This window comes from Anolis sagrei, chromosome 5 (genome assembly GCF_037176765.1).
Source record: "Anolis sagrei isolate rAnoSag1 chromosome 5, rAnoSag1.mat, whole genome shotgun sequence".
NCBI classification, from domain to species: Eukaryota; Metazoa; Chordata; class Lepidosauria; order Squamata; family Dactyloidae; genus Anolis; species Anolis sagrei.
Genome location: NC_090025.1, coordinates 127,713,044 through 127,852,282, shown reverse-complemented (window position 1 = coordinate 127,852,282; position 139,239 = coordinate 127,713,044). Strand labels below are relative to the sequence as shown.

The following is a 139,239-nucleotide window of genomic DNA, read 5'->3' as shown; positions in this document are numbered from 1 at the left end:
ACACAGTATTCCAGGTGTGGTCTGACCAAGGCAGAATAGATTACTTCCCTGGATCTAGACACTATATTCCTATTTAGACAGGCCAAAATCCCATTGGTTTTTTAGCTGCCGCATCACATTGTTGGCTCATGTTTAACTTGAGGTCCGCAATCTGTAGAATGAATGTGGGTTGACTTGACACCACCTTAATGTCTATAGCTCAATGCAATGGAATCCTGGGAATTATAGTTTAATATGGTCATTTCCCTTCTCTGCCAAAGAGTGTAGGCACTTCAACAAATTACAGTTCCCCAGATTCCATAACATTGAGCATGACAGTTAAAGTGGTGTCGAACCACATTCATCCTACAGTGTAGATCCATGATGGTGAAACTATGACATGCGTGTCAGCACTGACACGCATGGCTATTTTTGATGACACATGGCCACATGCGGCCGCATATAGAGAAGTACACCTTATAAGAACCAATCTAATTCCATCCTTAAATTTGTAAAAGGCTCTAAAAATTTAACATCTGCACGCTTGAGCATTGTTCACTCCATAACTCAGCATGGAATATACATTTTTCTTATTTAAACTATAAATATTGCAAAATTATGGGGGGTTTTTTCTCGAAATTGACACCCCACCCAAGTTATGCTCAGGTTTTTGGCAAATTTTGACACACCAAGCTCAAAAGGTTGCCCATCACTGGTGTAGATTCACCCTAAGACTGGGAAAACATGACTTACCCAAGGTTTTGCAGTGGCTGATCAAGGATTTGAAACAGGTCTCCTGAAATCCTCGTTCAGAATTCAAACCACTGCACCACAGTGGCTCATTCCTTATATTTAGTTTTCTACTTGAGTGTAACTTTCTTAGTCCCACCTCCCCCCCCCCCCCCCAATTTTGGTTCTTGCATTTTACTGGGAATACTTAATTTTATTTTGGTCTATGAGTTTGACAAATTTGTTCTCCTAATTCTCTTGTGCCTATGTGGATTTTGTACCTTAGTCATACCTTAGTCATACCTTCAAAGTAGATATTCAAACAAGTAATGACTGTTTGTTTCAAACTTTTGGGACAAAGGTCAACCCTAAAAAAGCTGATATTTTATACAATTCGTTTCCATATCCCTGTCTGCTGAAGAATGAGTAACTTTCTGTTGAATTATGCATTTCCACTGCTTGATTTGGAGAGGATTCATTACGTTAGAAGAAAGTTGTGCTATCTGATGATCAGAGTTACTTCAATGTGGGACTTCTCTACCCCGAGGGGTTTTCATCTCCCAGAAATCTTAATTGGAGTTTTCTGTAATTGACATGAAGCTAATCGGCTGTATCTCCATCCTCTGTACTTAACAAAATTATTTTAAAATGCTGACAAGTGGCTTGTGCTGGGTAAATGTGATAATTATAGAATCTGGGTTTTCACATAATGGGCTTAATTTCATTGGAAAGCTGGAAATAAATGACTGCTGATCATAACCAGAAGAGAAAACTAATATTAGGAACAAATGTATACACTTCTGAAGCAAACTGATCCATTAAAGAACTGAACTTTGCTAATGTTAGGAAAACAAGCATAAAATCAATCAATCAGAAAACATATTGTGGTTTTTTTTTTTTTGGAAAAAAATAAATTGGCATGATTTTGACCCAATTTTGGGTAAGTCTGACCTCGAACCCTCATGTAAAACCCCCACAAACTTATGAACATGTGCAAAACCACCACACTTTATTCAGGCTTCTGCAGCCCCACTACCTGCAGCCCCCAGTGGCCTGAAGACCAACAGGTCAGAGGTTCAAATCTGGGGAGAGCACGGATGACCTCCTTCTGTCAGCTCAGCTCCCCATGTGGTGACATGAGAGGAGCTGCCCACAAGAATGGTTAAGCATCAAAACATTTGGGCGTCCCCTGGGTAAGGTCTGTGCCAATTATCTCACACCAGACGTGACTTGCAGTTTCTAAAAAAAAAAAAAAAGCCTCACTGCCCAGAATGCTTCCATTTTGTCACAAGCCTTCTCAAAATGGCAACATGAAGTGACACAACAGCTTCCAGTTGCTATTTTGAAAGCAAAATGGAGGTATTTGAACTTGCTTCAGGAGGCGGTAGTTACGGTTTTAGTGTTGGTAAGAAATTTACCTTTGGCTTCCACACAGTTTTCTGCTACAGTATATAATCCCAGGGCTACACTAATATGGATCAGATAATACCCTATCCCTATATATGGTAAGGAAACAAGATCACACCTTCTTATTTCAAACAGTGAGTATGCCTAATCTGCCACTGGGTACCAACGTGTCCATTTAAATAAAGCATTCATTAATAAAATCCAATACACGTAGACTTGAATATCATAACTGATATATCATGCACAACCATCAGCCTTTCAATCCTGTCCAAACTACCTGTGATCTTCTGGGGATAATAAAACAGGAAGCAAGAAGAAAAGATGGAAATCATATATATTGTTGCACTAATATTACCAGAGTCCCCCAGGCAGCATGATCCTGCTTATCTTTGGATTATAGTGACATGTCCCAGTCAGACAATGTCACTACTTTTTGGAATTGCAACTCTTATAATTCCCAGTTGGCCATGGCCTACCTGTGGGGATTATGGCTTCCATTATTCCTAATACAGCATGACACCAATTTTAGGTACCACAACTCCCAGAATCTGCTAGCAACTGGGTGTTGAAATGCATAACTGTTGTGCAAGCGCGTTCCTTTAGTAAAAATAACAAACAGGGCACTGTGACTTCTGAACTTGTCTATTTCTCAGGCCAACTGGAACACTTTTGCCTGTCATCCCTCTCCTCATTCAGGAAATTCATGCCACAGCATGTATGTATGAATAATAGCCATAGCAGAGACCGCATCTACATGGTGAAAATGAAGGAGACTCACCATTCAGCTGCCCCAGGAGTCTCCATGATGCACAGCTGTATTTGCAGCAGAAGTGGTGCACCCAGCCATCAATTTGGATCAACAAAGTATAGGATTTACTCCATAGCTTCCTGGAAGATCCAAATTGATCCCAGAGTTTGGGGCAGATAGATCAGGCAGAATCCAACCAAGTCACTTCAGTACTATTGGGATTTCAGTTTGGGTATGCATTTTACAAGGTATTTAGAGTTGGCTAAAGATTTTGTAAAATGACAACTCTCATGACCCTATAGCATTAAGTCATGTCAAACTACATTAATTCTACAGTGTAGGTGCAACTCAGTCAGGTATTGTCCTCACAGGCCACCCACAAACAACCTGTAGAACTTGCTAGCTCTCAGGCTCCAAATATATCATCACACAACTTTTCAGAAGAAAACTTCCAGAAAGGAGAAATTTTGTGATGACAGAGTCATCTGAGATTACTCTAAATGGACAAATTGAGACTGAAATCTCAAAATGGTGGCACAGCAGGCAGTCCAACTGACTAGAATTCAGGAAACAATTCATTCCCTTCTGCCTCCCACAGACCTAAATTGGAAGAGAGCTAAAGGCATCATAAAGCAACAATATCAGCCTTCCCATGGCACAGATAACACCTTTTAGAGCGAGAGCACAGATTAGACTCTGCCTTATCACAAAATCCCTGTTAAGCAAACTGCAGGAAAAGTCATGCTAGACCAGCCTAGCAAGGCAGCTTTGAGCTATTATGTGGTAATTTGCCCTGACACCATAGACACTGATAAAATTCTCCAGATGTCTGAGGAGGAGAAATTATAAATTAGATCTACAGAGGAGCTCTGCTGTGAATGTGTTTGTGCTTACATTGAGAGAAGGTTTGAGAGCAAGATGGGTCAGGAACAGCTGCAGCCTATAAGGAAAGGGTTTTCTGCTATACACAAAAAAATGCAATGCCCCAGTTTTCATGAAATATCACCAGCGAGACTGAGAGCGCTAAGAATACTACAATGTCCCAAATAGGATAACAGACTGTTATCCTACCAATGACCATTTAATCTTTTCCCTTCTAAACCTTCAATATTGGATGTTTACAATTTGTAATTCCCCATTTAATTATTATGTTGACTTCATTTGGGCAATTACTAAAGAAGTCCAGCACCTGGTTCAAAATCTTTTGACAAAAAGGACCTGATTCAACATGTTGCTTTATAGATTGTTGTTGTTCAGATTTCCATTTGCACAGGGCGGTTTTATACAGCCATTTAAACTGAGGGCACTTCACAAACCTTTATCCCAGGAGTATCCACGTTTAAAAAACACGGATGTTCCTGGGCCGCTACCCACACATACCCCAGAAAGTGTGCGCTTTCTGGGATGGGTGTGCAGATGTTCTTCATACAGTTAAATTAATTCATACAGACAAATTAATTCAGTGGGTTCTAACTGGAACTAACAATAAAATCCAGGCTTAAAGCTGTTCTCAGTATGTACAATGTGTAGCAAGATAATGGAAAGATGGCACTGAAGAAGTAAAAGTCTGGTTTCAAAAAGCCATGGGAAATAAAACTTGGATGAAAATTAAGGAAGCCAGAAGCAGAGTCAATAGTTTTAGAGATATGTTTTATTTATGTTCTTTAAAATTGTATAGACAAAATTGTACAGACCATGTCTTTATCCAAAAGAGGATTTCAGGGCAATTTACACAAAAAACAAATATCAAATACAATGTAAACAGCATAAGACCAAAATGTCAATACCAGTAAAACTAACAGGTATAAACTGTATTTTTATCAGCTAGGAAATATAGAAACAAAAATTTAAAATGCTTGGAAAAATAACAGGTTTCTAACCTGGCATCAGAAAGAAGATTGAGCCAAGGTAACCCTGACAAAGGAGAAAATTTCAAAATTGTGGCATGAACCTAGAGAAGACTTGTAATTTGGAGTTGAAAATGTAAATATTTGAAAGATGAGGAAGGGTGTTTTTGATGCCTTAATGCATGACAATATGTGCAATGAGTTGTGAAACTATTTTTACTACATTTATTTATTTGTTTTACTACATTTATTTATTTTACTACATTTATGCCAAAACGACATGGTGACACTTTCCCCATCTTACAGGAGAAGCATCGCTCAAACAGGGCAGTAGTGTGGTGGCTCCAATGAACCCAGCACAACACAGGAAGGCTGCCATGTTTGGGGGAAGGGGGAGTGTCCAAGGATGCTTCCATCTCGGTTGGGGTAGGGCCTCCACCCGAAGTCACAACATCATGTGATGGCTGGTGTGGCACTTCATCACTGAAGAAGGCTTGAAGCATCCTAGGATGCTTGTTTTGGTATGTGTGATGAGGCCCATAGAGTCCTAGCGGTTGGCCAGGTTAACAGCATATTAGCACTGGTGCCCTGTTTTGCCAATTACAAGCAGCTCCAAGCAGTTGCCCATCAAAGCCTTGCTGACAATGTCACTTCTGGTGAAGTCACAACAGGTCACCCAAACATGTGATCTCCTGGAGGCAGGCATGTAGCTGGGGGGGGGCGCTTGGGGGGCTTCAGCGAGAAGGCCTTACTGGTGCATTATTTAAACTGTTATGTTTATTCATATCATGATCTGACCACCATACTCAATATATCCCATATGCATGGGGTTATTGGGGTAACAATACAAAAGGTTTGCTAGGGAAGACCCTCTTTCGCTCAGACTCACCCCCCCCCCCCCGAATCAAAATCCTGGCTACGGGCCTGCCTGGAGGAGTTACAAAGCTCTGCTAGAGAGCTATTTTCATTCAGCAAAACAAAGGTGGTGCTTTTGCTGTGTCAACACTGGGGCCCTTTTTACAGTGCCATATCATGCAGATTATCAATGCAAATAATCCACATTATCTGCTTTGAAGTAGATTATATGAGACTACACTGCCATATAATTAAGTTCAAAGCAGATAATCTGGATTTTATATGGCAGTGCAGAAGGGGCCTGAGCCATCCCAGATCGAGCCTAATCCAGCTATCTATGCTTCAAACCATTTCAAAGCTCCCTGAAAGCACTGAAGTAAAACTACATTTCCAATAGTGCAGAATAACGGATAGAAGTAGTCCTTCTGTATGTTGCCTGGAGTGGTCGCAGCAGTTGCAAGGTGAACTTGTTTCACTTGGCCATGTAGATAGCTGGTTCAACTGTCAGTTTTCTCAGTTATGTTGATTTTGCCACATTTATTGAAATGCCTGTATTATCATTCCATCTTTTGCTCTTATCAGGTTGGAGATTTTTTTTTCCTTTCCAGGGAATTTATGGAGTCCTTCATCCAGTTTTGTACACATTTTAATGAGCAATTTTAGGCACTTTTCCCTACTACCCAAAAGTACATGCTTTGACCCATGCACATTTATAATTATGTGCATTATTTTGTGTTTTATCTTTCCAAAATGTATCATTGGTACCACAGTGATGTGATTTTCTGAGAGATGGTGTGATTTGTCTTGATCTCAAAAAATGATATTTTTGTCTCTATAGCAGTTAGGCATAGAATATGGGAAATAATGCTTCATTTATTCTTTTATTGCTTGAGATTATAGACTTTTCAACTAAAATTGAGTAGGATGTTTACATTAATATGATTTTATGTTAGAGCAATATTGTACATGAGATGTGTGTATATTATAGGACAATCTGCTTTTGTTTTATGATAGTGGTCAAATAAAAAGAATTGCAAAAAATGTTTTGCAAGAGCTGTCAATTTAGAAAAAAATATCTGTTCAAAGTACAGTATGCTTCTCCATACCCATGCGTGATGTGTTCTAAAACTCTCAGTGGATCCCTGAAACCATAAATAATAATGAATCCTATGTTGTGACTATGTTTGGGATGGAAGCATACTATAGAATCACACTGCAGGACTAGAGAGGTCAGAAACACCAGGGGTAGGGGTAGGGATAATTTTTGGAATTTGGGTTGGTCAAACCATGGATATCAAATCTATTGAAAACAAGTGTGTACTTTATATGCATATCATTATAGCTAGCATATTCAAACAATAATAGATTACCAAGGTAGAAAAAAGGCAAAGGAAAAGCTATTAGTGACATAAATGGGTGGTGACAGTTATTTATGTTGTGAATTCCTACCATTTTAGTGTGAAATGCTTCTTATTTGGTACCATAGAGTATAGACATGAGATAGTGCAGCAGTCTGCATTAGACAATTATATTGTTTCACCACCACCTGTGCTACAGATTATAGCAGAAGCTGTTGTGGATCAGCCATAGACTGAAATAGAAAAGCTGCCTGTGCAAGCTAGATGACCTCCTGCTTGGCATAACAATTATATAGTGTTAGGGTTTGGGGAGCAGATGGATTTTCAAAAGCGGGAGAAAGATGGTGATTTAGTATGAAGTTTCTCTTTAAATCTCCACCTGAGCCATCTGAGAGTAATTGGCAAACTAATGTGGATTAAGCCTATAAAAACTAACAGAAGTAATAGTAGCATTTTTGTACCAGTCCTTGGTATATTTGTTATGTAGGTTATATATATTTTGTATTATAATGAATGTTTGCTTCTTGAACATAACACTTAGTGTGCTAGAAATAAAGACAAGGAGTCTGATGGAACGCTCAAAACTAATATATTTATTGCAACATAAACTGTTGTAGCCAATTCCTCTATAGTGCTGGAGAAAAGTAAGCATGGTGTTCATGAAACAGACTAATTGAAAATAATGCTGAAATATGGACATGCATGCTACTGTTTGATCAAGGCATACTATCATGTCATTTTATCTGTTTTAGAAACCAGATTGAATTAAGCTAGGAGGAAAGGAAATAGACAAGACTCAAATATTATTTATAATATGGTAAAATCACTTTTAAAATGTATCTTTAAATGCATGTACTCTTTTACAGAACACCGTTTTACAGTGGCTCCAATCCTTCCTGGAGGGCTGTACCCAGAAGGTATTGTTGGGGAGCACCTGCTTGGCCCCACAGTCATTGGCTTGTGGTCCCGCAGGATTCAGTACTGTCCTCCATGTTGTTTAACATTTACATGAGGCCATTGGGAGAGATTGTCCCGAGTTTTGGAGTTCAATGTCATCTGTATGCAGATGACGTACAACTCTATTACTCTTTTCCACCTGTTACTAAGGAGATTGTTCAGGTCCTGAACTGGTGCTTGGCAGCTGTGATGGTCTGGATAAGGGCAAACAAATTGAAACAGAATCCAGACAAGACAGAGGTCCTCCTGGTCAGTTAGAAGACCGATCAGGGTATAGGGTTAGAGCCTGTGCTGGATGGGGTTACATTCCCTCTGAAGACACAGGTTCAGAGCTTGGTAGTGATATTGTATTCATTGCTAAGCCTGGAACCCCAGGTCTCAGTTGTGGCTAGGGGAGCTTTTGCACAATTAAAACTTGTGCGCCAGTTGTGCCCATACCTTGAGAAGCAGGTGGTCCACACTCTTGTTACATCTCAAATAGACTACTGTAATGCACTCTACGTGGGGTTGCCTTTGAAGACTGTTCAGAAGCTTCAAGTGGTCCAACGGGTGCCAGCCAGATTCCTCACCGGAGCGGCATACAGGGAGGACACAACCCTTCTGTTACATCAGCTGCACTGGCTACCAGTCTGCTATCGAGCACAATTCAAAGTGCTGGCCCTGGACTATGAATTTGGATCATTTGATTTTAATGTTTATATTACGTGTTTTTAGTTCTATGTCTTCATATCTAAATGTTGTTTATATTTTGTGTTCAATGATCTTATTGATTTTAATGCATATATATGTTTCATGTTTAGATTTTATGTTTGGGTTTTATCTGTATGTTAGTCATTGGATTTTGCCATTATTATGTCATAAACCACTTTGATTCCCCCTAGGATGAGAAAAGCGGTATATAAATACAGTAAATAAAAATAAAAAACAAAAAATCTTATTTGTTGCTCAAACAAGGCAAGTTATTAAAACTTTATTTTTTAAAAATAAGAAAATGGTCCCCAAAAGCAATAGCTCCCAACACTCATCTCCTGTCTCTCAAAAAGACCCAAATAAACTCCCTGGGAAACTCAGAGGGGGAGGGAGTCAACCCTTTGCTGTGTAATAAGGCAAAGACACATTGTTTTTTATTAGGTATGGAAAGAAGAGATTCTGGTGTGATGGGGTGGGTATGTATCCAATATGTATTAAGTCCTCATTGAGCCTTCTTAAATCATGAATTGCCTACTTAAAAGGTGTGTTAAAAGCCCTTAAAATGCAATTGAAACATAATAAAAAGGTCAAAAGCACAGCACCATTAAAAACCTCTTCTGTCACATGAATTATAAGCCAATTACCTGTCTAAATGACCTGGTCTTTAAATGCTGGTGGAAAGGGATGAAGAAGGGAGCCAACTGAATTCCTCATGAGCGATGGAATTCCACAACTTCATAGCAGCCACAAAGGCCCCTTCCAGACAGCTGGATAAAATCCACATTGAACTGGATTATATGGCAGTGTGGACTCAGATAATCCAGTTCAAAGAAGATGTTGTGGATTATCTGCCTTGATGTTCTGGGTTACATGGCTGTGTGTAAGGGCCCAAAGAAGGCTCTCTCCTGGGTCCTCAACAACCATGGATGTGATGCTGGTGGGAAAGCTCATATTGAAAGCTACAGAGCCCTTCCACATAGGCACAAATGTTGACTATAACTGGCATAAAAAATAGCTGGTTTTTAGTCATATGGTCGCCACGAGAGGGTACCCTGTTTCCCCAGTGACAGGAAGCAGTTCATCATCATAGGCTATCACTCTTGACTGAGTCTGATTGCCTTCCAAATGTAGAGTCTTGGCTGTGGGTTTGTAGGTGACTATCCTATTCTGAATTTCCAGAGGGAACACAGTCTAAACAAGGGTTGGCTTGACTTGACGTGCCTTCCTCTTGACACGTTTCTCCCTATTGCTCTCCATTCATGAATCTTTGAACACTGTTGGTAACAGCTGACCTTCAGTTAGAATGCTCTAGCCAGGGCCTTTCCATTCTCAGTGTTTATGCCACAGTTTTTAAGGTTAGCTTATACTGCTCAGCCATGCCAACAACAGTTTGACATGGCTGGGTATGGGCACAACATCCCAAATCCCCTGCCACCCCTCCCCTCCCCAAATATGATTGCAGGAGATTAATCCTTTGCTGGATCACCTTTATTGGAGCTTTGAAGCAGAAAAAACCCTCCCCTCACCAAAGCTCCATTGCTTCATCAGTAAGGGCAATTCAGCAAGAGGACAGCCTCCTTTTTTCGTGTCAGGAGCGACTTGAGAAACTGCAAGTCACTTCTAGTGTGAGAATTGATTGTCTGCAAGGACATTGCCCAGGAGATGCCCAGATGTTTACCATCCAGTGGAAGGCTTCTCTCATGTCCCCACATGGCTGGAGCTGACAAATAGGAGCTCACCCCAATCCCTGGATTTGAACTGCCGATCTTTCTATCAGCAGTCCTGCTGGCACAAGGGTTTAACCCACTGCACCACTGGGGCCTCCAACAGCCTCCTGAAATGGTAAGGAGGATTTATATGTATTTGGGGGGGGGGGGCGTAGGGGGCAGGGAGGCTTGGGAGGCCCTGCAATCCTACTTCCCTGGGCTGCCAGAGAACAGAAAGTGCAGGGCAGCTCTGGAGATGAGAGACTGGATCCCTCATAGGGATCCAAAATGGTAATCTTCATAGCCCCCCCCCCCAATTACATCTCCCAGTATTTTTTTAACCTGGGGTCAAAGTGCATTAAATTTTTTACCCTGGGTTAAAATGCATCATCCTGAGTGTGTCCCAGGCTAATGTGAGAGCTACATTGCACTATATAGCAGTGTAGATAAGGTCTCAGTCTTTCAAATACTCTGCAGAGGATGCAGATGTAGGCTTTAGGTCATGGGTAAAAGGCAGGAAATGGGTAACCAAGCCTCAGTAACATCTTCTTATTACCACTATGTTGCTCTTTCCTACAAATAGTATGATGTGGGTACATGAGTTCTACTCAGTAAAATTCCATTATGCAATGGCATTACATACCTATAAAAATTGTGTCCAGCATCAGAAAATTCTCACCAAAGTAGCTGGATACACTCTAGCTATATGAACATGGAGAGTAAAGTGAAGATATATCTTGTTTTCATAAATTAATGCTACATTTTTACTGTGATGGTATCAGAAGACATACACAGTCTCTCCAAATGTACTAAAACTTGTCATGCTGAAAGAAAGATGAACAGCCACAGAATAAATGATTTCACTTTTTATTTTAGATGAACATGAGTGGATTATATGGTGAATAATTGTCGATTCAGTACCAGGCAAGAGAGACAGTATAATACATTTATGTCAATACAAAAATGCATCTTTGAGGAACTCAAGATACCAAAAAATAGAGATGTTTCTATACGTACTGGGTTATGACTCCTTTTTCAGTTCTGACACATATCAATGTACAGAACATTTATTCCACAGATGCATTGGGAAAATCAAATGATGTCTTTATGCAGGCAGCACAAATCTCCATAAAGGCATGGGGGACTCAAAATTATGTATTTATTCACGTTATTGGAAAGTCTACAAAACTTTTCCAAAGACCTGTGCAGTTTTTGTGCTCTAAATCTTAGGTCTTGAAATATATGGGAAGATAGAACACTTTGCACAAGTCAATCTACACAGAATCCAAAAAAAGATGGATATATTAAGGGAGGTAAAGAGCAATCAGATACACCAGGTTTAATGTGCTTCTTTTACATAAATGTCAGATCCATTTCAACTTAATTTCTAAGGGAATAAATTGAGTTTGGACAAATTCTGAAATCCAGACCAAAACAAATAATTTTAGAGTTACTGGAGAGATTCAGAGGTCAGGTGGATGTTTTGACTTGATACTTCCTCTTAAAATCTTCTGAGTGATTTGGAGCTTAAAAAGACATGTGCAAAGAAATCTTACTAAATTACCTGTTTGTGATGAGACATGCTGCTTCTACATCATGGTAGAGACAGCTAGAGGAGTGTGTTAACCTCTGTGAGATATCTATCCTTCAGCAAAGAACACGTGTGCTTTCTTTTGTGGATGTGGGGTTAAAGTTTCCACAATTTGCACAAAATGTCCTGCACAAAATAAATGTCTTTTTCTTTGTAAAGCAAAGCACGCTCACATAACACAGAAAAGCACTAAAGAACTCTTGCTGCCAAAAAAATACATCAGACACTTTTGACAGTTTTCTTCAATTTGTGCAATGGTTCCCACAAATGTGAAAATTTCTCAAGATGGAAAACATCTCACCATCTCATGAGCAATGAGAAAAAAATTATAGTTTCTCACTCGCATACAAAAGAAACAGACAGACAATGATTTATGTTTCTATTTCAAAGGCAAAACAATAGGCAGACAATTTACAAGAAGATTGCCTTAAAATATTTTTTGCATTGTTTTATAACATGTTTTCAGGTCACGCTGCGTTATGGCATCTCACTTCATTTCACTTTAACTGGCCTTACTACTTAACAGTGTTTCCTTCTTTTCATGATGAACCGCAATGGACTTTCCTCACTTTCATACACACTGGTTACTTTACACCCCTTTTTCTTTGTGATAGGAGATCTTTCCTCCTGATCTTTCCTACTTCCTCCTGAGTAGACATTCCTATATTCCTATATCCCTGCCTCCATTTCCTTTTCCCTCTTCATTCCACTACTAGGCATTCTAGTATATTATCCCTGGATTAAACTTTATATTAACTTCTTAATTAAGTGTGGTTAAGTATGTTTAACTACAGGCTGATCCTCAGAGTCACATTTATTGTGATTGGGCCTCTGCCAGTTTTCAAAATGTGCAGCAAATTCTGGTGAATATCATAGTTTTTTTGTGCTTTCAACTGACTTTTGGCAAAGTTACAGAATACTCTGGAGTTTGCTTGACATGTCAGAGTATCTTAGGGCTTCAAGCTGGATCAGGTCTTTATTTATTTATTATTTACTGCATTTCTATGTCACCTTTCTCAGCGCAGAAGCAACTCAAGGGAGTTTACACTGGCACAATTCAATACCACAATTTGGCTCAGTCTGCTTTCTGGACAGACAATTCTGTCATCATCCTTTTCCTTCATTAATCAGCATATAATAATAATATAATAAAACTTTATTTATATACCACTCCATCTCCCCGAGGGGACTCAGAGCGGTTCCCAGGTAACATCACAAAACATACAAAGTAAAAAAACAACATAACTATAATATTAACAAAACAAAATATAAGCATACAAATTGTTGTCATAACACACATATATTAAAAGTAATCCTTCCTGTAGCATAGGGAAAGGAGATGGATCATAATGATATCACCACTGCTGCTTCACCTAACCAGCCATGGAGTACCATCCAAGTGCCTAGCCACTGTGGTTGCCTCTGCTGATGTCAGAACTGAATGCCCACATGACTAGTGAGAAGGAGGTGAGATAAACCCATTCCTTGTTGCTGCTTGCATGTGGACTCCATTCTGACACTAGCAGAGCTGACCATCACAGCCAGGTGCTTGCATGGAGGTCCATGGCAAGCTCAGAGTAGAGACATGGAAGACATGACAACACAGTGTGCCATGCACATGACAATCCAGGTCAGCTCTGGGCCAGATTTATACAGGGCTAACCTGCTTGGTGTAGATGAGCCTTAGGTAATCTCTTCTATTTTGACCCCTCCCCCCAAAAAACCTGATGAAAACATCCTTTACCCTCTCTCTGATCACTGGCAAAATGAACCCCCTCCCCACCTATGAATCTGCTGCCCAGTAAAGTAGGTTTGGTGGGGAGTTGCAATAGTAAAAATTGTGCAATGAAAAATGGTTACTTATGCTGGAACAATGGACTAGTTCAGGCATCCTCAAACTGTGGCCTTTGAGATGTTTTGGCCTTTAACTCCCAGAAGCTGTAGTCTACTTGTTCAGTTGTCAGGAATTTTGGGAGTTGGAGGGACAAACAGCTGGAGGGCCTCAGTTTGAGGATGCCTTAGTTTAGAAAGAAGTGTACATCATGTAGATTGTACATAGGAAGGCACAAAGATCCAGGAATTGGTCACAATTTTATTTTGCAAATCTATGCAGTATGTATAAAAATATAAAGCAAGTTGCCCACAAAAATGGGAGGGGATCCCTTTTAGAAACATCCCAGAAAGCGTTCCAACCCTGAATCAGGCCCTTTCATATTGCACCATTATAGTGAAATAACTACCATGGCTCCATCCTATAGAATCCTGGGGTTTATAGTTTGGTAAGGTCTGAAGCCCCTGTCTGAGAATTCTAAGTATCTCATGAAATTATACATCATAGAATTCCAGAGGATGGAATAATGACAATATAACGGCAGTGTTTAAAATCCTTTTAAATGTTAAATGGATAAAAGCAGACCATGACTAAATGCTGCAAATTCTTCATCTTATGTTTTGCCCTAAGTGTGACCTCCCAGAAATCCAAGCTATTCTGGTATTCTATTGCATGTGTCCCTACACCAAGGTGGTAAGTACAATAAAGGCTTGGCTCCAAATCTATGATATTGTCACTTATTATAAATTTCAAAAATACCTCCATATAGAGAAATTGTCTAACCTCTTATTCCTGATACTATATACACTCTGGGCTTGTCTACACTGACTAAAAAAAACCTCCATACTTTTCTTGGGGGCCATTGTGAGCTAGATGTATAACATTCTTGATTATTTCTTTGGAACATGGTTCTTTTTGACGCATGGGGATTTTAATGCAATGCTAATAATATTGATTTTCACACCCTTCTCCAGTTTTCGAGAAAAACCAGGTTTGTGGACGGATTAAGTCTGCCTGGGGTGCTTCCACACATGACTAAAACCTGTGCTGAAATGGGTTAAAGTAACCCACTTTGGCACAGGTTCTGTTCCCACAACGCTGAGATTTCCTTGGTCCCTTGGTTTATTCTGTATTACTTCAGTTTTACTCGAGGCATTGTTTGAATGTCTCCGGTAAAAACTGAGACCGGTTCTGCATTTTGGGCCTCTCTGGATAGACCCTTGGTGGGTCAGTGTAGAAGGGCCCCTTGTAGCAGGTAAGCCCTACTTCCCAATGTACCCAAGTGGCTAGAAGGATGTTGGACTTTTGTGTATTCAATATGAATATCTGAAGTGACCTCTGAAACGATGTCAGTTTGAACATAATTACAAAATTCCGATAAGCAAGAATCTCACTTTATGAGGGTTGCTGCTCACAGGAACTTTGTAACCTTGTTCAATCATATACAAAAAATCCAATTTAAACTCAAATAATTTGAGACAATGTATGATGGGACTTAAACAGGGTATGCTTACATCCTGTTCTGTTTGAACTTTATGTCTATTCAGGTACATGTTTGAGTAGGGTACCCCATTTCACATTTGTAGTTGCTGCCTTACCACATGTGTCTCTCAGACACAGTCTTCTCTGCATCTTCTCCCCATTTTTCCATGCAGCCAAAATGAAGTCCCACAGAGCCTATTACATGATCTGAAGGGCTGGCAGCAGACAAATCTGGATGGGAGGGAACAGAGTAAGCAGTTCCCTCTCCTGTCCCACATTGTCCCCTGCTTACCCCAGCTTTTCCCCTACCCATCTGATGAAATCTTCAGTCTTCTTATTATAGACTGTATCTCATGATGCAGGCAGACCAATATTGTGCATCTTGCTTCTTGTTTACCTCATCTCCATGATTATGTTTGGAGTCATACAACATTTTTATCGCTTTTTTTGGCATGATGGATCTATTTCACTTCTGTGCTGGCATCCCAGAAGTAAAAGGGCATCAGGAGTCAGGTTTCTCCTCCCTTCTTTTTTCATAATTCCAAAGCTGTCCATTTTCCTTTTATTTTATGTTGTGTAATGTATAATTATATTTGCTTTCTTTGTTTCTCAAAGCTGTAATTGCAAAATTACTCTAAAATAAAAATAGGAAAATTATTGAACTGTGCAAGTATGGGGAGGCAGGGTTACAATGGTGTGCAGTAGGCTGGTGAAAAAGTTTCTAAAGTTTCTAAAGTCAGATTAAAATTACTAAAGTCTGTACTTCAGAAGTGATTTCTGACACACGGACGTGGCCCATGCATAAAACTTAAGAATGGAAACTTACTTCATCCTCTTTTGTTTGCATTTTGTAAATCTTGGAAGACTCCTTTCCAAAGTCAGCTTCATTTTCATGGCAAGCAAGCAAAGCAAAGCCAAAATGGCTCCCATTCTTCCGTAAAGTAATGGCCTCTCATCATTAGGAAAGGGAAAGCAGGGAGCAGTGTTTGCTGGAAAAGAAAGCACAAAACTCTGGGAAATGTAGTTTGGCAAGGTGAGGAGCCCATGGCAGAGAATGCAGAAGGCCATACCCTAAACTACATTTCCCAGAATTCTGCTCGCATCAGAAAACCCCAGTCAGGATAAGGAAGAGATTTGTCCCTCCGAAGCAGCAGCCAGCCAGCCAAAGTTCCAATAAATTGTTGAATCTGCAAAGAGGAGGACTGAAATTGACTGATACTTCTAGTAAGTAAATCTCTGTGCTCAGCTGGGGATCCCTTCCAACTCAATAGGGGAAGCATATCAATTAGTTTAGATGCTGGATGGCCAACTGTCTGGAGAGTTTTGATTTTGCCCTTCTGCCTAAAGAAAGGGGTTGGACTAGATGGCTCTTGAGGGTCTCCTCCAACTCTAGGATTCCATGAAAATGTAGAATTGGTATTGGTTTCTACTGGTTAATATGAAAGACATTCAATGAGATAGCTGTTGTGGCTTTAAAAATGTTTTTGTCAAAACTCCCCCCCCCCCAAAAAAAATCAGTAAATGTATGAATATTTCTGAAAATCTGGAGGAATGCTCCCCGTTATCTTGTGTCATTGGATAGAAAATTCCACAAAAATCAGTGGATAAGTGAAACATTCTGTACTTTGGTGGGGTAACAGTGGCAAATACGTTCTACAATTGTAGCAAGTTTCACCCCAATAGCTGTAAAATGAGGGGAAAAGGAACCTCCGAAGTTTCCCCAATTATAATAATTATGTGCAATGACTATAATGAAAAAGTAACTAAATTTTGTTACTCTTGTTATAGTAACAAAATTTCATTAACTATACTTTAGAAACACTTTAGAAACAAAACGCTGGTGTCCCCCAGTTTTGTAATGACTTTTGAACCTATAAATGGATCTCACATGCCTAGTATGAAGAAATGGTATGCATTGTGAGATCATGAATGGTTGAATAAGAGCAATTGCACAGCTGAAGAAAGTATGATGCCAAAGGTGCTGAAGCTCATATGTATCCACTATAAATGATGGCATGATTGCAATGGTATAGGGAGTTCATGCAATGAAATCCTAGGTACAAAAATGCCCAAATTCATCACCCTCATCTCATGGGCTCCTTTCTTAATATTCCCTAGACAGCATTAACCAGTGCTCTGTGTGACTGGGTAGCTGGAGGGGAAAAGTTCTGGTGAGCCACTGTAGGAGACTGGAAATCAGACCACAGCCATTTTAAGTTTAGTAATTATGAAAAGAGTTGCACCATGAAGTAAAGTTTATTTGTTGCACATTTCAGTCTCCTGGGGAGTGATATCACAAAGTTTATGAGAGAATATATCACCTAGTGTAATAAAAGAAAATCCAAATAAAGCATTGGAGTGGAAAAAGAAATACACCTACTATATCCTCCAGGGAAGTCAATGTTTAAAGTAAGAAGTAAGAACAGAAGAAGGTAGAATTTGAGTTGTGCATTGCAAGTGCAGACTTCAGCCTGAACTCTTTCTTCATATGCTAGATAAAATAGAAAGAGGAGTGATGAATATTTTCAATATGATAATATAACAGATCAAGAGAAAAAAATCAAGTTTTGGCTAACACATTTGAAACTATCCACAAACCAACCTCAAAGCAAGTTGTACATTCTTCTGTGGAACTCCCAAAAGAATGAAGAATTAATGAGAAAGCATCAACTCATGTTTCACATTTCCTTCCCCCCCCCCTCTCTCTCTATATATATATCCCAATAATAAAATACACACTATGCACAAATACACAAAATACAACCCACTTTATTCTTTTTTAAGCCTAAGAAATAGATGTCAGGTTGGACTATATATAGAAGGCTTGTTTGAATAAAAATGTATCAAAAGCTAAAGATAGTTGGAGCATGTTGAAGTTCTGATTGAAAAATACTCCAAACCACAAGTACCACTACACTGAATGCCCTACTCTGAACAAATGGACATCAAAGCATGAGACAATACCAAGGTTCATTGTAGACTTGAGAGAATGTGAGTTCTCTTCCACAGAATACTAATGGTGCAGTCAATCTCAATACATAACTAACAGGACATAAATTCTATGCAGGAACATGTAATCTCCAATGATATGGCATGGGTTTATCACTTATGAACATACCTCCTTATACCACCAAGTCCATGTTCAAACAACGGGGTAGGGATTTCACTGGACCATTTATTACCACCCCACCACCTTACCTCAATTTTCTATAAGAAAAGGGAGTAGAGGAAAGGAGCAAAATACCATCAGGTGATGTTTGAAGGCTCCAGTTCAACTCTAACTTGTTCATGGCTCAGCCAATGTTTGCAAACACCAACTGAGAACACAATTAGCTTAGCCCAACTTCATGCTTCTCTGTATAGGCAAAAGAGGAGCAAAACACTGCCATTTGATGTTTGGAAATTCAAACTGAGAACATGGCCAACTTCCCTTCTCCTCTTGTTCCCTACATGCCAATCCCCGCCCTAGTATTTTCATTTCTTTTCCCTATTTTTTTTCCACATAGACATTGGGCTTGGTTTTTTTTTAACAAACCAGCACATGTTTCTTCTGATGTACAATATTATGATTACTATGGTTGCAATATTTCTACTATTCCTGTTTTCCTTTTAATGAAATCAATGGCTAACATTTTGTAGACATATGTCTATAATGTAGACAGAAGTAGTTGGACTTTTCTGGCATTTAGGCCATTTTTTCAGAAGTGAAGTTTACTATGCATGGCCATTGAGTTGCACATTTGGGTATTTGTTCAGTTGTACAATATCTACATTTAGCACAAGGATTGCAAAGCACAATCAATGTGTAACTTGCAGATTTAGGATATAGGATCTTGGTCTATGCTGAATTGTAGTATACATGATGATGATGATGATGATGATGATGATGAATTGTATTCCCTCACTGCATCATAATTTTCTCAGGGCAGCTATTATATTATACAAAGGAATTGGCAAAGCTACCTCTAAGTATTTCCTGCTTGAGAAAACCCTCCGAAATTCATGGTTCACCATAAATCAACAGAAGACTTGAACGTACATATATACACATACAAACAAGGGGATTCATTTGCACATCTTCAGAGATTTTATGTAACAGTTGAATAATGAACATTAAAATTTTACATTGTGATTAGTTTGTGATACTGTTTTTAATGCCTCAAGACATGTAAAATATCTCCCTGTTACAAAAGTGTTAGTAGGCATCCCTAATATTCATTATTATTTGTTTCTTTGAAGAATAATCACCATTATTCATTTCTTGGTTGAAAAATTGCTTCTCCTAGACATTCCGTCACCACTAATCACCTGGATTCATTTTTGGCCAATGTATTTTTTTTTAGTTTTTTGGCCAACACTTGGAAAAACATTCAAGAACATAATACAGTGACAAGAATTTTGCCATTTTCACCCCTTATTTGTACACTCTAGAGTGGGAGATTGTTCTTCACATGGCTTTCTCTGTGAGAATTATGAGGTTTTGGACAAAAATAGTTTCCAGCCATGTATTCATGTTTTTTTTTGTGCAAAATTGCTTCCCCTCCCCCATGAAAACATTAATCTCACATAGACATAAAATACTTTATTTAAAAAATTGTGCAAAGCAAGCTTATACAAAAAATAGACATGGCTTTTATGTGCAAGACTGCTGTTTTGCCTGTAAGTTTTTGTGTGTAAAAATTGCATTCTTACCCAAAGAAAATATGTGCTACTTGAAAAAAGGGTCTTTTTTTAAATACAATACCTCATCATTTTCATGTCAAAAAAGAGCCCAGTGTGTATTTCTAAAAGGTGAAAGATTTATATGATCAGAAGAGAAACCAGAGTACCCAGTGTGTATTTCTACATTGAATAATTTCCTGAAACACTCCAGAATGTCTGGATGATGAGGAGAACCCATGGATATTTCTTTTCTCCTCAGCATGGAGGAAATGAGAAATTATTTGTTTTACTTTCAAGCATTGGCATCTGTGCATCTCTTAATATTCACAGAGAATTTCTTTGTCCATCATTTTCCTAAAAAGTATCAGATTAGATACTGAAAAGTCAATAAAAGTAACTTCTGTGCATCCATGTTTCTGTTGGGGTTGGATGGGAAAGTAAGAGCAAAAAAGAAGACTTATACTCAGATTTTAATCAGAATATCTGAGTCTTGTAATGCTTGTGAGCCAGCGTTATGAAACCAACTAGATTCATCCATCCACAGGTGCTCAGATGATGTTCAGAATGTATTACTAGATCCCTAGGAATATTTATAGTTGTTAAGCTTATGGAGTCTGAAGTCATGTTCAGTAGAAAAAGGCCATAATCTTACATCAAGCAGGTAGAGTGTCCTTTCTTCATTTGTCAGATGTTACATCTCAAAAAAGGCTGTTGCTTTCTATGAATGAGGAGGGGTGCAAATCAGATGAAGCAACAATTGACCTTGATTTAGAGCAGAATTTCTCAAACTCTGCTCCTCCAAATGTTTTAGACTTCAGCTACCAGAAATCCCAGCCCTCATACCAGCTATTAAGAATTGTGGGAGCTGAAGTCCGAAACATCTTGAGGAGCAGAGTTTGGGGAACACTGGCTTAGAGGGTGGAGAAAATAAGCATGCCCTCACTAATGATGGGGTGCATTTTCCCTTAGAGCTCAGACCAGATACATCTTCATCATTTGGATTGCTTCCCCTATCCTTCCCTGCTATTGCTTGACATCTGCTGGTGGGAGGAAAGGATTTGGAAAGGCTTAGGCATCTGCTTCTGTTGCTTTGGACAGGACACAAAGGAAGAGAAATAGCTCCCTGTGTCCCACTTATGCATACATATGTCACTAACAGAATCCCACTCAATTTGTTTACCATTTCATCACTATACATGTCAAAATGGGAAATAGTCTTGGGTTTATATACAAATAATAAAGCCTCAGCCAGACATACAAATATTCCTCAGGTGTTTCCTGCTTTGTATCTGCTAACTGAGGATTTTAGGTAGGACCGAATGCATGTGAACCCAAGACCTCCTCAGGCACCTATTCCTAAGAGAGTTGAAAGGACAGAACTATCACAGAAACATATCAGCTGTCAGATATTCATTCAGGCAGATGCCACAAAAGGATCAACACAAAGCAGGAGATAAGCTAGCTTTCAGCTATGAAGCCAGATCCCTAATGTATTTTGTTCTGAACAGAGAGAGAAATAGAGAAATTTCAATTATATTCTGTCCATTTCGTTCCACTTTGAAATTCTCCCAGAGAGAGTACTTTTTTGCTTCTTCAGATACATATTTAAGGCAGATTAACTATTATAACTTTATTGTTTACAATCCTAGAATCAAATTTAACTTCCCATAAGGGCTATAATGAAAATGATAAAAAATGGCTTTGAAGACTTCCCCAAGTACATCATTTGCAGCTTTCAATGATGATTAGCCTGAAGCATGGTTCTAATAAAATAATAATAATCTTTCCATTCAGGCTAAATATAGTCAAGATTATATTCTGTACTTGTAAAGTGAATTCCATTTGCTCACAGGGAGATTTGCAAGTGGAAATAATAACAGTATAACAGATTCATAGAACTATAGTAAGAACAAAACTATGTATTCCATCCCTCTGCAAGTGCAGAAACCCATAGCTAATGTTCCCCTGAAAAGTAGCCATGTAATTTCTGTTAATTTTTAAAAAATCACTTTAAAAGTTCACCACTTTTCAAGCTAGTCCTTTACAGTGTCATAGAACTCACACTTTTCTTCCAAACTTTCACAAGATAAGAAAACCATCCTCATTTTAGCTAAGTCCCACCATCTCCAGCTTTTATCCCATGATGATTGTGCTTATTGCTATAGACCCCCAGTGCTGCTTGGGAACCAGAAGCATCTGCATCAGACTAAGAACCTTGCTTGATAATCATTTTCTGCCTTTCCACCCATCAACTAGATGAACAACAAGAAAAAAGGGAGTGGAGTTTGCACTGAGCCCATCCAGACTGGTACTGTTCTTTCAGACCACTCCGAGTGGCTGCTGGGACTAAGCCTCTTGATAGCATAGCCTGGTTCTCATGCCAGATCTTGGGAGAAGTCTTGCTGGACCTCTTTAAGGCTACCTTCATACTGGTATTCTTTACAGCCACAAGGATTAGTGAACTCCTACCTCGAATCTGGCAGAACACTTCTATTTAGGGTTTATTACTTCTCAGCATTCATTACAACCAACAGACCATGTATACATTTTTCATAGACTCATAGAGTTGGAAGAGACCCCAAAAGCTATCCAGCCCAACCCTTTGCCATGCAGGAACCCAATCCAAGCATTCCTTTGGGATCTGTTTAAAGATTCCCAGAGAAGGAGACTCTAACACCTTCCAAGCAACATATTCCACTGTCAAACAGCTTACCACCAAGAAGTTCTGCCTAATATTGAGGTAGAAAGCCCTGGGGGGATAGATTTTCCCTGTTCAAGCTATGCTGGACAACTTAAATTTATATCATGTGTCCCAGGATGCTGTTTCTATGCACCTCAGGCCACCAATATCATGTCCGTAGGCAAGCCGTCTCAGCAATTTACCTCACTTCCCATCAATTTCCTATCCATTTCTTCTACATCGGAGCTGCTATGGCTGCAGCCAGGCCCGTAGCCAGTATTTTGTTTCGGGGGGGGGGGGGGGGGCTGAATTTTTTTTCAGGGGGGTTTTGGGGAGGGCTGAGTTTCGGGGGGGGGGGGGGCTGAGTCTGAGTGAAAGAGGGTCTAGCCTAGCAAACCTTTTGTATCATTACCCCAATACCCCCATGCATATGGGATATATTGAGTATGGTGATCAGATCATGATATGAATAAACATAACAGTTTAAATAATGCCCCAATAAGGTCTTTTCGCGAACCACCATGAAAATTTCGGGGGGGGGGGGCTGAAGCCCCCCGAGCCCCCCCCCCCCCCCTGGCTACATGCCTGGCTGCAGCCAATTATAGTTTGCTGTGCTCTACTAATCAGAGATTGGGACTGGTGGTCTAGGGTTTTCTGGTCCTATGTTAGAGGTCAGGCTGGAAAGCAGCTGGCTGCATACCTCAAGGCAGGCTGTCAGCCTCTCACCCCACATTTAATTATTTGTGAATCTTGAGCATGCCCTCCAATAATGGTATGAATAGTCAAGGACAGCCTTGTTTTCTAGACCAAACAACACATGTCATGTCATGTCTAGCTACAATCTGCTGTTGGAGTTGATGAGGCTGTAGGGAGACTCTATTCTCCTGGATTATCCAGTTTACTGCAACAGAGCTTCCACTGATGTCCTCACCTTTATTTGGGTGAGAAAAATCTACTTAATATACATGTGCTCTAACTTGTTGACATGATGAGGGCAATTCAAGCAACAACTCCAAAGCATTCCCCTTTTATAAAGTCTCACAGTTGGAAAATGGTGCAAGAGGTGAAGGATATTGTTTCTTAGCAACTAGTAATACCTAGCTCTTAAGACACTTTAAAAATAAATCTTATTTTGTTTATTCTTTTGATGATTTTTAAACAACATGGGTTGTTTCCATAAATGGGTTTTGAAGAACAAAAAAAGTAAAATGTGTATTCAAACTTTCTGATCACATTTTTGATATACAAGTTTGAAAGGAGCATGGAATGCTTGACTATCTTGGTGATAAATCATTATTACAGAAAAAAGAGAGACACAAAATAGGAAGCAGTGATAACAAGTCATTTTGCATGAGAGAATTGCCTTCAATGGCTATTGTTGTTCTTGTGTGCCTTCAAGTTATTTCAAAACTACGGTGAATCTATCACAGGATTTTCTTGCAAGCATTTGTTTAGAAGTGATTTTGAAGCAGAAATTCAGGTATCTGGCAAGAAGCATTGCCTGGCACACCTTGTTCCTTTTTCTAGATGGAAAACATGCAGACAGAGTTTGAAGGCAACAAGCAGAGGTTTATTAACATTCAGGCCTGAAAGGATGTCTGATACAGAATCTCCACGCGAAAGGAATTGGACATAACAATGCAAGGCATTTATACCCTTTGACATCCATTCAAAGTCCCCGAGTCCTCCCCTGATTGGCTGAAAAGAAGTCAAGTTTGGATTCGGCTTCACATTAGGAAATCCTGTTGACATCAAAAATGGACAAAGTCTTTTTGTGGCAGGAAAAATGAAGAGCTGTCAATTGTCTATTTGAAGCAGGAGCCATTTGGTAAGTCCATCCAAAAGGAAGAGGCTGGGCTGACTAAATGATTCAAGGCAATATGCAAATAGTCCAAGATAGGATAATAGGTTAAGTCTAGTGTACATAAGAGGGTGAGCTGCTGAGACAATGAAGAGGTTATACAAACATAAACAGTTCAATGGAAAGCATACAGATTTCATCAAGCTGCTATTTGTGTCTCCCATTTTCCACCATGGAGCCCCTCAGGAGATTAGTATTTTTGTCTATCCAGATGGGGTCCTTCCTGGTAGGTTTACCTATCTGGGTGAGCTCATTACACAACGGGATGTTGGAAGAGTTCATAAGCACATATATAATATTGCATTTTAAGATTTCCCTAGATGTGCTGGATTGTATCTGCACCATTCCATTTCAGCTCATCTCAGTCCCTTTTAATATAAAACATATATGCATAAGTCCCAATTAGTTTATGACCATGTGTGCACCATAAGTCATAAATGATATTTAAAGGGACAACTGAAGATATATATAGTTCTGAGGCTTGGGACAAAACTCCTTTGTAAGGGGATTTGGGATCGATTTATTGTTTTAGCACATTTCTTCTCTACCTCAATCCTTTTTGGGATGTCTGAGTTCTGGCCGGCTGCAGGAGATACGATTCACTGGAACAGAGGAGTTTCACTGTTGTGGAACTTATATGGAGATATATATAGGCACACACCATTCATAAGTGTCAAATCCAAATCCATCTTTTGGGAGAGGGGGACATTTTTTCCACAATAATTTGTTATTGTTTTCCTTTGAGGTTTCTCATTACCTTCCTTTGAAGGAGAAAGAGTGTGACTTACAAAAGGTCACCTGGTGGGTTTTATCATTGAGCAGAGAGTCAAACCCTGATCTCCAGAGTCATAATCCAACACTCAAATCACTACACCACACTTTGTTTATCTGTGCGGCATTACATTTTTTCTGGTTTTGTAACCTTGAGTTCCCCCCGGGGTCGAAAAAAGTAGGGTAGAAATGAAGCAAAAAAAAAAAAAACTTTGAATGAAAACAGAGTGTTTTCAGCTCCTCCCTGATTTCTTATGGAATGGGGAGTAACTTATTTTTCCCCCCTTTGTCACCTGGGGGAAGGCAGGGCAGCTTCCCCCTGCCCTTTCCCCAGTAATACGGCAATGGTGGTAAATTATTTTGGGACCTGGGAATATTGTGTGAATGTGCACACAGTCACTTCAGAGTTCCAGAAGGGAGTTGGCAACAACAGAGGGATTTTTTCCTGATTCCTCTCACCCCCACCTGGAAATTGGAGGCTGTTGAGTAAAACCATGGATATGGGACTTGCAGATATTTGGGGGGGGGGGGGAGTGTTTTACTGTATATTTGTAGGTTGCACATTTAAGACACTGTCTTTCACAAAGTTGTATTTACAAAGCACATTAAGGTACATCAGAGACACCAAATTATATAATCTGCATTTTGAGACTTTTCACCTTCATCTGTCTCAAGACTCTCACAAGACACCTGCCCAATAATTCAATGACACCTCTGGGTTTTCTCTGAAGAAAAAACAGATTAAGGTGCTTTTACCTGTCCATTCAATGCTGAATTAAAATTCCATATTACTTTCAAAGGCACCAAGTAGGATGAAGAAATCCAAAGAATGAGACACTGATATATCCAAGACAGAAACAGTAGCAATCTACAAAAATGTGATCTAATCTTTTTTGTTCCTTTTTTGTTTAATTTTTTGTAGTCTTATTAACAGGATACATAGTATTATGTATTTTGTATACAGCAACATTGGCTACTATATCACACAAAAATACACTGTCTTATTGGTTGATCTGTGTTTAAACTCTTTCGTTAATTTTAAATTTGGTGTCAAACCCAATCTAAGTGAGAAGAACCAGGATTTTTGTTATGTATTTAATTTTTTCCCTGTGTGGGCAACTCATCTGTTTCTACTTGTAGAAGCAGGTGCAGCTGAAAGCACACTTCATCTGTTTAATATTAGATTAATATTAGATTAGGAGTTAAGGGGCTTTGAAGATATTTGTTGTCCTCCATAGAGCTTTGAAGCTGAAAGAGCAGCAAAGAACAGAAGGGAAGGGATCTTCACTCAGTGGCAGAACACATGCTTTGTATGCATAAGGTCTTAGGTTCAGTTCTTGACAGTGCTCGTCAAAATGGATCAGTAATAGTTGAAAAAGAAGTACACTCGCCCTCCACATTTGCAGTTTTGACTTTTGTGGATTTGATAATTCCTGGATCGAGTAAAAGATGTTCTCTCTAGGTCCTTGAATGTGACTCTATTCAAGGTCCTTGAATGTGACTCTATAACTTCCTTCAGTCAAGCTGGGGGAGCCCCCGGTGGTGCAGTGGGTTAAACCCCTGTGCCGGCAGTACTGAAGATCGACAGGTCGCAGGTTCAAATCCAGGGAGAGGCGGATGAGCTCCCTCTATTATCTCCAACTCCTCATGCAGGGACATGAGAGAAGCCTCCCACAAGGATGATAACAAAAATCAAATCATCCAGGCGTCCCCTGGGCAACGTTTTTGCAGACGGCCAATTCTCTCACACCAGAAGTGACTTGCAGTTTCTCAAGTCGCTCCTGACATGACAAAAAAAAAAAGTCAAGCTGGGGTACAAACAATTTCTAAAGGGAATCCTTATATAAGAATCTCTAGATCAATGTTTCCCAACCTTTCGGCCTCCGGGTGTTTTGGATTTCAGCTTCAATTCCTAACAGTTGGTCAACTGGCTGGGATTTCTGGGAGTGGAAGTTCAAAACACCTGGAGGCCCAAAGGTTGGGAACCACTGCTCTAGATCATCTAATCTGGTAGTGTCACCAATATTCAGTGGACATTGCCCATAGTATAGTGCTGGAAGACCTATGACTTCATCCCATAGGATAAGTAAAGCATTTGGGATTGTTGGTTTCCCCTTAGCTTTGCAACATCCCATTTGAAAATTAAACAGATGATTTCCCAACCCCATCTCATCTTCGCCTTTTCTCTGCTTTCTTTAAAATGTATCCCTTTGATTTGCCATCACACAGTGAAGATTTGTTTCTTCCCATTGTCCTTCCAAGATTTCAATTGTTTATCTTTTTTAAAAATCACCCTGGATCATAGGAAGTGGTTTAAAATTACCCTGACCTTTCCCCAAGCCTCTGCTTTGGCAATCACAGGACACCTTAAAATTGGGGAAATTGGCATTTCAACTTCTCCCGCACACAGCATCATTGTTTTCTTTTCAAGGGGGAAAAAGGAATTAACATACACAGGGAAACTGGCCATTTTGCCCATCTCTATGCAGGGAATTTAAAAGTAAGTCAATGGCCAACTGGCTTAGGAATTGTTGGGAAAATCATCACTTTAGAAATGGCAAAATACCTCAATTCCATGGTTGAAGCTTGTGTCGTGTGAAAGGCACCATGGGTTGCTATTCCTTAAATGTGTAGAATGTTGATTTTACTGCGTGGGATGAAGTCCTCAGAAATCTCTAGGGGGATGTTCTTTCTTTATGTGCGAATTTTAATTTTCACAGGGCCCCCATGCTTCTAATCCCAGTGGGTGTGGAGGACTAACTGTACAGAAGCTTCCCTAACAATAAGATACTGTCTTATATTTATTTTTCCTCAAGAAGATACGCTATGGCTTATTTTCAGGGGATGTCTTATTTTTATTAACTATGGTACAACGATCTACATTTATTCAAATATAGTTAAGTTGTCTTCTTTCGGAACATCATTCGAACTCTCCAAACCTGGAATTCCATCCTGAATTTCTTGTGACTCCATTTCCTTTAGAACCATTGGCCCCAATCTTTCATGTTGAGCAATAAAGCCCCCTGAGGACACACAATACCTAAAGCAGACCATCCTGTTCCTCACTTCACTGAGACTTACTTTCATTTTCTATGTATCCCTTTATGCCTCAGCTTGCAACATGCACAGAATTACCATGACCTGACAGGGGAAGCTGACCTTGTTGATGGCATTGCCCGCTCCTCTCCGGTATGCTGCATAGCCACGCCTATCACCATGTCTTATTTTTGGGTTATGGTTTATATTGCACAAATGCTTAGAAATCCTGCTATGGCCTATTTTTTGGGTATGTATTATTTTTTGGGGAAATACGGTATATCTCAGATGTTAGAGACTTTCTGCCAGTTAGAATTCACAATGTGGGACTGAATGGACAAATGATCTGATTGGATCAAGGCTATCTCTGACGAAGATCATAATACAACTAATTAATGATATTTTGATGCCACCAAGTTAGGATTAATTTAACATTTGATAACATCTGCTTTTGGTTACAGGACAATAGGTCATCCTCTCAGAACATTTGGTGGGAATGTAAGGGAGATCTTTCTTGGTGATTGTTCTTTGCACCTTGTATTCATTGGTGTTTTCCCATCCAAATATTAACCATGGGATCTGGTGCCTTTAGGGTATTTGCTGTTGACATTTGAATTTTGTACTATATTCAGGGCACCTACTTTGCCTCTGAGTTCATGAGAGCAGATGTAGGCTCCTGAGCAGCAGCTTCTCTCCTCCATGCCTGCTGACCAACTGTGGGGATGTTGCTGGGAAATATCCACCTTACCTTGGACCCCCAAAGAAGAGATTGCCCTTTTGACAAGGGTAGAGAGTTCTTTTTTCTGAAAATAGTCAGATGGCACCTTCGCACATTACCAAATCTGTGCTTGGGTGGGGCAGCAGGAACTGGATTAGTGGTTTGGGCAGCTTTCAATCAGAACAAAGTTGTTGTGCAAGATAGCGTTGGATACCGCAACTTATCTTAACAAAAAAAGCTTATTAACCACCTAATATAAAACCGGTTTTCACATATCCCCTAACTTTCCATTCTACTCTAAAATTGCTATGATAAGGATGACCCTGGTACACTCTGAAGAAAATGGAACAGTGTAATGGTCTGTCTCCTACTTCTCATACTATCAGTTGCCAGTCATACTTCGGAAACACTCTATTTCAGTGTTTCTCAACCTTCCTAATGCCGTGACCCCTTAATACTATTCCTCATGTTGTGGTGACCCCCAACCATAAAATTATTTTCATTGCTACTTCATAACTGTAATTTTGCTACTGTTATCAATTGTAATGCAAATATCTGATATGCAGGATGCATTTTCATTCACTGGACCAAATTTGGCACAAATACTTTATACGCCCAAATTTGAATATTGGGGGGGGGGGTTGATTTTGTCATTTGGGAGTAGTTGCTAGGATTTATAGTTCACCTACAATCAAAGAGCATTCTGAACCTCACCAATGATAGAATTGGGCCACAGATAACCCATGACCAACAGAAAATACTGTGTTTTCTGATGGCCTTTGGTGACCCCTCTGACACCCACTCGTGACCCCTCCAGGGGTCCCGACCCCCAGGTTGAGAAACACTGCTCTATTTGGTATCCCTGGAGATGGTTTTAAAGTTGCACAGTAAGTAATATTTTGTATACATCTATATTTTGGTTAATGAGCATTTGTAAAACTTAGACATTTTACATACACGTTAAATGTACCTACGTAAATTGGTAATGTGTTGTAACTTGTTTTCTGTTATAATTTTTTCTGTTCATGTATTGTCCCTTTTCTTTCTCTTATCTTTTAAGAGTCCCCGAAGAAGGTGATTAAAAGGTATTACTAGGTCAAAATGAGTTGTGCTTCTTACCAGAATAAAATAATATTTTTCAACAGTTGCCAAGACTTTCTCTCCTCTCTATATCCCCATATAAGCAAATACCCAGCTAATTAACATAATCTTCCCTTCTTGCTAAAGCGCAAGTTGGCATCAGAGCTTGGTGCACCTGGTACATTGTGACAGCACAGAGTGGCCATATTTTTTGCTTCATCACACACTGTAATAAGTAGTATGTCAGGCATGTAGTGACATCAGGAAGCTACATATTGATGGAACCCAAGGAAGATGTTCCTTGGCACTAAATGCTGACATCCACAGAGTTTTGCAGTATTTGCTTTTACCCAGAGATATTTCAGTATACATTTTTCATCTTGTACACCCATTCACATGATTTGGAGAAGTAAAAATGGATCTGGAATTAGTACAAACGGTTTCTCCATTCACCCCTCCTTGATCTCATTGTATTACTTTTTGTTATTGTCATTTGTTTAACTTTAATATTCTAAACCCAGTTCTGCTCTCTAGTTGGAGGGCGTTTTAATAAAAGAATGGAAAGGCAGCAACATAGAAATTACTTCACTGGTTCTCCCCCTTCCCCCCTTCATTAGAGCAGGGAATTCTCATCTTTAAAGTCACATCAAATTAATTTGCTTTTTCTTCACAAAGTATTTTTAGCTCAAGGTCTTTGAGACTGATGTTTACAGATACAAAAAAAGGCAGGAATATGAGTCCTTTGTACCTCCATTCTAGTGTGACATCTGACCATGCTACAAATGGTAAAAGCAACAGGAAACATGCTATTTCTGAAGATTTGGGAGAGGAATGTTTTTTTCTATAATTTGGGGAAAAAAGCTTATGATTCATAATGGCTGCGGAAAGTTCAGCATATGAATCAGCCCCTTCTCTCTGACCTGTTGTTTGGCTTTGGGGAAGGAAGGATTAATTACAGCAGGGGAGACAAATCTATTTGGTATATTTTTTGGGGAAAAATATTGTGGATGGTTTAGTCATCTTACGGCTGTTCTGTTGAATTGGAAGCAATTTAAGTTTGAAGTGTCTGGATTTAATAGTGATTAGGGAAGATTTAGCAAGTATGTAATCCTAGCTTTGGCCACCCAGATGTTGGATTTCCATCTCCAACATCAACTCTAATCAATATCATCTATGGTCAATGATATTACTACTAAAAAAAACCAAAACATCTGAAGTGTCATACATTGAAATTCTACATTATGGTTTTAAGGCATAGTTGTAAACTATGCAAGGATCAAATTGCTGTTCAAATGTAGCTGAATTGCAGTTTTCAGTATTCTTCAGTGACAAAAATGGCTGGGATTTCTGGGAGTTGCAACATAGCAACACCAGGAAAGCTGCACAATTCCCATCCATATTTAAGACCCCTTCTAGACTGCCAGATAATCCAGGCTATCAAAGCAGAAAATCCACATTGTCTGGTTTGAACTGGATTATATTTGCCTACACTGCCATATAATCCCGTCCAAAGCAGATAATGTGGATTTTATAAAACTTCTTAGAAGGGGCCTAAAAACACTTTTAAATTTTTGCTTGATTTTGAACTGCTTGATTTCATACCACACAATAATAGTGCTATGATTCTACTTTAGCTGCCTTAGGTCTATCTTGAGGAATCCTTGGGTTTGTAGTCTCAAGAGAGCTCTCTGGCTGATAATTGTAATGACCCCCACCCCCAAAACAGATAATAATAATAATAATAATAATAATAATAATAATAATAATAGATGATGATGATGATGCTTTTAGTTGTTATTTTGTTCGTGAAGTTAAACTAGATTGTGCTTTATTGTAAAATGTGTTTATTTTGATGTAATTGTCAGTATGGTTTTCTCTCAGGCAATTGAATGTTTGCCTTATATTTTGGAAACTGCCCTAAGTGTCCCTTCATGGAGATAGGGCACTATACAAATATTATTATTATTATTATTATTATTATTATTATTATTATTATTATTATACCCTGGTTTATCTCTTCCAAAAGAGACTCAAAGCAGCATAATATAAAAACATCAGTGTACAATTTAAAATACTCAATTATTAAAACAGCATTATTGGATAGTCCAGCAGCCACTGTGATGATGATGGTGGAACCTTGATGGAAATCAAAGGCACTCACAAGGGAATATTGGAAATACCTTTAATGTCAGGTTACTGCACTGCAGCAAAGTTATGTATAAAAGAAAACACGGGCAAACATTCAGTTCAATACCTTCCTGAAACTCCACTCCTTCAGTTCATGAAATTTTTTTCAGGCAGCCTCCTCCAGGTCAGGTCTAAGCCAGTTTTAGTTGATAGCCACTTCTCAGGCTAGACCCAGTTTATCAGTCTCTTTCCCATGCTGGACCTCCAGGTGTTTTGCATTCTTCCACCTATTCTTCATGACATGGAAGTACTCTGGTATCTTGGAAACACCAGACCAGAATCCAATGTTTTCTCCGATTTCCCCCTCCAAACCTCCTGTACAGTTAGGATGATTTAGTGAAGGCCATTCAATAATAATCCAGAGGTCTGAATAGGATCTGAACGGTGCTTTTCCCTTGACCAGACCAACTCCTTGCTCTATTGCTCTGACTCTCAGATGATGCCTTTAGGCTGATAATCCATCATCTTTTCATTTCCAGCTTGTGAAATCACGTATATCTCTCTAGCCTTTGACTCTAGCAATTTATCTTGATCCTCCACCACCACAATGACAGATTATTGTCATCATAAATAGGGGTTGTTTGAAGTAAAGTATAAATTCTCTTAGACACTCAAGCTACAGCTTCAGTGTGGTCCTTTCTTGTATACTGCCTAGCCATGGATGGCATCTCATTCATTTCTAGCTATTAACTCCTGTGGGCTTGTGTGGTAAGCATGCTGACTCTTTAATTAAAATTGCATGCCAGGAAGCAAGCTACCAGATGAAGCCTTCCCTCCTACTGTTGCATTCTGTCAATTTAGAGATTTTGAAAACCATTTCTTTGCGTTTTTATTCCTTAATGGGTGTGGGAGAGAAAGAAAATGTCAGTTTCTTTCTCTGAAATAAAATTTGGAAATCTTAGAAATGCAGAATAAGGGGATTAGTCAGGAAAATATGAAATAAAGATGAAAGGATTTTTTTTTCAATTCAGTGATCTAAGGATGGAGTACATCAGGACACAATGGGAGGGAAAGAGACAAACAAACAGTAAAATAATATCACAATACTTCATGTGCTATCTTCATAATGTAAAATAAAGAGCAGAACAACCATGAGCAGTTTGCATGCAAATCTACTTCTGATGTTCTTTAGAATATTCTTGAAAATATACGGGCTTGAATTCTACATACTGTATAACACTTACTTATCTTACTAATATTGGCCTTAATTCAACATTCTCACAATGTAGGACAAATATGCCTATGCTCTTCAGGTTTATAATTTGTAAATATAAATTGTTTATAATTTTCTATTTACATCATTTGAAAAAGAAAACAAAAGTTCTTAATTTCCCTAAAACTAATTAGAAAAGCTAGCATGAGGGTTATCTGGAAAATAAGGTTACAAGGCAGGTAGCTCTCATGGGGATTTTTTGTGAGGAAAGTTGGTATCACTATTGTGTAGCGGGAAGCTAGTGGAAGCGAACGAGTAGTGCCAGTTGTCAGTAGTTCATCAACTGGCATTGTGGTGAAGGTTAGAGATGAGTATCCTCAATCAATTTCTGACTGTCTCCTTCATGACAATGCATGTCCACACACCACTCATGCAACACAGAGTTGTTGATTTCATGTGGCTGGAATGTTTTAAGCCACCCCGCTCACAGCCCTGATCTCGCACCCAATGAACTGTCATCTGTTCACTAAACTGAAGGAACACTTGGGTGGAAAAAAACATTTTTTTACTATGATGAGGTGAAAATCAAAGTGATGAACTGGCTAAAAAAGGAGGCAGGAGACTTCTATGACACAGGAGTCAAAAAACTCATTGAACTGAATAGTGATTATATGGAAAAATAATGTAATATCTATGCTATAATCCATGTAAGATTTATTAAAATCTATTCATTCTTTGTATTTTTTTAAAACAATCTTGTAACCTTACTTTCCAAATATTCCTCGAACATCATGATTGAATGTAAAAATTTGTGGAAATTATTAAATCATATTCTTTTCTGACTATTGTTTATGGAAGAAAACACAAAGGATTACAAAACTAGCTTATAATTCGATAAGCCGAGTACACATATAAACATCAAAGGAGCAAATGATGACACAGGAAATAATACATATTAAGCAAATGTCTAATCTATTTTTCAATTTGAATTTCTTGTCTGCCTTTCTTCCTCCATGGGACCCAGGGCAATTTCTAGCAAAGCCTAAAACAGTACAGCTAAAATCCCGATGATGAGTTTAATAAACCCTGAACAAACTATCCTATTAAGGCGCTAGTAAAATATTATCAAAACAGTCTAAAAATAACAATAACAATAGAAGTGCAGCAATCACCTTCATCCTCATTAAAAAAATCATTCTGTACAACCAGTTAATTCCCAAATGCCAGTTTTAAAAGGTATTTACTTACAATCAGAAGCAGAGATGGGCGATTTACTAAAACACTAAATATAAAGCAAGTGGTTAATTAAACAACAAAGATAGAACAAATCATACTAAGCATATCTTTGCAATCAAAATGCCATGCTTAAGAGCAGACAAGTTGTAATTATGTGGGATTGTTAAAGGCAACAATAATGACAACTTTCTGTGTTATATAATTGCCTAGCACAGCAAAATTCCCAAACAGAAATTATGACATCACATTAGAAGGCAAACAAAGCAATGAAAGGGGAATCAAGAATACATCACAGTCAACCGCTCATCTAAAATCTATCAAAATACAAGAGGTGTGTAAGCTGTGTTGTGATAGAGGGGACAACTATACAAAGATGGAGCTTCCTTTCACTAGCTGCATCAAAATTGCATCAAGAAAAGAAAACTGGGAGATAGGATGCTTGGTCCTTCCTTAGCCAATCAGGGGAGGGAGCGTGTCTTTTGAATGGCTGTCAAAGTGGATAAAAGGTCTTCTACTGTACTGCATGTTTATGTTGGTTCTTTTGAGCAGATACACTGTTCTCTGATACATCTGGCAAAATGGTATAAACTTCTGTTATTACCTTCAAATCCGGTCATGTTTTTCTTGGCTTTCCAGGTAGCATGGTGTGTTGGGCAATGCCTCTTTGTACCTTTGCAAGATGTATCTTTGCACATCTGTTTGTGATGGATTACTGGAAGATAACACATAAATAGCTGATTATAGTGTAGAGGCATCCGAAATGATTCTAATCCTTTTGTTCTTATTGCAAGGGAAAAGTACCGACGAGATGCTTATCCTGCGTCTGTCCAATATGGTGTGTTTTTTATGTGACCAGGCACAACATAGTCACACCGTAACTCTACCACAACCTCAGAAGCAATGGGAGTTTTCTAAAGGTAGCAATTGTAGAGGATTCACCAGAATGAATAATCCCTCCCTCCCCCTCATCTATGGAACACACTCCCAAATGAGGTAAGATCCACTCCCTCCCTCCTGGCGTTTAGGAAAAAAAATCATGGTTCTGGGACCAGGCCTTTGGACAGTAGATGTATGTAGCATTTTAGAGGGACATGGACTGGAACGGCGATTTGACTGACGAGATTGTTTTATTGTTTTAATGCTTGTTGACGTATTGTTTTAATTATGATTTATGTTTACTTGTGGTTTTACTATTGTAATTGTTTGTATTGGCATCGTATCGGTGCACAATGTAAGGCATTGAATTTTGCCATTATTTATGTGTAAACCACTTTGAGTCCCCCCATGGATGAAAAAGGTGGTATATAAATACTGTAACTGAATATAAATAAATAAATAAATAAATTAGCAATAATAATAGTTTCACAAAGTTACTGACCAAAAATATATTGACCCTATTTCTGGGATGTTGTAGCACTATAGCCAAACTAGTATTGAAAAAAAATCTTATGATGAAAAACAGGATTGTCTAGGTACCAATATAGACTACAGAGAAAAAGAAGTGGCTAATGCATCACAGGTAGAGCAGCCTGGTAGTTGATCATATTAATATACTACTAATATAAAGGTTATAAAGAACAAAAAAAAGCAGAATTCATTTTTAAACATAAGTTTCCTCTTTTTTTTTTTTTAAAAAAAGAAGTAACCTCATACTTTATTAAAAAACATGTTACAAGTGCACAAAGAAGTCTATTTCCAGCTACACATTTTGTTTTCCTGCTGTACAAAATGTGTCCAGGTGCACATCAGAGAAATGCCTGGAGGCATTATCCATTCTGAAAGTGGTAGTTGTAGCTAACAGCATTGCTTAAATGAACCCATAACCTTTAAGAATATCACATAATTATCTAAATGTTGGCATTATCAGCTTAGGTAATCAAACGACTCATAGGGAAGAACTGATTTCTTTTTAAATGTTGAACTGGGATGTCTGGAATTTTTCTTCAATTAACTTTTGTAAAAACAGTCATTTCATAGTTTTAGACAGAAACTGATATTATAATTGTACTTTTTAATAAGAATGTTATAAGCTATTTACAATTACAGCATAATTACAAAAAGGGTCCTTACTTACACATATGTATCTATGATATTTTCCTTTTTACTTAAATTGGCCTCATCATAAATATATCTTTGACCTGAGTCTGTGTGCTTCTTCATTTCTTAATCATTAGTAGACAGCACAAATAGTGAAGGAGAGATATAGCATCACCAGGAACAGAAAGCTGGGGGTGCACCTACACTGTAAAATTAATGTAGGTTTTCACCGCTGTAACTACCATGGAAAAATGCTATGGAATCGTAGGAGCTGTAGTTTGGTGAGGCACCTGCATGCTTTGGCAGAAATGCTAAATACTGTGAAAAATTACAACTCCAAATATTCCACAGCATTGAGTCATGGCAGTTAAAGCAATGACAAACCGTGGGCACTTCCACACTGCCCAAAATGTGGAATGAACTGGCATTAAAATTTTTGGTTCATGCCATATTTTGAGACCACATGTAGGGAGAAAACAGATGTGTTTGTGTGTGTGGCTAATATAGATCACAGCCATGCCAATGCAGTCTCAGCATGACTTGTAATGGCCAGTGCTATCCTTCCCTCTCTCCCTCTCTTCACCCCCCACCAAAGAAAAACAAGGGGAATGCCTGCTGTAAGGAGGCCACCAATTTGAAAAGATGGCACCCAGTTTGTAACAGTTTGTAAAGGACCCACCACTTTGTAAGGACTTATTAAATGGATAACACAACTAATAGCTTGTAATGTTGATTTGGTCTTTCTTCAATGTGTAGTGTGGCTTAACTTGAAAGTATTTGTAACAGAGACTTGGCTTTAGAAGAAACCGTAACAAGTTTATTGAAGTATAGAAGAAGCTTGATGGTTTCAATGTTTCTTAACTCTTAGAGGCACATTTCTTCAGAGGTTACATTTATAACATTTCATAAACCAACTCTTATGAGGATGATTCCTTCCACTAGACAGGTTTCAAACTTATTTTCCTTCAAAATGTGTTTCTTTCTTTAACAGATTACTTCAGGTACAAGCTTATCTTTTCTTTATGTTATTTATGTTGCAGTAAAGATTCTTATTAGGGTTCTCTCCCCCTTTTGCTCTTACACTGACTAATAATATAAATAAGTCAACTCAACCTTTCTAAAATACACAGGGTAAAAGTCAAAACCTTTCTGATTCTCAACACAGTAGAATCAGCCTTTCCTTGTAGTTCTTAGACTACAGACTACTTTTCTGGTTCTCAACACACAACAGAACCAGCCTTCCCTGTAGTTCGCTGACTACAGATAGCTTTTAACATGGCTGCCCTGCCAAGTGGCAGTTGGCTCTGCCCCTTTTTCCATGGCAACTCAGCTCAAAGTGAGTTGAGCTGGCTACCATCCCCCCAATTATGCTAGTTTAAATACTTACCCTTTTAAACACCTATCTATTTTTACACATAACCATAGATCAAAACTCACACTACCATTGCAAGAGCATTCTCTGTAGCTTTGTCATGTTCACTGGTGACATGACAGGGTTTTGGAGAGAGGGAGGGGACATTCCTCTCCAATGTTCCAGTGTGTCATTACTGAGTGCAATGGAGCTATACGGAAGCTTCCTGCAATGGTAGACAGGCATTCCCTTTATTTCGGGGGCAAAGGGGGGGAGGGCAGGAAGGGAAGAGTGGAAATGCCATCCCGCCTCCTCAGGATGCAGGGATTGTCATTATGGTTTTTTATCCCATGTGTTTTTCTCCAGACAGGTGTAAACCTCATTAAAAGGTTTACCCTGGTTACTACGCATGAGCCTGGTTGAGTTGTTTGAATGTCCCAGACTAATATTCTACATTTTCTGGTAGTGTAGATGGGCACTGTATTATTTCTAGAGTGCAACAGATACATTCTAAGTCTGGGTATCAGTCTTATGCATAGATAACATACCCCTATTTAAGGTTTCTGGAAACTATAGTCTCCCCCCACCCCCGAGTTTTTCTTCAATTAACTTTTGTGGAAACTGTCATTTCATGTACTCTATTCTTCGTGGCTGAGCAAATGTCAAACAGACTGATCTTACCTTGGGAAGTCTGACTTGGCCACAGTGCTCCACACTCTTGTTACATTGAGAATAGATTACTGCAACATGCTCTATGTGTGGTTGGCTTTGAAGACTGTTCGGAAACTTCAAATGGTTAAATGGGCGGCAGCCAGGTTTCTCACCGGAGTGGCATACAGGGAGCACACAACTCCCCTTTTACACCAGTTCCACTGGCTGCCAGTCTGCTACCGAACACAATTCAAAGTGCTGACTTTAGCCTAAATTGTCCTGGTCCAGCTTACCTGTCCGGATGTATCTCCTTCTATGAACCATCATGGAGGTTAAGATCTTATGGAGAGGCCCTGCTCTCGGTCCCACATGCTTTGCAAGTGTGGTTGGTGGGGACGAGAGAGGTAGCATATGAATACTGTAAATAAATAAATAAATAAATAAATAATCATTTGCTGATCTCCACACAAGTACATTGCCTATGTGGAACAAATCACTGCAGTTCTATAAATCTGTTTAGTCACATACTCATCACATATCTTTAATCCTGTCCTTGCTCAATAGTTGCAGTGTTTGAACTTCAGCCTCCAGGTGATCCATCATCCAGACAGAATCCCTGGGGCTGTAAACTGGAGATAATCAATAGTGGTGCATGACCTACTCTGTTGGAAGAAAAAAAGAAGAGGGGCCAACCAAGGGCAAGATGGCTGGATGGATGGTATCCTTGAAGTGACTGGCTTGACTCTGAAGGAGCTGGGGGTGGTGACGGCCGACAGGGAGGTCTGGCGTGGCCTGATCCATGAGGTCATGAAAAGTGGAAGCGACTGAACGAATAAACAACAACAAAATAATAATGATAAAGAGTTTTGGGAGGAAATCTCTGTTTTCTAGAACTATTTATTCCTTAAGGAAATCCTGCTCAGCATATTTATTTGGAAATGAATTCTATTCTATTCAGTATGGCTTACAGGAAGTAAATATATGAGTGGAGACCAAGTCATTTGTTAATATCAACGAATCAACTCAGTCACCATTTATTCAGATTTTTTATTTCCCAAGATAATGATGTATCTGTTATAGAACACACTTAACATCAGTCATGATTCTAGTTAGTAGATGTGTTCTTGCATTTTAGCTTCACCAAATTATTACCCATTAGTCTACCCGTCTAATAAAGCAATAATTATTTTATGTTGTTAAAGAAGAGAGAGAAAGCTATTACCCCCTTTGTTGATTTTTTTTTAAAAATGGTACTTTACTGGAATTTTATTTTAAATTAAGAATAGACATTCCTTTATCTTCTAATCAATAATAATATAAGAGAATCTATCAGAGGTTTACTTCTAAGGCCATCAAATCTAGACAAAAGAAACCTGGCATACTGGAATTTTATTTTAAATTAAAGATAAAAGTTCTTTTATCCTCTAATCAATAGTAGCAAAAGGGAATCTTTCAGAGCCATCGTTCTAAGGCCATAGAATCTAGATAACAGAAACCTGATATGCATGTTAAATGGCCACTGGATCTTCTTCGTTTATATTTAGAGGTATTAATACATTTAAATTAATTTTAACATGTTTGAAGAATGAAGTACCATTGAGTGTCACTGGGTAGAACACATCTCTCTCCAGTGTATAGGTTTGCAGACATGGGAGTGAACTGGGCGGATCCATCCTGTGGGGGGGGGGGGGGGCATAAGGATGCATCAAGGCAGGGGCCATATCTCACATGGAGCAGGCACAACAAGTTTACTCTGAGGGCTCTATAATTTTATTCTAACCATTCCACTTGAGGATCATTTATTGTATTTTGGTGAAAGAATGAATTTAAATAGTGTTTGTGTTTGCAGTATTCATTAATATAGAACCTAGAGAAGTAAAGTAGGAAATCTTCTAAAGGTTTCTGTGAATCAGGCAAAAAAAGAAAACATTTTCTAGATTGGAGTCTTAAGTCAATATCCAATAAGATGGCTGGCGGAGCATAAATCTATCAACATAACTGTGGTAGGGCTATGGGATCACATCCTGTTTTCCAGCTGCTCAAGAGCAGCCAGAAGTACCTAGATAGAGCTTTTGCCCCTCTGTCTATAATGATGTTTGTAGGATTTTTCCTAATGCACTTGTAGCTTTCACATAACTCCTGACAAGGTCAGAAACTTCTTCTTCCTTTTTGAGTGCAAAAGAATAACTAGAGAGCTTCCAAATATAACTTGTGGCCAATCTTCACCAGAGGAGAAGACCTAGGTGTGAAAACCTCCAACTGCTCTTACATAACTGATGTAACATTGTTGCATGATGAGATTCAGGCTATCTTTTTCTGCAATGTCTTTTAAAAATGCTTAGATAATTATAACTGAAATTACACCACCATATTCCATCAATAGAACTTGAGCCTTCCTCTCCCAATACTCAAGTCCAAATCAAGATGTGTTCTCTTCAGAAATTTTGGTGAAATGCAATAATATCATTACTTGGACCTTAGGCCTGCTATAGTGAAGCTGCAGTGTGACCTTAACATAGCAAACTGGAGTTTGATCCCACCAATTCATAGTTGTTTCAGATGGTGAAGGAGATGGCTGTTATGACCATTAATAGCTGAAGTAGCAACAGTCATCCAGCTGTTTCCTTCATTTGAGTCCAACCCGAAATACTTTCTTTTTTATTGCTTGATGCACAAATATCTTCTAAACATCTGGCATAAAATGGAGTTTGTCGTCTGTAAGTAATCCTTGAGGTAAATGTCAAGCCCTGTGTGGTGCTGCTGTGACTGCATACCGGCTGGAAGAGAGGGAAGGAAGAGACAATCAAGAAAAACAGTAACAGCTAAAGAGGGAATCTTCTGCCCTCACCCATCCATCTCCACCTCAGAGTCTACCATGAAATAGTCACAGATTTTTGGATTTCAGCTCCCAGAAACTCTGGTCAGCATGGCAGTGGTGAAGAACTGAAAATACAACAATTCAAAATAATCTCAAGGGCAAAGGTTTTCCAACCCCAGTGTTACCATCTCTTCTGCTGTATGAGCAAACTAACTTTTTCTGTTGTTCTTGTTAGCCTCACTAACATAAAGAATCAGGGATTAATGTCACTTTACCATTCAAACATGGTTTTTTAGTGGGACCAAACAGCCCATGTAACAGTTTTATTGTGAAACCTGTTTAAATGATTAGACTGTTAAAAGGCTCTGATAGGTACATCTAGTTGTGCTGACAAGCACATTAATTATCTGTCTCTGGTCTGGTACTTGGTCAGTTCTTGATTAATAACAGTGGCATTTAAAGACTCAGCAACAGGCTATTCAAAACCTCCTCTTGCTCTTATAGTATGTCAAAGTTCAGGAATCTTCTGTTATAGATTCCAATGTGAAATATGGAAAATAAAATATGAATAAAGGGATGTTGTTGAGTTGTGATGCTCATAAAACAGGTTTCAAGGGGACAGCATCATTTGGAAAGCCTTTCCTTCAAATTTAATGGAGAATTCTGGTGTGCCATATTTGAATCATCACTACCACCAGCACCACCATCTCTTACCCATCTCCCTATGGATTTAAACAAAATTAGTGCTATGAACATGTATACATGCAGTTTTAAGTTACCAGGCACCAGTTCTTATTTTCTGATACTTTGTTGTTGTTATGTGCATTCAAGTTGTCTCTGACTTATGACAATTCATTTATAGTGTTTTCTTAGAAAGATTTATTCAGAAAAGGGATGTCTTTCTCTTAGGCTAAGGGTGAGTGACTTGATCACTCTCAGGCTTCCATGCCTGAGCAGGGATTTCAACCTTGGTCTCCTAGAGTTCTAGTTCAATACACAAAGCACTATACCATACTGGTACCTATTTATTATTAAATCACCGGCTGGAATACAGTGGGCCCTTGGCATCTGCTGGGATTTTAGTTCCAAGACACCCATCCCTGTTCCCTCATGGTTTCCAAAACCTGTGGCTACTCAAGCCTTATTATATATGATGGCATAGTAAAACCATGCCTCTTATATAAATGTCTGGATGGGATTTCAGTGGGATTTTTTTATCAGTCCATGTGGCCCAAGGAGAATTCCAGATTCTGCCATAGTTGTCTAGCCCTGCTGTAGAAGTTGCTGGTTCTGATGTCTATGGGGCAATAATAAGATTTAATACAAAATTTAAATCAGCTAAGATATTTTGGGAGAAGAGGTCAATACTTTGATTAACTCCTTTAAAGTTCAGGCTAAAACTAATAATAGATTTCTCTTCTTAGCACCCACTGATACCAGAGCTATTGGCATCCACTGTTTGTCTACATGGGTCTGTTACAGTAGACTCATTTTAGGCCACATAAAGTCTAGTTGGTTTTGCAGCTGAAGCACTCTTTCCAGCCTTTAATGTAGTGCAAAGGGAAGTGCAATTTACTCTGGAGCTTTGAGGAAAGTGGGAATTGATCCTTTTAGAGATATGGACATCTGGATTGGATTGAATGAAGACTGTTCCAGGTGCCACTCATCCAACAAGCCTGTTGCTGTATTACTGGCTAGAAACATCTCCCTGGCAGAGCTTTGCTGAAGATGTCAGTTCTGTTGATTGCATGGCTGGAGACACTGATATGATTTTAATTATTTAAAATTGGATTGTATAAGTAGAGTATAATTTTCCATTATATTACAGAAGTATTAAAGAAACAAAATCAACCAATACAAGGGAAAGAGATTACATATCCTTCTGGTATAACTCATTTTCTATTCCTTTTTAATTCCATCTTACGACCTCTTCGCACGGGGCTTAAATCAGTGGCATGTGTCGGTTTAGTCCAGGTCACCCATGGAGCCCACCAACTTCCATCAAATGGGAACCAGCTTTTGTTGATAGATAAGGAAAGTGATTTATGAATTGGAGAACATTGACCACAAGATGATTTATTGCTGCTATTGTACTGTCTTGATTGTTTTAACTAGTTATAAATGTTGATGCTATATTGTAATTTTGTATATTGTATTTTGTGAATTGTTGGGCATTGATTTGTGCCTTTTGTAAGCCACCCTGAGTCCCCCCTAGGGGGTTGAGAAGGGCGGGGTAGAAGCACCCCAAATAAATAAATAAATGGAATGTGTTAACAAGCAACTGGGAGGAATCAGCCTTTGATAGAAGGGGTCAAATCTGTCAAGATTGCCACCTGCAAGGGGGAGTCAGAAGGTCTGTCAGGATAAGGGAAAAGAGGAATTTGCAGGAGAGTTCTCAAGGGAATCGGAATGCATTTTGTGTAGGTCTTTTTGAATAAATATAGCGCTTTTACAGCATTACCTTCAGTGAGTGCAACGTTGGTTACTGGTCAAGTCTTGTATGTATGTCATGTCAAGTTTCATGGAACTCTCTGCTCAAGACTCATGTTCAAGTTACTGTTGGTGAAACTTTTCCTTTGTAATTCTTCTGTGGATCTGGGATCTGTGCAACCTTGTTCCTTGGCTTTTCAAGAGCCTTTGGACAGTTTCCTCTGTGGGTTTTAAGGATGACGCATTCGTGGATTTTGCTGTGGATTTAAGAATCGTCTCTGTTCTCTTTTATGGATTATATTTGCCTACTTGCCGGTTTGGATTGTTTTAGACTTTTTCACTTAATCTTTTACTTGGCTTTTCGCCCTTTTTAAATTGCTTGCATTTATTCAATAAACTGTTTACTTGCTAAAGAACTTTGGAGTGTTCGTGGGTTCAAAGGTGTGCCTCCAGCCTTGGTGTGTGACACCGGCACAGCTAAGTGGGTAAAGGAGGGTGGAACTGATGCATATCACCACCAACATGGGAGGCCTCCCATGTTGCCATTGGGATCCATGAGGGGAAGCTGCACACTCCACCCATGCACCATGCTTCCCCACATGCACCATGCTTCCCCCTATAGGATCACCTCAGCTGGCACCAGAAAATCTGAGGTATGGGGCACTGGATTCCCCATGTCCCCCAATGAAGTGTAGCAACTCTGGTGGCCATGTCTCCTAATTATACCTATATCCTTATTTCCCCCTCCCTTGCCCCCTCCCTCCAGGAACAGTTGCGATTAAATTTCAACTTTTATTCTATTTGTTGGATCATGGAGATGATCTGATTTAGTTCCTAGTATTTTCCTTTTCCCTTCCATTTGGCTATCAGTTCTTTCTATTTCAAGACTCAGCTCTCCATAGAATATCGGTTTATATATTTCTTTTTCCTTTCAATAATTTAATCCTGGATTTATCATATAATCCTGGAACACTGCTGAGACTTCATCCGAAGTAATGTCACCAACAAGGCTCTGCCTGGAGGTTGCTTTTGGCTAGAGAAACAGTACTATTGGTGGTGGTCCCAGTTGTTCTCAGTCTGGCTGACCATCTGTATACCACAGAGCACAAAATTCTGAATCATTCTGGTAGATGTAGCTGTAGACAAGGACACCTCTAGTTACAAGTTCTCTATCCAGGTATGAACATAAAAGACCAAGGAAAATATGCATACATGGAGGATAGGATGCTAGCAAAAGCAAACGGTAGCATTATACACTCTCCTTCTCAATCATGGCTACATCTGTTAAGGCTTCAACTTTTGTTTTCCATTTGCTGGCCTTCTAGACTGATTGACTATGAGATAGCCTTAAGTCTGGTCAGAAACTGGCAGGGCTTTCAATCGCTGAACCTCATTTGCCAGCATGGTGTGAAATAGCCAGTAATAAATAATTTAACTCTCTACAGCTTAACTCTGCTCCATTATGTCTTCTAATAAGGAGAAACAGTTGTTTTGAATTATCTCTACATGACACCAGCAGGAGAGCCAGAGGCAAAACTGGTCATTAAATTAATGTTTGTGTTTTAGTATGTTTCTCAGAAAGATATGGGGCATTTAAAAATGTCAGCAGGACAACACACAGAGACCCTAATATGTTTGTTGGCATTTGTTCTTAAAGATCAGTTTACATCTTATAACTTTAAAGATGTTCTCCTTTAAATAATGCAATATTTTGCTTTTGCATGCAGGAAGCACTTTACCAGGCTTGGCGAATCTAACAACGCAGTTACAAAAGAGATATACTACCTCATCACACCATGCTGGGGCTCCTTTTCTACTACAGATTTGAAGTAGTCCATCAGATGACGCAGGCCAAGGATCTGCCCCATCAGTGGGAGAAGTGGCAAGAAAGCATTGAAAGAAGCTTCCTCACCACCACAGTGAGTATCCTGTCTTTTGCCTTGTTTTGACTGAGCTAGCATAATTAATGCTCTCCCCTGTCTGGTGCGCCTTGCCCCAATTCTGCCACACTTCCCCCATGTGACAAGGGAAGGAGGGAGGGTGTGTGGCTCACCCTGAATCACCATGCATGCCTTCTGTTTTGCCAGTAATTGCCGGTGAAATGGGACAGGAGAGGGGGGCTCATCAGTGTGATAAGGTCATTAAACACCTCTGAGAAATAAATAAAAAGCACTTAACAGAGGAGAATATAATGATACCTTTATTCCTCTAAGACACCTTCTACACTGCTGTGAACTGGATTATATGAGTCTACACTGCCATATAATCCAGTTCAAAGCTGCTGTATTATTGGCTAGAAGTATCTCCCTGGCAGAACCTTGCTGAAGATGTTGGTTCTGCTGATCACATGGCTAGACACGCTGTCATAACTTCACTTTTATAAACTTGGTTTTAAGTAAGTGTATGTTACAGAAAGGGTGATAATGAATTATTATGATGTGATGAGGGAGGTATAGATTTATTATATATTTTAATAAGTGCTGAAGAGAAGATTGGACATAATTTTTAAATGTTTTTGTTCTTTCTTTTCTATTCATTTTTGGGTCTTTATTCTCTATTTTTCCTCCTTTTTTGTTTGTTGTTTTGCTTAATCTTTATTGTTTAATCACCTTTCTACATGTGTGGTTTTGATTTATTCAAAGATTTGATTTACAATATTCTTTCTAAGAATCTCTAGGGGCCCCGGTGTGATTCTGTGGTCCACTTCCTCCTATCAGGCTGGAGAACATAGAGCAGTGGTTCTCAGTCTGTGGCTCCCCAAGTATTTTGGCCTACAACTCCCAGAAATCCCAGTCAATTTACCAGCTGTTAGGATTTCTGGGAGTTGAAGACCAATACATAGGTTTCTAGAGAGAACACCCCTGGAAGGCCCCTTCTACACTGCCAAATAATCCAGTTTATCAAAGCAGATAATCCACATTATCTGCTTTGAACCGGATTATATGAGTCTACACTGCCATATCATCCAGTTAAGATAATATAATCTGCATTTTATATGGCAGTGTAAAAGGGTACTTAGTCTTCCAATGTGATTCTGTGGTCATTTTCCAGCAAAAGTTGACTATGGATTTGCGTTGGAAGACCTAGAAATTCCTTAACAGGTATTTTCTTAGATTCTACAAATAATGTTTTATCCACAGTTTTTCACTTTTCTAAGTGTTCTGTGCCCCTAACTATATATGAAAAGTCTTAACATGAAGCAATTGTCAATGCAATTGGCTTTTGAAGGCAGAACAGGGGGATATACCTTCTTTTTTCCCCCCATGCATGGAACAAAACATCTCAGAGTCAGCCCTGCTCAGTTTTCCTGATCTTTCCTCTTCTTTAGCATAATTGTTATCCACAAATAAATCAGTCAGTCAAATTGACAAGTTGAAACACTATTCTGCTCCTTGAGAAGTTCCCTCCCTCCCTAAGTGACACCTGCATGTGTTTACCTTAGTATCTTATGAAACAACAGTTTTGTGACAGCTTGAATGAGGGGTTCAATATGTCTCCAGTGCAATTATGTGCAGAGTGGAATTTCTGGCTTAAAATCTGATTGTGCAACCCCTACGACTAAACTATTTCTCCTTGCTATTTAAGTTGAGGGTTTTTGAAGTTACAATAGGAATTCACACAATAGAATCAAACAATGTGTGATTCTATCATTCCCAAGTGTCCCCTCTGCCTAGTCCTAAACATTTTAAAACCCAGGTGGTGACAGTTTTTCTATTCTTTTGAAAGTTTGCTTATACCAATAATTTTGACTTGAAGGGTTCATTTCCTTTGTGAAAATATGGGGATGCAAGTAAAAGTGACCATGGAGACAAAGTGGGAAAGAGGGCAGCATAAATAAACATTGAGAAGAACAAAACACAGTAGGTTTTTCAAAGAAAGTAGTTGGAAGCAATGCTTGGGAAAGTTCATTTACAAAATACTCCATCACACATGGCCAGCAATCATGTCAGTTTGGGATTCCAGGAACTGTAGTCCAAAATGTATTAATTTTTAGGCAAGCTGGAGGAGGGGTGTGAGAGAGGGAAAATTCCTCCTCCTTCTCCCCTCTCCTCTAGTGTCATTCTGACACAACTCTCCAGAGAGGCCCTCCATATCTGGCAAGAGGGAACAATGAGGAATGTGGTAATGATGCTTCTAGTTGTCTTTGTACACCAAAGGATTTTGGGAGGGCTTTGAATGTGTCTTCCTCTCAGAATGAAGGGGGTTGGGATGCCCTTTGGGGGGAGAGTCTGGCGGTTTTCAAACAGAAGATGGATCTCTATCTTTTGGGAGGGTCTCTTCTTCTCCCTCCTTGCCCCCCCCCCCATGTGACTGGACCACTGTTTGGGGTGAGTCAAAGAGGTAAAGACGAGGAGGATGGTGGCCAATACAGGACTTGGGCTTTTGCTGTTGCTGCTCCTGCTGACACCTCCTCCTCTTCCCTCCTCTTCCCTCCTCTTTATCCTCCCTTCTCCTTCCCCATCCTGAGTTAGGACTGACCTAGAGGCATGGGAGAGCTTTGTTGGGCCCCGCTGCAGGAGATACTCTTGGGCCTGAGGATTTTCCATCCAGATTTGCTGTCTGATCAGTTCTGGGCTTACCCACAAGGAGACCTGCAGCCACACCTTCTTTCCAGCCAGCTGACTCGGCAATCTCCAAGGAGAGAACATGGTCCAGCAGCCTTGCCGTGTGGCTACTTTAACGGCCATGCTGCCCATCACCCAGCTCCCAGAACACCTGCGCAGGGTGCCTCCATGGCCCTAACTGCCTCTCCATGTGGCTACTTTAATGGCCACACCACCCATGTCCAGATATTGGAACATCTGTGTGGTTTCTCATTTTCGGGATTCCACCACCTCACCTGTTGCATTCTGCTTCTGGCTGCTTATTCTATCAGCCCGCTTTGGTTGGGATTAAATGTTTATTTTTAAGATGTTTTATTGTATTTTTATTGAATTGTTTAATTGATTGTTTAATTGATATGTCATCAGCCCACTTTGATTGGGATTTAATGTTTGCTTTTAAGCTTTTTATTGTATTTATATTTGAATTGTTCAATTGATATGTCATGTTTATTACTGTATGTTTAAATTGATATGCTAATTGTTTAAATTGATATATCATGTTTATTATTATATATGTAGTGTGGCAGTGTATGCCATGGTCTGTAAGCCACCCTGAGTCCCCCAATGGGGTGAGAAGGGTGGGGTATAAATGTAGTATAATAATAATAATAATAATAATAAGAAGAAGAAGAAGAAGAAGAAGAAGAAGAAGAAGAAGAAGAAGAAGCTAATGCAGGGGTTTGGGCTGCTTCTTCTGCAGTCCTGATGGGGCAGCCAATGAATGTCTTAGCTTGGGCCGGGAAGGGGATTTTTATGCAACACACTGGTGAACAACAGCTGACATACTACTGTGTCATGACACACAGTTTGAAAAGCTCTGATGTAGATATTGAGCTTTCTTCCAATTTGCATGTTCAATACTGGATGCAGTGCATTCTTTTTGTAAAAGAAAAGGAGAATAGGCCACAGGAAAGTCTGACAACACTTGTGGTACTGGTTATGCATTATCAAATCTGAATGTTCAAATTACATAAAATTGGCAAAATTGTGTATTTGTGGAGGAAAATTATTAATAATAGGTAGATGGAATAGGAATAAATTGGACATTTTATTTTAAACATTATAGTGGATAGTAGAAGTGTGTGATCAATGAAAAAAATGTTTCAATACTTATTACTAAATGGGGGATCATTTATAATGTTTCTAAAATATTTTAAGTGACTTGTATCATAACTACTACGATGTAGCGAAAATTTAGTTTACTTTTTCGTTATGCAATTGTGCAAGTGGGAAAGCTTCCGGGACTCCTTTCCCCCTCATTTTTAGGGATATCTGGATGACACTTTCTACAATTGTAGAACACAATTATCACTGTTACCCTCCCCAAGTTTTGAAATGTTTCACTTATTCATCGGGTTTTTGGGGAATTTTTAAAGTTTTTACAAACGACTTTTTTAAAAAAAGCAACAAGAGCTCCCTTCCTGTATTCCACAGCCACGGGAACACTTCATATTGAATGACTTATAATATTAGAATCCACTAACTTAGTTTTGGTACTACTTCAGTTGCAGTTTCACTCTTTGCGGATTAAAAAAATAGAGAGAAGGTATTTATTTTCTTTAAACGGGTGTACTTTAATTGAACAAGGTTTCCCAAACACAGAATGGTTTTGGAAAACTAGTAAAGCTTAGGGGACTGTTTCCCCAGTCAGCACAGCAGATGCAGTATCAGATTAAATAACTGAGAAGACTTCCCCATCAACAGAATGGTTTTGAAAATAAAAAACTACTGTTCTCAGCAGTCACTCCTTAGCAGAATCAATAATAAATTATAGAAGTAAAATAAAATAAATATAGAAGATTCCCAGCAGTCTGGATTCCCCCTAATAGCAGCCAGTCACTCAGTCCTCCTAGCCTCTCTCCATGTAGCCTAGCCAACTGTGTGCCTAGTCTTAACCTGGCCTGCTGCTCTGCTTGCTCGCTCATGACGTACATCACTGATACAATTTTTTGCACAGCCTTACTGGATAGATATGTCTGTTTTATTTTAGCAATGTGCTTTCATCTAGAATAATCTCTTACTGGATATTCTTCAATAGATGGTCGTTTTCTTGTCTATAAAACAGTGCTGGTCTCTTGACAATAATAACATTTTATTACTGTCTCATTTCATAGCTCATAGAAAGATGGTAGATGCCAAAAAAGGGGGAAATTTACTAGAAAGTTAAATAAATAAGGCATAGCTCAATAATGCTCCCATTTAATATTAGTATGTGCACACAAAGACAGACAGACAGACAGACAGACACAGAGTGTTATTACTATACTAGAGAAAGTTAACAAGGTATTTATATTATTGAATAATACTATTGTATCTTTAAAATATTTATGAAGTTTACATAGGTTTAAGCCTACTGTATCATATACATTACTATGAATACAGTGGCAAATGCTTATCTACTTCTACTTTGGTTCACTTTTGAGATACAAAAATATTCTTAGTGTATTCCAGTGTTAAATAAAAATGACTTTTTCCTCATTCTTTTATAGGGGTACTACAAGTTGAGGACCCTTTATCCAAAATGTTTGGGACCAGAAGTGTTTGGGATTTTTTAAATTTTAATTTTATTTTAGAATTTCTATAGTTGCAAATTGTACATAATGAGGTATCTTGGAGATGGGACCCAAGTCTAAACACAAAATTGATTTATGTTTCATGTACAACTTATACATATACCCCGAAGGAGATTTTACATAGTGTGCAAAGTTTGTATGCACTGAACCATCAGAAAGAAAAGATGCCTCTATCCCAGTCACTCATGTGGACAATTTTGGATTTCAGAATTCCAGATAAAGGATGCTCAACCTGTATTATAATCTTAATTCATATTTTTCTCTAAAGCACATTCCCAATATTGCCATAAAAATGATTACAAAATGATACAATAATATACAATACACTATGTATACTATATCACAGTAAGGGACATGAAAAGCAACATCAGAAATGAAGCAAGTGAAAGATTTACAAAAGGGTATTGACTCACATTGTCTTTATTATAGAACAGATGTCAATGCAAAGTGCTTGGAATAACACTTTGGCGTTAAATTTCATATGTGAGAATGGAGATGGGTAATTTTTGCCCTCTCACCATAGTTTAAACCAGCTCCCAAAAGTCCCAGCCAATAAACCCATGATACAAAAATTGTGGGAGATACAGACCAAAAATCCAGCAGGTCAATTATTGATAGCATCTGTGTTAAGATTTGGCTGTAGGCCTTAAAAGTTATACAGAGAGAAGTATCATTGCTTAGTATGTATAGTGGTTGTAAATTAAAACCTTTAAAATACTTTGACATAATTCCCTTGTGTGAAGATGATATAAACAGTTTTTATCAAGACAATGAGTTGTTTAAAAATTAATAAAAGCACAAAAACATTGGAGTTGGAGAGTTGCTGTTGTTGGCCATGGAATGCAATGAGTTATTACAACTGTGCCCTTAGTGGTGCACTTTCTGTCAATGTATAGTATTTAAATTGTACCAGTGTGGCATCCTGTACAAGTAGGAATGAAAGTATACAGCAATTTCTGATTAAATATAAATTGTAATGTATGTTTATCTTGAAACATTTATTTTATATGTATGTCAATACATACTTTGGGGGGGGGGGCAGCTATACTACTTTATATAAAGAGGTGACGTGGATCTTGGGAAAGTCCTTTTTTAGAATACAACTCTTAGAATCCTCCAAACAGCAAGGTTATGAGAAGTGCTACACCACAAATATAAATATAGGCAGATACCAAGTTACAAACATCCAACTTAAATATGACTCCTAGTTACAAACAGATGTACGGCAACAAGAATGAAGAGGAAATCTACCTTTAAGAAGAGATTCTATGGGGAAATGAGATTCTATGGGGAAAAGATGTCTCTGCTGAAGCTTTATCACCTATCCAATTGTCACAATGACAGAAAGTCAAATGAAATCATCTGAACAGAGGCACAGAGGGCAAAACAAACATTGCAGGGCTATTAATCCTCCCCTATGCTAGGTAAAACTAAAAAGAGTGCAATATTATATTAACAATCATTGCAATTTCCTATGTTTGGTGCTCTTCTTGAAAAAGGTGGTTTACTGTTTCATGAAATTCTGATTTACAATGCTTAACACTGGCTGAACATATACAGTCAACAGTCATTTTTGTAAGACATATTCTGAATGAAAAAACTACAAGATAAATAAATAAACAACCACACAATATTTTTCCTACATAGACAAGTGCTTTGGAAACTTCTAATATGGAATTAGCTTTTTAAAAATGGATTTTCTGCAATATGACGATCATATATGTTTACAATTTATTCCAATATTAAACAATAAATAGGACTGTTACTTGGTATTATTACATGTAACTATATGTTAAGGTTTAAACTAAGATTTCAGATTAAGATGATGGTATATAATGGTATATTTTGAAATAAAGTAAGTAAAGGTAAATGTTTTCCCTGACATGTCCGACTCTGGGGGGTGGTGCTCATCTCCATTTCTAAGCCGAAGAGCCTGCTTTGTCTGTAGATGCCTCCAAGGTCATGTAGCTAGCATGACTGCATGGAGTGCCTTTACCTTCCTGCAGATGTGGTACCCATTGATCTGCTCACATTTCCATGTTTTCAAACTGCTAGGTTGGCAGAAACTGGGCCTAACAGTGAGAGCTCACACCACTTCCCGGATTCGAGCCGCCAACCTTTCGGTCAGCAAATTCAGTAGCTCAGCGGTTTAACCCGGGGGGGGGGGGGTGAAACAAAGTAAGTTAGTATAATTCTTTGTGATGCTTTGTTTAATAAATAAATAAAAACACACCTATGGGATGTGAAATACAATATAATGGAATATTACGAGGAAAATTCTATTGAAAAAGGATTGTGACAAAAATCCTACAGTAACAAAGTGACGACATTTTGTCCAGCATCAGTGTCATAATCATTATGACCTGATGAGCTTTTCTGGTTTAAAAAGAGGCCTATTGGCATTTACAATGAGGAATCATCATGATTTGATATAACATGATGTGGTACAGAATATTCTAGTTGCAATATTGATGCTTCTATCTGATCATTTTAAACACTGCATGGTATCATGTGAATACCATCAACTTCTTCGACATTTTATCCTAAAGAAGTTATTTCAATTGCATGCCAAAATAACTACAATTTGGGAAGAAAACTTACACTGGAGTTTATGGCATGATATATTCCATATGCACCAATACGTATGTCATTCAGAATTAATGCATTCAATAGACTATTTTGCAAGTTAGGACTGTGGGACACTGGCCATTAACGTAAAATGATCGATTCCTTAGTATTTCTAGAAAGGTTACATTGGCATTTCAACAGGCAAATATTAAGTGCAACATCATTTTGTGACCCTCAGAACAGAGGTAAATTACCATTCACGATGAATGTTCATGACTGCAGATGCTAATTTCTGCTTATAAGCTGAACCCGGTACTGATGGGACACTTGTACAGATTTATTTCCTACTGCAGTATTCAGACTCCTGCTTTATGACTGCCCAAATATCTAGTCTTTGGTTCCAAGTACATAAAGCATAATACCCTTCCAACATGGTTTAACACAGTTGTACCATACAGATCTCTCAGCTTGCATGTTTAGGAAGGAGGAACTCAGGGAAGTGCCAGGTGGTCCATCCTTAAAGGCCAGTTTTGTTGACAAGAGAAGGAATGGGTGCCCAGGATGGATATGTATGCAGATCGTACAGAGGCACGGCCCATGTCATGACAGCAAACATGACAACTGCAACTCCAATGATATTTACACCCAGCCCTGCTTTGACCTTTAAAAAAAAGTGGACAAGAAGGAAAAAAAGAGAGAAAATATTATAAATAGAAAGTTAACAGGTTGTCCATTTTTTCTTAAAAAAAAACTGCTAACCAAATGATCTTTGAAGTGTGACTATTAAGAATACAATGTATGGATTTGGAATTCTTTGGTTCAAATATCAAAGAAAAGATGAATCCCATTTCTGTAAGGGGTCTGCTCAAATTTGTTACTAATTTAGGGATTTTTTTTTGTCGTGTCAGGAGCAACCGCTCCTGTTGTGAGAGAATTGGCCGTCTGCAAGGATGTTGCCCAGGGGACGCCTGGATGATTTTTGATGTTTTATCATCCTTGTGGGAGGCTTCTCTCATGTCCCCGCATGAGGAGCTGGAGCTAATAGAGGGAGCTCATCCTCCTCTCCCCGGATTCGAACCTGCGACTTGTCGGTCTTCAGTCCTGCCGGCACAGTGCTTTAACCCACTGTGCCACCGGGGGCTCCTATTAAGGGATTAGCATGAGGAATTGAAAGCAACAGGCTAAAGACCGGTTTAATGTACTGGTTAGTATATTCGAACTATGGGCCCATCTATATGGGTTATGTACCCTAAAATGCATGGTGTTTATGTGGCACATGGGGCCACCTCACCCTCAAAGAGGGGCATAGCTATGTTAGGTGAAGTTGGGGAATGCTCTAGAGCTCTGTACTTCAGGGGGAGGAATGAACAGCTAGGCTGATTTTGATACAGAATTGGCCCGGCTATTTACATGGGCCAATGCCATCATCACACTTTTCCTGCATTCTGTTGCGTAGGAAAAATGAGATGGCACCATCTCTGTCATTTTTCTTTGTCAGTGTAGTGAGGGTCATAACACTCCAGAGAGCTCCTGGCTGTTGCTTGACGCCTTTGCTGACATTAGCAAAGACACCAAAGTGACTCAGAGAAGGGAAGGGGATCACCAGCCTCCGTAACCCCTTTCCCCTCTCTAAGTTATGTGAACACATTTGCCAATATCAGCGAAAGCACCACGTTACGGCCGCATGCTTCCTAGAGCTTCATGGCCACTACTATGATGAAGAAAAACAACAAAGATAAGGGTGACTATACAGTGAGGATCTATTCCCACTGCTGCTGTAGTTCAGAACAGAATGGTTTAAAAACACTACGGCAGAATACTTTGGGCCAGCTCTAAATGTTGTGGTCCATGTAGATACATCATATCATAGTGGAAACACAGATTTAAATGGACTATGATATTCATTGCACGAATCTTGGACCAAACATTTTTCCTCAGCTTAATCTATCCTACAAGGCTGTTGAAAGAGTAAAAGGGGAAAGACACATTATACTTGCTTCCATTGGCTCCACAAGAACTAATAAAATGAAATTTGTGTTTATTTTGCACTAACACATCTTGGGGTCAAGTTACGAAATATTTTTGAAATTTTCAAAAAGGTGCAAAAATGCACCATCAAATATTTGAATTCTGCTTCTTTTTTGTGTTTGCAAAATAAAAAAAAATATAAATGAAGATTCTGACTATGATGATGGAAACAAATGCCTCTACTGAAGATTTCAAAGCTTGGGCAGGTTCATTTGAGGAATGTGAAATCTCATTTATTTCCTCCAAATGAACATCAGTTGCTAGAGGCAACTGTGTGAGAAAACTGTTAAATATAGGCTTTCCAGAGATCTGGGAAATGAATATCTAGGAAGTAGAATTCAGGACTAGAATGGAATTTGAATCTGTGCTACTAGAGGTGTTTTTATGTTCCTAAAAGTAACTGCAATAATCTTTTATAAGAGCGTTGAGCACTTGGGAAAGGGATACTGCTATGTCTCTAGCCTTAATAATAATATTGCAACAGTTTCCCATAAACTACACAATTTGCTGATAACTTACCATATCAATAACTCGTAGGTGACCATATGAAAATACAATAGCATTGGGTGGATTTGCTACTGGTAGCAGGAATGCAAATGAAGTGCAGAGGGTTGTTGGTATCAAGATATACAGTGGGTTCACATGGATAGCTTCAGCCTGTTAGACACGCAAAAAACCTGACTGTCAGAAATGCTTCATATTGACTGACAGAAGTATACCACATATTTGGTTACAGAAACAGATTACAATGTAAGTTACAGCTTAATGACTCCCATTATTGCAATTTCTAAAGTATGACTATATGGTCACTAATTACTCAGTACTACATACCTGAAAGAAACACTATCAGATTTATATATTATGTTGTGCAGATACTTATTGTTGTAGTAGAGTGTGCTGAGCAAGCTACAACGAGTAGTAGAAGGGAAAGAGGACTGCTCAACTGTTGGATCAAGAGCAGCAAAGGAAACGAATTAGGGAAATATTCATGACACCTACAGATACTGAGTCATTCGAAGGGTTCACAGATTCTGAGATAGAGGAGGAGGGAGAGGAATGTAGAGGTTTGAAGTGGGTTACTCGGGATCAAGAGTCAGATGAAGAGAGAGAAAGGAAGCAGATCCATGAAATACTTAATGCTCCGACTGAGGAGGAAGACTTCATGGGGTTCACGAGGAGTGATGGGACTGGGATTGATGACGGAGAGGAGGATGGGCTAGATTGGACCTGTGTACAAGAGATCAGGGACATATGTATTCAACCCACATCAAGTGATGAGTTTGAACAATTTTCAGGAGACTGGCAACCTGGAAATACATGAGGTGATCTAAGTCTTGATAGACGCTGGAAAAGTTGGATGGATAGGCGGTGGCCAGCAGCTGTGGAAGCAAAAGCACGTGAGAGTGATGAAGACAGGGTGGAGTCCAGCTCCTCCTCTGATGAGGAGTTATAGGATAAAAGTAAGGTATCAAACAATTGGAACTTTGCAGTAGGCAAAGTGTTGTATTTGGGTTTGGGACTTTGTTGCTGCCATTACTTTCGCCTTGGGTCCTGGGACTGCAGATTGCTGTGTTTTCATGCTTCTACTGACTGGAATCCTGTAAGTGCTGACTTCTACCTCCTTGCAGACTCCAGATTGTTTTTGGACGACGACATCGTGTTTAGAACTCAAACTTCTGTTTTTGGACATGCCTTGACTTTGGACTGTTTCCTGACTACATTTTTGCTTGCTCCTACCTTGCTATCTTGTGTTTTGAATGCTCTGTGATTTTGAAGCAGTTTGCTTGAACTTTTTGTTAACCCGGATTATACTCCAGTATAATCCGCCTTATTTTCCAAGTTGCGTTTTTTGCATAGCAGGTTGCTACAGACTTTGTTTCCTTGCTAGGTACACTGAGTTAAGTGTTTCTAAGCTATTTTTGTTATATTAATAAACCTTGTTTGGACATTGCATTTGTGTTTGGCTCCTTTAAGGCTTCTGGTTCACAACACTTATAATTTTTCTACTAAGTTTGAGGGGCTACAGCCAGAATTTATACTTTTGTCTTAATTATTGGAATAAGAAATGTGGATTACTTATAACAAAATACATTAAAACGCCTAGAAAATGAAACATATTTCTAACTCACCTTGAAAAGGAAACACATTTTAAACTTATTTCACAAACTATATATTCAAGTCATGCTCCCCTGAATGCAATGGAACAGAATGACTGATGTTTTGTATTAGACTCCTTGCCATAAATATTTATCTAATATTTCCACTTTTTTTTTTGGTAAGACTCCAGACAACATCAATCTATATATAGAATCATATTTTATTAATCCAGGATTGAGGAGCCTATACACCCACCAATATCCATGTTGTTGTGATAGTTTTATTAGACCAAACGTAAGGTAGAAATTCATCATACTAGATTTTCAAGCCCATATTGTTTTCTATTCAAAATAGTTAATTCTGCAATTTTTTTTTGTAATTGCAGCTACTATACTTCTTTCGTTTTGTATTCATGATGGTTACTCTAGGCTCACAACCGTCCTCAGCATGTTTTAGAAATGATAGGAAATGCAAATTTTTATCATCCATATTTAACCAGTCTGATTGTACATTTTACAAACATCATTATTCACCAAAGTATTTTACAAACATCATTACTCACCAAAGGAGCTAGGATAGGCAAGAAAATTGTGATTGTAGCAGGATTGCTGGCTACTTCAGTGACTGAGGTGACAATCAAGGATGAAATTAGGATGATTAGCCATACGGGTAGTGAGCCCAGAGGAGTTAATTTGCTTCCAATCCAGTGTGAGAGTCCTGAGACCTGCAATGAAATGTTGCATTGTTATTATTATTTTTTTTAGTGGAGCATTAAGGACCTCATCACATTGAGGCTGGGATTCGCCTCACCATTATTCTGTGCATAAAGATCTCAATAGAACCAACTTAAGTAATATTTTACCAATTCAAACATCAAGTTTCTGTGTCTAGGTTTCCTAGTATAGTTTTTAATATTGTAATCCACAATTAGTCTCAAGCCAGAAAGAAAAACACCTACAGCTACAAGGAGTAGTAGTAGTAGTAGTAATCTATTACAATCTTTAACATTCCTATGTATTCCATAATGATACTTTTCTTCACAATATCATTTAAATCAAAGCTTAATATTGACTTTGTTTGTAGTAAAGTGCAAAGGCTTTCAAATGTAGTTAGTTACTGTTTTAAAACTATAAAAATATAGCTGCAGATCCTCTTTACTTTTAATTCTATGAAATCAAAATAAAATATTACTTTTGATTCCTTAAAAAAACCAAATGTTACAAATGGCTGTCATGAAGTATAGTTAGTGAGATGTCCGTGTCCTGTAAATATAATATTAAATAAAACAGTTACAGAACTGTTATGACTAAGAGCAAAGTTATACCTCATTATACTGCAAATACAATATATATTATTTATGCCTTATGCTTTTTCAAAATGGAAGTAGTTACACATTATATTTGTAGCAATTTGGTCTCTGCTTTAATCGCTGTTACACTTCTAGAGAAATCACAGTGCATGGAATAACTTGGGAAGTACTTCACTTCTTTCTCTGTGCTTGAAACTAGCTGCAGCATATTAATATTATTACTAATGGAATATGGTGTAAACACTTGCATTACCTCACAGCCATCTGCCAGTGCAAACCCTCCACCAACCAGCATGGCAATTTCCCAGGGCATGCAGGCCTGAAATTCTTTCCAAGTTATCAGTGGGGTGTAATCAAAAACAACTAGAGAGATGAAAATGTAAAAGGAAACAGGAAAGAAAGCTTATTATATTATCCTTCCATTAATATTATTCTTGCACACACACACACAGCTTATTGTATTAACTTTCAATTAATATTTTTCAAGCTTTTACACACACACAGGATATACATAATCCTCCCAAATTGTTCCTTACAATGAACAATATGCCGTCTTTGGCAAAGTCCTGTGATATATTTATAAACACATGGGCTGGGCTCAAGCTCTCCCTAAAACAAAGCAAGTCCCCACCGAGTTCCCTGAAACAACCTGGTAAAATTGGTGAAGTTGAAGTCTGCCCTGGAATTATACTACACTAAGGGTGCACCTAAACTGTGGAATTAATGTATCTCAGTGGTTCACAACCTCGGGTCCCCATATGTTTTTGACCTACAATTCCCAGAAATCCCAGCCAGTTTACCAGCTGTTAGGATTTCTGGGTGTTGAAGGCCAAAAACATCTGGGGACCCCAGGTTGAGAACCACTGATGTATCTTGACAATGACACCACTTTAATTGCCATGGTTCAATGCCATGGAATCCTGGAAGTTATAGATTTACAAAATCTTACAACTTCTCTACCAAACAATATTAGAAGCATTGAGCCACGTCAGTTAAAGTGATGTCAAGCTTTGAATGCAATTTTCCTGCTTCTTGGCAGGGAGTTGGACTCGATGGCCCATGAGGTCTCTTCCAACTCTATGATTCTATGATTTATTCTAAAATATAGATGCACCCTATGAAAGGTTAAGACAGATTTTGCCATTGAACCCTCTCAGAACTAGTCATGTGGTGTATCCAATGCAATTTTCTGAATCAGCACCCCAAATAACCAAATCGAAACTAAAGTTGACCAAAAACTTTTTCGTAACCCTTTTGGTACTAAAGGTGGAGAATGATGCCTGGTCAAAGTGGTCCCTGTTCAAGTAGTTCCTGGTTAAGTGGTCTCTATTAAAAAAAAGCTGGGGACCACTGGTGTAAAAAGGAATTTCTTCAGGGAGCTTGCAAGTAAGACCATGATATACATTTACAACCCTATATATCTTGTCAGGCATTTTATGTAGGGAGAAATTTGTATGTTCAACTGAACCTGGTTGCAGTTTCCCTGGCACACTTTCTACTCAGTGTGCAAAGTTCTACTAAGGAAGAAGAAACTTTAGGAACAGAGCCTGCATGTATATCACCACACTGTCACACTTTTACCGTTTGATCAATTACAGATTTTCACTCATTACCCTTGTATGTTGTACCTCTGTGCCACCATACATTTACCTTCACTGCCTCACATGCCATGTCCTCATATGCACAGGTTGGACAACAGAAAACATTGAATATTACTTTTAAATTTTGCTCCATTTAAATGCAAGTGACAGCCCATTTCTTCTAACACAATGTTGCTTTAGGGCAGTGGTTCTCAACCTGTGGGTCCCCAGATATATTGGCCTTCAACTCCCAGAAATCCTAACAGCTGGTAAACTGGTTGGGATTTCTGGCAGTTGTAGGCCAAAACACCTGGGGACCCACAGGTTGAGAACCACTGCTTTAGGGTGAAAAGGGTATGTTGCTGTTTGTGTGTGTCCTCAACTTATGGTGGCCTCATGAATTTCATGGGGTTTTCTCAGGGCAAAGTGATTTTGCCAGTTCCTTTCTCTGAAATATTTCTTATAGTACCTGGGCTTTGTTGGCATTGACCATCCAAGAGCTAACCAGGGCTGACCCTACTTAGCTTCCAAGATCAGACAGCTGCTGGCACCTTTTTGAAATTGATTTTAACTTTATTAAGTACATTGTCAACTGAAACACAATAGCAGCATTAAGAATGAACCTGAAAGTAGATATTATTGCATAACTCAGCCACTGATTATCTCACACAATCATAATTTATACTGCTTAAGTGAAAATGTATATACTCAACTATTTTCTCCATTTGATGTTCTTGACAAGGTTTTTGCTGGGATAACGAAGAAGAGTAAGCCGATGATTAAGGCAACCGTAGAATCTGTTGCAAAACCTCGGTATCTAGGGAAAAACACACTAGCGTTTGATTTCAAATATCAAAGCATTATAAAAACACATTGTTTAATACTGTTCATATAGATTTATTACAATTTCCAGATATTTCAGAAAGCTTATAAATCTATTTTGAAGTGATAAGAAATACTGCTGATTTATAGTGAGGAAGCTGTGTTAAATCTATAAGGTTGTCATGTGATAAAACTAGAATGCAGTAGTTTAGCTAGCAATAAATACTTTAAAGAGAGGATGAAAAGAAATCAAATATCATATATTCCCACCAAAGCACGTTCTTAAGGGGCTCATCTTTTAACCTGAAAATATATTCCACTTATTTCCTTTCCCACTTGCTCTAAAAACCAGTAAATGTTGTTCCCTACTTATTAGGGAAGCATAAATTGATAAAATGTAGCATGCTTGGGACCTCTATGTTGAACCAAGAAAAAGAATGTTTAGTATACTCCTCTACTATTTAAGAGCTTTTGTGCCACCCTCTGGCCCTATTACTGTTCAGTTCTTCCTCCTGTTTTTGTTGGAAAAGAAGGAGGCTTGTATCATCCTACCTAACGGAATTGTTTTTCTCTAAGGCATGGGGCCACAACATGGCTTTGCTTTAGCAGAAAAACAAAGGGGTGAATGGAGAAGAAGCAGGAAAAAGGCAGCTCTACACTATCCACATTCCACGGCTGATCTGAAGTGCCAAATGCCAGATTGGCCTCAGGATAGGTTAGAGTGCCACACACTGGCCTCCTCAGAGGCAGGAGAGAGTCCTGTCCAACCAGTAGTGCCATTCTCATCATTGAAGTGACTAGCAGGCATGGCATGGCGCATGTTGATTGCTTGGAATGATGTTGGCTGGGGTCTCAGAGTGATGACGGGGAGAGCAGAGAGGAGGCATCGCCCCCAACCCTTCTCCAATCATACCATCAATCTGTTCAATGTCACTCCAAGGCAATTGGTACTATCCATGTCACTCTTGCTGGCCACCACAACAACGAGAGGCTGTGGTCCAACTATTTACTCAGGCACAAAGTTTTAGTTTACTCGATTCTTAGGAGTCGGCTGTGTTGCAGTGGCCTTGGCCTGTGTTAACCTAGATCAGCTCTGTGTTCAGTCACCATGGAGCGTATTCTCCTGTCCTTTGTAATAAGCCAGTGGTTTGTAATAAGCCAGTGGGTCCCCAGATGTTTTTGCCTCCAACTCCCAGAAATCCTAACGGTTGATAAACTGGCTAGGATTTCTGGGAGTTGTAGGCCAAAACACCCACAGGTTGAGAACCACTGCAATAAGTGGTCTGTGTAGATATGCACAAGATAATGAAGATTCTCCTATTCTTCTTGTCCACAACAGTCAGGAGTGAATGTTGCATACAGTCATATAAGTGCCTGCACAAGCTTTACGATTTATACAGGCTTCTTCTAGGTTCTACCACAAATATAAGTATGTTTGGTGAGGACAGAGGAGAGAACTTTCTCCAGGGCTGTTCCTCCATTATGTAACTTTCTTCCACAGGAGGCCCAACTGGCCCCATCCTTGTTGTATTTCCATTAGTAAGCAAAGTGTAGTTATTATTATATATGTAGGCATTTGGTTTTTATCTTGTGGAGTTTTTCATGGGAGCTGGGTATTGTGTTCCGATTGGATTATACCTTAAATGTGTTCTTCAAATTGTTTTAACTTTAGTATTTAGAACAGAAGTGTGATTTAAATCATGTTTTAACTTTTGCATATTTCAAGTTGTATTGGGGTTTTAAAAGGTTGCAAATGCCCTAAAGGTACCGGATCCTCCTGGATCATGGAAGCTTAACAAGGCTACCCTTGATTAGTGCTTGAATAGGGGTTGTGAATAAGCACTTCCAGACAGCGCCAAAATCTGTGTTTTAAATCTAAAAAAAAAATTGTCATGTGACAGAAGGTCAACACAGAGACCTGTCAGTCCTGGGATATGGTCTCCTGCAGTCCTCGCAGTCTTTCTCTGTAGCAGATCAAGATGGAAGGCAGATGGGGGACATCCAGTGGAAGTTTTGTTTCTAAAGAAAAAACCCTTTCCATCATGTGCTGGATTACATATACACACATGCAAATATGTTAATATAAGCACTAGCAGATTTGTATGTGTACATATGAGATCCAGCACATAATGGAGGGATTAAAAAAAACCCAAACTTCAGTTGGATCTCTCTCTTCCCCCAATTCTTAATTCAACCTCTGTTTAAGATTATAAAGTGTAAAATAAAGAGTTCAGAGAATTCGAATGGCTCTCCATTTGTGCTTCCTTTAAACCACCTGTGTGTCTGTCAGAGGAAAAGATAGTAGGGATCCTCCTCGCTTATTCTCAAAAATTTGCTAAAAAGCAATGTTTGGATGTTGTAGTATAAAATAACAAAAAATATTTTGTGATAAGATAATGCAGAATTCCTATAAGAAGGGAAAATCATGGTAAAACCCTAAACTTTTATCTGCTCACATTCTTATAATCAGAAGTGTTGCTATGGTAACTCCACAATTCATGGGAGTAAATATAAATACTGTTCCAAAATGAATTCAGCACAGGCATTTATATATTCTTATTTATACTTATTAATATATGGAAATGTACCAAACACCTGGATGAACTCAGGTTTGGTACAAAAGTTCACATTGCAAGCAGAATAACAGAAATATTCAGACGGAGGACACTACTGCTTGTAAGATTTTAAAAGCCCACATAGGAAAAGTGTTTTCCTTTCATTTTGGTATTGCAAAGAACTGCAGCCTTCTGATCCTATTAGATTTCAGTGGATATATTATGCTATAAAAACAATTTACTGTAATGTATAGTGATATAGCCTCACATTTTGTTCTGAAGTAAACTGGACTGCAGGGAATGCTATGGAAAAAATGTAAGAATTACTGATTTTCTTTTTACTATTGCAATGGAGTTAAAGTTTTACAAACACAAACACTACCTACTTCTGAAAGAGTTGAAAATGAAAGCAAGAGAAGCAAGTGAACTAGACTGCATGAATAGATTGGAAATAACCTGTATGTGATATTTCATTGACAGGGCAAAACTAACACAAAGATCTGATAAATGGAGTGGGTTAGAATTAAGCACACACAGAGTTGCCACATTTTTCAAATACTAGTGTGGGTCAACTGTCCCTATTACCCAACCAGTTCAAGACTGGAATGTACATTTGAGGTATTTATTTGTTATTATTTATTTACAGTATTTATATTTCGCCCTTCTCACCCCGCAGGGGACTCAGGGCGGATTACAGTGTACACATATATGGCAAACATTCAATGCCAATTTGACATACAATGTATACAGACATACACAGAGGCTATTTAACTTTTTCTGGCCACCAGGGGAGCTGTCGCTTTCATCATCCATCTGAGACACTGGAGTTTCCCGCATGCTTTTGCTGGAGTGCTTTGCTGGAGTCTTTTTTATGGCCTCATAAATTAGTTAATTTAGCCTACCCACACAAGGTGGTACCTAATTTTCCTACTTGACAGATGCAACTGTCTTTCGGGTTGCAAAGGTCGACAATAGGCTACACAATTGGTTGGAAGCCCACTCCAACCCGGGCTGGCTTTGAACTCATGACCTTTTGGTCAGAGTGATCTTAATGCAGCTGACACTCAGTCAGCTGCGCCACAATCCTGGAAGTAAGGATTTAAAAAAGATTGCCCTCTGTATCGTCAGAACTAACTCCCCCCCCCCCCATGCAGCTGGGGAGTGGTAGGTGCTTTGCCATCTCTACCGGGGAAGAAACTTAAAGAAAGTAGCTCTGACTAGAGCTACTTTCTGAGGGCAGAGCTACATGGGTTAGCATTCCACCCCTTGTTTTCATTCCCTTCTGAATGCTGATCTACCCTCCTGCCCATTAACAGTATAATTAATTGGTTGCCTTTGGGGCTGGGTAGGGTGTCCTAGGGTGTTTTTTTTTTTTTGTTTTTTGCTTACCCTATACTGTTCAAAGAGGGCAAATTGGGAAAGTGTGGTTTTAAATAGGCCATACCAGAAAACAGCAAAAGATTTAATTTTGGTGTAGACCCAAGACACCCCCTTTCTATATAGGCCAGGAACATACACCCTCACCTATGGTTCAAATAACCAAGGTGAGGGCAAAGGGAAATGGCCTAGGAACAGGAAATTCTGGCCTCAATAAATCCTTGGGGCAGAATTCTCTGTCACGTTTCCCTTAGTGATGGCCCAGGGTTATTTCAGCCGGGGACACAGGTGTTTCACCCAAATTAGCCGAGGGGTAGGTCTGAGATAGCCACTGCTTCAACTTTATCCACAGCAAGTTCATGCCACACTTTATCTGCAAGTTACAAAGTTTAAATCAATAAAAGTTGCCCATAGTTTAACCCATATCTGTTGTGTTGTCTCTTTATTTCAATAGTTGAGTGGCAAATTGATTTTTTTCAAGAGTAGGGATATAATTCTTCACTAGAGGAACACCTACCCTGTAAAAATAATACAGTTTGGCACCACTTTAATTGCTATGATTCAATGCTATGGAATCATGGGAACTGTGTTTTTACAAAGTCTTTAGCCTTCTCTGCCAAAGGATGTTAGTATCTCACCAAACCTTAGCTTCAAGGATTCCAAAGCATTGAGTCATGGCAGGTAAAGTGGTATCAAACTACATTAATTTTATAATGTAGATACAGTCTAAATTTCTTCTTGAAATTAGCAAGGAGTAATTTCAACAATTTTCTTTCCCCTACAAGGAAATATTTGGAAGCCATGTAGTTTGTAATGGCTATTCATAACTCAGGACTTATTCTGAACAAAATTTGCAGATGATAGTTTTGTGCAGAAAATGATAATGTCAATTCTTGTTGAAGCGGTAGAAATATGTCTTTGTATCCTTGCTTATATTTTGTTCTTGGAAAAGTATAGAGGAGAAAATAATTTTAGGGGACTGGTAGAATTCTTCAAAAACACATGAATTCTCACATGCTCTATCTCACAAAATAATTAAAAATCGGATTTGGGGGATGGACATGGCTGCCTACAAACATGCCGATTTAGGCCTAAGAAATAGCAATTACCACAGGAAGAGAAGATGAATTTACACAGTGAACAATTGCAATGAAAGTCACAAGTTTAGATGGCCTGTCTCTTTCAAGGTTCCCAGAAACAATACATAAACATAACAATGACTTTTAATCATAAAGTAGGGATTTAATTTGCTATCTTTGTGAAGTGGAGGAGACAATATAATAGGAACTGGCACCTGATGTTGTTTTGGATGAAATCTGTCTCACAATAAGTTGGCACTTCTGCTGGCCCCCGGAGGAATGTTCTTACTTTTATTATTGTTTTTAATTAAGGGTGACAGTCATGTAAACCATGATGTCAGGATGGAAACATCACTTACAAAAACATCAGAAGGTAGAGCACCTTTCAAAACCAATAAGAGTATTATGTCACCTTATCTTACATAGGATTTTATCAATAACAGCCCACTGCACTAGATGCATTTGGGCAGAAGTTGGTAACTAAAAAAACCTCTTGGTTTTAAGATGCTGCAACACTCTTTATTGTTAATATTGCACTCTGAGTGTAATTTGCAAACTTTTTTTTAGAATAGTGAGCAACAATAAGGCCATGCTGTAACACACTTCTCAGTTCCTACTGAATTATAATCATTAGTTAGAATTTACAATTATAACTAATGATTGTAATTTGTCTTCTGTCTTTCAAGTAACATGAAAGTTCTCTAAATCCATTGTTTATAGTTTCTGAAATAGCCTTAGAACCTTGGACTGTTCTTTTAAAGTCTGGACTAAAATCCAGACTTTATGGTTTGCCCCCAGAGGAAGCAGCAAGGAAAGTTGAATGAGAGAGGTATGGAAAAATAGAAAAATCTAATTGTTCTTCCCCAATTTATTTTTTCAGCCACACAGGCATGAAATTGAGCTGCAAATTACAATGCCTTTTAATGAGTGAACACAGTTATAATTAACCACTGTAATATTTGGCAGTATTACCAACTATAAACAAATAGACCCTCTTAATGCAGTCTATATGTTCTGCATCTCCCCAAAGTCTATTTCTCTCTCCAAAATGCCATTGGAGTACAGTCACCCTTATGTATTTGACTGCATATATCCTGATGATTATTTATTTATTTATTTATTTATTTATTTATTTATTATGTTCTTCCCATATAATAAAACCAACTCAAAACTACGAATAAATAATAATAATAGTTTTTTTAGGGGAAAACCCCATAAAATATAGTAAGTAGTTTATCAATTTAAAAAGATGTGTTGTTGAAGGCTTTCGACAATGGTGGGCCTACCCAACGTCCTCCTACAATTCATTTTGCTATTGCTGAGACACCCCCTCCCCCGCCCCCCCGCCCAGCTCTGCACATGGGGCAGTGTCTTATTTCCCATTAGAAAGTGTGGATTATAAGATTTCCATTTTTTAAAAAATTGCAACCATATGACAATGTGTCATGCCTGATATTTTTTTATACCTTCCTATTCATTTTTACTCACTTGTGGAAATGTTAGGAACAACTAGCATGTGGTTGCATATGTTCTGTGCAATGCCTATTTTATCATGTACTATATATTTATAGTATCCGCATTTCCTTGTACTCAGATAAATGTCTAAAGAAATTGGGGAGGGGGAGGAGGGTGTTGCACCAATATCAATCCAGAATTGGTTTTAAGTAAGGGTTAATACAAACTTGACTAGTTAGCTTACTCTGGAAAAAGGGAAGCCCAGCCAGAAACAAATCCAGGATCTCGAGTAAACCATAACAGGGCCATTAGAAAGAACAGCACCAGGGTGACAATCTCTGGATAGCTGAAAGAAAAGCACAATGTGTATTACAATCACCTTCTGAAATTCTTTGTGAAATGACATTGCACCCCCCCCCCCACACACACACACACAGGTTTAACCTTCTGCCTACCTTATTGGTCCAAGTTTCTTGTATTCTTCTTTTATCACTTGGGCCGAAGCTCGTTCACTAGCTGTCTTTGGCCTGCCACACTGGAACAGTTCTTTGAAACTGAAATGGAAATGGAAACTCCAATTAGAATAATTAGTAAAGACATTCACAGGTTCATTTTCCTGTGGATGAGTCCAAAATGCTACTTGAAGCCTTGGGCTCCTCAGGTGTTATATTTGACATTTTCTCTTTAAATAAGAGACCCCCTCTTCTCTCCATTCTGTGTCACAAACAGCTTTGGAAATATACCTCCATTTCAAAAGAGGCTTGACATATTAGCCTCGGTTCTGAAAAACACAGTTCAAAGCTCTCATGTCTCACTTGGAATAAGAATTTCTCTTTGAGGTTACAGATTAGCTCTATCTCTATCTCTCCCATTTGGCAGAGGCTCCGTATCATTAGCCTATGAAAGGGAAAAGTTCTTAGCAAATGTAGCTATACTATTAGGGTTTTCTGTGAGGAAATCTAGTCATAATTGAAGAAAAAAGTGTTAGTATCGTAGTATAGGCCCACTTGAGTGGCAAATTCTGATTAGGAGAATGGAGTGACTTTTTGGGGCTTGTCTATATGAGCCAAAAACCCTGTAATCATAGTTAATGGGCTGCTATGATACACAGCCACTTCCGGCGAGTATCCTGGATTGCTTCACTTGAAACCAACATTGTCCTGCTTTAGGCAAAATTAAGGGATGCCCCTGAGTTTGATTGGAATTCTGGACTTTCTTGGGACTTTGGGGCAGTTTGGACAGCTGTATTGAGTCTCATTCAGCCCAATCTTCTATCCAAATGAACTTTGGGCCATCATCATGTCCCTGTGCTGATTAACCACACAGGCACCTCATTCTGACACCAGCAGAAGTTACCATGATAGCCAGGGGCTTGGACAGAGCTCCATGGCCCAATAGGAGCAATGACAGTGACACAGCGGATGAGATGACATTGAGGACTTACACTTCTCCCTGTGCTTCCTCAGAAGGAAAAGGAGTGCTTGGGTCTTCCACCTTTCGCTAGATGGCTACATTGCCATATAATGTAGTTTGAACCCCAATTCAATTGCATTATATGGGTCTAGACTGACTATATAATTCAGGTTCAAACTGCATCATATGGCAATGTAGATCAATCCTTAGTTTTTCAAGCTAATCCAAAATATATATAAATTCTCCTTCCCAACTCAATTTACCTTCCTTTGCAGTTTCTCAGGCCCCTTCCACACAGCTGCATAAAATCCACATTGTACTAAATTATATGACAGTGGACTCAGATAACCCAGTTCAAAGCAGACATTGTGGATTTTCTGCCTTGATATTCTGGGTTGTATGGCTGTATGGAAAGGCCCTATGTGTCCTTTTCACTTTATAAGCTCCTTAGACTATTCTATTTTTATTAAAAGCACCTTATATATAAAAGGTGCCTGACCAAAAAGAACAACAATACTTACTTAAATCCCAAGAACAGCCACTGTAGCCAAATCCAAGACAGTAACAAAATAATGACAGTGATAGGGATGCAAAGAATAAACCAGGATCCAAAATTAATGCAGTGGCAATCAGGGTACCATCTGTATAAAAATGAAAGGGGAAAAAAAAAGAAACTTAAGATGTTAGTATTGCATGTGAGGAACAAGATGTCTGTTAAGCTACGGTCCCTGGGAGGCACTGCAGCATTTTTACACTTCTCCAGAAGAACCTTTCCTGAAGACAGATTCCTGCTCTGTCAGAAAGTTAGAATGCTTCTTAGGGATGTTAATCTTCTCTTGTTTCATTATTATATAAAATAACAAATGATTGCAAATGTTTTCTCCCTTGGTTGAGATTAAAGAGAGGATTTTTTCCTTGCTTTATTGATGACTATTTTTAACATCAGGAATTTTTGATAAAGAAATAATGGATTTCTACAAAAAAAAATGCAGTAGACATGCATATTTTCATTTGTTTTTCCACAATTGTTTTTTAAAAATCCTGAATTATAAAAAATCTTAGTGTTTGGCCATTTCCCTCATATGATATCTCATTGTGTCAGGACACACTCTCTCATCATGTAGTCAGGGCAGGAAATCCATTTGTGTGTGTGCAGAAAACAGGTTTTTGTACAAAATCACATGATTTTTTCCTGCTCAATAATTTCATTGTAATATTTTAAAATATTAGAATGTCATGAAAAATATCATGCCAATTCCCCAATTCTATTACTTCTTCAAAAAGGTTTTCCATTTTTCAAGGTCACAATAAATAATTATTAATTATTGCCCCTGGTGGTGCAGTGGGTTAAAGTGCTGAGCTGCTGAACTTGCTGACTGCAAGGTCAGCAGTTCAAGTCCAGGGAGTGTGGTGAGCTTTGGCTGTTAGGGCCAGCTTCTGCCAACCAAGCAGTTCAAACACATACAAATGTGAGTAGATAAATATGTACTGCTTCTACGGGAAGGTAATGGTGCTCCATGTAATCATGCTTGCCACATGACCTTGGAGGTGTCTACAGCCAACACTGGCTCTTCAGCTTAGAAATGGAGTTGAGCACCACCACCACCACCACCCCAGAGTTGGACACAACTAGACTTAATGTCAGGGGAAACCTTTACCTTTACCTAATACATAATCATGTACATGATTTCATTCTTAGCTTTACTTACCTTTCAGGGAGAGGGAAAACCCATTATTACTGCATCTAAGAATAGTCTATCAGTATACAGAGATTGTGACTTTCCTTGTTCTTAAAGGTTTGTTTTAAAACATGTTCATGTTTCTCAACAACTATTTATACATTATGAAAATTGGGGTCAGTTCTATGTTTTAGCAGATAAAGTGACATGCTCCTCTATTTATGGCAGGAGTAAATAAATCCCAACGTATGGATCATGATCCCATACCTCCAAAATATTTTGGGAATGATTTTAGTTAACAAAAGGTTATCAAGTCTTGATGTGTGTGAGTATATGCATAAAAAAACATGGTTTCCCCCCATGTTTCAGAACATATTCTCCCCCCACTTCTTTTTGTATTCTATCCAGACCTTTTTTAAAACTTTAAGTGGCTAAAGTAGGCATACATTTTCCCCCAAATTGGTTCTAAGTTTGAAAAGGAAGTATTGTGCAGGCCTCAAAAAGGATTAGAAAATGCCTAAAAATCATACAAATCACATATATACTGATGTATAAATCAGCCTCATGTATATGGGCAGATTTATGGGCAGATTTGAGAGCCAAAATTATGTATTTTGATTTGACCCATGGGTAAATGAAGGGTCATTCTACTGTCATGAGAAAGCACCAGGCCATCCATGCCATTTTCCTGCCCAAGCATTCAAAAAGACATTCAAAAGGGCCAGAAGTACTATTATAGTGGAAAGAGTAGAGGTGTTCTTTTAAGATCTCTCAAGGTGGACTATGCCCTCAGCTTTTGCCAATTTACTCAGTGAAGGGGATTGCCCCTTTTTAGTTAAGAGTTAAGGTATATTCTGAATGATCAATACAAACTCCCAGAATCATGGAAGTCAGCCAATATGACATAAAGAGAAACAAGATCCAAGAGATGTAAAAACAACTATAGAACTATTTCCCTTCTCAATGTAGATTACAAGATTTTTGCCAGTATGTTAGCCGAAAGACTAAAGACTTTTTTGAAAGAGTGGGTGAAAGAAGAACAGGCAGGTTTCGTTCCTAATAGACAAATTAAGGGCAATGTGAGAATCATATTAAATACTTTTGAATACTATGAAAGAAACAATCAAGAAGAACTAGCCTTAGTACGTCTTGATGAAGAAAAGGCATTTGATAATCTTAATTAGGATTTAAAAAAAATATTATTTAAAAGAATTAGATTTGATATCAATTCACAAATGCCATCAATGAGATATATGATATTCAAGAAGCTAAAATTATAATAAACTCAAAAGAATCTAAGAGCTTCAAATATGCAAAGGCACAAGGCAGGGGTGCCCATTGTCACCTCTGCTATTTATTATGACTTTAGAAATTCTTTTAAACAATATAAGAGATGATCCGAACTTAAGAGGAATCAAAATCAACAAGGAAAAGTACAAAATAAGAGCCTTTGCAGATGATATAATTTGTATCATCAGCAATCCAAGAGTTAAGGTATAATACTTACACTGACCTGTTTATAGGTTAAACCAGGCTTTTGGGGCCAGTTTTTGCCTAGAATTTGTGGATTTATACATGAATATATACTGTGATTTTATTGTCCCCATCAATTTTAATGGGGAGAGGGGAGTGCCAGAAAGCATGAGAGATGCAACTGCCCAAACTGGCAGTTGTCTACTTCTTATTCAGGGATACGCTCTGGAAATCAGCTGTTATCAATGGTGCTATGGATTTTGATGAAACACGAATACAGGTCAAAAGGAAGAAACATGCCAAGAGGAAGACACATCAAGCATGACCATCTTCTATCTGGAAATCTGTGTCCTCAATGTGAAAGACCATGTGGAATCAGAATAGATCTTCTAAGGGCCCTTCCACACAGCCCTATATCCCAGAATATCAAGGCAGAAAATCCCAAATTATCTGAGTGTGGACTCAGATAACCCAGTTCAAAGCAGATATTGTGGGATTTTCTGCCTTGATATTCTGGGATATAGGGCTGTGTGGAAGGGCCCTCGGTCATTTACGGATCAATTGACCACCTCTGAAAGACAATCATACAAGTGATTGCCCATGATTTAGGACCCTTCCACACAACTGTATAAAATCCACATTGAACTGGATTATATGGCAGTGTGGACTTAGATAATACAGTTCAAAGCAGATATTGTGGGATATCTACCTTGATATTCTGGGTTATATGGCTTTGTGGAAGGGCCCTTAGAAATATAAAACTAATATGAGGTGGTTAAGAAAAAAAACATACTTAAAATAACCCCCAATAACCAACCCTGTCTCTCTCAAATACCACATTTCATTTTTCCTGAAATTTTAGTTTTATATGTGAATATTATGGGTATAAAGTAAGACTACCCCTTGAATTTCAAAGACAATATAAGCTTAATGAACTATACAATGGCTGAATATTTGTACAATATGTAAGGTATATTGAAATCTCCCTGTATCAGAACTAATTAATCATGCAGGAATTGTAATATAATTATTTCTTGTCATGATGCAACCATTCTTTTCTGACATGTAGAGGATTAAGCTGCCTATCACCCAGTATCAAAACTGACAGTATCAGTATCAAAACTGACATAAAAAAATTATCAATGAATAACCACTTCAATAAATAACCACTTTACAAAATAATTACAGGTGGCTCTATAGAAAATGCAGACCATGGTAAACTATGTATTTGTCACTAATCAGATATTTCTAAGTAATTGGTTTCAGGACTTCCAACTGCCTGAGGGAGGAAAACATAAAACAAGCTACCATGGTCTTTTATAATTCTCTCTTTTATATGTGTGACATACAACAACCTTCTGAGACAGGGACATACAAGCAATGCCTCTGGGAATGTTCCTTCTGCATCACCTGTTCCTTTGAGTGATGCAAACCCTTCTGCATCTCAATAGCCTGATCTCACCACAGCTCAAAGTCAGACACAGATCAACAGCTTAACAGAGAGATTTTCTATAATTAGAACAGGTTTCATTAAGAGAATGGCTTAGCTTGAATTTGTTCATATCTCTCTGGGGAAAATGACTTCAGACGTTATTGGAGCCTTCTAGAAAAAAAGGAAGATCTTCATGAAAATCCTACATCACAGACATAGATAAATATGTAATTTCCTGACCCAACTTCACAAAATTTCCTTATCAGTGGTTTAGGTCCAGACCATCAGAAAGACTATATTTCTATGCCAACTTGCAAGAACTCTGCGATCTACAGAGGAAAGCTTTCTTTCAGTTCTGCGACCACTGCAGAATCTCTCAGTGAGGACATGAGAAAACACCTTCTCAGGCTGGATCTACACTGCCCTATATCCCAGGATCTGATCCCAGATTATCTTCTTATCATAGATTATCTGGAGGTGGACTCAAGTAATCCAATTCAAGGCAGATGATCTGGGATCAGAACCTAAAATACAGATCAGTGTAGATCCAGCCTCAGTGGTTGCTCCTAATCTCTGGAAATTCCTTTGCAGAAGGCTAGGCTGCCCCTTTCTATTCTTACCTTTCATCAAAAAGTGAAGACATTTTTATTTAAGTAAGCTTTTATTGTATCAGCTAGGGTGACCTTCTGTTGGGCATGTTTTATATATCTTTTAACTTTGGTATGTTTTAATGGATTTTTAAATGTATTATACAATGTATTGTTGAAGGCTTTCATAGCCGGAATCAATGGATTGTTGTAGGTTTTTCGGGCTATATGGCCATGCTCAAGAAGCATTCTGCCCTGACGTTTCACCAAGCATCCTCAGAGGTTGTGAGGTTTCTTGGAAACTAGGAAAATTGGGTTTATTTATCTGTGGAAGGTCCAGGGTGGGAGAAAGAACTCTTGTCTGTTTGAGCTAGATATGAATGTTTCAATTGGCCACCTTGATTAAACTGGGCTTTACAGGCCAATGGATACTCCACTTCAAACATCAGAAGAGCTGCAAGGCCGAGAACAAGCCATGAGAGTAAAGACAAAGATCCACCCAGAGGAAAAGTATTCAAGGGGACCACTGATTGCATAGGGAAGCTGATGAGGAAAAACAACATACAAACTATCTACAGACCCACTAAGAAAATCCAATAACTGCTACATTCATCAAAGGACAAGAGGGATCCTCTCAACTCTGCAGGAGTCTACCGTATACCATGCAGCTGTGGACAAATCTACATTAGGACCACCAAACGCAGTATTGCCCAAACATGAATCAAGGAACAGGAAAGGCACTGCCATAGCAGAGCACCTGATGAACCAACCTGGATACAGCATATTATTTGACAAAACAGAAATGCTGGACCACTCTAACAACCACCATGTCAGTCTACACAGAGAAGCCATTGAAATCCACAAGCATGTAGACAATTTCAACAGAAAGGAAGAAACCATGAAAATGAAAAAAATCTGGCTATCAGTACTAAAATACTCTAAAATTATAACACTAAATAGAAAACAAAACTCAAACACAGGGGAACTCCAGACAAGAAACAATCAGGAACACCTAATCACCTCTCAACAAAGAAATTTCCCAGGCAGTAACAAGCCACACCTAAAAACTGTTAGGCCATCAAATGCTAATCAAAGTGGCCAACTGAAACATTCATACCTAGCTCCAACAGACAAGAGTTCTTTCTCCCACCTTGGACCTTCCACAGATAAACAAACCCAATTTTCCTAGTTTCCAACAAACCTCACAACCTCTGAGGATGCTTGCCATAGATGCAGGCGAAACATCTGGAGAAAATGCTTCTAGAACTTCGCCATACAGCCCGAAAAACCTACGACAACCCAGTATTATACAATATTAATTGTTTTATACTTTGTGTGCTACATGTTTTTAACTTGTTGGTTTTGGAAGCCACTTTGGACCCACCTTGGCAGAAAGTCATCATATAAATAAATTGCATAATAAAAATAAATAAAAAATAGCTATCAGCCACTCCAAGTTATAGAGGTTGGTCTTGACAGTGATCTGCAAACAGGAGGATGATGTTGGCAGTCCTCTTGCATCTGTGATCTGTAGTGGGATGAGGAGTGGCAAGAATTATTTTGCTTGGAGATCGCTGTGTGGAGATACTACTTTTCCCCCCTGCAGCAGGACATTTACTAGCAAAACAGTTCTTCATTTCTTAGTGCAGCTGCTGGTTGTTAAAGTAGGTTTGTTTGGCCATAAACAGGAATACTGAACAGTTACAAGTGCAGAAGTTTAGTTTATGCATTTACAACCGCTCAACAGGATACTCAATTATGTTTTACTGGACCAGCTCCTTTGGAGAAACTGTGTGTTATTTTCTTAATCCAGATGGTAACATTAATGTTAGCTAGAATGTTTCCATGTCGTTATCACAATTTAATACCATTTCTGCTGTTATAGTTCCATACCAACAGAATTCTGGAATGCGTAGTTTGATGCAGCACTCTATTATCTGATAGACAGCCCTGTGAATAATATCATTAGAATTCCATGGTAGAGAATGCTTTGAAATTACAAATCCTAATATTGTCTAAAATGAAACTAATGTGAAAAGTGCTATCACGGGTTTTGCCCAATGGTAAGTGAGAATTAATAAAAACAATAAGGCATGCTATACCCTATTGGTCTGTTTCATTTTAAAGGCTGTGGAGAGGAGGATGATATAGGAACTTGACTTGATGGCACATGTTAACCACAAATTCCCCCTCTATCCAAGGCAAAGTTATTTTGTCTCATTTCCCAGAGTTCTTCTATCTTACTCCATGAAAAATTAACAGATGTATATCCCTTTTTATTTGGAGACTAAACTAGCATAGCTTCTGGAAGATTACATCTGAAATAGATATCTTTAAAAACTGTTTTTTATGATCTTGCAGACAATTTGCATCAACATGAGTTGTAATTTAGATATACCTCTAGGGAGGTTCTTTGCAAACTTTTAGAAGGGTAGGTGTTGAGGTTAAGGAATTATGAAAATAAAATAGCATTTTAAATGAGACTTTAAATGTTATTATTTCCTTTTCTATTCAGTTTGCACCTGTTACAGTTTTTGATGTATACTTTCTACATCATTCCCAAAGGAAATGAGACTAGAATAAAAAAGAAACATGGAAAAGTTAAGAAACCGATGGGAAGTTAGTTTTTTAGTTGCAAAACTATATCTCCCTCCTTCATTTCTCATTGCCTGACAGATTTCATTTGCGAAGGGCTTGAGGGAATTTATAAATATGTATGAAGAAGTTTTTACAGTCTCTTATAAACCTTCTCACAGCTTAAAAGTATTTCTGAGGTTCCATAGCTAACCCATTTTTCCTCAGATGTGGTCAGCCTTGGCCACCACAGATTCTCAGATGGTCCAAATACCTATTAGGAGGAAATCTCTGCTTCAAACGTGTGCCTTATCTTGCGATCAAACTAGATGTTAAAGTGAATGTGTACTCCCTGCAATTAAAACATTTTCTCTCACACGAGGGGGTTTTCATCAGAGATATGCATTTCAGCAATCAGACTCAGAAATTAAACCTGTGTTTATCTTCTAGTGATTAAGAGATATGTATGTCAGGAAAATGATTCCCTTTGGCTCAGCTGTCTGTGAACTCCTCTCATCCAGACTGAAGAAGGTAGAAGAGGTAGAAGAATAAATGCTGGAGTCAACCCATTGAGAAGCCATTTCAAAGGAGCACAAAGTCAAGGAAATGTCTTGTTGCTTGGGGAAAGAGGGGGACTTTGTAGTTGCTATGTATAGAGAGGCCTTTGAGGGCATGCGCTTGTGTTTCAGGAGTTTATCATTTACTGCTTGTGCTATTTGGAGCTTGTGTGAGTAGTTTTGTTTATTTTTGGTTGTGCACTCTCCCTAAGTACAGAGTCTAAGGCACTGCTGACCTCAAATGGGGTACCTTTAGCTCAATGTTGGGGTCCCAAATTTGGCAGCAGTAAAAGTATTCTGAACATCACCTACTGGCTGTTTTACAGCCTAATCACATGAGGCAAATCAAGGATCCTAGAACACTTTGGGACACTTCCTCCTTGCTGGACACCATCACACGACATACGGTGACTTCCAGCAGAGCCTATGGAGGAAGTATCCTGTAAGTGGTGCAGGAGGCTTTCCTCGGAACATGGGAGGCTTCCTATGTTCTGTAGAAAACTACAGGGCTAAGTTCCAACAGCTGTGCTTCCCTAAAAGGGAATGAAAAGCATCAGCTATGGGTGAAGTGGGCCACAGATTGCCCCATTGCTCTGCTGATTTGCCATGGGTGGTGGCGAATCGCCCCATGGGACCTCATCCATGTGATGAGATCCATAGACACGTACATGAATCTGTTGTGCACTGTTTACAGTGGAAATAGCAGAAGAAGCTTCAGCTCTACATTTATTTATTTATTTATTTATTTACAACATTTATATGCCATCCTTCTCATCCCAAAGGGGACTCAGAGCGGCTTACAAGGTATATATACATACAATATATTATATTATTAGCATAGTACAATATCAGTTTTAAATATTGCTATATTGTACTATACCAATTATATTGTAATATTATTAGTAATATTACATGTAATATAAATATATAATTATAATATGTTATTATTAGTATTATATTATATTACATTATAATATTATAAATATTATATGTTTATACAATATATATTATATTATATTATATTATTTTAAATTATTAGAATAGCACAGGAGACATCATAAAAAGGAAAATCAGCCTGTTCAGCAAGCCTTGTAAATACTGATTTGTTTTAGTAAATGATTAACTTTTATATCTGGGGTCATGTGAGGAGTCCTGGTCTAAGGGGTTGGGAAGAGAAAAGCTAGCCTCTTTGTGGGCATTTTGTGAGGGACTTTAAGGCTGCTACATATATAAGATGATAGAAGTGGATGGTGACAGAGTTGCTGCAGTGACGTGCAACATCTGTGTCCTGTTTGCTTTCTTCCCAGAAGATCTGTTGTGCTATACCTAAAGTAAGGAGGTTGTATTGTTAGAAGAGAAAATGCAGCGGCTAGAGGCCAATGTATCTACACTTCAAATTATATGGGAGGGTGAAGCTTTTTCTTTGAGAAAGAATGGAACAGACTCTTTAAGAAAGGTAAGCTATTAGGGATGTCTCTCAGGGTGGACAGCAGTTCCAAAACACAGCAAGATGATGTTTCGAGGAATGCCACATAGAGAAGCAGAACTATCAAGAACCATGCATCAGCCTTGGGGCTAAACAATCAATTCCAATCTCTTCCATTAATCAGTGATTATAAGGCAGAGGCACAGAGACAATAACCTCACACCTCTGAAGGCAAGAATGTGACCTTTGAGTTTCTAAGGATGGAAGATATACTGGACAAGGAAGAAGAAACATATAATGGCAATAGGTGATTCCCTACTGAGAACAACAGAAGCAGTGGTGTGTGGGCTTGATAAGATGTCTCTAGAGGTATGCCATTATGTGAGCTAATGAAACGACTGACAAGATAGGTTAAGACCACTGACCATTACTTCTTCATTCTGTTGGAACACATGATATAACAAGCTTTAACCTTCAAGACCATGAGGCTTTAGAGAGGAAGCTAAAGGACCTTAGGGCACAGGTTGTCCTTTCATTGTTCCTTTCCATTGAAGAATATAGTGCAGGAAGAGGAAGGAAAATAAGAGACATTTACAAATGATTCCACAAATGTGCTATTAAGAAGGATTTGGCTTTTTGGACCATGGAATATGCTTTCATGAAGACAGACATTTGGCAGGAGATGGGTTACACTTCAATGTACTTAGAAAGAATGAATTTGTTAAGAATTTCAGAATTATCAGAATTTGTTAAGAATTTTCACAGCAGTCAAAAAAACCAATGCAATTCTGGGCTGCATCCACAGAAGTAGAGTGAAAAAGTAGTAGTGCCTCTCTATACTGCTTTGGTCTGACCTCACCTGAAATACCGTGTCCATTTCAAAAAGGATATTATTGATAAAGCTGGTTTGTGCCCATAGAAGAGGAACAAAGATGATTTAAAGGTATGGAAACCAAACATTATGACATTATGACTTAGGGATTTGGGTATGCTTAGCCTGGAGAAAAGAAGGTGGAGAGGTGACATGATAACCAGGTTATGGTGCCAGGTTGTTGGTTTCTTTGCTACTGCAAAGGCTAAAACAAGAGCTGTGGATTCAAATTACAATAAAAGAAATTTCACCTAAATGTTAAAAATAAGGGTTTTTTTGTATTGTCGAAGGCTTTCATGGCTGGAATCACTAGGTTCTTGTAGGTTTTTTCGGGCTAAAGGGCCATGTTCTAGAGGCATTTCTCCTGACGTTTCGCCTGCATCTATGGCAAGCATCCTCAGAGGTAGTGAGGTCTGTTGGAAATAGGAAAATGGGTTTATGTATCTGTGGAATGACTGGGGTGGGGCAAAGAGCTCTCTGCTGAAGCTAGGTGTGAATGTTTCAACTGACCACCTTCATTAGCATTTGAAGGCCTGGCTGAGCCTGGGAAAATGTTCTGTTGAGAGGTGTTAAGATGTGCCTGGTTGTTTCCTCTCTGCTGTTTTGCTGTTGCAAGTCTACATAGGGACCACCAAACGCAGCGCCCAAACACGAATCAAGGAACATGAAAGGCACTGCAGACTACTTCAACCAGAGAAGTCAGCCATAGCAGAGCACCTGATGAACCAGCCTGGGCACAGCATATTATTTGAGAACACAGAAATGCTGGACCACTCCAATAAGCACCATGTCAGACTACACAGAGAAGCCACTGAAATCCACAAGCATGTGGACAATTTCAACAGAAAGGAGGAGACCATGAAAATGAACAAAATCTGGCTACCAGTATTAAAAAAAACTCTAAAATTGCAACAGCAAAACAGCAGAGAGGAAACAACCAGGCACATCTTAACACCTATCAACAGAACATTTTCCCAGGCTCAGCCAGGCCTTCAAATGCTAATGAAGGTGGTCAGCTGAAACATTCACACCTAGCTTCAGCAGAGAGCTCTTTGCCCCACCCCAGTCATTCCATAGATATTTAAACCCATTTTCCTATTTCCAACAGACCTCACTACCTCTGAGGATGCTTGCCATAGATGCAGGCGAAATGTCAGGAGAAATGCCTCTAGAACATGGCCCTATAGCCCGAAAAAAACCTTCAAGAACCTAAGGGTTTTTTTACTGTTAGAACTGTCCAACAGTAGAATAGACTGCCTCTGGAGCATTTTAAATGTGTATTCATGTATGGAAGGTGGTTGAAATAGATGGTCCCTGTGGTCCCTTCCAGCTCTTAAGATTATGATTGTATGATGAACATCTTTCACCACTTGAGGGAGCACCTGTCTAAGGACACATTAACTGTATAGTCTACTTTGCCCCTGAGTGAATAGATTCACCTTTCTATATCTACCTTTCATAGCAAGTAGAGATTGGTGAGAACACATTTTCAATTTATATATTTTTTTTAAAAAAATCAGGATTTGATGAGAATTCACATATATTCACATGTGAAAGGGAGTAAAACTGACAAATTTGGCTATTTTTTTAAAAAAAAAAACAATCTGTTATGTCTGATCAAGAAAGATATTTCATGTGCAGACACTATGGAGGCCAATCCATGGCAAATAACATCTACTGAAACAAAAGGGTTATCTGTTCTTCGCTCTCATTTCTCACAATTTCATTTTTGAAAGTAGTAACTCTACTCTAACATGATTTCCTCTGTAATGCATTTCCACACTATGACATATGAGACTTAGTCTGTCCTTGAGATCTAACATTCTCTTGGGCATGATAAAGAAATATTCTTAATATGTGAAAAATGACAGCGTCGTATTACATAATTTGTTATATTACCTAAAGTGAGGAATCTAGTCTTAATTAAGCCAAGAGGTGAATGGGTGGCAGGCTGCACCATGAGCAAACTATGAAAGCATGGATTCTGAAACTGGGAATATGATTAAAGGACTCTTAAACAGCCTGGGCTTTTACCCTGTATACAGCAGTATACCCTGCTTATACCCTGTATACAGCAGTTTCAGATGTGGCACAAAGCTATCTGTTTCTTGTTTGCTTACTCAGTCATATGATAGAAGGAGTAAATGAGAAGCATGCACACTGTGGTTTAATAAGTCGGGATGTGTGACTTAAACTGTCATGTGAGCTACAGTGGGGTTACCATAGAGCTTGTTTTGACCACTGCAACACATGCTATGTGGGATTGCCTTTGAAGACTGTTCGAAAGCTTCAAGTGGTCCAACGGGCGGCAACCAGGTTCCTCACTGGAGCGGCATACAGGGAGCACACAACCCCCTTGTTTCGTCAACTCCACTGGCTGCCAATCTGCTACCTAGCACAATTCAAAGTGCTTTAGCCTACAAAGTCCTAAATGGTTCCGGACCAGCTTACCTGTCCAAACATGTATCTCCCTCTATCATGGGGATTAAGATCTTCTAGAGAGGCCCTGCTCTCGGTCCCACCTCCTTTGCAGGTGTGGTTGGTGGGGACAAGAAATAGGGCCTTCTCAGTGGTGGCCCCTTGGTTGAGGAACTCCCTCTGCTGTGATATTAGATCAGCCCCCTTTCTCCTGGCCTTCATAAAGAAAGTGAAAACATGGCTTTGGGACCAAGCCTTTGGATAATAATTGCAGTGCAATAAATGGATACAGAAATATGTGCAATGACAACTGGAATGGCTCCCAATTATGATTGTGGGTGGTGTGGTTTTAATAGTTGATTTAAAGTTTTGATGTTTTAATTTGCAGTTTTAATGTAAATATTTATTTTAATTGTGTGTTGTTTTATTTTTGGCATTGAATTGTTGTTTATTTGTAAAGCTGCTCTGAGTTCCCTTTGGGTTGAGAAGGGCAGGGTACAAATAAATAAATAAATTTTGTCTTATGGATTGTGGGAGTTGTAGTCCAAATAAGTAAAGTATCATGGAATCAGGATTAACCTGCATATGTAAGTTGGAAAATGCACTGTCTTGTTACTGAGTGAAGGTTGTTGTTAATCAATAAGAGGATTATATTAAATAGAAAGGATGAAAGATTACATAGAAATGATCATTGCTCAAGTAGATACTTTGCCCAACTAGCTTTTCAAAATAAAAGATATTTATCTTTTGATCCTAGAGGCCTGGACTCTCACATCTGCTGATATGATCTCATAGAGACAAGAATGGGTAACTTGCTCTTCTCACCATTTCCTCCTATCTTCTCCTTCCTTAATGGCTGTTGCTATGTAATTTGCATGAATATGTTTCTGTAGTGAAATTGATTTATACCTGCAATACTGATAATGGCAAGACTTGATCTTTCAGAACAAGCCTAGAGATAATTGGCTGTGCAATAGAGTTATTATCATAACAGTGGTAAGATTTTGTATCACTACATTTTTAAAAAGAACCCAGAAAACTATCAAGAAGAGCAAAAATAAATCACAGTCAAATGGAATACAAGGAAGCAATTACAGCATGGTGAGATACAAGCTCTGATGTTGTTTGTGACTATTTGTTATAGTATGTGTTTGTGTCTGCATGTGTTTTAATCCAGGGCATTATCATTTCTCTTTTGATGAGTTGTTTCTCAATTCATTGTTGTTGTTTTTTACATGATAGTTGTATATTGTCTCTTCTGACTCTAGTTCATTGTACCACCTACATTTTCCACGTTTCTTTTGTTTTTGGGGACCTTTCCCCCCTCAAGCTGTTTATTAGAATATGAAATCTATCCTCCATGGCTGGTTTCAACTCCAAGAATGGAGAAGATCCCTTTCCCAGAGAGACTCTGCCCCTGTGACTCGGGTCATGTAGAAACAATAGAACATGTGCTCCTCCAGTGCCCGTTCTACAGGGATATCCGTGCCAGGCTTATCTTACCTCTGTTATACAAGCACCCAGGCCATTCAGGACAATTTTATACCTCCATGCTACTTGCAGATATTAATTCAGCTAGAACCTACAATGTTGCAAATTTCTGTGCAGCAGCATACAAAATCCGTCAGGGAATGACTAGTCCCAAAAGTTAACTGTGTGTCCAGTAATCTTCTTCTCTGAATCTACAATTTGGTGATGGATCTGGGCATTGTATGTTTTTACCCTGTTTCCCCTTCCCTTCAGCTCCCTCACCCATGTTGTGCTTCAGTAGTTATATTTATATTTTTAATGTACCAAACATACCAAGTTTGTATGAAAATGTGACTATTTCCTGTGCTGGTCAATGACCGAAATAAATGATTTGATTTGAACTCCAAGAATGTGCATGTCCAATATAGAGGGAAATGAGGTAGTTCAGCCGTGGATGCAACCACCTGCTTACTGTATGTTGATGTTTCAACAAAATTCTGTATAGATTTTACTACAGATAATGGATTCATTGCTTACTATATGTTAGACTGATATTCCAATAACATATTGTGATGCACTTGGTCTCATAATGCAACCTTTGCGATCTGAGTTGTGGTATGTGAAAGAAATAAGTCTACTCCCAATTACTTTTAATTTCTTCAGACTTTTTTCTTTTGGTCTTGGTTTCATGAAAACCTGAGTTCTTTGGCTAATTTATTCATATTAATTTGGTCCTGCATATTTGACAGTTTCACCTGATGGTATTTCTTTTTCAAAAGCTTCAAATGCACTGTCAAAAACAGATGTGACGATCTCAGATTACTACTTTGGACCTCATCACATTGAAGTCCTCAAGTTGGGGAACAGTGAAGGCATCCATGCGCCAACTGGGCAAATCCAGCGATTAGCGGAGGAACCCATTGTGCCATGCCCCATGTTGCCTCCTTCCCCATCCCACAGGGGGAAGCATAACCACCCGGCTTCCCTCTGTGCTTTCCCAGGCTTGTCCTATGAGAACATGGGAAGCCTCCTGTGTTCTCAGGGCACTATCCTAGGATAGTGTAACCTAAAGCAGCTGGTATTTGACAACTACTGTTCTGTTGGGGCAAAAAAAAAATATGGAGGCTGAGCCCTTACCATTACAGCCACCCAAACAAGTCAGATTAGCTGAAGGGCACTGGCCAAAACAAATCAGTGTACAAGCCTAGTAGATATTCTGTGCTATGCTTGCTTATAATGAAGTTTGAAAACTTTAAGATGTCCTTGCTGATTTATGTGCATGCTTTTATTTCATTGTTTTAAAGTAACCATAATATATTTTTGTGTGTAAAATTCAGTTTGTCATGAGGCTACTTTTATCAAATTCCAGGTGGCAGACAGACAATATCCCTGGTAACGAGAAATCATTTTACTGGATTAGAAATAATTGGGGTGCAGAATAATACTGACACGATGCTTATTGATGCTGTGATTGTCATAAATTACCATCAAATGTAAAAATTGCAGTTTCCCCCAAAATATATCATGAAATGAAGCCCCATATATCTTCTGCAGTGGTTAAAGTTTCTTGGGGCCAAACTGTGTCACTATCATATATTATATGTTCCTAAAACAGCCCCGGGGATGCAATTGAATTGCTAAATGGAAGAAAATGTCGGCTAATTTACATAATCATGGTTCTAGCTTTAATTATATGTTTGTTATACTGTCATTCTGATCAGGATAATGTGTTCCAACTATTGTGTCTCTATGAATATCATTCTTGTAGCATGAGTTCATTGAGGTCCAGTAGATAAACAGCTGGATTTGAATCTTGTGAGTTCTCATTTTAAATCTACTCCCCTTGCCTTCAAATTCCTGGTTGTACATTGGGAATACTAAGACTGGTTGTAATTAATTAAAATCTTATAAGGAGCATTGATTTCAAAAGGTTATAATACTCTGTGTTTGAATTTTAGTCTGAATTTTAAACAAGCTATTCAAAGGGTCCAGCTCCATCCCACCAAAAGGGCAGAAACTTGGATAGGTCAGAACTTTGGATAACCTGTAATTACAATTATAAGCTTCATTGGCAGCATTCGATTTTTAATCTCATAATCCGTTGGCATCCTCTTAAATTGCACATGTATGTAATGTAATGTGTTACTTTTCTGTTCATGATGGAGAAATAAATCCAGCATCGTTCTTAATAATAATTCCCTGCCCAAGCTATTTATGTATTTTGAGGCTGAAATCTCCTCCATGTGGCCACTTTGTGACCAAGGGGAGACAAAAGGCAGCCAAGTAGCCAGCCTCATTTATTCAACCACCTGAAGGAAGAAAAAAGCATTCCCCTGAGCCTCCAAAAGCCAGTGAGGATAACTCCATATGGGTGGCTGCAGGTATCATCTTCCTATAGGTGCCACTGAACAGCCATGGAAGTATACCCAAATGACAGGCAGGTAAGATGAATGTGAGACAGAGCCATAACCACATCTGGCAGAATTTTATAATCCATCAGTGTGATGCAGAGTTTGATCATAATCTTAAACAGAGGGTTTTCATGTGCTTAAATTATTCCTTTGAGAATCAACTCTTGATGGTTCTAGTAGACATTTTGAAGAATCTCTCAAAAGTTCTGAACCCTATAATAGAAGATTGAGGTTGCAACTTTGGATAGATCTTTTTAAACCATTCTACTCTAAGTTATGGTCCTTTGACTGGAGCTGCTCTGGAGTTTACCTCTGGCAAATTTCAAGGAAAGAGAGGAACAAATAGGCACAATATGGTTGCAGCTTGTAGCACACTAAGAAAAAAATACAGATCCCTACACCAGATAGTCTTGAGTGTCACTGCTTTAAAATTCAGATTCGAATTTAAGTGGATGCACCACCCAGTGACACAGAAACTACCAGCTATCCCTGGATCCTGTCCATTGTAACAATACAAGAAATTGTTGCCATGGGCAAAAGCAAAATGAATTGGTGTTGTGTACTTTATAAGGACCAAATAAGTTGGTTGGAATGATTGTTAATTAGATGGGAAAGCCAACATGGCACTAATTTGTCATCATATTTCTCAGATGACAAGTTGATCTGTGGAAGACTTATATGACTTTGGAATAAAAAGAGCAAATTTCCTACAAAACCGTCTAAACATAGACAGGAAGCACAACCAAATAGCCAAATAAGGCTATTAAAAGGAGCATATAAAATGTTCATGTTTGCATACAGAGCTTAACCTTTTCATTAGATCTAGAAGTAGGATGCCAGTGAAGTTTCCATTTTGAGTTCCTTCACTGTACAAAAGTGTGACTTTGTTATGTGGGATGGTAGCAAAATAATGGGGGGTTTATTTGGTTGTTCTTGTCACATGCCTCCAGACTGAGTCCAATTTATGACGACCCTATCAGAAGGTTTACTTGGCAATATTTATTCAATGGAAGCTTGTTATTGCCTTCCTCTTAGGCTGAGAAAGAGTGATTGGCCCAAGGTTTCCATAGGTGAATGGAATTTCATAACTTGGTCTCAAACCACTACACCAGGCTGGCTCTACTAAAACTAGAATAATGTAAAACAAATTAATTGGAAATAATATTCAGCTTTACAAAATAGAAGAACAAATATAGTGTCTTTACTTACGTATTGAATTGCTCTGCAAAAATTAAGTTGGTTGAAGTTCCAGTGATGGTTGTCAGTCCTCCAATGGTAGATGAATAGGCAATACACAGACACATGATTTTACATATATTGTGGTCCCTTTGGTTTTGGTATTTTCCTTCTTTTTCACTGGTTTCTGGCTTCTGTGTAAATGGGAAATTGGACAGAAAAAAACTCAAAATGTTTTCATGTTAAACTATTTATAAGCAAAATGTGCCCATCACCATTGGGAACACAACTAGTTTTTGAAAATTCTCATAAAATACTCAATTTTTTCCTGACAATTCTCCAAAATTTAGAATGGAGGAGGGAACCCATTTCCATCCCAACATTGTTCATCTTTTTATTGTTTGATCTTTCTGTGACATGAAAAATAGAAGGGAGAAAAGGAGGACTCATGCTGTGCTTTTCCTATTCCTTCTCCGATCACATTGTTGTTTTGGATATTGTCACTACTGGTGCTGAGTGCTGACCAGTGCCATCTTTGTGCCTAGTGGGTGTCACAAAGGCCAAAATGACTGGGGAAAGCTGCCTGAGCCCAGGGAACGTAGGATGCTGTTTTAACAGCATATAGGAAATGTCTCTGCTGCTCACATGGACTCAAAGTAATCGTTGATTCCATATTTTTTTCAAGAAGAGATTACATGGCAAAAAACAAAAGTACCCCTCACTCACTGTTCATATTCTTTTAACTCTCCACTCTTTCCAGAGTTTGGAAGTAATTCTCTACAAGTAAATAACTAATAGCAACATCTTACTTTTTGAGGGTAGGGGAAACAGCTGTAAGGAAATTCCTTGGGCAGTTATGTGGAAAATGAGACCAAATGACATTTCAGGGCAAGGCAGACATCTTCAACATCTACCAGTTTGGGTGGGATTGAGCATTATAGTTAAGCTAATAGTAGCCCAGGTTTGATTTTTCACAAGGTGTGACCTGAAGAGGCCCATATCTACACTAGACTTCTTGACATGAATTTCAAATGACAGATTCACATGTCTCTACCATTTGTCAGTTAGATGATATCCTCATTTTTTGTTCAAGCAGAGCTTTCAAGACAGCAGAGCATTTGAGCCTGAAGGAAAAAGGAAAGGTAGAACTTCTATTTCATGATTCTCTCATTAGGTCTTTAACCACAATAGTGTGGTTAAGTATGTAGCCTTAATGAAAAAAGATATTGTGGTCGTGTAAACCAAATGTTGGATTTCTGAGAATCTATTTGCTTTTTCAGCTGGGCTCATTCAGCTTTCCTTTTTGGAGAGAATCTGTAATTGGCAGGGTATAATCTTATGCTCCACAATTCATATGTCGTTCTTCCATTGCACAGGAATGGCTTGGAGCCAGGGGTTAATGGAGCTGATCAAGATAGAGATTCATGAGTCATCATTATAAAGCAAAATCAGGGTTAAATGTGGAATAGCGAGCCTTGTTATGAGACTAGCTAGCAATTCCATATTCAAACCTGAGACAGAGTTGAACTGAGTTCAAGGAGTAAGACAAGGAAGAAAGCAGCTGCAGAAATTCTTGATTGGATGCCAGTATTGTGCCAAAACAATTAGTGAGAAGGATTAACAGTTGGAAAACAGAAGGTCAAAAGGCAGAGCTTTTTTTAAAAAGTTACAAAATCCCATACAGCATGTTCCAAAGTTTGCTCAGTACTTTCTGATACTTTACATTGTCCCAAGAAAATTGCAGAAAAGAAGGGCCTTAACCAAAGACACACAAGAAAGGTTTTGCCATGCAATAGGTTTTTTTTCTAATGAATCAATAGGAATAGGGGTTTCCCTCCAAAATTGGATTTAGAAAACTCAGATGTGAGTGACATTTTGTGACATTTTTGTTAGTGTTATGGACTGCCAGACAGCAGTATATCCAGTATATAGCAAAATTATAGCACTGGGACCACTTTAGCTACCAAGAACCCATCTTCTGCAGTTCTTGAAATTGTAGTTTGTTGAGGCACTTAGACTTCTCTGCCAAAAGACACTATTGCAACAGGGCAGGTAAGTGCTATAGACAGGTAAGTATCTATGTATCTCATAAAACTACAAATCTTTGGATTCCATAAGATGGAGCTAAGTCAGTTAAAATAATATTAAATTGCTAAAATTGCACTTGCTTTTTTGTACATGGACTTGTGTGACTACCAAACCACTTTGCTGATTTACTTTCTGTTGTTACATTCTGAAAGAAGTATATGAATAATTCTTTTTCATGTTAACTTTTTCTAAAGGTAAAGGTTTTCCTCTGACATTAAGTCCAGTTGTGTTCGACTTTGGGGACTGGTGCTCATCTCCATTTCTAAGCCAAAGAGCCGGTGATGTCTGCAGACACCTCCAAGTTCATGTGGCCAGCATGACTACATGGAGCGCCATTATGACTGCATGGAGGGCTCAAATTTTTTCTAAAAGCATGAAGATAATCAGTTGCTACAATCCAGTATCTCATATTTATCCCTTCTACAATTATGCAGTTAAAATCATATGAAATCCAGGCAACAAATCTGAAAGATCCCTACAATGACTTCCAACTTCCAAGTTCCTCTCTCTTCTACCATGAATCAGAAACATCAAAGGGCCTTTCTAGTTCTTGTGACGGGAATCATATTGGTAGTTCAATTTATAATAAGCCTATTGGATCTATGAGATTTACTTATGTTTTGATTGATTCAATATGTCTACTGAAATTGGCATTACCAAGGTCAAGAAATGTGTCAATCCAGGGGGTCTTTCACACTGCATATTTATAGCATAGCTGAATATTATGAAGTCCTGGAATTTGTAGCCTGATGAGACACCAGGAATCACTAGCTGAGAATTCGAACTGCAAGTCCCAGGATTCTGCAGGCCATTAAAATGGAATCATAGTGCTATAATTATAAAGTATAAAAAGACCTTGGATCAAGTTGACATGATAGTCAGTGATCTCTGTGTATGCTATTGATTGTTTCCCCAAGATAGGGTGTCTGCCAACAGCTAAAGCTGATTTAGATAGCATATCTTATGGTGAAAACTCTATCCAGAAGTCTCGCCCTCTTAACTAAAGAACTTGGATGCAAAATATGGTGGCAGTCCTATACATGTCTTCCCAGAATTAAGCCCTAGCAAGTTCAGTGGGGTCTACTCCCATGTAAGAGACTGCAAGCTTATGCTCTATATTATTAACTAAGAGACAGTGCTTTCTGAAAATATGTGCTGAGAATGATTTTTTAAATACCATTTCTTTTTCAACGTGGCACACAGCATGAGCAGTAGGAACAGAACCATTGCTGTATCTGGAGGGGAAAAGAAAATTGCTGTCACTAATCTGCTGAACTAGAGCAAACTGATAATGATGCCAAAAATCAAATCTATACATTTTACCCATTTGCTTGCTTTGTCTTCTCCTTCCCATCAACTTCTTCACAATCATTAATATTTTCTGCAAAAGAAAAAAGACACCGATTGAGATTAGCAAAGAGAAGATCTCAAAACAATGGCTTCACTTTAGCTGGTCTTTGCCCCAGCTAAAGCATAAATGAAGACTGGGAAAAGTTTGCTTTCTGTTCATACCATCAAGTTCCAATGCATGATTGGTGACTCCATTTGCATAAGTCATTTCTAGAGCATCAGCTTCTGCTTTAGCACTGATGATTTGCTGAGCCACGGCCTCAACGACTGGCATCACCATGGCAGCACAGGAGGTGTTGCTAAGCCACATAGACAAGAAGGCAGAGCTGATCATGAAACCAAGGGTGAGCCTGAAACAAGAAACACCTCTATGTATATCTGTGATTAATGCCAAATGTAATAAAACAACAAGAGTGCTAATTCTTCATACTTTTTGCATTGAAAACAATGGCGGCAAGCTGGGCGGTGACACTTTCCCCCATGAGTTGATGTGAGGGGGAAAGTGGATGATGAGGGATGTGGAGTGACAGGTTCCCTATGCCTGCTACTGGGCCCCGCCAGATTTGCCACAGTCCGTGGTGAATCAGGGGCTTCATGTGATAAGGTTCCTAGGCATCTTAAAAACAGGTATTAGGCAACATTTCTTCAAAAATTATACTAGTTACTTCAACAAACAGGTTCTATTACAGGAGTGGGCAAATTGTTTGTGTTTCACATAGATATCATAGCAAACTTTGAGAAACCAGACTGCCTCCTATCTCCTCCTTTTTCTTCTCTTCCTCCTCCCCATGAAGATCATCTCTTGTCCCCTCAATAAATGAATTTTTCAATGCGGGGGGGGGGGGGGGCAATGTGGGGAGGGACATTAAGCCTACATTTCTTTCTTTCTTTCTTTCTTGAATTTATATCCTCCCTCTCTCTCAAAGAGAGATCGACAATATCCATTCACAATGGGAAGTCACTTCTAGGTTATATTTTTTCTTTTTGGTGGTGGTGGTGGGCCCTTGGGTCCTAAATAGTTTGGGGAAATCTCTCAAGCCCCTTAAATGTTGAGAGGAGTCTCATGGAAATGCAAACAAAAAATGACTGGGGGCATGGAATGTGTTTAGGATGTCTGTGCTGATAGTGGAGGTCCATGGACCTTACAAGTGTTCTTGACTCTATTAAGTTCACATTTGATGCCAATAATTCTGAACTGCAAAACTATCCGTTCCTGAGGCATAATAAAAAGCTTATGCCCAGAACACATCTGGTATATAAACTTTTTATCAAGTGCTTACTCTTCTTGCCTCTGAAAACCCTTGCAACATAATTTCATTAGCTGAGTACACTCGGGCAACCATTGGTCCAGGAATGAGAGGAAGTCACTTTGAATCAAATCAGACTCATCTAGTTCAGCATTATCTAGAAAGACAGGTACTAGCTTTCCAGGGCTTTAGATAGAACTTAGTCCCACCTGGGACCTGCATGGAAAACATGTGCTCTCCTTCCAACCTACAGTCATTTCCTGTGTTGAAATGGTTTAGCTCCAGGTTACCAGAGCTCTTGCTTCCCTACATAGGGAGAAGAGAACATGATGACAGTCCAACAGAAACCAGTAAGCATAGCAAAATCCAGAGGAGGGGGGAGGTTAGTTCTTTCAAAAAGTTGCATTTATTCTTCAAAGATGTCATACATTTCACCTTTCAAACTATGATGTTCCTTCTCAAGTACACTGCATTATAATCTAATTGTACGATAATCAAATCTATGATTTCTCTTTTGCCATGAGATCTTTTACATACAAAGAAACCTATTTGAAAACATATTGTGTTCATAATAACCACAGTCCCTACCTTTGTTTCCTTCAAATCTGTAACAGCATAGTCATAGAATGAGATACTGGTACCAAGGAGGAAGAAATGGGATGGTACCATCATACATTGCAGAAAAGGAGATGGGTTTGAAAGCAGTAAATTGGGCCAACATTTTTCAAATTGTGGTTTTAATCCTGGTTCAATCCATTATGTAAATAGTTAAGGCAATCTTGCCTATCTCAGTTTCTATTATCTGGGAAACACAGCCTAAATTATACTCTAGTGCACTGCATAATGAAGGATCTGTGACTGATGCACATTCTGATAAGAGCCAGAGTTTTTTTTAAAAAGAGGAATGAAAACAGATACTTTGGTAATGGATATTTTTGGTGTGAAAAAGCATGCCCAGAAATGGGAAGTACACTTGACTCTTGTGTACATTTGGCAGACTAAAGCCAGAGTTACATCATCAAGGTTTATGAAGTGTGAAATTCATAGCTAGGTGAACCATTGTCATTGAACCATTCTAAATTACCAGAGTTCACCACGCTAGTTCTTAGAATTCCTGTCTCATTTCTCACCTCTTGCCTAATTAACAGGCACTGCATTTTAAATCAACTACTTCTTAGAACTTCCATCTCAATTTCCTTGTCTAGTTAGCAGGCAGTTCTTTGTGCAGAAATCAAAAAAGCAGGGGGCAAAGTCCTCACTCTCAGTGCCCATTTGATGGTTCACTTAACCCCAAAACTCTGTAGACCAGGGGTCCTCAAACTAAGGCCCAAGGGCCGAATACGGCTCTCCAAGGTCATTTATCCGGCCCTTGCTCAGGGTCAACCTAAGTCTGAAACGACTTGAAAGCACACAACAACAACTACAACAATCCTATCTCATCAGCCAAAAGCAGGTCCACACTTCCCATTGAAATACTAATAAGCTTATATTTGTTAAAATTGTTCTTCATTTTAATTATAATATTGTTCTTAAGTGGGTTTTTTATGCACTACAAATAAGATTTGTACAGTGTGCATAGGAATTCATTCATGTTTTTTTCCAATTATAATCCAGCCCTCCAACAGTTTGAGGAACTGTGACCTAGCCCTCTGTTTAAAACGTTTGAGGACCCCTGCTGTAGACCTTCATCTACTATCTTCCTTTGTACTGTTTGCCCTACTCATAAAACTATGGATTATGTTACTGAAGTTTTACATCTGCAAAAATTATTTCATTGGACTATAATTTGTTATCTTTTACCTATCCAGTACCTTTTACCTATCCAGCCACCGCTCCAAGCAGGCATGTAGCCGGGGGGGGGGGGGGGGGTGTGCTTGAGGGGCTTCAGCCCCCCCCCCCAATTCTCATGGTGGCCCGCGAGAAGGCCTTACTGGTACATTATTTAAACTGTTATGTTTATTCATATCATGATCTGATCACCATGCTCAATATATCCCATATGCATGGGGGTATTGGGGTAATGATACAAAAGGTTTGCTAGACTCAGACCCCCCCCCCCCCAAATCAAACTCAGCTCCCCCCAAATCAAAATCCTGGCTACAGTCCTGGCTCCAAGTAATAATACAATTCAGTGTTCTTTGCCATTTTGCATAGGATAAAGACAACAGGACCTCAAGAGAAGTTACTTTCCTGTTGTCAATGGGTTCTGAAATGTAATCTGTATTTTCTTGTTCTTTATTCTTATTCCCTTCAAGATAAATATAGAGCTAGTGGCCTTTGTCTGCATTGAAATCTCTCAAAATCATTTTAAGGACTTCATCACATTGACAATTTTTCAGTATCCTGAGATGCGTACAGGTCCCTGGAAGCACAGAGCCTGACAGAGCCCATCAGACAAGATAGATATACTTCCAGCAGGCCTCCATGCTGCCATCATCCTACAAGCATACTAGAATGCTGTAAAGGTCTCTCATGTGCTCATTGAGCAGAATGCAGGGGGAAGCCGGGTGGTGATGCTTCCCCCAGTGGGATGGGTAAGAGTTGATGCAGGGTAACAGCTTCCCCCACTGCCCACCTGCCATGTAGACCTCAATGTGATGAGGTCCAAACTGACAATATCTCAGACAGAATGGAAGTCTGTGACTCTAACATCACTATCATTTTTCTCTGTTATGAGTTTTAACATTTTTGCCTGATGAAGAAACCAGTGGGGCTGTGAATGCTTGCATAAAATATTTTATGCTTTGGAAGTGACCCTAAAAAGGTATCACTGATTGTGGATTTTGGTATAGTTTCTTTGAGTATAGAGACTAAGGTTCAAGACCCCATCTACACTGCCACATAATGTGTGAGAGTAATTATCCATGGGTGCAGGGTGGGGTGGGGCAAACCATGTTTCAGGCTAATGCGGGTTTATCCAAGATTTAAAACATACAAACAAAGATTTGAATCCTCCAGGAAGATATGGACTCTTGCTGGTGACATGACTGAGTCTGCTTTCGGCAACTGCCATATATATGATTGCTAAGGGCCTTCTCCACAGTGATTCCGTGCTTTCCAGGCTCAAGGTGCCTGGGGAGGTGAGATGGTAGTGTCTCCTTCCACTCCCTGCCTCCTGACCACCTCGCCCCCCAATTAGCAAGATGTGACAGGACCTTAGAACAGAATGCCCCCACCCTGTAAGGCTCCTGATGCATCTTAGTGATGCAGAGCTAGAAGTAACAGTCTCCAGGGAAGGTAAGAAGGTTTTTTAATTTCAGAGAGGAGAAATGGGAGGCACCACCGTATGTGGCTGCAAAATGTTTAATGCCAGTTCATGCTACATTTTGGCCTGTGCAGAAGTTCCCTAGATCACCAATCTAGGGAACTTCTGCACTATATGGTCAGAGTAGAGTCCTATAATGCAGTTTAACCACTTTGAACAGCATTATATGAGTCTATATTGACCATTTGAAACTGCATTATATAAGTGTAGATGGGGCTTCAGTCATAGAAACCCAACTGGGTGACCTTGGACAAACTCATGATAGGTTTGCTTCAAGGTTGCCATAAGTCAAAAACAACTTTATGGAAAACAACGACAACTATACCAACAACATCCTTTCACCTGAGTTTAGTACAACTAACTTTTGTGGTTCAATTTCTGAAAACTTTGAAGCTCTGCTGGATTTCCTTAACTAGGAACATTCATCAAAGCTCTGAAGAGATAATGTAGTGTCACAGAATTATTCTCCACTTGGGAGGAAGAAAACCATTTTGTTGACACTGAGATCTCATATGAATGAACAATAATATGATCAATTGATGAAATCACAGCCTTGCCGAGATAATCAATGGCTACAATGCAAATGCATTGCATTTGGCTTAAAAAAACTTGACACCAAGTGATCCCAGCATGGATAATATTGCATAAATGTTAATGATTGTTTGACAAAGAAAGAAGAGCAAACTTCTTTACAAATTCTAAAATGGATTCACATATTATTCTTTTTGTACTTTCCTCATACTGGGGACTCTTCCAGACAGGCCCTATATTCCAAGATCTGATCCCAGGTTTTCTGTTTATCTCAAATTATCCGAAAGTGTGGACTCATATAATCCAGTTTAGAATCATAGAGTTGAAAGAGACCTCATGGGCCATCCAGTCCAACCCCCTGCCAAGAAGCAGGAAAATCAAATTCAAAGCACACCCAACAGATGGCCATCCAGCTTCTGTTTAAAAGCTTCAAAGAAGGAGCCTCCACCACACTTCGGGGCAGAGAGTTCCACTGCTGATGGCTCTCACAGTCAGGAAGTTCTTCCTATTGTTCAGATGGAACCTCCTTTCTTGTAGTTTGAAGCCATTGTTCCATGTCCTAGTCTCCAGGGCAGCAGAAAACAAGCTTGCTCTCTCCTCCCTATGACTTCCTCTCACATATTTATACATGGCTATCATGTCTCCTCTCAGCCTTCTATTCTTCAGGCTAAACATGCCCAGCTCTTTAAGCCGCTACTCATAGGGCTTGCTCTCAGGACCCTTGATCATTTTAGTCACCCTCCTCTAGACACATTCCAGTTTGTCAATATCTCTCTTCAATTGTGGTGCCCAGTTTAAAGCAGAAAACCTGGGATAAGGTCCTGCAGTATAGGGCCTAACTAAAGAGAGCTTGTTAAAAACAAAATGTTGTATTTTAGCATTACAAGGCACCATACGAAGACATTTGAGTTGTTATAGTATCTATCCATCTATAGTGTCTACTTTTTAATGAGTAGATTATATAATTGTTCAAAATGAGCTCTAGATTAGACAATTGGATTGTTTTACTTTTTTCACTGCATGAAGGGGAGGAGGTTATAAATGAGATGAAAGAAACAAACATAAGCATAAGCAACATCTCAAATCAGGGCTAGATACTTTGTGATATTCTATGGGGTCCATAAAATATGGGTGTTCTCTAAAACTCTTCCTCAGACAGGGCAATGGGATGTGGGAGAAAGAGACAAAGATAATTCGGGTGTGATTTGTTTTTTGCCGTATTTTAAAAGTTCTATATTTTATAGCTAGTATGCTCTAAAAAGAGACCTGGGGCTCTTTAAAGAGTTTCAGAGAAGAGAAGAGGGAGAAATAAAAGAACTGCTTCATTACAATTTCTCCTTGATAGCAAACATTAGATAGACTAGTGTTCAAATGATCATTCTATGCACAAGAGTATTAAATTATTCCTATTAGTTTTGCAGATTGAGAATGGATGATTCTCAGCGGAAAGCTGATTTAAAAAAACAACCCACCTATTTCATTTCATTTTTCACTCATCTGCTCTGCCTACATCAATTTGAAATATATACTTACAGTGGCTTTGAGAGATGTCTATATCTTGGGCTCAGATAAACTGGTGCCATTTTGGTGAAAAGGTGGGAATTCAATCAATCAATATCAGTCAAATATTGCACTATAGGGGTATAAGATGTCTTGAATAATAGAACGAACTGGGAAAACATGTAAGCTGGCCCAAGTCCCTTTGGGGAGATGGTGGCGGGATACAAAAATAAATTGTTGTTGTTGTTGTTGTTGTTGTTATTATTGTTATTATTATTATTATTATTATTATTATTATTTGAAACACAACAAGATGAGTCCACAGCAGACACTTTGCTGGCTGTTGAATTGGATCACACATCGGACACTTCCCAAGTGTCTAGGACTGTGAGATGTATCGGCGAATAATGTGTGCAGATCCCAGTAAGGTGGCCTTCTGCAGCTGGCAGATGGTAATTTTGTCAGCATCGATTGTGTTTAAGTGCAAGCCAAGGTCTTTAGGCACTGCACCCAGTGTGCCGATCACCACTGGAACCACTTTGACTGGCTTGTGCCAGAGTCTTTGCAGTTCGATCTTTAAATCCTCATATCGTATCAGTTTTTCCAGTTGTTTCTCTTCAAACCTGCTGTCACCTGGGATTGCAACATCGACAATCCATAATTTGTTTTTTAACACGATTGTGAGGTCAGGAGTATTGTTCTGAGCGCGGTAGTCCATGCTCTGGTTACATCCCGGATTGATTACTGCAACGCGCTCTACGTGGGGTTGCCCTTGAAGACTGCCCGGAAGCTTCAGATGGTCCAGCGCTCGGCGGCCAGGTTACTAACGGGAGCGGCACTCAGGGAGCACACCACTCCTCTGTTGAGCCAGCTCCACTGGCTGCCAATCCGCTACCGGGCACAATTCAAGGTGCTGGCTTTAGCCTATAAAGCCCTAAACGGTTCTGGCCCTGCTTACCTCTCCGAACGCATCTCCACCTATGAACCGATGAGGATGTTAAGATTGTCCGGGGAGGCCCTGCTCTCGGTCCCGCCTGCGTCGTAAGCGCGGCTGGCGGGGACGAGAGACAGGGCCTTCTCGGTGGTGGCCCCTCGGCTATGGAATGCCCTACCCGTAGACATCAGGCAGGCCCCTTCGTTGCTGGAGTTCTGGAGGAGGGTCAAGACGTGGCTCTATGAACAGGCGTTCGGTCAACAAGGCAACTGAACTCATGAAAACGGCATAAATGAACAAAGGAATGGTAGAAGGATTATGAGAACGGAATCTGATTTTACAGAGGCGTTGATGACCACGTTGTTTGTCTTCTATTGTCTGTTGTGTATGTTGTGTTTTAACTAATTGTGATTGTTATATAAATTGTATTGTAAACCGCATTGAGTCGCCGATTTAGGCTGAAAAATGCGGTATAAAAATAAAGCAAATAAATAAATAAAATAAATAAATCTGTCTGAATTCGGAAGTACCAGATTAGCTTGACGTCTTCATTCTCTGTAACTTTTTCTGGCTTGTGATCCCTCCAGTTCTTTGTTGCAGGCAGATGGTATTTGTGGCACAAGTTCCAATGAATCATCTGCGCAATGGTGTTATGCCTCTGCTTGTAGTATGTCTGTGTGATCTTCTTGCAGCAGCTGAGAATATGATCTATTGCTTCATCTGCTTCCTTGCAGAGTCTACATTTGGGATCTGTCATCATCATCATCATCATCATCATCATTATTATTATTATTATTATTATTTGAAGTCTATAGTTTAGGAGAGTACAGTAAATAATTCTATATGTCTCACCAACAGCAAATCCAAGGATTGCATAGGATAAAGCAAATTTAGTTATAGTGGAATCAAACAGCTGCAATTGTGCATTGTAGATAAACCCTTAGTTTGATAGTCTGCTTGGCATTCTGCACTGAATCCAATTCTCATCCCATAACTTACATAAATGTTTATTTACTGGATTACAACTTATTCAATGGGTCTCCTTTAGTAGAAAGAAAGGATTAACAACAAAGGGAGAGATGAATGCCTCAACAACTATGCATGTGTGTGCCAGTTATGAAATTAATTTTACAAAGCTTCCATGATAATCAGAAGAAAGAATGAAGAAACTAATAAAATATCAAAATGAAGCCAAGAAATTCTGCTTAGACTGTGACTAGTGTGCTCACTGGAGAAAAATGAACAAACCTACAGCTACTGATTTATATAGGGTGAAGGATGAGGATTTTTTTAGGTTTTGTTGAACTTTACCTTCCAGAATTTTACATTCACTATGCTTCCAAGGGCTGCTGGAAACTGTAGTTCAACAATAAATTGAGTGCCACATCACTCCCACTCCTGGCCTCCATTCTCCCTACAGTGCTGTTGACTTTTCACCTCATCAGTTGGGCTACTTTCCCTATTGTATGCTGCTTGCTCTCCCTTTTCAGGATGGAGCCCTGACGCATGTGTACTTCTGGCCAAGCTTCATTAGGAAAGGGGAGAGGAAGCGGCGTATGCAGCTGATGTGGCGTATGCAGCTGTGTTGCTTTTAGGACAATTGTGGGGGGGGGGGGGAGAGCCAGGTGGCAATGCTTGTCACCATGGGATGGGGGTAGAGGTATGCCATGTGATGTGGGGTGTGGAGTGACTGGTTCAAAGCAGATAATCTAGATTCAGAAACTGGGTTATATGGCTGTGTAAATGGGATCTTAGGCTTAGGGCCTCTGCAGATTGTACCAAAGCCTTGTGAGGGCTGTATCTGACCCCCAGGCCATATTAAAATATGCCTATGGTTGATTCAAACTTGATCAATTCTCATGTTGATTTTCACCACTCTTTCTCTACTTCACTTCTTGTTATTAAGATGCCCAGCACTTTGACCAGGGGTCCTCAAACTAAGGCCCAGGGGCCTGTTACGGCCCTCCAAGGTCATTTACCCAGCCCTTGCTCAGGGTCAAGCTAAGTCTGAAACGACATTGAAGCACACAATAACAAAAACAACAAAATCCTATCTCATCAGCCAAAAGCAGGTCCACACTTCCCATTGAAGTACTAATACATTTATGTTTGTTAAAATTGTTCATCATTTTAATCATTGTATTGTTTTAAGTGTGTGTTTTTTTTTGCACTACAAATAATATATGTGCAGTGTGCATAGGAATTCATTTTTTTTTCAAATTATAATCTGGCCCTCCAACAGTTTGAGGGACTGTGACCTGGCCCTCTGTTTAAAAAAGTTTTGGACCCCTGACTTTGACTAAGAAGAATACAAATGAAAAATTCATGAACTCAACTACTGTTTTCCTATCTTCTTTCTTAGCTTTCAACTCTTAATGCTTATTTCTTTAGGCTACACATAGGTGTCTAATAGTAGAATCTATGATTTAAGATTGTGTGATTTTAATTATTGGTTTTAATGTTTATATGTTTAAAACTTTTTGGTTTTAATATATATATGTATTGTATTTATATGGCTGTTTATGCGGCATTGAATTGTTGCCTCCTTGTAAGCCACCCTTCGGGGTGAGAAGGGTGGGGTATAACTATGGTAAATAAATAAATCATACACACACACACACACATACACATTCAGAGGCAAAGTTTTCTGGGTTCATTGACATTCCTTTCAGATAGTTGGTATATCATTGAAACCCAAAGCCATAATCCTCTTGGTGATTTACATTTGCATAAATGGAGATTTTGTACAAGTGCTTTTTATGTTATTGAAGGAGATACTAGTACCTCCTTCCACAGTGGTTTCTTTCCTGCTTGAGTAACAGCAAAGGTATGGATGCTGGGTGAAGCTCTTCTCCTTGGCTCAAATGGTTTCTAATTGGTTGTAAGGGTAATGGGAAAACTCATTCTGTATCTAGCCATTGTCAGCTCAGTAGCCATCACTCTTTAACAATCACAAATCTTAATCCTATTTCCAAGGAATTCATTGTTTCTACTTCTGTACAGGCGTGCATTTGGTTTTTACTGTTCCTTCTTATTATCATGAACAGACCTAGATGTATACACATTGTATTATTATAGCACTTTAATTGCCATGGCTTCATCCTACATAATCAACCTTTTTGAGATGCTTAGGCCTAGAGCTGTGTAGCAGACAAGTCTAAATACTTCACCAAAAAGTACAAATCCCAGGATTCCCTATTATGAAGCCAAGTGCTATAATTGTATTACCTGGATGCAACTCTTATTTGGAGGAGGAATAATGAGACTTCAAGTACTGTGCCCAGCATTATACACAGGGATATACAACTGTTGCATAAAACTTTGAAGGAGTTTCTGCCTTATCTAACTGTGCTAATTTGCTTTTGTCAAAACAGCAAGTGACTTATTGTTTTGTTTCCCATCCTAGCAACATCCGACAATTCAGAATCATGAAGCCAGGAATGCTGAGAAATTCCTTTTGTCTTGCTGATTCGATTGACAGAAGATAGTTGGAGCTCTCTTGTGAACCCATGTGAACAATACAAAAGAACACAACATGATTTCATTTACCTCTGTCTTTCTATTTGTACTAACTGTCAGCAACTTAGTGAAAAGGAGGAGCCATCCTAAGTGAGACATACTGCTGAAATTACTGCAACCACAAATTGAATAATAGCAGCATAATGTATGAAATATCTCTCCAGTTGCTTAATATCAGTCATTAAGAATGATGAGTCAGAGTTGTTCAACAGTTCATCTGCTGTTTTGTTCTGAGCCATGCACCATGATTGCCAAAAACAGAAGCCTTTCGTGGAAGACCCATCTTTTCACCCCAAATATATCGATAATTCAATTTATGAAAAGGCTGGTCTTAGCAATATTCATCAGCAACCAGATATGTAATTTTGGGCACTACTTCACATTGCAGTTTGCCAAAATGTTGCAACTTCATTTCTTCTGCTGTGATAGCATTTGCATAGTAAAGAAAAAAAAAACCCAACTAGCAAAGCTCCTACTGCCAGAGAATTGCAGGGTTAAGGGTAACCTATTCAACTTATTTCCTCTACATGGGCAAGAAACATTTTCCTAGAATAAAGAGGATGGCTTTAATTTAACAGGGAAGGTATTTCTGGGCCAGAGGGCTTTTCAGTGCCATTTTTCTTTCACCAATACGATACATACCATGCAGGGTTAACTCCCACCAACATCACCATTTTCAAGGCTATTCTTTTGTGCAAATTCCATTTCTCGATGGATGTCGCCAAGCAAATCACTCCAGTTAATAGCAGATGAAAATCTTTGAAATAAGCAGATGCCACCTAAAAGCAAGATTCAATTTGTTAGCTAAGTGTGTTCTTTTCTGTTACCATTATTCAATCTGAGTGATAGAATACATTTCAGTTTGTATAGGAAAGAGATTGTTGAAAATAAAATTACATGGTTTAGTGAAATAGAAGATCCACAAAGCTAATGCAGATCAGTCCTCATGATGGCCTCTTAAAACAATCCTGAAAATAAGTGAAAGTTACATTTGTGAAACAAAAACTAAACTAGTGTAAGTCAGAGGTTTCTTTTGCTTTTACTGCAAGGCCTTTTTGAATTGACTCTTGCTCATGTTTGGTCTTATGGTCAATGATCTCAGCTTCATAGACTGAAAAATTAGTGCAAATTCACAAGTTCACTTTTGAAAAGACAATTCTCCCCATAATTCCTGGAGATGTGGCTGAAGTTCATAAATATTGGATTCAAAATGCCACTTTACAGATTCATTCATTTTTCAAATTAGTTATAGTTTTTTTTTAAAAAAAAACTGGCCAGCTATTGCAATAGTTACAGTGTTTTACTTTTCTATGTTTCAAAACTTGCTCAAATTTTTATTTTAGCTATTTTGGGAGGGGAATTGCCATTTAGTGAGACATTATCCCTGCAACCATAAAAATAACTAAAATTGCTATAACACACAATAAGTTATGTTGAATCATTAAGAAATGCAGTTATGCCCTTGAAAATGGAATTTATTAGAGATTCTTGGTTCCCTGGAGGTTATAGCAGATGATCTAATCATTTCACATCTGGTTACAGGGACAGACCCAGATGTGTCTCGGATCTGCCCCCTGTTCTCCATTAGAATGACTGCAAGGGATAAGACTCTACAATAAGGAAACACCAAAATAAGAATTGCATTAGTTGTTCTTCATGTATTTATGCCACTAAGGCTACCAGACTTGATAGGTTTGGATTTGTGACCACAGTACACAATCACTGTTATCCAGAAAATTGAGAAAACACATAATAAGACTGATAGAATGAAGTGGTGGAGCCTCCTATCTAATGTTTTCTGACTTATTTTGGATTTATGGGAAAGGCGGGATGAATAGATTAAGGACCTCTTCACATGGGGCATTTTAGTCCTGTTTTGCCACTGTGTTTCATGGTTTGGACAGTGCCTGCCATGCTCCATCAAATGCACCCTGTTCTGTCCCCACCGTATGATGATAGAAGGAAAGGGTGCGCAAGGTGTCATGAGCCGCCCTGCGCACCTTTCCTTTTGGCAGCAACTGCTCGCAAAACAGCACAGCCCAAAAGGGCCATGTGAAGAAGTCCATAGGCTTTTTCTACTTTTCATAACTTGGTTCCCCCTCCCTATCCAATGGTGCAATCAAATACCAATTTATCTAGACCTGCTTAAATTAAAATACATTTGCTTACAGAGTGGATGGGGTGCCTTATTAGCCAAAGCATCATTCAGTTTTCAAGTTTCAGTACTCTCCCCCTCTTCCAATTGAAACATTGGTATATATGAGAATGCCAGGAGGTATGTATAAAATTACTCGTTCTATTTATTTTCTTGATTGTTACAGCCTCCTTTTCATAGCAAAACATGCTTCAGTAAAAACCAAGAGGCAGCCATCACTTCCTCCCCTTAAATGGACTTAGAGTGCATCTACATTGTAGAAATAATGCAGTTTGGCACCACTGACTGCCATGGCTCAATGCTATGAAATCATGGGAATTGTAGTTTGGTGAGTCATCAGCACTGTTTGACAGAGAAGGCTCAAAACCTTGTAAAATTGCAACTTCCATGATTCCATGGGGCTGAACCATGGCACTGACAGTGGTGTCAAACTGCATCAACTCTACAGTGTAAATTCATCCTTAGTAGGGATTAATAAAAATCCCTAGCACATACTGATAATGGATTGGTAACTTCAATAATATAGGAGTGACATTAAAATATTTACATGATTAAAAATGGAAATACATTTAATGATTGGAGTTGTGGTAGGTGATAAACAAAAGAATTAAATGTACCTGCTTGGAAGCCATAATCCCAAATAATGGAAACATCAAGGCAGGAAGTAGTGCTGAAACGGCCAGGGGCAAAGCCTCGGTCAGCCAAAAGATGGCCACCACGAACAACGTGTATGCACATTCTGCTTCCTGGAACAAACAGCTACAATTAAAAACTAAAGCAGATTTTATAACACAATTCCAATCACCATGTGAGAAAAATAGAAGAATAAAATAATTAAACTGATATTATAAACCCAGATGGAATAGTAATAGCATTTACTGGGAAGTCTGTTCATTTGCTTAGACCAGTGGTTCTCAACCCGTAAGTCCCCAGATGTTTTGGCCTTCAACTCCCAGGAATCCTAACAGCTAGTAAATTGGCTGGGATTTTGAGGAGTTGTAGTCCAAAACACCTGGGGACTTACGGGGTTGAGAACAACTGGCTTAGACACTAGAAATGATTAAAAATGTTGGTGTCTTGGTTTTTAGGTTTGTTCCTGGGGTTATTTGTGGCACTCATTTAGAAAATTGCATTGAATAGACCGCATCAGCTCTACTTTCTTAGATATGGTTGTCATGATTTTTTATGGATGAGCTGATGAAGACTGGTATATAGCAAATGTTCTGTATCTCAAACATTAAAGCTGATAGAGGAAACCCGATGCCATTTTTAGAATCAGCAGGTCAAATATACCCAGAAACAGGTCTAACATTTAAGGGACCAAAATATGTTTTTGCCAGTGTTATGGTTTGATCACCCAAAATGTATTACCAAATATTTACTGTGATCTCATGAGATTTCTTGGAAGGAGACATGTGGATGGTACAATTTGATTCTGCAAAATGTTGTGAGACAGGTCCAAATCCATCTAAAAGATTAAAACAGGCTTGTACTGGCTGATCTTATGCATATTTCCTCATGTTTAGTGAGTGTTCCTAGGATATAACTCTCTATCAGTATCACTCTTAAGATAAGAGGCTGTTAGGAATAGTGAGAGTTGAAGTCCAAAACACCTGGAGGGCCAAAGTTTGCCAATGCCTGATATATATCATACAATGAAGCAATGTCCCCATGTTCCATATCATACACTGAAGTAATGTTCCATTTCACAATGTTGACAGATATGGAACTAGAACAGTTCTGACTCCCTCAATTTCTGCACTTGCTTCTATGATTTCCAAGCATATTGCTGATATTGCTATATCTTGCATGGCTATTTCTTCTTTGGAATCATTGTAATCCATCTAGTTGAACACCAAATACGAAGAATTGGCTTGAAAGTTTAAGTATGACTATTGCAGTCACTACAAATGTTCCACCCTTCCTTAAAAAGATGAGTAAGGTCTGTGCAGGTTCAGTAACTTTGACATTACTGTGCTGATTTGGAATTAATGTAATATATCCGTTAATGGAAAATCCACGTCTAGCAGACACTCCTCTAGGTTTATGCACTTGGCAGATGTAATTTTCACTGGATCACATTTTGAGCATGTGAATGTCTAGCTGAGATGTCATGAAATGTTAGTGGAAAATTCCTATCTTTTTTTTTTCAAATTAATTTTTATTCAGAGATAAACCGGGGGTGGGATAGAAAAAACAAAAGTAATGAAAGGGGTTTTATTTACACATGTAAAACTACAACTAATACAATTATCTCTAAGACAGTCACTAAAATAAACTATACCTACACTAATAAACATATAAGCACAGAACTATAAGGTCTATGCTATGGACCTCATTCTCATTGTCTCTTGATTTTTTACTCTTTGTTTTCCTACTCCCTTTAGATAATACTCCCTTTAGATAATAAATTGGAATTCAACATTATTGGAGCAGCATGGAACAGCATGGAGCGCTGTTACTTTCCCACTGAAGCGGTACCTATTGATCTACTCACATTTGCATGTTTTCAAACTTCTAGGTTGGCAGAAACTGGGACTAACAACGGGAACTCACCCCGTCTGTGGATTCAAACCACCAACCTTCCAAACAGCAAGTTCTGCAGCTTAGAAATTTAACCTTCTGTGCCACCATGGCCCTCCCAAAGCTGTAGTACACGGGAATCTCAAAAATGTTCTAGTTGAGTTTGGGACTACAATTAGCCATTATTTGCCTACTCCATACAATCAAGAGTGAATGATTACAAAGGAAAAAGAGAATTTCAAAATCCAAGAGGTTCTGACAATACACATGATATCCATAACAAGCGTTAACGTCATACCTAAGGCAAGACATTTCCTCAAATGACACTACTTGTGTCTCTTTTCTTCTTAGGCAATGTAATTGTGTAAGGATGAGGCTGTTTTGCATATTTTTTTAAAAAAAGAATTACAAGCAATAAAACTGGGAGACTAATACGTTTTCCTTGTTTACAATCTTATTGAAATGTATCCCTGTGTAAGAGACGGATAATATAGTTTCAGGCACAGAGAACGAGCTATGCTCAATCTGTTATTCTAATGAGTAATCCTTCTGGCTACGCTTGCCTCTGTTATATAGCGTCTGTGCAATACGATCATTTGAGATGTTGATCAAATGGTGGTGGCGGGGGGGGGGGGGGCGGTGGAATACTGGCTGAAAAAGCTTTCATACATAGATAATGTGTCTCCTTTTTGGCTTGCTTGAGATTTGTTGATAGCTTTAATCATAGCTGGTACTGAGAATGAAAATCATCTTTGTGGTTTTCACTCCATACCTCAGCCTCTTCTAAGACCAACCTATCACAGAATTTTTTGAGTCTGAGAGTCTATGACTTGCCCAGAGTCACCCAGTGGGTTTTCATGTCTGATTGGGTTTCAAAACATGTTCTCCAGAGTCAAATGACTATGTAAGGCCGGCTCTAATGCACTAGTTTGAGAAATTATCCAAGCTTCCACACAAGATAAAGACAATCAGCGCTTAGTGGGAAATCATTGGATCACAAATGCTATTTGTGCTCGTGGAATGATCTTACATATAAAATTTTGATGGTGATGGTGGGATAATGTTAATGCCTAGATAGAGTAAGAGCAATGCAGCCTTCCAATAATGTTGAACTCCAATACCTAACTGCCTTAGCTAGTACAGCCAATGGTGAGGAATACTGCCGTCCAACTCCCTACCATTTCTAAGCTATCATTTCTACTCTTATCTAAATTCGATTGCTAGTCCCAACCAGAATAGAAGCATAGATCAAGTACTGAATGATAAGTGAAGATTTACGTATATCAGATTAATTCAATGAGTCTGTTCCAGTTATGACCAGACAGTGAATTAAGATTTGTTTTTATTCATTCCATGTTCATAACCCCACTATGATTTGTCACTGCCATGCCCATTTTAAAGTTGATGTAAATGAGACTGAGAGTTAGCTGTTCTAGAGTTGATCGTTAAATCCAGTGCTGATTCAGCAATGAAACAAAACTTCAATTCCAACAATTCCTCAACCAGAGCATATATTATGATAAATTCTAAGATATCAGGGTTCTATATGTGCTAAATGTCGAGCTTGTTTCCAAAAAATAGCAAATTTTATAAAACTGAAAAATGAGTTATAGGTAGCAGCACATTTTTAGCTAGAAGTAGAATATTATGTGCAGATCAAAAGTATCAAAATGTTTCAAATCACTTTGTCATTGTGCTTGAACAATTGCATTTTGTAGCAAAAGAATGCATATCCTCAACACATTTTTTTCAGTTCCTGTGAAATTTGTCCCAATGGAGTTCATGCCCTTTGGAAGCAAGCTCCACCAGCAATATTTATGCCAAGTAAAAGCCATACACACAAATTATTGGGAACAAATGTCATAAAGATGCATTTTGGACCAATTTTTCAAGAAGGGATTAAACAGATCGACAACAAGCAAAGAACACAAATGTTAATTGATGGCAAACTGACAAAATCATGTAAAATATGGAAAGGAATCAGAAAAGGATGCCCCTTTTCACCACTGCTATTTGTATTGGTGATAGATTATTAAATAAAGCAATAAGAGCTGAAAAGGATATTAAAGGAGTAAATATAAAAGGTCAAAATTATAAACTAAAATTATTTGCAGATGATTTGATCATATTCTTAGAAGACCCTTCACATACAGGTGGGAGCTTGAATTCTATCTTAAAGGAAGCACTTTAATTACCTCACCCTATAGGAATCCTGGAATTTGTAGCTTCAATAGGTACTTGGTATTCTCAGCCAGAGAGCTCCAATGCCTCACCAAACTACAAACAACAGAATTTCATAGGACACAGCCTATAAAAGTGGAATTATAGTGCCATAATTATGTTGGGTAAAAGAGATCCACATTTTTCTGGGGGGAAAACACTGAAGTGGACTGGGTTCTCAGAGGGCTCCTAATTGAAGATGTAATCATCTGGAACTTTTTAAGAACTCTCATCAGCTCTCAGGAATAAGGGAATGTGATTACATAATCAAAATCATGTCTGCAAACACTATTAGGCTGGTATATTGTGTGGCCTTTATGTGTGTAAGCATCATAGTTACAGAGCTACAAAGTAAATAAAGGCTCAACCTGCCTCATACTCTTATGCCTTTGATTGGGGTCTGTTCCCCTTTAACTTGGAAGCAGCGGACTAGAGTTTTCATCTTCTCTAGTGTAACAGACACTGGAAATCATTCTGGTGATTGTGGAAACAGTATTCAGCTGCTTCCCAGGTGACAGTGGAAAAGACCCTGTCAATTGCAGTGGCTGCTTCCCAATAAGGATATATCAGTGGACTTTCAAACTTCCTACACAACCCTTATACTAGGGGCTATATAGGGATCATGAATGCAAAACAGTCATAAATGCATAACTCCAGTTTATATACTCATACTGTCATATAGGATTCTGGCCATAGTGTGATTTGTGGCTGTGATCAGGTTAGAAGGCGATTTCTTTTTTAGATTTCAAATAATCTAGCTTCCAGGGGGAATCTCCTTTCCTGTAATTTGGATCCACTGTTCCGAGACCTTGGACTTATGATTAGATGGCTGGACTATTGATTTGACCCATATATCTGACTTGAAAGAATAACAAGAACAGAAAAAACCAACAGGCAGAGTCTATCAGTTTTATCAACAAAGAACACACACACCCCAATAATGTTTATTTATTTTATAGTGTATGATTTAATAGGGAGACCAATACAGCAGGAAACAAGGGAAACAGGGGATAGGGACAATTGAAATGTTTGGAATCATAATCATGTAAATCCCCAATGAGTCACTTACTTTGGTTCTGATGATGAGTGGCAATGGAAGTAGCAGAATGGGAGTAAAAAGAATGAGCAGGAATCTGCGATAGACCAAGAGTTTTCTAAGGATCTTCATTGCCCTGGGATGGTGGCTTAGTTTTTCTGTAGAAAAAGTGAGCAACATATTTTTTACATTGACCCTTAAATAGATGTGTCTGATTAATATTTCTCCAAACTATCACCTTTAGCCATTGCAACAGAGGCTCAAGTCAAACTCAGTTAAAAATAAATCTTGTCTTTTATTGTTTTAGTATCTACATTAACATGTGAGATAAGAGGCATGTTCAACAGCAATCGAAGACTCAACATTTGTTCTTCCTTTAAGATAAGCTATTTTCTGTCCTTATGGAGCTCTCTTTATTATTATGTTCCTCTAGGCTTTCTTTGCACACAAACTAAGTTCTTGAGAAATTAAGGCTTCTTCAACCTGCCCGCAACTAAGTCTGGAGCGTTTTTGTTCTGATACTTTATTCAGATTTATTTGTTCAAACTACTCTGATTTAATACTTATAGTAAAAGGAGAAATAAACTAAACCAAACCAAAAATGAAAATTAAGTGAAATGCAAATGTAAACCCTCCCGCCACCAAATGTTTTACATTAAATTTTTAAAGTTTAAGTGTGTCCTTGTAAACATTAGCTCAAGTTGAGAAATGTATAATTTAAGTGTTGTGTTGCCCTATACAACTTGATGCTGCATCAGCAGTAAACATTGTAACCAGTGGCCTTTTCACATTTTTGTTCACTTACAGTTTCACATGGAGGAAAACAAAGCTATATGCCTCTGTGGCTTTTACATCTATGCAGTTGGACCTTGGTATACATTGGGATTTAATCCCTGAATACCCCATGGATAACAAAATCCTTGAATGTATATGATGGCATGGTAAAATGGTATCACTTATAAAAATGGCAAAATCAAAGTTTGCTTTTTAAATTGTGTTGTTGTTTTAGAATATTTTCAAGCCATGGATGGTTGACACTGGACGCAGAATCTGTGGATATGGAGGACTGACTATATTTTATAGCATCCTGCTCTATACACATCCTTGAAAACCAAAGAATTGCATCCGGGTGACCTCTTGAGTGGATATTTCAAGAGGCACATTCGTTTCTTGTAAAGTTTTGAAAAAAGGATTTTGGACTTCTGGTACATAAATATACAGAATTAAAATTTAGTAATATGCATTAAAATTGTACACATTACAAAAATTGCATGTGAAATCTATCAGCCTATCATCTATCTATATCCAGTAGGCATTATTCCAACTTAACAGTAAACAAACTCAGGGAAAAAATACTACTGGGATCCTGGGAAATGCAATGTCCTCAGAATAGAAATTGTTCCAAGTGGTGCCCAGAAAATAAAGCAGCTCCCAACAACCTACTCAAGTTTGGTGTTGATAGTTATTATTTACTGTGTGTAGACTTTTAAACTGTGTCATTAGCTGCAATCATTCACTCACTTATCTAGAATTAAATGACAGTGACCTTAATGGGTCCTCTTTATGAGTAGACATGCAAATAATGGCATTGTAAATGAAAGTGAATGTGGATTATGCTTACTAAATATCATGGCTCTAGTCTATGGGTTCCTGATATGTGTAGTTCAGGAAGGGATTTCACTGCTAGAGTATTTTAATAAATTGAATCAAACTGCAAATCACATGGCAGTTAAAGTGGTATCAAATTACTCTAAACATGTAATGAAGACAGGATAGAATTTTTTGATTAAGTAAGATGAGGTAGGTGAACTGGAAGTTGTATACTATACTAAGTGAGGGTAAGTCTACATGGGCCATGTACCCTGAATTGGTGCAGAAGTTGCCACTGAACATCCTCAAGTCAAGGTGAAGCAGCAATGCCCAAAGTTGACCCTAAGTCAATTGTTGTTTTCTTAAAATTATATTATGGACAGTTTTATCCAAAGGATTTCTGTTACCCACTTGTCTAGCATTGTGTTTGTGAAGAATCATGATGTGTAGTAGCAGTAGTAATAGTTTAAAAAATGTTAGGCTTTAGCATGGAAGTTAGTAGCCAACATTTGAATTGATTGAAAATAATAAGGTCATGACTGACCAGCTATACTTTAAGAGATCCTGTGTATTTTTAGAATCAATTGATGGTTCTTTTTAAGGTGATTTTTTATTGTACACAAAAGAACATTTTATTATTGTTACATAAAAAGTGAGGGAGCACTGGGTTATTAAGAAAGTAGGAAAAGAGATAAGAAAAGATGAAACTAAAGCTGAAAACTAAAGCTAAAGACAGCTTAAAAGAGAAAAAAGGGGGGGGTGGAAAGTTCCGTTGACTTCCATCTGTGCTTTTGCCATTGTTATTTGTAGTTATAGTTGTAGTTCTAGTTAAAGTTATAGTTATAATCTTCTTGCTCTATAAAAAAACAGACAACCAAAAGGTAAAATCTGAATTAAAAAACTCATCAATTGATGGTTGTTATTATTATTATTATTATTATTATTATTATTAAACTTTATTTGTACCCCACTACCATCTCCCGAAGGACTGGATGCGGCTTACAAAGGCCAAGGCCTCAGCATAACAACAGCAAACAATAACAATACAATACAAAGCAAATTAAAAACAAAAGCGATAATAAAACATTACACCATTACGCAATAAAAACCAGGGCCGGGCCAGTGATGGGTACAGGTTAAAAAGTGTTGGGTGTGACAGGTGGTATGTTGGAATTCTGGGCAAGTGCAATGTGCAGAGAGTCTTAAACTCTAATAAAGTGCTTCTGGGACATAGTGCTGGGAGTCATCCTATTCTGGAAAGGTGCATCGGAATAGCCAGGTCTTCAAGTTCTTCCTAAAGACTGCCAATGTGGGTGCTAGTCTAATGTCTTTGGGGAGGGTGTTCCAAAGTTGGGGGGCAACCACAGAGAAGGCCCTGTCCCTCGTCCCCACCAAACGTGCCTGCGACGCGGGTGGGATCGCGAGCAGGGCCTCTCCGGATGAACGAAGGGAGCGCGTGGGTTCATAAACGGAGATGCAGTCACGCAAGTAGGCAGGTCCCAAACCGTTTAGGGCTTTGTAGGTAAGCACCTGCACCTTGAATTGGGTTCAGTAGGTAAACGACAGCCAATGGAACTCCTTAAACATGTGTTTCAGCTAGTGCGGTTTCATAGTATCATACACAGGAGGGTTGACCTCTCTTTATAAGGAGCGCCAGTTAACATCCTGGCCGCCACTCGTTGGACCAGTTGGAATTTGGTTCTATTGCTACATGAAAAAAACCAAGATCAGGAAAGTCTATTAAATTTCAAGTGACTACTGTATTTGGGTGACTTGTGTATCATACACAACCCAAGCTAAAACTGTTGTTGGCTACCTTGACAGCTATGCTGGATATAGCTGTCAAGATAGCCAACAGCAGCTTTAGTTTCAGTGAGTTGTGTATGATACTATGAAACCGCACTAGCTGAAACACATGGCTTTACCACTCAGCCATACACATCTCTGTGCCCAAGAAGCTAAAAATTAAATTTCATATGTATTTAATCACATTTTATCAGTATGTCCTCTGGTGTTCTCTCCCCCTGCCCCAAAAGAAAAGAAAACCACCCATACACACTTGACAAATAATCTCTTAAACCTTAAAATCTGTTTCATAGAAGGGGAATTTGTTTTGTTTTCCAGACAAACTGACACAGAAAGAGCAAATGCCTCATAAGGAAAATCAGGCAAAAATAAGACAAAGAAAAGAAAGTTAAGCTTAGAACAGTTTTAAATAATTTAAGAAAATATCATTGCATTCCTATGCCACATCAGTCCAATTCTGCACACAAGTGGGACAGAAGTGCCTATGCAGAGCTGGAATCTTGTAAACAAGTCTTAAGAGAGAGGCTTGAGAGAAGCTGTTCTGGAAACCATGAAAAATGCATTTTCTATGCTTGTTTCTACACTGCTGGGAAGACTATACAACTATACATGCACATTCAGCATTTTTAAGTGAAAACCCTTTATCAGCTAAATTCTTAAACACTGACCAAATCCCTAACCTAATGGATATTAAGGTCCTTAGTTATTCCATAATAATTTGTTCTAGAGTTTCAGGCACAGACTGAGAAAGTCCACAGGTATCAGTAACTTCTGTAGTGAGACCTATAATTAACTTTTCTAACCTGAGCTGTTTTCTGTGCAGAGAGTGTGAAACGTGCCAATCATGCCTGGCAGAGTTTATTTCTAAAAATGCTCACTTGGAAAGCAGACATAATTCTAAAGGGTAACTATGTAATCAGTTCTTGTTTGTAAAGTATGAGAATATTTTTTCCCCATTTGTATCTTCTTGAAATGATTGCAATGTTGTTGATTCATCTGCAAAGCTTGGAAAAGTTACTTTGGGGTGCCAGAGCCCCCAGAATCCACCAGCCAGCAGAGCAACTGGCCATCTTGATAGGATCGAAGATGCCCTTAAACCTTTCTGCTCATAACCCCTTTTGGCCTAAGAAATTTTTACTTGACCAGAGGTATATAAAATAGGTATAAAAATCAAACATTTATTGATAATAAATCACCATTTGCAAAAATTGCTAAACAAGTGATTTTCCTTTTTATGGAGTATAGCTGAAGCATTTTCTGTAAACACTTCATGTTATTATTAACAGATTTGTGTAAATTTTACTGTTGCCAATTTTGAGACCCCAGCATTAAGCTAAAGGGGCCCCATTTGGGGTTAGAACCCACAGTTTAAGAAGTACTGCTTTATATAGAGCAGTCTTTTTTCTGAAGTGGCAACCTCATCAAACAGGGCAAATTTGCTCATTGTATATCGCTTGCTCTCCCCTTTCACCATGGAGGTCATTACACAATGCACATCTACTTCCAGTCAGGCTCCATGGTAAAAGGGGAGAGCAAGAGACATATGCCACCACAGCAGGAACATGGGAGGCTTTCTGTGTTGCCTTTGCTACAATGAGAGGTCATCAAATGGCATATGCTTCCCCCCATGGAATGGGACCAGCGGTCAGTTGGGTGATGCAGGGCATGGGGCTATGACATCCCCCCCCCACCAGGACCCCACAGATTTGCCATGATACATGACAAATTCCTCAATGTGATAAAGTCTTGGGGGGGGGGCATCACATGCCAAAAAATGGCAGTGCTGATCCAGAGTGGGGTACTCTAGGTAAGTTCTGTTAGAGTCTGCACAGCTAGCTGCTAAGCTGGCTTGGCTGGTGGGTTTCCATACTGTATGACAGTGAATTGGGCTGGTAGCTGGATGGCATTCACACAGCCGAATGATACTGGAGCTGATTTGGCACCACCAGATTTCATCATTACCTTCCTTCTGTCATTTTGGGCTTAGCAGTGACCATCAAGCACAAAACTGGTGGTGATGGTAGTTCATTGGATGTAGTGATGCTAGCTGGAGCAATGAAGCAATGAGAAACAGTTGGGAAAAGGAGGATTTGCTCCTTGCTTTCCCTGCTCCCTTCTGTGATTGCTTCATTGTTCCATTTAGCATTGCTACTTGCAACAAAGAATGCCCATGGCCAGTTTCATCCCGGATGAACATTACGAAGCCTAGGGTAAAAAGGAGAAGCTAAGTGCCATCTCCTGTCCCTGGGCTGCCCAAGTGTGAACAGCAGTGGTCACTTCTGAATATGAGGCGGCTGAAATGTTCACACTACCACAAAGTAGCTCACAACTTTTTAAAATGCAAGCCAAGGTCTCAATGAGGTGAATTGGCCCTGTGCATCATATGGATACCACAGAGTCCATTCTCCTCTGCACTGATTTATTTGGGCTTTCAGGAGAAATCTATGTCCTGCCATCTCATAAGCATTTAGTAAAGGTAAAGGTTTTCCCCTGACATTAAGTCCAGTTGTATCCGACTCTGGGGGTTGGTGCTAATCTCCATTTCTAAGCCGAAGAGCCAGCATTGGCCATAGACCTAAGGTCATGTGGCCGGCATGACTGCATGGAGCACCGTTACCTTCTTACTGGAGCGGTACCTATTCATCTACTCATGTTTGCATGTTTTCAAACTGCTAGGTTGGCAGACACTGAGGTTGATAGCGGAAGCTCACGCCGCTCCCTGGATTCGAACCTGTGTCCTTTCGATCAGCAAGTTCATCAGCTCAGTGCTTTAACCCACTGCGCCACTGGGGGTTCCCATGAGCATTTAGCAACACCCTTACTGCTATAGCTCCCCCATACTTCTCCCTTGTTACTACTATGCCTGCTGCAATTGTACTCCTGACATTGGCACAGCTACTTATGCCAGCATACAGGCATGTAGCCGGGGGGGGGGGGGCTTGAGGGGCTTCACCCCCCCCGAAATTCTCATGGTGGTTCGCGAAAAGACCTTACTGGTACATTATTTAAACTGTTATGTTTATTCATATCATGATCTGATCACCATACTCAATATATCCCATGTGCATGGGGGTATTGGGGTAATGATACAAAAGGTTTGCTAGGGTACACCCTCTTTCACTCAGATTCAGCCCCCCCTGAAACTCAGGCCCCCCCTCCAGAACCCCCCCCCTGAAAAAAACTCAGCCCCCCCCCCCCCCCCCGAATCGAAATCCTGGCTACGGGCCTGCCAGCATAGTTATTCTGATCAATAGAACCTTGATTTTCTATTTTGGTTCAGGCCTCTCCTCTGAAAGTGCAGGAGGAGTTTCAGGAAGTGGAGAGAAGGGGACACACCTTAGAAATTCCATGTGCAAAAGCTGTGCCTGACCTCATATTACATGCACATTTACCAACAGCCTTTAAACCAGAACTGGCAAATCCTGAAGAACTGAAAGTTGTTTCCAAATGCCACCCTACTGAGATAGCTTGCTTCAGCTTGCCAGTCTGTGTTCCTTGTGTGAGCAATTCTCCTCACTGTGATCATAGATTGCAGAATCAGCTTTATTGAAGTCATCAAACTTTGACTCAGCCTGCCAGCAAACCCAGATTTTAATTACACTGCTGCCATGTACCCTCATTGACCCAGGTGCCTGTTGCTCTTTGCCAGCCATAGCAGCTGCCATAATTCTCTTGTTTACTGCTGAACGTCCCATGCTCTTCATCTTTGAGAAGAAAATGTACTCTGCTGAGGGACTATAAATCAGTGGGTTTTAAAAAAAGAAGTAATTAATTTGATTAATTGACCATTTAATCCAGTACAACCATTTGCTTGCAATGCAATAGTTTCCCTTTTTCCCAGTGACTATAAAATTAATACAAATTTGTTGTGTAACCTGGTTGGCATCAAATGATCAAGGACAAAAATCAACATTTCACAATACGTCTGTAACTATCCTTTTACTTATCCCAAATTCTTAATGGGCTTGTGTGAGATATATATGTGTGTGTGTGTGTGTGTGTGTGTGTGTGTGTGTATATATATATATATAGAGAGAGAGAGAGAGAGAGTTGAAGTTTATGTCTACACATATGAACAATATACAAAAGTCCAAGAATTGTATCAAAAGCCAGACCCAAAGAACCATTTTGTGGCAGAACTATTTATTTGTACTTTTATTGCATTTTACCCCATATTTAGATATATAAATATTTTTTTAAAGGCACTCGAGGCATTACAAAAACATAAAGCAATACAGATAATTCAAAAGATCACCAAAATAATTTAAATTTAAATCTACTAATTATAAAGCATCAAAACAGTTTTGAAGGCCAATTAGAAAAGATGGGTCTTCATAGCCTGAAAATGAGACTGGCTTGGGCTTATTATTTCTCTCAGTTCAGCTCCCAAGCTCACTGTACTTCCCACGTCCCCATCACCACCCATATTGTTCATAAAACAGAAAATTGTGCCCCTAGTATCTTTCTTGAGGAGTAGGTCTTCATTTTAAAGCTCCCTGAATAACATTTTAAAGCTCCCCGAATGTTGTGTATTTAGAACCTCCATTGGCATATTTCATAAACATAATAGTTCAAAAGGCCACTTTCAGATTTGAACAAATTGGAGATTGTTATAGAAGGGTTGCAGGGGATTATGGGATATGGGGTAGCACCTTGACTTTCTGGAACTGATGTGATACTTATAGTCATGTCTCACAGTCTGATTTTCCTACCAATAGTTGTAATTAATCTTCTTTCCAAAATTCTCTCAGCTGTGAATTAGAACATTAGGCACTCTCGAGATGTTATCTGAATATTCAGACATGTGCCAGATAGTCACTGAATATTTCATACCAACAGCACAGGTGATGATCATCCGTTCATTATTTTATTTGAATATATGTATAACAATACCTAATATAAGCTTCTAAATCATTCTTCTCTTTGTATAATTAGAATAGTGTGGGAAATGTTTGCTAACTTCAATCTCTCTGTTGCCTTACCAAAAGACACATGTTGGAGGGCAAATATTTGCAGTAGCTAGTCTTCTAAGCCACCATAGCTTCTCTGCAAAATTTGAAACTCTGCTTTTGAGCCTACAAGCCATATTATTTAGTTTGGAAAGCATGAGACATGTTTTCTCAGTGGTAGCCCCTCAAATGTGCAACCAATCAACATTTGCTTGCCCTCTAGGCATTTAAGAAGACCTTGAAAAGGGATACCTCTTAAAACAATTGATCATGTGAGCTATGCCATTTTCCTCTATTAGGATCTTATCACATTGAGGTACTAAAGCCGGGTGACAACAGGGGAATCTGTGGAGAAAACTGTTGCTTCATTCCCCACATCACCCCTTTCCCCATCACATGGCTTCCTCCTGCACTATTCCTGGCTTACTCTATAAGAACACGGGCAGTCACCCATGTTCTGAATTCTTCCTCCCAGCACACTTTTAACACAGAGCCAGCATGCAGCCCTGCTGGAATTAACCATATGTCATGTGATGGGCTTTGACAGACTCTGTGCCAGCTCCATGTTGAAAGCATCCTACAATGGGGCAAAAGCCCCATGTGATGAAGTTCTTAGTGGTGACTTGGGCTAACTCACATTTTCTTTCTGATGTTGTTTCAATTCATATATGTAGCTTAATGAAAGCTTGACCATAAATGGCCTACTATATTTACTCAAGTCTAAGGCTCACTTTTTTGGCTAAATTACATTGCCGTAATTGAGGTGCACATTAAATTCTGTGGCAAATTAAAATCATGCAGATAAACCCACCTTTGTGAAAAGACCCAGAGGAACCCAAAATCCCAGAGGGCCACAAAGAAGCCCTTCCCAGCAGCACCTCAGTCTTGAAGGCCACATGAGTGAGGCAGGTTGGGAATCATTCAAGGCTGACAAGTTTGCCAGTCTCACTGTGACAGAGGGATTTGATTTCTCAAATTGCCTCATTCATGCTGTCTGCCTCCTTGAAATACTATGCCTGTGCTGTTGGTTGCATTCCATTTGAAGGCAAATCATTGTTTACAATGCCCACCTTCAAAATTAAGGTGTGTATTACACTTCATGGCACATAATACTTGAGTAAATTCAATAATTAATGTTGCAAAAGTTGGTTGAGATGATATGATTTCTCTCCTCTTAATTCCAGCATTCTATTCGCACAGCAGCCAACCAGATGGGAAGACCCACTTGGCAGGATTATTAGAGCAATATCAACTTTCTTCAATAACTCTTACTCAGGATAAAGCTAAGCCATGTTGGCTGTGTTGTAGTTCAGCCAGCTGATGATGATGAGGGGTTTGGGGGAGCAGGATGGTTCTCCTGGTGCCCAGATAGAGGGAATGTTGGAGCAGGATGATTCTCCGGTTGGGAGAACAGAAGGAGTTTTAGAGCAAGATGTTGTTCCTCTGTATGAAAATGAAACTGCTTCGGAAACTGACAGGCAGGGAAGGGAGGATAACATAGCTCATCTGAAGAAGCAGCCCTAGATAGAGAAAGAAGGCTACTCCTGCATGGGAAGATATCTAGGTGCAAGCAAAGCCTTGGGAAAGAGAGGCAGAAACAAATCGCTCAAGGTCAACGGCCCTTAATTTAGGGAGAGGGCTGCTAGGATTTTTAGATCAAGCAATGTCGCCAATGGAGTGAGATACTCCTGCTTTGTTCCTGGTCATGTTCTAGCTTAAGGCCCAAGTTTCCTAGCCAAGTTTTGCCATCTGTGTTGAAGATTTACCTATGGATTCAAACTCTTGTTTTGTTTCTTGTTTTCTGGATTAATATTCAAGTTTTAACCCTTGTTTTTGAAGATTTATCTTTTGCCTTTTGGGACTTACTTCCTATATATACATTTGGATTTTTATTCTACTATTTGCTTAAGGGGCCTTTGGCCCTTCCTTTTGTGTGTTTTATCAACAAACTGTTTATTACCACATCTGGTTTCCTGGTAAGTGCTTTGAGCAAGGGGAACTCCTGCTGAGGTGCAACAAGTCATTTTCCCAAGCTCTGATTCATAGGCCCATTTCCATTAATACCCCACTCAGTATTAGCCCTTTATACCCAGTAACCATTGAAAATTCTATTCTTCTCATGGTTAGTTCCAACTAAGCTGACTCATCGATTCAATTATTGACTGTGAATCAACATGTAAGTAAATCCCACTGGGACTAACACTAGAATTTAGGCTTGTATTCTACTGTTCTGAGAGAAGAACATTTGTCCTAATCTGTATCATTTTGTACTTGCAGTCAGGTGAACAAAATATTTGAAAATAAAGAGATCATTGACTTCAACATAATTTTAAAAAATCATGAGCCTTATTCTCTGGGTGCCAAAAGTTACCTAACAGATAATGAAAATATCTTTACTACAGCACTAAACAATGCTCCTGCCCCATGAGATTTTAGGTTTGCTTCTAAAGTTAGATTCCTATTAGACTGGTGATATGAAAAATCTAATGGGCTGTCTGTTACAATTTAAGCTATTGTGCAAACAAGTAGGCAGTGAAAGGAGGAAATCTTGCTTATACAAATCAGCGACTGTGCTTTTGTTCATGCTGCACCCTTCTTCCCTGTAGAGCTGTTTTACTTGCTGTCACAATGAATGAACTCAGCACTATATTGTATAACAGGTCTCTCTGCATAATTTTGATATAGTACTATTTGGAGTGTCAACATGGGAAGGAAAACAAATGGATTCCTTTCTTTACTGTGCCTAAATCCTTGAAACCTAGGGAGGATTCTTTATTATTAGATGATCTGTGATCATGGGAACTACAACAAGTGAAGTGTTATCCAAACAGAACTATGTTAGCATAAACCGTGTAAATACACTGCATATGAACCATACAAAGAAATAACAAGTCTGAATGCTACTTGGTTATCTCGTAGTCCTTGAGAAAGTAAACTGTCTTCAAAATACAGTCCAAATTAAGTCCAAATAGTTCAAAATGCTGTCCAGTTCAAAATAATATCCAAATTATAATGTGACAAGGAATCCTGGGTTGAGGTTGGCTTGTTTCGGGGGACTTCCCCTTCTTCAGGATTTTGTCTTTATACAAGTGGGTGGTTCACCATATATTTGTTATTAATGAGATGACACTGGCCTCATTAATAACAAATGTATGGCGAACCACCCACTTGTATAAAGAAGACAAAATCCTGAAGAAGGGTAAGTCCCCCGAAACAAGCCAACCTCAACCCGGGATTCCTTGTCACATTATAATTTGGATATTATTATTATTATTTTGAACTGGGCAGCATTTTGAACTATTTGGACTTAATTTGGACTGTATTTTGAAGACAGTTTACTTTCTCAAGGACTACGAGATAACCAAGTAGCATTCAGACTTGTTATTTCTTTGTATGGTTCATATGCAGTGTATTTACACGGTTTATGCTAACATAGTTCTGTTTGGATAACACTTCACTTGTCGTTGTTATAGATATCTGTGTTTTTTGATATCATGGGAACTACAACCAAGGAATCAAAAGGGGGAACTGTGCAAAAGGTTGCAAATGAAGATTTCATAGATGGGTTCTGACATGTGTATCATACTGCAGCCATGTTGCACCCTAGGACCAAAGTTAAATGATGCCTGTGCAAGCAAATGTTCAGACAAGATCATAGTCTCAGTCTCCATGTGCCTGATCTTTGTGTATTCACTCAAATATATAATCTCATACTACACCTCATGTGATTCAATCACAAATAGAGTGAGATAATTGCCTTAGGCAGTTCATACCAGGGAAGGGGCAGAAGCGACAATTAGTGACCTCATCACAAAGGCTGCTGGAAGCGGCACATATCGTGGTGATTCTGACGGTGCACGTTGGAGTGTGTGGGGAAACCATTGCCCTGCACCGCGCATATTCCCAAGTCACTCAAGTCACCATCCCATGGGGGAAATATAGACTGTCTGACTTGCCCCCATAGTTCCTGGCAGAATATGGGAAACCTCCCATATTGATGCGGTGGCAGCATACTCCACTTCACCTTCCCATTAAGCACAGAGCCCCGCTGGAAGTACCTGTGAATCACATAATAGGAGCCAGCAGGCTTCATGCTTAAAAGGAAGGCAAAGTGGAGCATGCCACCCATTGTACTCCCATTTTGATGAGGTTGCTACTGACTTCCTACCTGTTGTCTTCTGCTGGAGGAAGGACTATACCACACAGTCTCTCAGAAGTCTCCTAAACTAGTCTCTTGCCTCTGTTGTGATTTGAAGTTGGGTTTCTTTCAGTGCTGAGGTTCCAACTGCAAGGCCCAGCAGTTTCAGTAAATGAAATAAGGATGGTGACATCCTATCCTTCACTTTGAGCAGTAAAATTTACATATGCAATTATGCAGAAATAATCAGGATCCCTGAGTTTTGCATCACATAGTTTTTGCAATCATTGTTCACCCATGAACTCTGGCAGTGAAACTGGCAATCTCAGCATGGGTAATGCATCAGGAATGGGATGCAAATATATAGAATTCTATGTGACTCTCTTCCTAGAACAAGCATGGAATACAAATTTCTGGGCAACGTCCTGCCCATTCTTCCCCCGCCCCCACTTCTACATATGGTCTGTGCTGCTGCTGGTATTATTGCTGCTTTCTGCTGGTTTTATTGTTTTATTACCACAGTTTTTCTTTGTTTGTTTGCATTTCTCATTTCTAATGTGCCTATGCATTATTCAAAGTGATGTGGTTATCAGGCAGTCTAAAAGTAATAAGTAAACATACAAATACCAATTCACTGTTAACAACAAGTATCTGCATTCAGGAGGACTGAAACTTATTTGGAATTTTATTGACCTCTCTAATTATGTTGTGCCCCCCCCCCCTAGAAACCACACCTACTTTAAAAGTCTTGTCATATTGTGTGACAGGTCTTGACTTCCAGTAGTTCTACTTTGAGCATATTCAAATTGCCCCAGTTTAGCAGATCACAGCCAAATCTCTTTATCAACCATATGTCTTTTGCTAATTATTATGTATTATACAATCTCTGCCCCGCCTCTCTCAAATACATGTCTAACTAAAATAAAAAGTACACCGGTTATAAGAAATACCAGATATAAAACTATAGCAAATCAACACACCAGAATTTGTAAAACAAACAAACAAACAAACAGCTTAACAATAACTAAGATGCAAGACACTATCACAGACTTTATTTTGGAAGCGGTCCCAAATTTGAGAGCAGAAAAAAATAATCTGATCTTCACAATACCTACAGGCTCAATGCTACCAGTATAGAGGGCTAAGTTATTTATGTTTATTTATTTATTATATTTCCATTTTGCCTTGCTTTTTTATCATCTCAAGGCAGAGTAGAGCAAACAATACTACTGTGCAACAATTTAAAGCAATTTAAAATAATGCAACAAAAGCAATCAGTGATCAAATTTATGATAATTAGTCAACTTTGTCACAGATTAGTCAGATGGGACATTAATTGATTTACCGAATAAAATCAAACCTACAATGTAAAAGATGCCCACCCCAACCAAAGCTGTGACCATTTGACCCAAAACATATGGGCAAACAGCACAATTTTACTTGGTGCTGGAATGAGGTCAGTGTTGTTGCCAATAAGGCCTCCAAGGTATACGCCTATGAAGGTCTCCTCTGTCTCTATGCAATATAATATAGTGTTCCCAGGAACAGAAGAGAGAACAACCCTTTCAGCAGATCTTCATATCTGGGCTGATTGAGAGAGGGAGAGGTGTTAACTTGGAAATTTATGTCCCAAGGTGTTTGATGCATTGAAAGTTATCACTAGCAACTTACAGAAGGGAAGAAAAGGAGGAACAACTACCAGGAGCAACAGAGTCAAGATCCCACTATGAGTTCAGGAAAAGGTGCAATTGCTCTGGATGCGAAGCACAAGCTATATTTATTATTTATTGCTTAGTAAAATATTTATATCTCACGCCATTTTATAAGAACTCAGGGCAATGCATAAGTATGTGAAAGAATAAAAATAATTTTGAATGACCTGTAGTGTAACTGATTTGAGCCTTGGATTATAGCTCTGGGGACCATGGCTCAAATCAGTTATTTGAGGGAGTCCATCTCCACAAAAGCTTATATGCTGGTAGTGGGCACTGCCAAAACAAGGAATGGTGCCTGAACCAAAACTAGGTTGGGTCACTGATTTATTTGTTATCCCATTTTTTTCAACTGTTTTCAAGTTGTCCCATTTCTCTCTCCTTCTTTCACATTTCCTTTTTGTCTTCATCTTACTTCCATTGCTGCAAACCGAGTTCCAAATGAAAACGTAGTTTGCACATAGCAGGGGTAGAGGAGAGGTAGAATCTTGCACTTCTACCTGCAATCTCTGATAGCTTGTCTATTTTTATTAATAGTTTTTGCCATCTTGATCACAATCTGTTGTTGATTGGAAACACATGTCTCAACTTTTATCTGCAAACTGTATGCCAAGTATACGGCTTGATCTCAAGTGGACATGATGCCAGTGGAGAAGAAAAAACACTTCTAGAACTGGTTTGTTGATAGGAATCAAAACAGTTGCCCACAGTTCTGCCCTAATCTTGGAGTGTGGCTTGAAAATCTACATTTCAGATTTTACCACCGTTTCTCAATGCATCTGGGTGAAAATACAATTTTTACATATATAAGTAAGGTCCTGATCTAACTTTCATCTGACATGTTTATTGTTTCGATGCTGGAATTTTAATTAGTTTAATAATTATTCTTAAAGAGATAATTCAGCCATGCAAATTCCAAGCCTCCCACTATTCGTAAATGATCCGCCTTAATTAAGCTTTGCCTTCCTCAGAAGTATGAGAACAGGGCCAGGATTTCTTCTTCTTGCAAGCAGTCATGGAAACTAGAAGCTTATAGTTGTCTTCAAAAAGGATAAAGAGCTCTGCTTTAATTTGTGTATACAATATATCTATATTGATTGAAATGTTCAACACATGCTATGAAAATGGAGGAATATTGTGGATGTTTTGGTGTTAGGTATGAAAGGGAGTTTGTTTGGATGGGAAATGTGGATCCTATGGTATGGATGTTCTCTCCCAGCCTCAGAGCAAATGGAGAAATCTCAAGGCAAGCATGCTGCCTTGAAAAGAGCTTATTTTTTACCACTCCCCCCCCCCCAAAAAAAAAAGAAAAGAAAAGAAAGAAAGATGCAGGTTGCTTCAGACTCTGCAGGACCTCCTTATGCCCTGGCTCTCTTTGCTACCTGTGGAGTAGTCAGTGAATAGAAATACTGAGCTGACTTGGTATTTGTTCTTTCAGGAATCATTTAATATGATGTTAGAGGGCTACTGCTTGGTGGATTTTCTTTAACAGTTTTGTTCTAAACTTCCTCAATGTCTTTCTTCTTCAGCTTTTTAAAAGGCAATTGATATCTCTCCTTTTAAATTATTTTATTTTTTTTCTCTTTCTTTCCCACCATCTTTCTACCCACCCTCACAAATCTGGTGTAGACATATTTTTCTTATCTTTTTTTCCTACCCAATTCCTGGATAAATAGCTTTTCCTTTCTTTCCTTCTTTCTCTCCTCTTCCATCTTCCATTCACAGCATCAGACTAAGCACTATCTTTACCTTCCTTCTGTCTCCTCTCTTTCTCCATCTTTTCCTGTCCTCCCATTTAACTTTGCCCTCCTTCCACAGCTCCACTTTTCCTTTCTCGTTCCTTATCTCTTTCCCCTTCCTCAAGCCTGCTGGCTACACTTATCTTTCATCATCATCATCTTCTTCTCCCACCATCTCCTTATCCTCTTTCGTCTTCAACTTTTTTTTATCTGCTCCCCCCTCTTTTTACCTCTCCAATTTGTTCTCATTTATCTACCTCCTTCCTTAAAATCTTAACAGGAATACAACTGGGATATGTTACATTTTCCGCATTTTGAAGTTGGAAGTCTTATTAAACCCCACAGAACTTGCTTCTGAGAAGTTATACCCTGTTGGTCTATTCCTATCAACAAGGACAAAAAATAAGATAAGAATTCAAGGAATCCAAGAGACAACAGGACAAAGCTGTGTCCTGAAAAATAAATACAATTTCCAACCGAAACCTGTGTAATCTACTCACAGCTAGTGGCTATTTGTGCTGGAAAATAGCCACTCTCAAGATAAATATCACAGCAATTAAAGTGGACTGTTTTTAGGAGTGATAACAGCAGGCCTTTTAAAATGTTAATTTCAAATGTATGCATGACTTCCTGTTTTGTGGCTTCACACAAGAGGCAACCTCACAATCTTTGAAACTTTTTATTGTACTGTAATGACATGAGGAAGCATAACATTTCCATAATTCTAAAATTTTCATTTGCTACTTTTGTCCATTTATACTATTATGATCTTGCATAAAGGTTGACCTGTTTGGCCTGTCTGGCAGTAGATTTGTGGCACATGATTGAATACTATATTTGTGTGTATGTTGCATGGTCAAATGCACATGAAAACAAGTCTTGGGTGGGATTTAGAATATTATTCAGCCATGGATTATTTGAGTAAACATGGACGTTATGCTAGAAAGACTTAATTCTACATTTGTGTCTTTAAGGCATGTTTATGTTGAGTCACTAAACTAAAAATTAGGGCTTACGCAGATGATATAGTCTGCATCCTAACTAACCCACTACAAAGTATTAAAAAACTATTGGATACAATCCAAAGATATGGTGACATATCAGGATTTATTATAAATAAGGAGAAATCTAAATTTTTAGTAAAAAATATAGATGTTAAAAGTCGCAAGAAATTGGAGGCTGCAGCAGATTGCGAGGTGATAACGAAAGTAAAATATCTAGGAATATGGCTTTCAAACAAAAATATCAATCTATTCCAGGATAATTACATTAGAACATGGGAAGACATAAAAAAAGATCTCACCAGATGGCAAACAATCCCCCTAACTTGGATGGGCAGAACTGCAGTAATAAAAATGATGGTACTCCCCAAAATGTTATTCCTGTTTCAAAATATACCTATCATTAAAGGAACAAAAATCTTTGAGAAATGGAAAAGAGAGATTACTAATTTTATTTGGGCTGGAAAAAGAGCGAGGATAGCATACCGAAATTTAATTGATGATAAAGGAAGAGGGGGGCTAAGCTTACCCGATTTAAGGACCTATTATGAGGCTGCAGCAATGTCCTGGCTGAAAGAATGGATAAAATTAGAAAACAAGACCCTATTAGATTTGGAAGGATTTGGATTACGATTCGGCTGGCACGCATACGTGTGGTATAATGGAGATAAATTAAATAAAGATTTTAATAAACATATAATTAGAGGGGGACTATTGGATATTTGGAAAAAATACAGTAAAGGTATGGAACCAAAAACCCCCCTTTGGCTGAGGCCACTAGAAGCAGTCTCAAGACCAACCTTAAGGGTAGAAACAAGAACATATAAAGAATACCTTATTAGAGAAAATGAAAAATGGAAATTAAAAGGGCGGGAAGAATTGGAGATTGATGATTGGTTTCGTTATCACCAATTGCATGAAAGATACAAAAAAGACTTGAGGATTGGATTTGCAACCAAAGAATCAGAATTGGAAAGAATATGGAAAAAGGGGGATAAAGGGTTAATCTCTAGATTATACAAATACATACTAAGTTATAACATGGAGGACAACAGAGTCAAGACAGTAATGATATCCTGGGCCAAGGACCTAGGCAGACCAATAGAATTGGACAAATGGGAATACCTATGGAACAAAGAATTCAAATTTACTTTATCGGGTTCAATTAGGGAGAATCAATACAAAATGTTTTACAGATGCTATATCACTCCAGCTACATTGGCTAAAATAGACAAATCACAACAAGGTATTTGCTGGAGGTGCAGGAAACAGAAAGGGACATTTCTCCACATGTGGTGGACCTGTGTGACCATACAGGAATTTTGGGATAAGGTAATTAAGGAGACAAATAAAATGTTACATAACAAGATTAAAAAAAACCCTGGACTGTGTCTGCTAGGTCTACAGAGAGAAAACAATTATCAGAAGGACCAAGAAATATATCAATATAGCTTTGCAGCGGCAAGATTGACCATAGCCAAAGATTGGAAAGGGGAAAAAGGTCTAACCAAAAAGGATTGGAGGGAAAGAATGCGAGAATATATGCTAATGGCCAGACTAACTTATAACAAGAGGAATAAGAGTAATGAGGACTTTCTAGAAAAATGGAAGTTGGCCATAGCATATCTGAATAGAGAGTCAGTAATATAGAGGAGCTCCATTAGGAATTTAGGTTTACCATGAATAAGGATAGATAAATAGGCTTAAAGGCTTCATAGTGTTTCGGTGCGGGAAGTCATGGTGAAGGGTGCACGGGTGTGGGGATGAGGGTTTAGTTTGTTTAGGATAGGGGTTTTGGGTTGAGTGTAAGGTCTGGGGTTTGTGTGTAAAATGGCATGTGCTGATTTCCTGAATGTTATGAAAAAATTTAATACTAAGCTCTGACTGAAAGCACTGGAAAACAGCTAGAAATAGCAAGTTTATGTGTATTAAGATATGTAAATGATAATAATTTGTACTTAACGGCAAAATTAACTGTTTGAATAAGGTGTACCATAATCAAAATAATCAGTTTTAACCAAAAAAAATGCACATGAAAACAAGTCTTGGGTGGGATTTAGAATATTATTCAGCCATGGATTATTTGAGTAAACATGGACGTTATGCTAGAAAGACTTAATTCTACATTTGTGTCTTTAAGGCATGTTTATGTTGAGTCACTCAGCAGGTTTCTATGGTCAAGCAGGGAATCAAACCTTGTTCTCCAAAGTTGTAGTCCAACATTCAAATAACTAAACCATGCTGGCTGTCCTTGCTTGAGCAGAAATATGTAGAACTGCACTGTTAATACGCTAGTGTATCCATGCTTAAAGGGGGCAAACCAGTAGCATGGGAGTGCCATGTCAAAGGGCACTTTAAGTATACTTTAAGAAAATGGAACAGTAGCAAACAAGATTAAACTTCACTGGATAGTCAACATGTTGTAAAGGTGTTAACTATAACTAGAGCTTTTGTCAAACAGAGATAAAATAAGCAATAGGACCCCTTAGCAGAAGTTAAAATGCATTTTGATGCCCTTAATTCCGATGCACTTGGAGATAACTGAGTGGCAATATGTTAATGGTCCAGAATGAGACAGTAAAAAGAGCTTTCCTGCCAATACAGGGAGAAGGGAAAGAAAATGACTAATAAATGTGCAAAGCAAAGATAACTGAACCCTAGGCTAGGAAATCCTTAATACATGACTAGGAATCCTCAGCAACCATAATCCCCTACCTTCAGGGATAGATTAAAGAATAATGATCAACCTAAAAACCCTAAAGGTACCAGAAGCCAACTGTTTTTGGAAACTAAGCAGAATTGGCTCTGTTTAGTAGTACTACGATGGAAGAGTGCCAATGATGAATACCAGGTGCTGTAACCTATATTTCAGAAAAGGAACTGGCAAGAACACCTCTGAATATTCCTTGTTTATGAAAACCCTATGAAATCTATGAGGCCACCATAAGCTGACAGGCAAATTGAATGCACATAGAATGAAAGAAAAAGAAGTTGGAAATGTGTGGACTCTCAGATATTCTTACAACCTTGTCACATGGCTGCTGAAATTGCATAGCATTGTCAGGAGGCATGGGGAACCCAGGATTCAATGATGGTCAACCACTCAGCTTCCCCCCATTGCTTCTTAGGGCAACACAGGAAGCTTCCTCTGTTGCTGTAGCAGTGACATGCACCAGCTCTGCCCTACATCACCACCTACGGAGCTGCACTGGCATTTGATGGGAGCAGATGAGCTCCGTGGGTAATGTAGGGTGGAGCAGGCATATGCTGGTGAAATCTGCCCTTTGTGATGAAGTTACTAGTCTGCAGCTCTCACCATCCCCAACCAGGATAGATAATGTTGAAGAATTATTTATTATTTATTTATTATTTATTACTTGCACTTATTTACCGCCACTCTCAGCCCAGGGGGCGACTCGTGGCGGTGAACAACAACATAGAAAAGACAATTTACAGTAATCAGAACAATACATAACATGCTACTACTACTTGACATATACTTATACTAAAAATCCGCTTCGTCATATCATGGGTCATAGTCAGTCTCATAGTCGTGGTCCATTCCGGTCATCATTGCCAAGATATAGCACTCAGTTAAAGGCCAACTCGAAGAGCCATGTTTTCAGGCTCTTACGAAAGGCCATAAGGGAGGGCGCCTGTCTACCTTCAGCAGGGAGGGCGTTCCACAGCCAACAATATTGTTTTTCCCCAGCCAACAATATCTTTGGGGGAAGAGCACAGAGTGCCTATCCCAGTTTAAAGAGATCAGTGTAAAAGGTCTTTCTACCACCTGAAGGATGTGTATACATGCTCTGTGAGATTCTAGAATTATTTTTGAAAATATCAGCATGTTTGTCCACTGACAATTTCAAATTGTAGCAACCATGGTTAGAAGAAGATTGATCTCTGGACCCTGTAGAGTTTTCATCACAGGCTGATCTAAAATTGCATTCCTTTTTCATTCATTCAGCCTCAGAAGGTTACAACACAAACTGGAAATCAGAAGCAAATAGCAAAAAAAAAAAAAAACTCCACAAAATTGATCTTCATTTGGATGCCTGCATGTTCCTAATCCTACTATTATGGGTAATGGAAAACAAACAGCATTCAAAGACACAATTCTGAATAACTTGCTATGCATTTTAACTATTGAAGATTTTTCCCAGGCATAGCTTACTTGAAACTGGCAGCAAATAAAAGAAGCAAGACAATAAATCCAGCAAACTGTCTGAGAGATTTGCTTTCAGTGTTTATGAATTGACAGAATGATTCTGAACCTGTCTTTACCAAACACCTGCCTGTAGTTTTAGAAATAGATGTACATCAAATGGAAATGTAAAAGTTTAAATACCACATGGTACAATGTCCATGACTAAAATGTAGTTTAAATGTTTAATAAAACCAAAACTGCTGTATAAGAGTGTAGTCATTTTTGATTGGATCATTTGCATATACAGCCTCTGCCAGGTCTTGCTTATTCATAAAATGCTGTGGTACATAAACAGGACTTTATGACTTGTTTTTGTTATAACAGCTTAATTTCTCTTTTCCGTGCACCATATTAAATTGTAGAGACCTTGGCTCAGCCATTAATCAAAGTGGAAATTGCAGTCAGCAAATCAGAAATCTAAGATTTGGAAAGTCAACTATGAAGGAAGTTGATAAGACTCTCCAGTGTTAAGAGATATCATGAAGTATCAGAATCAGAATTGTGTATCCCAAAACAATTCTGTCTTCTATAAATAATTGGGAAAGCTGTACAGTGAAGAAAGCTTATATGAAGGTCAATTCATTTGAAATGGGGCACTGGAGGAGAGTTCTAGGAATACTGTGGACTGCCAAAAAGATAAATAAATGGGTCTGAAAACTAATCAAACTTGAGGCTATTGTACTACAGACATAGCAAGATGCAACACAAATCAATGGAAAACTTGATAATACTTGCGATCTCATCAGATGGGGGTGAATTTAGCATCCTAGAATGCTTTCACCCCCTCACTGGACATCACATAACAATGTGTGACTTTTGGCAAAGGCCCCAACCCCAACCGTGGCAAAAGCATCACTGGGCATTTTCCCCACAAGACGGGAGGCTTTCTGTGTTGTGCTTGCTCCAAAGGAGGGCAACACTTTCCCCATGTGATGGGGAAAGCGTTACCAAGAGGGAGCTGCACACAGGGTGACAGATTTGCTCTGCTGCCCCTATCTTTTTTCCTGGATGTCTGGGAAAGTGAGATGCTTTGCCTGGCCTTTATGATGAGACCCTTTGTAAGGTGGAAGGTAGCAGGGAAAGAATAAGACTGCATTAAGCATGGAAGACCTGAACCATCAATCATGCTGATGACCAGGGCTTTTGGAAGTCTCTTAGATATATGTTCAGTATATGTCAAAGGTGAAAGAATGGCAAAGAACAGCAAAGAAAGAAATATTTGACACACCACATGAACCTTAAATAACATTTATGACAGAAAAGCTGTCTCTGCTTTGGGAGCAGCAGTCAAATTATTTTCCAATACCCAACAAAAGAGTTATCCTCTCTTGAAAATGCATGCTCTTGCTACCTTTCCAAGTTCTGAAAAGGCAATAGACTTTCTGGCACATCTGTGTCATAATAAGAACAAAGAGTAGCTACTGATATGGGAGCTGAGGTTAAGCTTCGGTATCTATTTGCAGCAGCTGCTGCTCCCTTTGATGTGTTTTCTCATGGGATTGGTCCTTGCTGTTGCTACTGTCAAGTTGACATTGACTTGTGGCAACCCTATGAATGTCATACCCTGAAGTCACATGATCATCAACAGCCCTACACAGGTCATGCAGATTCAAGGCTATGCATCTGTAATGCAGTTTTCTATTCCAATTGCCTTCTATGTTATGAAGCATTATTATTTTATGATATGCCCAAAGTAGAGCAGTCTCGGTTTAGTCATCTTGCCTTCTGGGGAGAATTCAGCTTTGTTGCTCTCGGACCCATTTATTTGTGGTTTTAGCAGTAGACGGTATCTATAGAACTCTTGCGCACACAGCATCACATTTCAAAGGTGTTGATTTCCTTTATCAGATTTCTTCACTGTCCAGATTTCACAATCACATATAGAATTTCCTTTTAAACTGTTGAATGCTAATTATTTAGTGGCATAATTTTAAATGATCATAAGCCACCTTGAATCCTATTTTGGAAAGAAGATGAGATATTAAATCAACAAATAAATAAATAAAGTAGATTACTGAATCAACACTTATATCGATCCCATTAATTCAATGAGTTGGCTCTAGTTTGACTTCAGGCCTAGGATAGTGGCTATACATAATTCTAGCAATTTGACACCATTTTGATTGTCATCTCTCCTTCTTATGGAATACTGGGATTTGTCCTTTGGTGAAGTAGCTACCATTCTTCAGAGCTATTGAAATTGCTAATCCCTGCCAAATGACTTCTGGTTTCAAGGTAACAGCATGCAAAAGACTTCAAAAGAAGATGTGCAGCTAAATCCTTTCCACCTGGGTCTTGGCTGAAAAAGGAGATGTGTCTAATCCTCACAAGGAGGTGCACTTGCTTTATCTAAGATTCATATGTATAGAAAAAGAGGAAGCAAAGGTATCACATTGCAACTCTCAACCAGCAAGCACCCCCAGTTTCTTTAATCTACTCATAACTTTTGGATGTTTCTCATAGATGGGATCATTTTCAGCCACATTTCTCAGTTAAGCTCATGAGCTATATCCTACACCATCTGTTTAGTTGCAAATGTACAACTAAGAGTGAATCTACATTGTAGAACTTACGCAATCAGACTCTGCTTGAATTTATTTATTTCTTTATTTATTTATTTACAGTATTTCTATATGGCTTTTCTCACCCCTAGTGGGACTAAATTACCATGGCTCAATGCTATGGAGTCCTGGCATTTGCAGTTTGGTAAGCAACCAGCATTCTTTGGCACAGAAAACTAAAAACCTTGTAAAACTGCAACTCTCCTGACTCCATAGCATTGAGCCATGGCAGTCAAACTCTATCGTGTAGATCAGGCCTGCACAACTTGACAGTAGTAGAGGGCCGAAATTAAATAGGCTAAACCTCTTTGGGCCACCTTCACTCAAGGTTTGCAAGAGGGCTTCTTTCTCTCACAGCAAACAGTAAAGTGGATTAGTCACAATTTCTCCACCTCCCTCAATGTAGTAGCAAGATGCAGTCCATGTCTGAGGAAAAGAAGATTTACCTCAGCTCTTTCCTTGGTTGCTCTCCATTTCACTTTGACTTTGGGTTGCCTCTGTTGTCTCCTTGGAAATGGGGAGTGGGTGGGGTTCTTAATTGTGTTTTCAAAAAAGTAACTTTCCAAAGCTCTGATACAGGCACACAAAGATACCATGTTTTAGATTTATCTAAGATACCATGTTCTGTGCTTCAAGGACTCTGTTTCTAGCGTGTGAACAGTTAACCCTTCCCAACATATAAATACACTTTGATTTTCTGTGCAACCAGAGAGCTGCTAAACTACTTCCAAATCTATACTGTAGATGAGGAGAAGGAGCCTGCCATGCTGTGCAGTCCCTTGAACTGGAATATCGACTTACAACCTCATCAGACAGGCTGATTTACCCATCATATGCTGCTTCCTCCCCTTTCGCCATGGAGCTCATTACACAATGCACAGCAGCCTCTGGTTGGGCTCCTTCATGAAAGGAGTGAGGAAGCAACATACACCACAGCAACAACACAGGAGGCATCCTGTGTTACCAGAGGCCGAGGGGCAACACTTCACCCTGTGGGGTGGGGGCAGTGGTAAGTTGGGTGATGTGGGGCATGGAGTGGTGAATCCATGGGCCTTTTGCAAAGGTCCTCTATCACAGTGAGCTTTAAGGAATTGAAAAGCAAAGCACGAAGTCCAGCTACCTATTTCAAACAAACAAACAAACAAACAAACAGGAAAGGCCTGCCACCTATTCAGAATCCTAAGAAGAAGTGTACATAACACCAAATCAAATGAGGAATTAATATTCTACTCCCTCATACGGCCTTCAGATGTTCTGGACTCCATATCAACACTGCCCACAGCTAAAAGTGGGATTCATCTCAGTCCCCTAAATATAAGTTTTCCCTTTTACAGACATTTAGGACTGGATACCAGCTCTGGAAGTTTAAAACAGCAGCAGTGACCACACGAGAGGAGGGTGTTATATCCAGATGTAAATGAGACTCTCATTTTGAAGAACAATTGTAACCAGTATCTTTTGTGCTCAATGCTTTTGCTATGATCCCAACTTAAAAACTTTAAGACTTTTTTTCCCCATTTGCCTAAATAGCTTTTTGCCAGCATGAAAATGATATAAAGGGCCCCTATGCCACCTTGTTCTGTGTCATCTCATGAGTTTGGAGCAAAACACTCTTAAGCTTTTAGGCTACATTAAGTGACTGGATCATCCAACCCTCACCAAAGGGGAAAAACTGCTGAACACAGTGTAGGCAAAATTATTAACATAATTGTTTATGTTTGAGCTTGTAGATGATTGCTTTTCTGCCACCTGTTTTCACACAAGGAGGAGATGCATGAAGGTCAGTGAGTCATTAAAACATTTGGGAGCAACCGAGCAGCACCAAAGGCTGAACAATTGGCTGGGCTTAGGGGTTAACCATGTGGGGTATTTGGCAAGTATTTTTTTGGTGGGCAGTGGCAAATCCAGAAGGCTAGTAATGAGTCAAGCATCATATTCAATACTGTGATGCTGAATGCATTGCTTGGAAGGAAAGCCATAGCAGTGGAAAAAGGCCATATGTATTTTGTATTCTATTTCATGGCTGCTGTGAGCCTCAGAGGAGAAACACATTTCTATACGTTGTGTGTGTGTTGGGGTGTGGGGGTGTGTCTTTGATCAAGTTCTAGCAAGTAAGACAGTGGCAATAGAACTCAGAAAATGTTATTTTTTCACATTGACTGCAGCTTCCAGATTTTTGTATCTAGTAGAGCAACCATTCTGCCTTGGGGTTTTGGAAGTTGTAAGCAAAAACAGTAAAGCTTCTAACTCATCTACAGCCATGCATACATTGTGCAGCTGTTTACTTCCTCTGTTATAAGAATGATCTAGAAATTTGATATACAGAAAGTTGAACCATGTGCAGCTATCTGAGATAATTCTGAAAAATAAGAATTTAAAACAAGTCAGTAATTAGGACCACTGTCAGTCTAAAGGAAAGGTGAGGGAGAAACTTAGCTTCACAGTGAAGACCCCATAACAACTTCCTAGTGAAACTACATTTATCACTCACAAATGAAGGAAATGAATGATGGACAATGGGGAGTTGGTGGATTTCCCCACTGGTGGAGGATGAGATTACAGAGGCAACCCAGGCCCCTTCTATACTGCCATATAACCCAGTAGATAACATATGAGTGTGGTGGAAGCTCCTTCCTTGAAAACTTTTAAACAGAGGCTGGAAAGCCATCTGTCAGGGATATTTTGATTGTGCTTTCCCTGCATTGAAAAGGTTGGACTAGATGACTCATGTGCTCTCTTCCAACTCTATGATTCTATCATTCTATATAAAGTTGGCAATATCCTTTGGTTGAGTTCCTGCTTCATGTATCTAAACTGGTGTTTCTCAAGCTGTGCTTTCCCGGGTACTTTGAACTTCAGCTTCCAGAAACCCCAGCGGGCTTACCAGCTGTTAGTAATTGTGGGAGTTGAACTCCAAAACATCTGGATAGCAGAGTTTGAGAACCATGATCTAAATCATACATGGACTATACCTGGCCCTTAAACATTGTCAGATTTAACACTCAAGAAAGTGAAACCAAGAACTTCTGTACCATCTCAGTATTTTGCTTCTAAGATTTATCATAGAGTTATCATAATTATTCTCTTCATTTTCCTTTTTAAGACAATGACATAACAATTATATAAGTGTTTTCCATGAGCTGGAGAAGGCAGTACAAAAAATGACAGTTATTTCTTCATGATAGACATGTGAGGCTTTTCCTCATTTCTCCTTAGATGAACATGATATAATTTACCGCAGTGCTTGTTTCAAACCCCTTGGTCATAATCACAAATTTGGGAGAAATATGGGATCAAAATCCAAATCAATTAATAAAGTTGGACTAGAATGATGCTTTAATCAGCTCCCACATTCTGCAAATGAATTGCCAATCTTTCTAGAGCTGTACTAGGACAATATGGGTTTTGTGCCCCAAATATTGAAGGGGTGAAGCATATGAAACTTTGAATCTATCCTGCTGCTTCAGTAAAATAATGGTGTAAGAAAAGAAAAAAAAGTTTAGCAGAGATAGACACTTCTCTCCCTCTGTTCCCTCATGGCTGCATTTCCCTGTTCCCAGAATCCTCACATGCATTGCCTTGCTAGTGTAATCCTTGCTCTCCCTCCGTCTACTCATTTGGGGTCACAAATACATCTATCTTCCAATTTATGCCATTCTTCTTGTTCCTTTCTTTTGTCTATTGTGGTTTTCCGGGTTGAAAACAAGGTGAGACTCCAGTCTCAACTACAGACTTAATCAGTGGTTAAGTTCATTTTTCAATGAACCAAAAAAATATATGATCTAGTCTTGAGATCTGCAGTATAGATGATATACAGCAAGCTCTCTATATCCACAAATTCAACCAACCACTGCTTGAAATTTTTTTTTAAAAAAACCAAACCAAATTTCCTGTTTGATTCTGCCATTTTTATAAGAAATACCATTTTTACTGTTCCGTTATATAAACAGGACTAGACTATCCACAAATTTTGATATCCACAGAAATCCACAAACCAACCCCCAGTAGATACAAAGGGCCAACTGTATATGAAGATACATTTATGTAATAGGGGAAATGCAATCTTTATGCTACTTGCCAACGCAAAAGGTCCATAGAAAATAATAAAAGTCCCCCCCCCCTTTTTTTTATGTGAGAGAATTGGCCATCTGCAAGGACGTTGCCCAGGGGACACCCAGATGTTTTGATATTTTATCATCCTTGTGGGAGCTGCTCTCATGTCCCCGCATGAGGAGCTGGAACTGATAGAGGGAGCTCATCCATGCTCTTCCTGGATTCGAACCTGCAACCTGTCGGTCTTCAGTCCTGCCAGCACAAGGGTTGTGCCACCGGGGGCTCTTTGAAGTAAAAAGGGCATACAGAAATACTCAAATGCTAAACAACTTTACAGTAACTTGAAATTGTTTCCATCCTGATTTCCTTGTTTGAATATCAATACTATATAACCACATTTGAAAGGACTCTGCCACAGCTTCAGGAAGCTGTGGCAGAGGGATGAAAATAGACAAATGGCCACAAGAAATAATGTTTGTCCACCTGTTATGAAATCGAATGATGAAGCCATTTGCAGTTTTGGGAATTATTCAGATTATTCCTCCCAATTGCGTGTCTCTCCCCCCCCCCCCCCCCCCCCGGCCCATCCTGAAACTTTGGTGGAGTAAAGAGCACTCCAGAAGAAAGTGTCTTTCTTCTAACATCACATGCATGCTCTCCATGTTTAAGTTGAACACCTAGTGCTATGAACTGAAAACTCCCTTCAAAATCTTGGAGAGCTTTTGGAGCACCTTATTAAAGCTATTTGAGGGAATAAAATGTTGAAAAACATACCAGCAGCCAGAAAGGACTCAATACAATCTAAAATCAGAAAGAGTTGATCCAAGATGAAGACATGGAAACTTCTCAGCTAAGTGTCAGGAGAATCCTTCCAGGAGATGATTCTATGATAGAAACAGCTTGAACAAGTATTCCGGTCTTGAGTCCAAACTTGATGTAGGAAGGCAGATTAAGTAGGAGGAGATTGGTCCACATGTGTAGATTGAAAGGTGTGCCAGTGAAATGGTGAAACATCCAGGAACTACCTCTTGGTAAACTATTGCTTTACTTTATCCTTTTCTTTCATTTGTTCATTTTTACTACTAATTGTCCAGAGCACTTTCATTCTGGCATGAGGATAACATGCCAATACCTCTTATGAAATCAGAAGTCAGAATGAAAGACTTCCTTGTTCAGAGGATTTGGAGTTTTGCAGTAGAATTGGAAGTGAACCAGAGTAAGAAACCTTAAACAAATACTGAGAGAGAGAGAGAAATCAGGCAACAGATAGTACTTATGTTTGGAGAGTTCAATAATCATGTTGTTTAGTCACTTCAGGAAAACAGGAGGATTAAGACGGTGGGCACCAACACACTCCTCTGAACTCCTAAACCACAGGTAGAAATGGACATTTTCTAGTGCTACACCATTGTCATTCAAAACTGGTCCACTGTCCTGTGACATCATCACATCTTTCTCTTTGCTTCTGATCAAAGAAGAAAAGCTATGCCTTTGTAATTCTGTCCTATTTAACCCAACCATCACTAATTCATTGATTCTGTCCTATTTAACCTAATCATCTAGAGGGGTTGCATAAAATGTTATTATTTCTATTACTATTACACATTACATGTATGAATGTTCAGACCATAGCTAAGTAATTAAGTTGTTCTCCAGGTCTAGAAGCCCATGACAACAACATAGTAGCTCAAGCAGGCCCTTAGCCCGGGGGGGGGGGGGGGAGGGGA

The 139,239-nt window shown here is 38.9% G+C and overlaps 1 protein-coding gene across 1 annotated transcript; it reads right to left on the bottom strand.

Moving 5' to 3' along the window:
- Positions 1-50,600: 50,600 nt before the first annotated feature.
- SLC13A1 (solute carrier family 13 member 1) lies at positions 50,601-138,459 on the bottom strand. Its single transcript, XM_067469041.1, has 17 exons — positions 138,287-138,459; positions 109,787-109,911; positions 104,592-104,720; positions 102,462-102,598; positions 90,986-91,173; positions 90,797-90,854; positions 90,651-90,708; positions 89,550-89,552; positions 87,419-87,579; positions 69,833-69,952; positions 68,354-68,452; positions 68,143-68,244; positions 61,324-61,427; positions 59,284-59,393; positions 58,284-58,445; positions 56,144-56,281; positions 50,601-54,257 (listed from the first exon to the last, which is right to left on the bottom strand). Exons 2-17 carry the CDS (start codon positions 109,883-109,885, stop codon positions 54,114-54,116), a joined length of 1,812 nt encoding a protein of 603 aa, XP_067325142.1. The 5' UTR covers positions 109,886-109,911; positions 138,287-138,459; the 3' UTR covers positions 50,601-54,113.
- Between the last annotated feature and the right edge of the window lie 780 nt (positions 138,460-139,239).

Coding starts and splice junctions, on each gene's coding strand:
- SLC13A1 (XM_067469041.1), bottom strand. CDS start 109,885: ATGAAGATCCTTAGAAAACTCTTGGTCTATCGCAGATTCCTGCTCATT. Junction 90,709..90,796: donor AAGACAAAGCAAGCAAATGG/GTAAAATGTATA, acceptor TTTCCCCTCCAG/ATACAGCAATGGTTCTGTTC. Junction 68,453..69,832: donor TGGCTGTTCTTGGGATTTAA/GTAAGTATTGTT, acceptor TTTCCATTTCAG/TTTCAAAGAACTGTTCCAGT.